This window comes from Bos javanicus, chromosome X, assembly GCF_032452875.1.
Source record: "Bos javanicus breed banteng chromosome X, ARS-OSU_banteng_1.0, whole genome shotgun sequence".
Lineage (NCBI taxonomy): Eukaryota > Metazoa > Chordata > Mammalia > Artiodactyla > Bovidae > Bos > Bos javanicus.
The window spans coordinates 127,333,385-127,477,563 of NC_083897.1; positions in this window are offsets into that span (position 1 = coordinate 127,333,385).

Here is a 144,179-nt window from a genome sequence, read left to right on the forward strand (position 1 = left end):
AGAGCCACCTTGGCCACATCCAATGACTAATTGAGGAGGAGATGTAAGGGCCCAGCCCCCTTCACCAACTGAAGGGGTTCTTTTTTTTTTTTTTTCATTAGATTACAGTTGCTTTACACTGCTATGTCAATTTCTGTTGTACAGCAAAGTGAATCTGCTCTATATGTAAACATATATCCCCTCTTTTTTGGATTTCCTTCCCATTTAGGTCACCACAGAGCACTGAGCATAGTTTCCTGTGCTACACAGCAGGTTCTCATTAGTTGCCTATTTTATGCATAGTATCAGTAATATATATATGTCAATCTCAGTCTCCCAATCCATCCTACCCTGGCATTGCAGGCAGATTCTTTACCATCTGAGCTGTCAGGGAAGCCCATCCTACCCCAACTGGTCACAATTTCCAAGAGTCCTTCTAGGTTCAGAATTCCCAGCATCAGCTGACCTAGTAGGTATGTCTGGGCCATAGCAGCTAGGATGGTAGAGCAATGACAGGGGCTTCCAGGTTTCTACATCTGGATCTGGATGACTGTTTTGTGGGCTTGCTTTCCTTTATGAAAAATTCATGTCTGTATACTTGTAGGAAAGTTTATTTTTAAAAAAACTTAAAGTTGTACCTCCTGCTTAAGCTTTTTAAGGGTAAAATTCATCATATTTATTAGTATCTTGTACATGTTAAGTGTCTTATTCCCTAAGATTTTGATGAGAAGTTATTAATGGGGGGAGGGGAATGTTACACCTCCAGTGTTCTGATTTTCACTGTGAGGATGTTTGTTAAACTTACTGCTTTCCTCTTCCACACTTACACTTACCCAAAGAGGTATGTCTAGACTGTAGGCTTTGGGAAAGAAACAGTGTGGGAACATTTCAGGCTCTTCTCTTTTCAGCTAAGTGACCTGCTGCACACATTGTGTTCTTTTTGTCCATGCCGAATGTCTTACAGGGGTTAACAACTCACATCACTGGTATGGTATGATTCAGCACTGCCTGCTAGGGTAGGTGAATCACTCTGATATTGGCATTCCATCTAGTTGCTGCACATCTAATTGAGTGTCTTAATTCAGTTTCTCTCCCAAGGAAAAGTCTCAGACAAGGACTTGTGTACAGATAGTTTATCTGGGATTGGCTCCAGGAAGCAAGAGTGAAGGAATGAGTAGAATGGAACAGCGAAGGAAAAACATCACTAAAGAATATGATACTGAACTGGTAACTGATTGGGGCCACTGAGGCTCAATCCCTTTGGGAAACCATGTAGAATATATTTGGAGTTGTCCCTCTGAGATGCAGCATTTATTCACCCACTCCTGTCTTAGTTGGCCAAGTGTTTACTCCAGACACTGCCACGCCTCCTGACTGCTCTACTGGACTGCTGATTAAGCTCTTGGGGCTTTGTATAAAATGTGACTTATTAAGGCAGGATGATGTTAAGACACAGAAAAATACAAGTACCCCCTTGAACAGCACAGATGTTAGGGGCATCAACTGTACAGAGTTGAAAATATGTATGTGATGTATAGTAGGCTCTGCATACATATGGTTCCTCTATACCTGTAGGACTTCCCCAGTAGTTCAGCTGATATAGAATCTACCTGCAATTCAGGAGACCCTGGTTTGATTTCTGGGTCAGGAAGATCTTCTGGAGAAGGGATAGGCTACCTACTCCAGTATTCTTGGGCTTCCCTGGTGGCTCAGACAGTAAAGAATCTGCCCGCAATGTGGGAGACATGGGTTAGATCCCTGGGTTGCGATGATCCCCTGAGGAAGGGAAAGGCTACCCACTCCAGTATTCTGGCCTGGAGAATTCCATGGACAGTGGAGCCTGGCAGGCTACAGCCCATGGGGTCCCTAAGATTTGGACATGACTGAACAACTTTCACTTCACTTCTGTATCTGTGGTTCCTCCATATCCACAGATTAAACCAACTGCAGATAGCATAGTATTGTAGTATTTACTATTGAAAAATATCTCTGTGTAAGTCAACTGCACAGTTCAATCCCAAGTTGTTCAAATTAACTTGTAACTGGTGCAGTTAAAATTGGAAGTAGGCTGAAGTGATTTGGTTTAGGGCACCAAATGCCTCTGCTTTGATCACCTTCTCCAATATCAGATTTATCAGTAATAAAGCTGATATTTTAGTCTCCATATACCTTATCTTTTCTTATCTATTTTTGAGTTGATTTAGGATTTCAAGAGGGTGAGTAGTGTTATTTGGCTTGGATTTCTTAAAATTCTAACAGTAGTAACCCAAGATTTATTTCTAATTGTTATAGATTATGTAACTAAACTGATTTTTAAATTATTTTATACTTATAGAATTACAAAAATAAATGTATATGATAGGTTAATTACTCCAGCGTTATCTACAAGTATAAAATATTTTGAGCAATAAATTCACACCCATAGGAGGTGGCTGAATAAATTAAGTACAGTACATCTACAAAATGGAAAACTCTGAAGCCATAGAAAAGAACAAGGATTATCTCCATGAATTGATATGGTATGGATTTGAGGATATGTTGTTAAGTTAAACACAAAAAAAATAAAAGGGCATATGTTATATGATAATTTTGAATAAGAGCAGAGGTAAGTATATATCTGCTTATTTTTGCAAGAAATAGTGAACAAAAACTAAGGAAATTAGTTACTTATGAGGGTAGGTGATAACAGGGTGGAATGGATAGGAGAGAGATCTCTTTGAATTTGTTTTTGTATAGTTTTCACTTTTAGAAATTTGTTAATGAATTACATATTGGAAAATAAAATTGAGGCAACAAGGTTAGGTTGAATAAAACAGCTAAAAGTAAACAGAAACAAACATAACTGTTTTTCAGGTGAATGACATAATTTACACGGAGAAGAAAAAACTATTCAAATAAGTTTGAACAGAGTAATTTGACTGTAAGTCATCAATTGAATTACTAAAAAGAACTGGAAAGAAATCTTGAACTCCTCATTGTATGTTTGTTTTCCATACTGACATGGGTATAGCAATTCTGAAACTATTTTATATGTACTTTAGAAATGAAAAAGAAACTGTTTTAGGAAGCCAGAGTTCTCTCATTTTAAGATGAAAGAAATATAACATGAATTAGGAGTAGGCAATACAAAAAAAAAAAAAAATCGTAGCATTAAATTTGAGCTAGAAATGCCCAGATTGTGGTTTCTAAATAACATTCCACACTACAAGGGGAAATGCCCGCTTAAGGAAAATTTTATATGTATATGTATATGTGTATATATATATATATACACACACACACACACACACACACACTTGTGCATTAATTGTCTCATTGATATTTATTTTATTTAAAAATTAATTTATTTTAATTGGAGGCTAATTACTTTACAATATTGTAGTATTTTTACTGTACATTGACATGAATCAGCCATGGGTATACATGTGTTCCCCATCCTGAACCCCCTCCCACATCCCTCCCCATCCTATCCCTCAGGGTCATCCCAGTGCACCAGCCCTGAGCACCCTGTCTCATGCATCAAATCTGGACTGGTGATCTATTTCACATATGATAATATACATGTTTCATTTCTATTCTCTCAAATTATCCCACCCTAGCATTCTGCCACAGAATCCAAAGACTTCTTTACATCTGTCTTTTTTGCTGTCTCGCATATAGGGTCATCATTACCATCTTTCTAAACTCCATATATATGTGTTAATATACTGTATTGGTGATTTTCTTTCTTACTTCACTCTGTATAATAGGCTACAGTTTCATCCAACTCGTTAGAACTGATTCAAATGCATTCTTTTTAATGGTTGAGTAAAATTCCATTGTGTATATGTACCACTGCTTTCTTATCCATTCATCAGCTGACATCTAGGTTGCTTCCATGTCCTGGCTATTATAAACAGTGCTGCAATGAACATTGGGGTACACGTGTCTCTTTCAATTCTGGTTTCCTCAGTGTGTATGCCCAGAAGTGGGATTGCTGGGTCGTATGGCAGTTCTATTTCCAGTTTTTTAAGGAATCACCACACTGTTCTCCATAGTGTCTATACTAGTTTGCATTCCCACCAACAGTGTAAGAGGGTTCCCTTTTCTCCACACCCTCTCCAGCATTTATTGCTTAGATTTTTGGATCACAGCCATTCTGACTGGAGTGACATGGTACCTCATTGTGGTTTTGATTTGCGTTTCTCTGATAATGAGTGATGTTGAGCATCTTTTCATGTGTTTGTTAGCCATCTGTATGTCTTCTTTGGAGAAATGTCTGTGTAGTTCTTTGGCCCATTTTTTGATTGGGTCATTTATTTTTCTGGAATTGAGCTGCTGCAGGAGTTGCTTGTATATTTTTGAGATTAATTATTTGTCAGTTGCTTCGTTTGCTATTATTTTCTCCCATTCTGAAGGCTGTCTTTTCACCTTGATTAAAATTTCCTTTGTTGTGCAAAAGCTTTTAAGTTTAATTAGGTCCCATTTGTTTATTTTTGCTTTTATTTCCAATACTCTGGGAGATGGGTCATAGAGGATCCTGCTGTGATTTATGTTGGAGAGTGTTTTGCCTGTTTTCCTCTAGGAGTTTTATAGTTTCTGGTCTTACGTTTAGACCTTTAATCCATTTTGAGTTTATTTTTGTGTATGGTGTTAGAAAGTGTGTTAGTTTCATTCTTTTACAAGTGGTTGAGCAGTTTTCCCAGCACCACTTGTTCAAGAGATTCTCTTTTCTCCATTGTATATTCTTGCCTCCTTTGTCAAAGATAAGGTGTCCATAGGTACATGGATTTATCTCTGGGCTTCCTATTTTGTTCCGTTGATCTATATTTCTGTCTTTGTGCCAGTACCATACTGTCTTGATGACTGTGGCTTTGTAGTAGAGCCTGAAGTCAGGCAGGTTGATTCCTCCAGTTCCATTCTTCTTTCTCAAGATTGCTTTGACTATTCGAGGTTTTTTGTATTTCCATACAAATTGTGAAATTCTTTGTTCTAGTTTTGTGAAAAATACTGTTGGTAGCTTGATAGGGATTGCATGAATCTGTTTTGGGTAGTATAATCATTTTCACTATATTGATTCTTCCAATCCATGAACATGGTATATTTCTCCATCTGTGTGTGTCCTGTTTGATTTCTTTCAGCAGTGTTTTATAGTTTTCCATCTATAGGTCTTTTGTTTCTTTAGGTAGTTTTATTCCTAAGTATTTTATTCTTTTCGTTGCAATGGTGAATGGAATTGTTTCCTTAATTTCTCTTTCTGTTTTCTCATTGTTAGTGTATAGGAATGCAAGGGATTTCTGCATGTCAATTTTATATCCTGATACTTTACTGTGTTCATTGATTAGCTCTAGTAATTTTCTGGTGAAGTGTTTAGGATTTTCTATGTAAGGGATCATGTCATCTCCAAACAGTGAGAGTTTTACTTCTTCTTTTCCAATCTGAATTCCTTTTATTTCTTTTCTGCTCTGATTGCTGGGGTCAAAACTTCCAAAACCATGTTGAATAGTAGTGGTGAGAGTGGGCACCTTTGTCTTATTCCTGACTTTAGGGGAAATGCTTTCAATTTTTCACCATTGAGGATAATGTTTGCTGTGGGTTTATCATATATGGCTTTTATTATGTTGAGGTATGTTCCTTCTATTCTTGCTTTCTGGAGGGTTTCTATCATAAATGGATGTTGAATTTTGTCAAATGCTTTCTCTGCATCTATTGAGATAATCATATGGTTTTTATCTTTCAATTTGTTAATGTAGAGTATCACATTGATTGATTTGGGGATATTAAAGAATCCTTGCATCCCTGGGATAAAGACCACTTGGTCATGATGTATGATCTTTTTAATATATTGTTGGATTCTGTTTGCTAGAATTTTGTTAAGGATTTTTGCATCTAAGTTCATCAGTGATATTGGCCTGTAGTTTTCTTTTTTTGTGGCATCTTTGTCTGGTTTTGGTATTAGGGTGATGGTGGCCTCATAGAAAGTGTTTGGAAGTTTCTCTTCCAAACCTTCCTGTGAAAGTTTCTGGAAGAGTTTGAGTAGGATAGATGTTAACTCTTCTCTTAATTTTTGGTAGAATTCAGCTGTGAAGCCGTCTGGTCCTGGGCTTTTGTTTGCTGGAAGATTTCTGATTACAGTTTCAATTTCCGTGCTTGTGATGGGTCTTTTAACATTTTCTATTTCTTCCTAGTTCAGTTTTGGAAAGTTATACTTTTTTAAGAATTTGTCCATTTCTTCCAAGTTGTCCATTTTATTGGCATTTAGTTGCTGATAGTAGTTTCTTATGATGCTTTGTATTTCTGTATTGTCTGTTGTGATTTATCCATTTTCATTTCTATTTTTATTGATTTGATTCTTCTCCCTTTGTTTCTTGATGAGTCTGGCTAATGGTTTGTCAATTTTATTTATCTTCTCAAAGAACCAGCTTTTAGCTTTGTTAATTTTTGCTATGGTATCCTTTGTTTCTTTTTCTAAATCTAGCCTTGGTAAATTAAAAAAAAAATTGAAATCATTCAAAGCATCTTTTCTGATCACAATGTAGTAAGATTAGATGTCAACTAAACATGTTTCTGATACTGTAAAAGCAGTGGTAAGTCCTTTGTTTCTTTTTCACTTATTTCTGACCTAATTTTTAAGATTTCTTTCCTTCTACTAACCCTGAGGTTCTTCATTTCTTCCTTTTCTAGTTGCTTTAGGTGTAGAGTTAGGTTATTTATTTGATTTTTCTCTTGTTTCTTGAGGTAAGCTTGTACTGCTATGAACCTTCCCCTTACCACTGCTTTTACAGTGTCCCATAGGTTTTGGGTTGTTGTGTTTTCATTTTCATTCGTTTATGCATATTTTCATTTATTCCGTGATTTGTTGGTTATTCAGAAACGTGTTGTTTAGCCTCCATATTATTGTATTTTTAATAGGTTTTTTTCCCCTGTAGTTTACATCTAATCTTACTACATTGTGATCAAAAAGATGCTTTGAATGATTTCTTTTTTTTTTTTAATTTACCAAGGCTAGATTTAGGGCCCAGGATGTGATCTATCCTGGAGAAGGTTCCATGTACACTTGAGAAAAAGTTGAAATTCATTGTTTTGGGGTGAAATGTCCTATAGATGTTAATTAGGTCTAACTGGTCCATTTTATCATTTGAATTTTTTGTTTCCTTGCTAAGTTTCTGTCTAGTTGATCTATCCATTGGTGTGAGTGATCTATCCATAGGTGTTACTGTTAATTTCCCCTTTCATATTTGTTAGCATTTTCCTTACATATTGTGGTGCTGCTATGTTGGATGCATATATATTTATAAATGTTATATCTTCTTTTTAGATTGATCCTTTGATCATTCTGTAGTATCCTTCTTTGTCTCTTTTCACATCCTTTATTTCAAAGTCTATTTTATCTGATATGAGTATTGCTACTCCTGCTTTTTTTGGTCTCCATTTGCGTGAAATATCTTTCTTCAGCCCTTCACTTTCAGTCTGTATGTGTCCCTTGTTTTGAGGTGGGTCTCTTGTAGGCAGCATATATAGGGGTCTTATTTTGGTATCCATTCAGCCAGTTTTGTCTTTTGGTTGGGGCATTCAACCCATTTACATTTAAGATAATTATCAATAAGTATGAAACCATTGCCATTTACTTTATTGTTTTAGGTTCGAGTTTATACACCTTTTCTGTGTTTCCTGTCTAGAGAAGATCCTTTAGCATTTGTTGAAAAGCTGGTTTGGTGGTGCTGAATTCTCTGAGCTTTTGCTTGTCTGTAAAGCTTTTGATTTCTCTTTCATATTTGAATGAGATCCTTGCTGGGTACAGTAATCTGGGTTGTAGGTTGTTCTTTTTCATCACTTTAAGTATGTCCTGCCATTCCCTTCTGGCCTGAAGAGTTTCTACTGAAAGATCAGCTGTTATCCTTATGGGGATCCCCTTGTGGGTTATTTGTTGTTTTTCCCTTGCTGCTTTTAATATCTGTTCTTTGTGTTTGATCTTCGTTAATTTGATTAATATGTGTCTTGCAGTGTGTCACCTTGGGTTTATTCTGTTTGGAACTCTCTGGGTTTCTTGGACTTGATGACTATTTCCTTCCCCATTTTAGAGAAGTTTTCAACTGTTATCTCCTCAAGTCTTTTCTCATGTCCTTTCTTTTTGTCTTCTTCTTCTGGGTGACTCCTTTGATTCTAATGTTGGGGCATTTGACATTGTCCCAGAGGTCTCTGAGGTTGTCCTCATTTCTTTTAATTCTTTCTTCTTTTTTCCTTTCTGCTTCATTTATTTCCACAATTCTGTCTTGCACCTCAGGTATCCTGTCTTCTGTTTCAGTTATTCTACTGTTGGTTCCCCCCATAGTGTTTTTAATCTCAGCTATTGCATTATTCATTATTGATTGACTCTTTTTTTTTACTTCTTCTAGGTCTTTGTTAAACTTTTCTTCCATCTTCTCAATCCTTGTCTCCAGACTATTTATCTATAACTCCATTTTGTTTTCAAGATTTTGGATCATTTTTACTATCATTATTCTGAATTCTTTTTCAGTTAGACTCCCTATCTCCTCCTCTTTTGTTTGGTTTGTTGGGCATCTATCATGTTCCTTTACCTGCTGAGTATTTCTCTGCCTTTTCATCTTGTTTAGATTGCTGTGTTTGGGGTTGCCTTTCTATATGCTGGAAGTTTGTGGTTCCTCTTTATTATGAGGCTCTTCCTTGTGGGTGGGGTTGGGTGAGTGGCTCCTGGTTAGGGAAGCTTGCATCAGTGTTCTGGTGGGTGGAGCTGGATCTCTTCTCTCTGGAGTGCAAGTAAGTGTCCAGTAGTGAGTTTTGAGGTGTCTGTGGGTTGGGTGTGACTTTAGGCAGCCTGTATGTTAATGGTCAGGGCTATGTTCCTGGGTTACTGAAGAATTAGCATCATATATCTTGCTCCAGAACTTGATGGATCTGGGTGGAGCTTGCTTCCAGTGTAGGTATGGAGGCTTTTGGATGAGCTTTTGTCAATTAATGTTCCCTGGAGTCAGGAGTTTTCTGGTGTTCTCAAGTTTTGGATTTAAGCCTCCTGCCTCTGGTTTTCAGTCTTATTCTTACAGTAGCCTCAAGACTTCTCCATCCATACCGCACCAATTATAAAATATCCAGGTTAATGGAGAAAGGATTCTCCACAGTGAGGGACACCCAGAGAGGTTCGCAGAGTTACATGGAGAAGAGAACAGGGAGGAGGGAGATAGAGGTGACCAGGAGCAGAAGAGGGGGAGTCAAAACGAGAGAGACAGATCTAGCCAGTAATCAATTCCCTAAGTGTGAAAGAGGAGAGTGAAAAAGTTGGCTTAAAACTCAACATTCAGAAAACGAAAATCATGGCATCTGGTCCCATCACTTCATGGGAAATAGATGGGGAAACAGGGGAAACAGTGTCAGACTTTATTTTTCTGGGCTCCAAAATCCCTGCAGATGGCGACTGCAGCCATGAAATTAAAAGACGCTTACTCCTTGGAAGGAAAGTTATGACCAACCTAGACAGCATATTGAAAAGCAGAGACATTACTTTGCCAACAAATGTCCGTCTAGACAAAGCTATGGTTTTTCCAGTGGTCATGTATGGATGTGAGAGTTGGACTGTCAAGAAAGCTGAGCACCGAAGAATTGATGCTTTTGAACTGTGGTGTTGGAGAAGACTCTTGAGAGTCCCTTGGACTGCAAGGAGATCCAACCAGTCCCTTCTGAAGGAGATCAGCCCTGGGATTTCTTTGGAAGGAATGATGCTAAAGCTGAAACTCCAGTACTTTGGCCACTTCATGCAAAGAGTTGACTCATTGGAAAAGACTCTGATGCTGGGAGGGATTGGGGGCAGGAGCAGAAGAGGACGACAGAGGATGAGATGGTTGGATGGCATCACTGACTCAATGGACGTGAGTCTGAGTGAACTCCAGGAGTTGGTAATGGACAGGGAGGCCTGGCGTGCTGTGATTCATGGGGTCACAAAGAGTCGGACACGACTGAGCGACTGAACTGAACTGAAGTGCTCTTCACAGCCAGGAATACCCAAAGAGATTCACAGAGTTGTGTAGAGAAGAGAAAGGGGAGGAAGGAGATAGAGGTGACCTGATGGAGAAAAAGGAGAGTCAAAAGTGGGAGAGGACAGTCAAGCCAGTAATCATACTCCTTTGTAAAAATGGGTACTGAAGATTGGATTCTTAAAGGTGCAAAATTGACAATAAATACCAAACAGCAAAGGTTAAAAATCTAGAGTAGAGGATGGACTCTCAAAAATACAATATTAAAAAAAGTAAACAAAATCACAAAATTATAAAAAGATATATATGAAATTTGCTTTAAAAATAGTGTTTTTTTTTCAAGATAATAGGTTATAAAAATGAAAATTAAAAGAGTATTAACAGACTTAAAATTTAAAAAAAATGATAATAGTAAAATATATCTAGGAATTTCTCTGGAGCTGTTGCAGGCAATGTGGGATCAGTTCAGTTTCAGATAGTTCGTTGTTCCAGCTTATACTTCATCTCGAGGTCTATAGGCCCCTTCCAGTGTAGTCATTACTAAGTATAGGATTTTAATCTGTTGCACCTGTTACTCCCAAAGCAGTTCCCTCTGTTTATTTTGGCTTCTTCTGTTTGCAAGTATCTTCAGTGTCTAATTTCCGCCCTGACACAAGGGGGCCAATGTGGTCACTTATTTAGGCTCACTTGTGAAGTTGTACTGTGGGGAGGGAGGAGCACTGCAAACAAATATCACTGGTGTGTGTGGGGAGTGCTGGCAGTGTCTGAGCCCCACTGGGTTTGCCCCTACTCACAGTGTATGTGCTTTCCCAATATACACTGCTCAGATTCCAGGTTGCTCTGCGGGGGAACTGTCTAAAGTGGGCCCTGGGTTGTATGCACTTCCCAGGTCTAAGCCACTCAGGTTCAGGTTCAGGTGCTCCACAAAGGCACAGACAATGTTGGGCAGGCGTTTTGTGCCCTTTCCAGGTCCAAGCAGCTCAGGCAACCAGGTGCTTGGCGACTGCACTCTCCCCAGGTGGGCAGTGCATCTTATCAAATCCCCTGTCCCAGCTGCTCAGTTTCCTGGATGTGCAGAGGGAGTGCCATCTCAGATGTGTCATGTGTCTCCTCTGGGGAGCTGATCTCTGGCTGTGACCCTCCTGGCAGATGTCAACTGTTCAGGATCCCAGGAAGACTTGGTTAGCAAGTGGGAGCCTGCTCACAGTTTGGTAGAGGATGCCATCTCTGGGGTGAGATTGCCCCTCACCTTTCGGCTCTGGCTGTCACCTGTCTGCCTCTCTGCCTCTGCAGGGGATGGGCCGGCCCACAGCCCGCTAGCTCTCCTCTTGAATTCACTCAGTCCTTTGTTTTGTAAGTGGGCCCAGCAGTGCCTTAGGTTAAAGCTTTTTGTGGGAAAGTTCTCTTTCTCTCTCTCTCTTTTTTTTTTTTTCCCTCTCTCTGGCTATCCCACAGTTTGGGTTGCTATCTTATGTTAGCTCCCTCAGCTTGTCCTCAGGGCATTCAGGCCCGGTTCTTACCCTAAGCAATGCAGCCCGTGCCTCCCTGTTCAGCCCCCACTTGCTGGTGGCAGACACGAGCATCTGTGCTACCTCTCTGCTGGGAGTTGTGGTTAGGCATGTAATCTGTGAGGTTTCATTTATTTATTTTTTCCTCCCAGTTATGTTGCCCTCTGAGATTCCAAAACTCCCCACAGACCCGCCAGTGAGAGGGTTTCCTGGTGTTTGGAAACTTTTCCCCTTTCACGACTCCCTCCCTGGGACAGGTCTCTGTCCCTCACTCTTTTGTCTCTCTTTTTATTTTTTATATTTTGTCCTACCTCCTTTCAAAGACAATGGGCGGTCTTTGTGGGTGCCTGGTGTCCTCCACCAGTGTTCAGAAGTTGTTTTGTGGAATTTTCTCAGCGTTCAAATGGTCTTTCAATGAATTTGTGGGGGAGAAAGTGGTTTCCCTATCCTATTCCTCTGTCATCTTAGGGCCACTCCGTCCCATTGATATTTCTAACTCAAATTCAGTGTCATGAATTTTTTTGTGTCTAAGATGCATCTGTACCATCATTTTGTGCCAGAAATTAAGGAAGCACTCAAAAAAGAGAATGACATGTCAAAAAGACATAGAAGCCAATCTGAAGGGGCTCATGCTAACCAAATTTGGGTAAATAAAGTAATAAAATGAATGAAGACAGAAATTAAGTATAATCCATTGTACAGGATGAGAATTTGAGTCCATAAAAATACTTTCACATGCAAAAAACAAATACATGGGGAGGAGGGAAAGCTCTTCTGTGCAGGAGAATACCAACTACTAAATGCTGAGGAAATGACAATGACAATTTTTCTTATTGGAATCACTAATTCAGATAAGAATCATCACTGGATATTAAGGCTATTAGCTGAAAATTAGATGGACATTAGGATATTTACACAGTCTAAAAATATTTTGTTACTGGTTCCTTAATTACAGAAGAAATTTACAGTAGAGAAACTTGGCATCCTCATACACCATTTCCAAGTCATCAAAGTTTTTTGAAAATTTTTATTGGGTAGAGTTCATCTTTACAATGCTGTGTTAGTGTCAGATGCACAGCAGAGTGAATCAGTTAGGCATATACATATATCCACTGGGTTTTAAGGTTTTTTTCCCCCACATAGGTCATTACAGAGTATTGAGTAAAGTTCCCTGTGCTGCTGCTGCTGCTGCTAAGTCACTTCAGTCGTGTCTGACTCTGTGAGACCCCATAGATGGAGGCCCACCAGGCTGCCCCGTCCCTGGGATTCTCCAGGCAAGAGTACTGGAGTGAGTTGCCATTTTCTTCTCTAATGCATGAAAGTGAAAAGTGAAAGGGAAGTCGCTCAGTCGTGTCCAACTCTTGGCGACCCCATGGACTGCAGCCTACCAGGCTCCGCCATCCACGGGATTTTCCAGGCAAGAGTACTGGAGTGGGATGCCAAAGTTCCCTGTGCTACAGTAGGTCTTTATTATTTATCTATTTTACATACAGTCATGTGTATATGTCAGTTCCAATAGTCCAATTTATCCCTCCTTGTCCCCCATCCCAGTAACCATACATTTGTTTCCTATATGTGACTCTATTTCTGTTTTGTAAATAAGTTCTTTTGTACCATATCATTTTAGATTCCACATATAAGCCATATCATGTGATATCTGTCTTTCTCTGTCTGACTTCACTCAGTATGATGGTCTCTAGATCTATCCACGTCACTGCAAATGGCATTATTTCATTCTTTTTATGGCTCAGGAATATTCCATTGAATATGTATACCACATCTGCTTTATCCATTCCTCTGTCGATGGCCATTTATGTTGCTTGCATGTCTTGGCTACTGTAAATAGTGCTGCAGTGAATATTGGGGTGTATGTATCTTTTTAAATTACGGTTAACATCACTAATAATGAGACAAGCAGACTTTATGCGGCTCCTGATACGAAACACCAGGAACAGGACAATATCCATATACTGTCCCCTGCCAAAAATACATAACCTGAATCTAAACATGAGAAGACCTTCCCTTGTGGCTCAGACGATAAAGAATCTCCCTGCAGTGCAGGAGACATGGGTTTGATCCCTGGGTTGGGAAGATCCCCTGGAGAAGGGAATGTCTACCCACTCCAGTATTTTGCCTGGACTATTCAGTGAGCAGAGAAAGCCTCAGGTAAACATAAGAAGAGGTTCATTCTACAAAATAATTGGCCTGTCCCCTGGGGAGCTCTTCCATCTAAAAAGAGACTAGAAAGACATGACAACTAAATGCAGTAGTAATCCTGGACAATGTCCTGGATCTTAGAGGAAAAACAATATAAATAATATTGTTTGTACAGTTGTCAAAGTTTTAATATGGACACATGTACAATATATTAGCTAACAGTACTGCTTTAGTATAAAAGTTTCAAATCTGATGATAGTACTGTTAAGAAAAGGTGCTTTTGCTTAAGGCTATATGTTATGTGTGATAAAGTCATTCAGTTCAGTCACTCAGTAGTGTCCGACTCTTTGAGACCCCGTATACTGCAGTACGCCAGGTTTCCCTGTCCATCACCAACTCCCAGAGTTGACTCAAACTCATGTCCATTGAGTCAGTGATGCCATCCAACCATCTCATCCTCTGACGTCTGCTTCTCCTCCTGCCTTCAATCTTCCCCAGCATCAGTGTCTTTTCTGATGAATCAGTTCTTCACATCAGGTGGCCAAAGAATTGGACTTTCAGCTTCAGCATGAGTCCTTCCAATGAACATTCAGGACTGATTTCCTTTATGATTGACTGGTTGGATCTCCTTGCAGTCCAAGGGACTCTCAAGAATCTTCTCCAATACCACAGTTCAAAAGCATCAATTCTTTGATGCTCAGCTTCAGTTTCTTAGAAATTAGAAGAAAATAATTCTGAGACAAATTAATCTGTATATTTTATCTGAATTTATCTGAATAGTTTGAATCTTTTCTTTCAAAAAGTTCTCAATGCTTTTTGAAACACACTCAAACACTATGTTTTGGACTTCATGCATTCTGTAATAATTGGCACATCCTAGGATTCCTAAAGAATGAGAAAAATAATTTGAGCCAAATATACTCTGATTGGCCTAATTTTGTGACTCATGCATCCATTCTTGGAATATGAGCCCAAATAAAGGTTATTCCTCAAGCGTATATGCCTAACTTTTGCTGAACTTTTAAAAACATAAATTTCTCTTTAAATTGGGATACTTACTTTGATCAGTAATTCTACTTTTATAATTTTTTCAATTAATGATGAATGATTAGAGGAGCTGTTAGTTGGTATTGACCCTAATTATTTTAAAATTAATTTACAGAGTAAAATCCAGACAGATTAAAAAGATAACATAGATTTCTCAAAATTAATTTAATCTCCATTAAGCAAGATGCTTTAAATTAAAGACTTAGATGAATTAAATATGATTTGCTTACCATCTACAGAAGCTTTTTGAAAATGCTCTGAAGTATATTTATGACAAAATAAAATGTTTTTTATCCTATTGATCAAAATTTTAATATATATTTAGATACTGATGACTAATAGAACAAACTTGAACTCTTTGTTAGAAAAGTAATATAGCTACATAGAATGGGACAGGAAAATTACAGGAATAGATACTAATATTTAAAGTGTGTTGTATAGCCTTTACACATATACTGTCTATATTGAATGATTCCTGGAATATGGAGTAAATCTACTTCCCACTGTGTGCATGCATGCTAGGTTGCTTCAGTTGTGTCCAACTCTTTGTGACCTTACAGACTGTAACCCACCAGGCTCCTCTGTCCATGGCTTCTCCAGGCAAGAACACTGAAGTGGGTTGTCATGCCCTCCTCCAGGGAATCTCCCCGACCCAGGGATCAAACCCACATCTCTTAAATCTCCTGCATTGACAGGGTGATTCTTTACCACTAGTGCCACCTGGGAAGCCCATTTTCCCCACTAAACTCAACTAAAAAACTCTGGATATTATATATTAAAAAATATAATAAGACTCATTAAGAATGAAAGAAAAAGGATCTGCTAGGGATCTCAGGACCTGAGAAAAACCATAGTGGTGAGTTCCTTGGTTTGTTTTGTTTTTGCCTCATATATTCCTGAGTTGGAGCTGAAGAAGCTGGCAACCCAGAAATACTAACAGGTGCAGATTTTTAAAAATCAAAGGAGAGATTATACCCACAGTCTCGCCTATACCTAATTTAGTTTTAGATAATGAAAATTTGGACTTTCAAGCTAATAAGATTTAGATCAGAATTTGGGCTTGAGTACTGCTGTAGTGGATTGAAACTTTGGGGGCCCCAGGGATAGGGTGAATGTATTTTGTGTATAGGGTTATGTATCTTTGGTGGCTAGAGGGTGGACTATGATAGATAGAATAATTGCTCTCCAAAGAGGTCCAAGTTCTTTTGCCCCTAGTGTGTTAACATCTTACGTTACATGGCAAAAGAGACTTTTGCAGAATAGGTTGAATAAAGGACTTTTTAATGAGGAGATAATTCTGATTTTCTGAGTGGACCCTTTGTCATCACAATGAGTCTGTATAAGGGAAAGAGGGATGCAGGAAAATTAAAGTGAAAGATGAAGATGTGATGGAAACAGAAGTTAGAGTGATAGGATTGCTAACTGAGGACCACAAGCCAAGGAAATAGGGAAGCCTTTAGAAGCTGGAAAAGTCAAGCAAATGGATTATCCTCTACAACCTCCAAAAGGAACTAAGTCTTGCTAACATATTGATTATAATCCAGTAAGACCTATTTTGGAATTCCGACATCCAGAATTATAAGAAAATTGACTTGTGGATTTTTAACCCCTAAGTTTAAATAGGAAAATAATACCTACCTATGTGAAGCAGAAAGTGATGGAACTCAAAGGAGAAAGTTGTTCATTTGCTCAGTCGTGTCTGACTTCTTGTGATCCCATGAACAGCAGCATGTCAGGCTTCCTTGTCCTTTACTGTCTCCCAGAGTTTGCTCAAACTCGTGTCCATTGAGTTGATTATGCTATCAAAGTACAATTATAATTAGAGATTTCAGTACCTCTGTCTTCCAACAACTAATAGAATGACTATACAGAAAATCAGCAAGTTTTATAGTGTTCAGTTTTACATTTAGGTCTTTAATCCATTTTGAGTTTATTTTTGTGTATGGTGTTAGGGAATGTTCTAACTTCATTCTTTTATATGTAGCTGTCCAGTTTTCTCAGCACCACTTACTGACAAGATGGTCTTTTCTCCGTTGTATATTCTTGCCTCTTTTGTCATAAAGTAGGAGACCATAGGTGCATGGGTTTATCTCTGGACCTTCTATCCTTTTCCACTGATCTCTGTTTCTGTTTTTTGTGCCAGTACTATACTATTTTAACTAATGTAGATCCCCAGTGGCTCAGCTGGTAAAGAATCTCCTGCCTATACAGGCGATGCAAGAGATGTGGGTTCAATCCCTGGGTCAGGAAGATTCCCTGGAGAAGGAAATGGCAACCCACTCAAGTATTCTTGCCTGGAAAATTCCATGGACAGAGGATCCTGGCTGGCTACAGTCAATGAGTTCTGAGAGAGTCGGACATAACTGAGCACACATGCCTGAAGTCAGGGAGCCTGACTCCTATGGGTCAATTTTTCTTTCTTAAGATTGCTTTGGCTATTCAAGGTCTTTTGTGTTTCCATACAAATTGCAAACTTTTTTGTTCTAATTCTGTGAAAAACACCATTAGTAATTTGATAGGGATGGCGTGGAGTCTGTAGATTGCTTTGAGTAGTATAGTCATTGTCACATTATTGATTGAATGGAGAGTTTTAAACATATCAGTTAATCCAAATTGGTTGATAATTTGAAGTTCTGCTGTTAGGTACATGCAAATTGGAGACTGATAATTCTTGACAGAGCAATTCCTTTGTTTCTAGGTAATCTCTGTCTTTGTACCTAATAATATTAATTGTTCTGATGCTAGGAATGCAAAGTTGGTTTTATATTTGGAAAAATTCAATATAAGAACCATATTGTCAAATAAAGGAGAAAACCCATATCATCACATGAAAGATGTAGAAATGTATTTCAAAAGATTCAACAAATATACAAGATTTTTTTAAAAAGAAATCCTCTACACACTAAGAATAGAAGGAAATGTTCTTAACCTGATGAAGGGCACTTATGAAAAACTCATAGCTAACATAATGCTTACTGATGAAAAATTAAATATTTTCCCCTAAGGTAGGGAGGAAGGCAGGATATCAGCTTTCAACATTTCTATTTAACTTTGTACTAGAGATCTTAGGCACCATCAGATCAGATCAGATCAGTAGCTCAGTTGTATCCGACTCTTTGCGACGCCATGAATCGCAGCACGCCAGGCCTCCCTGTCTATCACCAGCTCCCAGAGTTCACTCAGACTCACGTCCATCGAGTCAGTGATGCCATCCAGCCATCTCATCCTCTGTTGTCCCCTTCTCCTCCTGCCCCCAGTCCCTCCCAGCATCAGAGTCTTTTCCAATGAGTCAACTGTTCGCATGAGGTGGCCAAAGTACTGGAGTTTCAGCTTTAGCATCATTCCTTCCAAAGAAATCCCAGGGCTGATCTCCTGCAGAATGGACTGGTTGGATCTCCTTGCAGTCCAAGGGACTTGAAAGAGTCTTCTCCAACACCACAGTTCAAAAGCATCAATTCTTTGGCGTTCAGCCTTCTTCACAGTCCAACTCTCACATCCATACATGACCACAGGAAAAACTATAGCCTTGACTAGACGAACCTTTGTTGGCAAAGTAATGTCTCTGCTTTTGAATATGCTGTCTAGATTGGTCATAACTTTCCTTCCAAGGAGTAAGCGTCTTTTAATTTCATGGCTGCAGTCACCATCTGTCGTGATTTTGGAGCCCAGAAAAATAAAGTCTGACACTGTTTCCACTATTTCCCCATCTATTTCCCATGAAGTGGTGGAACCGGATGCCATGATCTTCGTTTTCTGAAAGTTGAGCTTTAAGCCAACTTTTTCACTCTCCACTTTCACTTTCATCAAGAGGCTTTTTAGTTCCTCTTCACTTTCTGTCATAAGGGTGGTGTCATCTGCATATCTGAGGTTATTGATATTTCTCCCGGCAATCTTGATTCCAGCTTGTGCTTCTTCCAGTCCAGCGTTTCTCATGATGTACTCTGCATATAAGTTAAATAAACAGGGTGACAATATACAGCCTTGACGAACTCCTTTTCCTATTTGGAACCAGTCTGTTGTTCCATGTCCAGTTCTAACTGTTGCTTCCTGACCTGCATACAGATTTCTCAAGAGGCAGATCATGTGTTCTGGTATTCCCATCTCTTTCAGAATTTTCCAGTTTATTGTGACCCACACAGTCAAAGGCTTTGGCATTGTCAATAAAGCAGAAATAGATGTTTTTTCTGGAACTCTCTTGCTTTTTCCATGATCCAGTGGATGTTGGAAATTTGATCTCTGGTTCCTCTGCCTTTTCTAAAACCAGCTTGAACATCAGGAAGTTCATGGTTCACATGTTGTTGAAGCCTGGCTTGGAGAATTTTGAGCATTACTTTACTAGTGTGTGAGATGAGTGCAATTGTGCGGTAGTTTGAGCATTCTTTGGCATTGCCTTTCTTTGGGATTGGAATGAAAACTGACCTTTTCCAGTCCTGTGGCCACTGCTGAGTTTTCCAAATTTGCTGGCATATTGTGTGCAGCACTTTCACAACATCGTCCATAGTGAGACAATAAAAAGAAACAACATAATTATTAGAAATGAGAAAACTGTCATTATTTACAGATGATAGGATTATGTATGTAGAAAAAACTATAGAATCTTCAAAGAAAATTCCTTGAACTAATAATTTATTAAAGTAACAGTATATGAACCCATTATATACAGCCATTGCATTTCTGTGTACTATAAACAGACATTTGAGAAATATTTTTTAAAAATCCACAAGGTCATAAGTGATAAAAATACCTAGAATATATTTAATGAAAGAAATGTATTTCTCTCAGTTCCTAAGAGAAGTGAAGTGTTAGTCGCTCAGTCATGTCCAACTCTTTGCAACCCCATGGACTGTAGCCTGTCAGGTTCCTCTGTCCTTGGACTTTTCCAGGCAAGAATACTGGAGTGGATTGTCATTCCCTACTCCAGGGAATCTTCCCGACCCAAGGATCAAAGCTGAGTTTCCTGCATTGCAGGCAGATTCTTTGCCATCTGAGTCACCAGGGAAAGTACACCCAAATAAATGGGAGAAAATACCACATTCATCATTTTGGAGAATCAACATTTCTGAGATGTCCCTTCTTTCTAAATTTATCTATACATGCAGCACATCCACAATCAAAAATTAACTTAGGAGTATCTGTTTGTGTACATATACATACATTGAAAATTATATGTACAGAATGACTTGTAGAAGAATTTTTGATGTTTAGATGAGATTTTTTAATTCTTTATATATATATCTACTCTATATAAGATTCTTTTCCCATGTAGACCGTTACAGATTTTTGAGTAGAGTTCTCTGTGTTGTACAGTCCTTATTGCCTATTGTATATATAATAGTGTGTATATGTCAATCCCAGTCTCCCAATTTATCTTTCCCCTCTTACCTTCTGATACCCATAAGTTTATTTTCTACATCTGTAACTCTGTTTCTGTTTTGTCCATAAGTTTATTTGTACCCTATTTTTAGATTCCACATATAAGAAATATCATATATTTGTCTTTCTCTGTCTGACTTACTTTAACTAGGATGAGAATCTCTAGGTCAATCTGTGTTGCTGCAAATGACATTATTTTGTTCTTTTTTAATGGCTAAGTAATGTTTCATTGTATACATGTACCACATCTGTATCCATTCCTCTGTTGGTGGACATTTAAGAATATTGGTAGCCTTTCCTAGGGCTTCCCTGATAGCTCAGCTGATAAAGAATCTGCCTGCAATGTGGGAGATCTGGGTTCGATCCCTGGGTTGGAAAGATCCCCTGGGTAAGGGAAAAGCTACTTCAGTATTCTGGCCTGGGGAATTCCATGGACTGTATAGTCCATGGGGTTGCAAAAAGTTGGACACAACTGAGCAACTTTGACTTTCACTTCCTATGATAGCCCAAATCTGGAAGAACTCACCTGTCTATCTAGGTGAGTGGATAAGTATGATACATTCTTATAATGGTATACTAATATATCAATGTAAAAGGAGAAAATTGCTGAAAGACAAAAACATGGATGAACCTAAAAACAAAAACATAAGATCTAGAAAAATCAGAAATGAAAAATACAGATTCTATCATTTCACGAATTTGAAATCCAAGAATAGCAAAACTAAGCTATGTTGATTGAAAGCGGAAATGGTTACTTCTAGGATGGTTGTGTCCAAAGGGACAGAAGAGGAGATTTTGGAATAATAGCAAATTTCTGTATTTTGTTTTGAATTTATATATATATATATATATATATATATATATATGGATTTATGCACTTGTTAAGACTCATCAAACTAAATAATTATGATCTCTGTTTTATGTAAATTATACCTCAGAAAATTACTATTACTGAGACTATTATTGAACCATTTATTGGCCTCATGAATTTTGAAATTTGAAAAAACATTCTGGGCCATTTAAAACCTCACCAACATTATCTATATATGTCAAAGACATAGGGAGCAAGTCACGCTTTTCCAAAAATAACTAATTTTTTGAACACTAGATATTGGCAGAGAGAAGTTCACAAAAGAAAGTGCACATTGATAAACATTATATGGCGATTACTTTCCTCCCCAGGGTTGTTCCAACTGCCTTAAGGCTGTATGATTAGAATTCAGAATATATGACAGTAATGACCTTGGCACAGTTATGATGATCTCCATCATTGCTTCAGCAAGAGTAGTGTTTTAGTGTCTTTTTTCTCTCTTTAAATTATGCTGCTAGCTTTAAGCCTCAGGGCAGGAGTACAGTAAAGTGGGTAACTAATTGAAATATTTAAAACAGCCAGACAGCAGTATTCATGAACCATCACATGAAATAGCACAGAAAACTGCCATCTCTATATTGTAAGTAATGGTTAGATTAAGAAAGATGCTTACCTTCAGATAAAAGGTTCATCAAGTATAGGAATTTTTCTTGCATTTCACATAGCATGGCCTCTGTGATAATGTTAGACATGCATGTGTTAAAACACTCCCCAGTTTAATATAAGCCAAAATTGTGTCATCTAGACATTCTTCATGGGGGTAGTTAACTGTTAATTGTGTCATCTAGACATTCTTCATGGGGGTAATCAGTTAGTTAACTGTTGCTACAATGATGTTGCTTAAAAACCCACCCCAAACCTCAGTGACTCAAAACAGCATTTATTTTCACTAATCTGTGCTGCTGAATCACATACCTGCTGGGTAGGAACTGCAAAGTCACATGGCAAAGGGTTTGGCTACCAGGAAGAGTTAAGCATTAGAGCCAATGATGAAGTCTACTACATGAGGATCTTGAGTTTTTAATAAAAATTGTAGGAAGCCTCTTGGTAAAGTGAATGTAAGATCATATTGCCCGACTGAATCACCTTGATGACATATATTGAAGTAAACCAGGGACTTTTTCTGTAGGTCAATTTGAGGACAATTGACATCTAAGCAATACTGAATCTTTCTACCAATGTGGCTCAGCTGGTAAAGAATCCACCTGCAATGTGGGAGACCTGGGTTCGATCCCTGGGTTGGGAAGATCCCCTGGAGAAGGGAAATGCTACCCACTCCAGTATTCTGGCCTGGAGAATTCCATGAACTGTATAGTCCATGGGGTCACAAAGACTTGGACACAACTGAGCAGCTTTCACTTTTCACCAATGAACACAGTATCAGATCAGATCAGATCAGATCAGTCACTCAGTCGTGTCCGACTCTTTGCGATCCCTTGAATCTCAGCACACCAGGCCTCCCTGTCCATCACCAACTCCCGGAGTTCACCCAGACTCACGTCCATCGAGTCAGTGATGCCATCCAGCCATCTCATCCTCTGTCGTCCCCTTCTCCTTCTGCCCCCAATCCCTCCCAGCACCAGAGTCTTTTCCAATGAGTCAACTCTTCACATGAGGTGGCCAGAGTACTGGAGTTTCAGCTTTAGCATCATTCCTTCCAAAGAAATCCCAGGGCTGATCTTCTTCAGAATGGACTGGTTGGATCTCCTTGCTCTCCAAGGGATTCTCAAGAGTCTTCTCCAACACCACAGTTCAAAAGCATCAATTCTTTGGTGCTCAGACTTCTTCACAGTCCAACTCTCACATCCATACATGACCACAGGAAAAACCATAGCCTTGACTAGATGGACCTTTATCCCTCAATATATAGTGAGGTTCTTAATGTTTTGTTGTTGTTGTTGTTGTATGTTTTTAGAGTTTATTTGAAACTCAGTTACATACAGCCATCTCATGCCCTCCCTCTCTCTGTAAAGGAAGGAGCATTTTGATTATTTAGGGATGTATATAATTCTGCTCTTTAGTTTATTCCCAAGGCAGAACATAGCTATCAGAATTCACTTACTTTTCTTTGGTGGTGGTGGTTTTGCCCTGTGTATGACTCTTTGTGACCCCATGGACTGTAGCCCACCAGACTCCTCTATCCATGGGATTTCCCAGGCAAGAATATTGGAGTGGGTTGCAATTTCCTTCTCCAGGGGATATTCCCAACCCAGGAATTAAACCTATATCTCTTGTGTCTCCTGCATTCACGGGGAGGCGGCGGGGGGCGCGGGGGCGGGGGCAGTTTCTTTACCACTAGCGCTGCCTGGGAAGCCCAGGTGTGGGATTGCAAAGATCTAGACTTAAATTGAAGAATTTTTCTTTAAGGCCTCGGGCTTTAGGATTTTCATTATGTGATAAGAAAACATGTTGCTCAGGCTATTTTTCACATCTGTTCATGTAAGTTAGTTCATGTGTCTGGCATAAATTGTCATACGCATGCATCCTCCACAAGTGGTTGTGCTTTTATGTACTTTACTGTACAGTAATGTGTGGCGTGAAGGGCTACCATGATAGCTCAGCACCAAAGAATCTGCCGGCAATGCAGGAGATGCAGGTTTGATCTCTGGGTCAGGAAGATCCCCTGGAGGAGAAAATGACAGCCACTCCAGTATTCTTATCTGAAGAATCCTATAGAGGAGCTTGGAAGGTTAAAGTCCATAGGGTCACAAAGAGTTGCACATTGAGTGACTGAGTATGCATACACTGTATAGAGTATAGTAGTGGAGTATCTTTATTTCAAGTGCAGAATGTCTAGAAGCAAGTGTAGAAGCAGCAGTGGTATAGGTGACATAGCTACCCAGGCTTGTATTAATATTTTTACATAAATAAGGAATATATTGGCTTGGCAAAACAGCACCTTCAGGTTTTTCTGTAGTATCTTATGGAAAAACTCAAACAGACTTTTTGGCCAGCCCAATAATAATTGTGACCACCAGTGAGTCCAACCTTTGCAAGTATGAAATCTTCATCCTATCCTAAGGTTTTGAAAATTTACCTATGCCACATTACAAAGCAGAGAAAATGGGGGAATAAGACAACAGTAAGTGATGTGGTAATCCTCTATGGTGTCTCCCAAGATCTCCAATTGCAACAATACAGAAGTTTGAAGAATTCCTTGTAAGGAATGACACCATAAAACTCCTAAAACTTAGGCAAATCATTCTCAGACATGAATTGTAACAATATTTTCTTGGTTTCCCAAAGCAAAAGAAATAAAAGTAAAAATAAATGGGATCTAATCAAACTTAAACTTTTCCACAGCAAAGAAAACCACTGAGAAAACGAAAAGACAACATATGGAATGGGAAGAAATACTTGCAAATGATGCAATTGACGAGGCGTTATAGCCAAAATATACAAGCAGCTCATAAAACTCAATACCAAAAAGCAACCCAATCAAAAGGTGAGCAGAAGACCTAAACAGACATTTTTCCAAACAAGACATACACTTAGCCAACAAGCACATGAAAAGATGCTCAACACACTAATAATTAGACAAATCCAAATTAAAACCACAATGAGGTTTCACCTCAACAGCAATCAGAATGACCATCATCAAAAAGTCTAGAAATAATAAATGCTAGAGAGGATCTGGAAAAAAGGGAACCCTCCTAGACTGTTGGTGGGAAGTGACTTGGTGTAGCCACCATGGAAAACAGTATGGAGTTTTCTTAAAAACTAAAAATAGAGCTACAGTATGATTCAGCAATCCCGCTCCTAGGCATTTATTCCAAAAAAGATGAAAACTGTAATTCAAAAAGATACATGCACCCCAATGTTCATAGCAGCACTACTTACAATAGCCAAGACATGGGAAAAACCCAAGTGCCCACCAGTAAAGTAAGTGAGAGAAAGATGAATATTATTTGCTATCACTTATATGGGGAGTCTAAAAAATACAACAATACAAAGCAGAAACAAAGTCATAAACATAGAAAACAAACTTATGGTTACCAAAGGGGAATGGGGAGTTTGGGATTAGCAGATATGTACTACTATACATTAAATAGATAAGCAACCAGGATTTACTATATACACAGGGAGCTATATTGAGCTATATTCAACGTCTTACAATAATTCACAGTTGGCAGTAATTTGAAATACGTGTGTGTGTCTGTGTATCTATGAATCACTTTTCTGTTTAGCTGAAACTAACCAAAATGTAAATCAACTACACTTCAGTTTTTTTTTTTTTTAATTCATACATAGAAAAGAAAATGGTGTATGGTATTCTCTATACTAGGAGCTTCCTTTATGTAACGGTCTTGAAAACTGTGACTCACCAGAAATATTGATGATAAAAGCCACTCCAAGATGAATGAACGTACTGAGAATCACAGATACTTATACGAACTACTGCTTTTGAGAACAGTTCACTGACAGGAACTATCACCAGAATTTTTTGTTGACAAGAACCTTCCTTGAGAGCATAAAACGGCTTTGAACTCAGGAAACTCTAGGTCTGTGGCACTGTATGGCATCGTAACTTTTGTTAGTATCTTCCTTCATGCATAAGAAGATTTAATTTTATATTGGCGTATTAGCAGAGTTCACAGTAAGAAAGAATAATTTTCACTAAAAGAACTTAGTATTGGAAGTCCCTAACATAGACCTTCTATTGTGGACTAACTGGTTATGGTACCCTTGCATTCTAACTCATAGTTTAGATCCCAGTTAAGACTGAAAACAGGGTTCTAAAAAGGTGGGTATGTCATGGACCTATAAAATGGGCTTGTCTTTGTCAATTTTTCTTAGTTTTTAAGGCTTTCATTGAAATGCATGTTTGACAGTAGAGTATATCAGTTGCATACTGATATTCAGCTAAATGTAAGGAGAGGCAATAGAATATGATAGCTGTAGTAAGAGACTTTGCTTTCATAAATATGGATATCACTAATGCCAATTCAATTGGAGCTGACAAATTTTTTGAACTTGGTGTATTCCCTAATCTCTAATAGAATGCATAAGGAAATAAGAATAACACAAGAATACTTCATCCATTTTTAGATTTCAATTAATATCCTCATATAATGCTTATATTTAAATAGAAGCCAGTGTATATTCTGGATTTACAAAAAAAAAACATTTCTTATTGTTCATGTTATGTAGCTTGCAACCATAGGCAATCAAGTAATTATAATATTGTATCTGCTAAGATTCAGGGCAGACATTAAAGGCCATCCTCACAAAAATAACATCTCACATTCAAGTAATTGTCTATCATTGGAAAATCCCGTGTACACTTGAAACTGTGGTACATGTTGACCCTCTAGGCACCTCTCAGTCTATTTGGGAATGTGAGTAACCTAGATCTTCCCAGAGAGCTTTTATGTTTCTCATTTTTTACTTTTGTTTTTGTAATAATCTGCATTCCATTTTCATACCATATCAGAAAAAGTATATCTGAAAGTCAATGTAGTATTTGTATACTTTCTGGATTTCTGACTTCAGACACAATAGCCAAATAGTATATGGATTTGGCTATTAGATAGTCAAATAGCCAAAAAGTACAGGAAAGCAAAGGCCCAGATAATCACGATGGTGTGATCACTCACCTAGAGCCAGACATCCTGGAATACGAAGTCAAGTGGGCCTTAGGAAGCATCACCACGAACAAAGCTAGTGGAGCTGATGGAATTCCCAGTTGAGCTATTTCAAATCCTAAAAGATGATGCTGTGAAAGTGCTGTGCTAAATACGCCAGCAAATTTGGAAAACTCAGCAGTGGCCACAACACTGGAAAAGGTCAGTTTTCATTCCAATCCCTAAGAAAGGCAATGCCAAAGAATGCTCAAACTACCATACAATTGCACTCAGCTCAAATTTCTCCAAGCCAGGCTTCAACAGTACATGAACTGTGAACTTCCAGATGTTCAAGCTGGATTTAGAAAAGGCAGAGGAACCAGAGACCAAATGACCAACATCCATTGGATCATCGAAAAAGCAAGAGAGTTCCAGAAAAACATCTGCTTTATTGACTATGCCAAAGCTTTGACTGTGTGGATCACAAGAAACTGTGAAAAATTCTTAGAGAGATGGGAAAACCAGACCACCTTACCTGCCTCCTGAGAAATCTGTATACAGGTCAGGAAGCAACCGTTAGAACTAGACATGGAACAACAGACTGGTTCCAAATCAGGAAAGGAGTACATGAAGGCTGTATATTGTCACCCTGCTTATTTAACTTATATGCAGAGTACATCGTGAGAAACGCTGGGCTGGATGAAGCACAAGCCTGGAGTCAAGATTGCCAGGAGAAATATCAGTAACCTCAGATACACAGATGACACTACCCTTATGGTAGAAAGTGAAGAAGAACTAAAGAACCTCTTGATGAAAGTGAAAGAGGAGAGTGAAAAAGTTGGCTTAAAACTCAACGTTCAGAAAACTAAGATCATGGCATCTGGTCCCATCACTTCATGGCAAATAGATGGGGAAGCAATGGAAACAGTGACAGACTTTATTTTGGGGGCCTCCAGAATCACTGCAGATGGTGCCTGCATGAAATTCAAAGACGCTTGCACCTTGGAAGAAAAGTTATGACCAACCTAGACAGCATATTAAAAAGCAAAGACATTACTTTGCCAGCAAAGGTTCGTCTAGTCAAAGTTATGGTTTTTCCAGTCGTTGTGTATGAATGCGAGAGTTGGACTATAAAGAAAGGTGAGCACCAAAGAATTGATGCTTCTGAACTGTGGTGTTGGAGAAGAATCTTGAGAGTCCCTTGGATCCTTGCTAGAATCCTTGCTAGGAGATCCAACCAGTCCATCCTAAAGGAAATCAGTCCTGAATATTCAGTGGAAGGACTCATGCTGAGGCTGAAATTCCAATACTTTGGCCACCTGATATGAAGAACTGACTCGTTTGAAAAGACCCTGATGGTGGGAAATATTGAGGGTGGGAGGAGAAGGGGATGACAGAGGATGAGATGGTTGGATGGCATCACCAACTCAATGGACATGAGTTTGAGTAAACTCCAGGATTTGGTGATGGACAGGGAAGCCTGCCATGCTGTAGTCCATGGGGTTGCAAAGAGTCAGACATGACTGAGCGACTGAACTGAACTCAACTGATAGGAAAGTAAATTTGAGTTCTATTTCAAAAATGTGTCAACACCAACTACAATAGGCGGTGAACTCATCTTCTCATTTCTAAGCCTCTTGAGATGGCTTCCGTGTCTGAGATATGGACTTAAGGGTAAGGTGTAGAAGAATAAGGGGCCAAACTAGAAACAAAGCAGGGGATGGGGGGTTGGGGAGAAGAAAGTGGAAATGAGCAGGGCAACTTAGGAACACTGATGAAAAGAAATGGGGGCTGGTAATCAAGTGGAGCTTTGTCTTCATTTTTACCACCTGCTTTTTCCCCTTCAGTCATCACTGCTTTTATTTTTGTCACTTTCAGATTTTATTGACACATACCAGACTTAAGTGATTTATGTGGAAATTCATGACCCTGTGGGTATCCATATTCTAGTGAGATTAACTGCAAAAGCAGGAAAAGGGAAGGAAGAAAAGGAAATTCCTAGCTGACATGGAAACAATGATTTTGTTGACACATCCCTGGTAAGGAAATTAATTATGTATGGGGAACTGGCTCTTAGGCATTTTGCTATCAAACATCCTATTTTCTTTTTAAAATTAAAATCCTTCACAAAAACCTTTTCTATAATTTTTCCTCCAGGTGAATTGAAATTGTAATGCTCTTAGCTGTCAGGAAATATTTTGGAATTTACCTGTATTTCTATAAAGTACACTTGATACATGAAAATAAAAGTAGATTACTGCATCTTCTTCTGTTCTTTTATATGAATTGTAAACATCTAGAGTTAGTATTTTTTATTTGGTTGATTCAAATTATTAACTCTCTCTTAAAACCACTATATTTTCTTGATTGGTCAAATATTACAGCAATATGAAGCATAACAACCAACCACAAATATCTTAATAGCATGTGATAATAAGCATTTTTTTGTCACATGTCTGAGGGTAGGCAATAGGTTGGCTGATATAATAACTGTTGTAATTTTTCTGGGGCAACTCTGTACCATATGTCTTTCATCTCCTTTCTGAGGTCTGTATGCTTACCTGGGCATGTTTTCTCATAATAGCAGAAGTGCAAGAGAGTAAGCTCAATTACAAGGCGCTTGTCAAGACTTTGCATGCGTAAATTCTGCTATCATTTCTTTGGCTGGAAGAAGTCATAGGGTCTAATGTAAAATAAAGGGTTGGGGAAAAAGACTTTAACAAAGGGAAGATGAAGTCATGTGAAAAGTGGCCTGGAATCAAAGAGGGAAGAAGAATTGGAGCCATTAATGTGATCTACCTTATGTTGTAAACTCAAATATCACATGTCTTCTCCATATACATACATAGGTATACATAAGGATAACACACACACACACACACACACACGGTATCTTTCTTATGTAGAAATGTCATTTTTTTCAACTTTGAGAGGAAAGTAATTGGAAATGGAGGAAGACAGCAGCAGACAAACTAGCCACACAACCTGAATCAATTCTTGTGAACAGAGGATTTCCTTCCCTTCCCTTCTCTCTCACCCACACATGCCCACACACCTGTATTTGAAGTTGTAGTGCATAAGAATAGGACATTTGAAAGTATTCAAGCAACCAAATAACCTTCTTAGATAAGACATTTTTCAGTAGTGTCTTTGAATATATCTGGCATATGGATAATCCTCCTTCTTTTTACCAAAAAAAAAAAAGATAAAATAAATTTCAGTTGTTTCAGAAATGGCATTGGAAAATTGCTTTGAATAAATCAGCACCATAGAGGGAAAAAAGCCCACATGCTCAGTAGGCATTTCTTTCTCAGAATCAATGTATTGTGAAGAGATAAGTGAATGCTGCTAAGGAAATCTCTACCCAGCCTTTCTCAGTTACCTGAGTCACTCTTTAACATTGCCAGTGTGACACTTCCAATTTTTCAGAGCTCAGATAAATCACCAAACCTCCCAGAACTATGGGTATCATACCGTGTTCTGCAACGCTGCCAAATCTCACTGCCCTTCCCAGCCCAATCACAGAAGGCAGGAGTTACTCATCAGGCCATTTTCTCTCCTTCAGCCTTGACCTTCAGTCATTGCATATCTATTCTCTCAGTGCATCCCTTGTGCATTCCAGCCCCTTTCTCAGGCTTGGGTCCTCATTATCATTTCTTGCGCTATTGAAAAAATTCCCTCAAGAGAACCTCTCCCCTCACCCTACTCATCTAATCAAATCTGTCCTGTATCCTATTCCTGTAGTCTAATCAACCTCCTCCCCCCAAACACATAAATACAGGCAAGTCCAAAACTGTGTGCAGTTCTGCATAGCCTGGCTTTAATCTGGATCCTTCCTTTTCCCCCTAGTTAAATCTCCCAACCCCTCGTAACATACTCACAGTCTAAACTGACCAGTTCACACCAGTTTGCCTGGATTTTCCAGGTTTTAACAATGAAAGTCTTGTATCAGTTCCAGGCAAATCTGGATGGTTGGTCACTCAACCTCATAAATACACATGCCCCCCTATACCACATAATGTATTTGATAAATAGTTACTGAGAACGTAATATGTACCAGGCACTTTTCTGGATACTAAAGATACAGCAGTGAACAAAAAGGCAAGATCTTTTCTTGTAGGCCTCAAAGTTCTAATGTGAAGTGAAAGTCGCTCAGTTGTGTCCTAGTCTTTGTGAACCCATGGACTATACAGTCCATGGAATTCTCCAGGCCAGAATACCGGAGTGGGTAGCTGTTCCCTTCTCCAGCAGATCTTCCCAACCCAGGGATTGAACCCAGGTCTCCCACATTGCAGGTGGATATTTTACCAGCTGAGCCACCAGGGAAGCCCAAAGTTCTAATAGGATGTTACGTAAATAAATGAGAGAAAGAGACAGAAAGATGGATATACTGTCACGTGCATTTGTCTCCTCTTAAGGTGATAGTCTATTCCAACTGAAACAGTCTATTCCTTTTTTTTTTCCTCTCTCTCTCTCTGTGCCTCTCTCTCTCTCTCTGTATAACACATACACACACATATAAACATAAATATATATTTATTTCAGTGGTGTTATCTGCAGTGAAGAAAAATAAAAGAGAGAGTGAAGAAGTAGGTAGTGAGTAGGCAGTGTTTCTATATAAGAACAGGGCATTCTCTCTGATGGAAATTCTTCATATAATTCTACAATTAATAGCTTGCATATCTCCTCAAGTCCCCTAAAATAGTCAGTTCATTTCTTCTTATGTTCATTAATGTATTAATTAACCCCACAAGTTTTGTTGCAACTCCTGCTATCCACTAGACATGGTTTTAGCAACTGGTGAGGAAAGAGTGGGTGAAATTCACATACTCCCCGCTGTCATGGTTTTAATAGTTAGGTCAAAGAAGAAACCATGAACCAGCAATCATACAACTGCACTTATAGTGGTAAATTGTGCTCAGTACTAAGGCTTTCCAGGTGGCAGTAGTGGTAAAGAACCAGCCTGCCAATGCAGGAGACATAAGAGACACAGGTTCCATCCCTGGGTCGGGAAGATCCCCTGAAGGAGGGATGGCAACCCACTCCAATATTCCTGCCTGGAGAATCCCATGGACAAAGGAACCTGGTGGGCTACAGTCCATAGGGTCGCAAAGAGTCAGACACGACTGAAGCGACAGAGCACACATGCAGGTACTCAGTACTAAGGAGGAACTGAATGGGAAACTCTGGGTATTTAACAGCAGGATTTAATTTTGATTCCGAAGTTAAGAATGCTTTCAGAATTGATATTTGAGTCCCAGAGGGAAAGCACTTTAGGCGGGGGGGAGAAGCACTTTTGATGCTTTGAGAAAAGGAAATAAAAGATAATTCTGAAGCAGAAAGCAAGCCCATGTATGTGGAGCACACTGAGTGACAGGAGTGGCAGGTGATAAATGCTCAGAAGATAGTGGAGGCTAGATCAGGGAAGTCCTTAGAGTGAAAAGAATCGTGGTCTTGCCCCTTGCATTGGAATCACTTAGACTTTTGTAAAATTCTGTTGCCTGCTTCCCCCCTCCACCCCTTGGAGATTCTGGTTTGGGATGCAGATGAAGCATTAGGCTTTAAGAAGTTTCTTGATGATGAATATTTTTTCCCAAATGTAATCTTTTACCTGTTTCTCCAAATAAGAAAATACTTGACTCAAGTTTTTACTTACTGGAACTCTAAATATTTTTCCCAGGTTCAAACTCTGTCTTTTCTTGGATTATTTTTCTCCTTCCTCTGCTGAGGATAGCATCTTACTTCTTTCTGCCCTTTGATGTCTTCTTTAGATACAATTTTAAAGAGCATCAGAAACTAACACTCTAATGAACTTTGCGGACAGCTTAGAAGCACCTTTCTCACACATCAATCACCTTGTTTGTCTTTGCCTTGTTTCTATCCTTCTCTCTGCCCCTCAAAACCTTAGCACAGAAACTCAAATGTTGTAGATATTAGGTACAAATTTGTGAAATTGACCAGACTACCACCTTAAAAGGATACAAATGCACAAGACAGTACAGTATCTCTATATCTTGGATTTACATTCCTGAGAGTGAATAAGCTTACATTCAATCACATTACTTGGCTGGCTTTGAGATAAGCACAGGCAGAAGTAATTGTCATTTTTGATTTAGTGTTCTAAGCCAAGATGAAAAAAAGATGGTCTTCTGCAGGCTCTAAATTTGATCTTACTTTAATGGTTTTGTTTTCCATTATAACTTTTTAAAAGTTGGGAATAAACATGAATAAACAGAATAAGCTCTTCTTTATTCATATTTTTCTGGTGACCCATACATCTAAATAGTGTTCATTTGCTTTGAATGTTCCTGGCGTCATTTTAGTTAGTGCTTCTGATCTTGTTAACGGCAGAATCCATTTTTATTTTTTAATCAAGAATTCTGTCTTTGATAGTGAGTTACTGAGAAAGAAATAGATGAAACCTGAACTATCCAGAGGGAATTTCCCTGGCCTGCTTTGGGAAGATAGCCTAACATCAGGCAGGGTTATTAATCATGCCTTTCTTTCCAGACATCAAATTCTTATTCTTGCTTCTATTGTTGAAGAAAAACAAAATCACTTAAGTGAAAACCCGAATATTTTATATCAGACATCCTTGTATGAAAACTAAATATGTATCATTGTCAGTAATCTGTATGCACACATGAAGAGAGGAAGGCAGAATAATATTTCTATTCTAAAACTGCTGTTTTGATGTGACTGTCTTTGATGGTAAATAGAACAAGAATAAACTCAAATTTTAAAAGTAAGGAAATATTTTATTTCACTGATTTCAAGAAGACCAAAAAGACATCTCCATGATCTCAATGACACCTTTAATGATCACATTTTTTCCCATATCTTTTTGCCATCCTTCCTGTTTCAAGGAGGTTCTCAGGCTAATTTGCCTCAAAACAGAAACATGGCTCCCACAGTTCCAAGCATCACAGCCAAACATGACAATGTCAAGAAAAACATCCCTTGACCTTCTTTTGTCTCCTTTAAAAAAACAAGTAACACTTTCCCCAAAGTTGCATTCTCTTTGCCACTCAGAAGACTTCCTCTCACGATTTAATTGATCAGAATTATGCCACAAGTCCAAAGCAAAGAAAACGGTGCTGCCACTACAGAATCAGTCCAGTCAAGAGCCGTCTTTAGGGGCTGGTTACCAAAACATATGGCCCTGTGAAGCAGAGTAGATAGATACTTGAAGAAAACTTAGAAAAATTAAGAGAATGAGAACATACGGAGGGAACCGACTAATATCTGTGCTAACTGGCATGGGGTTCAAGAGATAAGAACTACAGACCGTTATATTTCTTCTTTAAATCAGGAGATTTTTAACTTTCAAATAAAAATCTTTTGAAGGGCTACTCTAAAACCTGGTTGATTTCAAAATTTTAAAACTGTGATGAAAAACCTCTGTAAAAGAAAACCAACTTTCTCATTAGTTTGTTCATTTGTTATATTGAAAAATTAGAAACTGAGTCCTGACCTGGAGGATTTTAGGAAACCAAGACCTTCAAAAAAAAAAAAACAAAACTATCAGTGGCCTCTGGGTTCATTTCTCTTCCTGTTTTTTGTTTTTGTCTCATTTTTTAATAGAAAGAAACCTGAGCCTTGTGGACATTTTTATGTTGTGTATGTCTGCTGTGTGAAACGTGATACTGATGTTAGGTTGAGAGACTGATGGCATTGTGTGGGTCAGAAGTGAGGATCAGAGTTTGAAGTTGGAATTTGGGTTAAGGAAGATAAGCTGTTACAGTTCTAGGAATTGATTCAAGCTGGAAAAATGAGAGTCTAACATTGGGAGATAGGGAGAGATGACTTTAATTGAATTGTGGAGCTGCAGGAGGCTAGCAATACCCAGATTTGACAGTTTACTTCTAAGAGACTATTTTGAAATAGACTGATCACTCCAGAAAACACTGGGGTTGAAAAAGCCCTGCTTTCATGCCCAGAGTAACACATAGTGAGGAGAGGCTTATTGTACCTATTTGCACAAGAAATCCCAAATAACTGTGATGTCTTAGCCTCTCAAGAAGTTAAACACACTGCCCAAATTCCCTTTGCTGAAAGTATATTTAGGATTTTTTACCAATGTTTATAAATATTTTTTCTCTTACTGTTCTTGTTCAGTTTTGCTATTAAGGTTGTATGAGCCACAGAAAGGATATAATTAGTTTTCTCTCATTTTTGTTCTTTAAAACTTTTGTATAAGATAGGGCTTGTAACATTTCCTGAATATTCAGTAAAGATTTGCCTGCAGAATCATCTTGCCTTGTTATCATTTATGAAATGGAAATTGGTATTTTTATTTTTTTTCCCCTATGGTTCACTTTCTTCAAACGTTACTGGTATTTGACCATTTTCTATTTATTCTTGAGTTACTTTTGGTATTTATAGTTTGTAGATTATTTATCCATTTCATTTAATTTTTCAAAGATATTGAGAGTATTCTTTACATCAGTATAAGTTTTAGAATGTTTGTCAGTTTATACAAGCCTAATTGTTTCTCCAAAGATAAGATAATGAGCCTTAACATAATTGTTGAATAATATAAAACTGTACAGTTAGCTGAAAGATGAGTCAACATGGGTATATTTTGAGAATCATTCTTAGTATGGTAGATTTTACAGGAGCAAGTGTCAATAATGCTACTGAGTGAGATTGAAGCATGTCATTATTTGGAAAATGGTTTAATACGTGGCAGAAATTTGTGGGTAGAGTAATAATTCACTCTAGCTTACTTCATTTCTTGTAACCCAAAGGGTGAATTGCAACGGAAATCCATTTAAATCGGAATCTCCATGCATTGAAAGAGAGAAGCATTTAAATAGTAATGTGGTACAAGGGAGGTTTGTTCCGAAGGTGATCTCCATGAGAGCGAGAAATTTGTCTTTTCTTATTTCCTGTTTTCTTTACAGAGATTAAAACAGTACCTGACACATAGTAGGTGCTCAGTGACAAATATTTGAATGAAGGAAAAATGGAAAATCTAATTTAGTTCTTGTTACAAGTCTGTGACTATAAAAACAAATAATTGCTGTCTACTTACACTATATCAGAAATCATTCTATGTCTTTACATATGTTAATTTATCTAAATCCTTATGAAATAGCAAATTGTATATAATGGCTACAATTATTATATGTTTATGGCAGTTCTGTACCTTGTTGATTACTGTGAGCTTGTTATATATTTTGAAATCAGAAAGTGTGATGCTTCCATCTTTGTTTTACTTTCCCAAGATTGACTTGGCTGTTTGTGCTCTTTTATGGTTCTATATGAATTTTAGATTTTTTTTATTTTTATGAAAAACAACATTGGAGTTTTTATGGAGGTTGCACTGAATATGTAGATCACTTCAGATAGTATGTATTTAAACACTATTAAGTCTTCCAACCTATGGATATGAAGATGCCATTCCATTTGTTTCCATCTTCTTTCATCAAATTACTTTGTAGTTTTCAGTATACAAGTCTTTCAACTCTTTAATCAAATATATTCCTAAGTATTTTATTATTTTTGGTGCTATTGTTTTGGGGATTATTTTCCTAATTTCCTTTGCAGCTAGTTTGTAGTCAGTATAACTGATTTTTGCATTTTGATTTTGTACCCTGCACCTTTACTGAATTTTTTTTTTAGTAGTAATAATTTTTATATGAAATCTTTATGATTTTCAATATATAAGATGTTTGTCTACAAACAGTGACAGTTTTACTTCTTCCTTTCTGATTCAGATACCTTTTATTTCTTTTTCTTGCTCAATTACTCTGGCTAGGATGTTCACTACTATGTTAAATAAAAGTGGTGTAAGTACACATCATTGTCTTGTGTGCAATCTTAGAGGGAAAGCTTTCAGGTTTTCACAGTTGAATGTGATGCTAGCTGTGGGCTTTTCATGTATGACCTTCATTATGTTGAGGAATTTTCCCTCCTTTCCTAATTTTTTGAGAGTTTTTGTTATGACAGGGCTCCTTATTTTGTCAAACACTTGTTTTATTGCATCTATTGAGATGATATTATGATTTTAATCCTTTGTTCTGTTAACATGATGTGTCACATTAATTGGTTTTCATATTTTGAACCATACTTACATCCATGAGGCAAATCCCTCTTGGTTACATTGTATAATCCTTTTTTTGTTTTTTTTAAACTTTACATAATTGTATTAGTTTTGCCAAATATCAAAATGAATCCGCCACAGGTATACATGTATAATCCTTTTAATGTGCTGTTGGACTCACTTTGTATTTTATTGAGGATTTTTGCAACTATATTCACCAGGGTTATTTTCTTATAGTTTTGCTTTTCATGGTGTCTTTGTCTGGCTTTAGTTTCAGGGTAGTGCTGGATTCATAAAATGAGTTTGGAATTATGTCTTCCCTCCTTTTGAATTTTTGGGAAACATTTGAAAAGGGATTGGTATTAATTCTTTTTTAAATGTTTGGTAGAATTCACCAGTGAAGTCATTTGATCTGTGTCTGTCACAAAAAGATAAATAGTGTGTTATTCCACATGTATTAGGTACTTAGAGTAGTCAGAATCATAGAAATATCAAGTGGAATGGTGGTTGCCAGAGACTGGGGGAGAGGAAGATGGGAAGTTGTTGTTTAGTGGGTATAGAGTTTTAGTTTTGCAAGGTTAAAAGATTGGTTGCACAAAACTGTGAATATTCTTAATACTACTAAACTATACAACTTAAACCTAATTCATATTTTGTTATGTGTATTGTACCACAGTTGATTTTTTTAAATGTATATAAATCTGCTACTTAGAGGTAGGTCACATTTCTTTGCAAATTTTTATAGTCTGATGATTAAAAAACAAAGGAGTTAAGCATTATTACTTCTAACAAGACTAATTTTAGATATGAAAATTAGTTTGAATATGGATTAGAATTCTCCTGTCTTTATTTTAACTATGAATTCAGCCTTAATAAACTTGTCCAGTGATACTTCAAGGCCCAAGTTAATTACTGTTTTCTCTGACATCTATCACAGAAGAATTCCTTTTTTGGAGTAGAATCCTGTGTATATTTCTAGACTAATCCACTTAGTTGTACATACATCTGCCTCTAGAGTTTAATATCAAGGCTTATCCTTTAAATAACTTTGTTTCATTGGTTCTTACTATTATGCCAGGCACAGAGCTGGCAGGTAATAAGAGTTTGCTGAATTCATTGAGCAAATATTTGTTAAACCCTTAACATGAACAAGGACCAAGATAGATGCATTTTTAATGTTGCCTTTATTTAGTAATGGTCAAAACTTTGCACAGAAAATAATCTAAGTCTTAGCCACAGTGTTAGTATTGACCAACTAGGGTTAATATGTTTTATTCAAAAGATGTGCGGTATTTAGTAGAAGACAGACATAAAGATTTAGCTGATGAGAGTAGAATATATAATTTTGGATTTCAGGCCTATGAAAGACAGAGGTACATGTTGTAGACACAAACTTTCTTCCTGATGTCTTTGTATATATGCCATACTTGGGAGTGACATTTCTTAAAATTATACCTGCTTTTTCTTCCTTAAAATGCTTCTGTAATTTGATTGTCAATGATTGTTAACTAAGTATAGCTACTGAGGGTAGCTGTATGAGAATGAGAAGAATAATGAAGTTATTTTCTATAAACCAGTTAGTATTAGCAATTACCATAAACTCTAATGTACATTTAAGAAACTGTTACAAATAGGCACATGTCAGTATTTTTATGCTGAATTTAAATCCAAGAATTCTTAGTAATCCTATGTTCTCTTACGTCACTATCTATATTATGGTAATGGAATGTGCGTTTTATTGATTATAGAAGATGAAGTGACACCAACATTTCTTAAGTTCACGTATTTGGAAAAAACATTCAATTTTTTAAGAAATCCAATTCTTAGTGTTATTTCTTAATTAAAAAACTGTAAGCCTTCTGTTTAAAATAAAGATTATGGCCAAGAAGAGCCCATGTCAGGGTTAAATGAAACAGAGACTAATTAGCTGATACAATTCAGAATTATGAAATTATCCTCTGTTTTACAAGCTAAAACAAAAAGCTAGGGCGTTTTCTGGGTGATCAGAAACACTGAATTTATGCTAAGAGAGACATACATAAAATCTAATGGGTCCCTATTTGGAGAATCTTAGTAGAACCCCTATAAGGACCCTTGACTAATTTGAATATACATAGTAAGAAGTAGTCATGAGAATCCTGTGTCCTTTTCAGTAGTGGATTAATTATTCTATGACATGTTTTGATTTAAGCTCTCAACTGTATTCAGAACCACGACAGAACTGGGAATTATCTATGATAATTTCATTGAATATGTAAGAGGTGAAAAAACTGCTTAGTAGCCTTTCTAAAACATTATGAAATTCCTTAACTGTAGCTTTATGAAGCTAACTGATGGTATATATGGTCAAGGGTTTTCTAATCAAACCCAGAAAAAATGTGAAAAAGACATATGATTATGTTAGGAGAATTGCACTGTGTTGATTAAAAACATTAAGCAGCTAGGATTACTTTAATGGCAGAAGGTGAGTAATTTGAAAGGAAATGTAAGAAATATCCATGAATCTATAATCAGACAGTATGTTCTTTCCATACCACCACGAACAAATTTGGGACGAGAGTAGTGGCTAGATTTGTAAACTCAGACACTAGTGCCTATGATCACTAGATTCTTTTTCCAAAACTACAATGGATAGGTTATGTAGAACTATGATCTTTATGGTACTCCTTCCATACCTAAGGAAGAGCTGAAAGCTACCTGCACTCTACTTAAGACCTATTAAGAATGTTGCTACAGTTTAAGTTTCAGGTGGGTGGGGACTTTATTTTCTCCGCTGCTATGTCTCCAGTGGGCTTCCTAGGTGGCTCAACAGTAAAGAATCCACCTGCCAATGCAGGATATGCCCGTTCAATCCTTGGGTTAGGAGGATTACTTGGAGAAGGAAATGACTTCTGACTAAAATATTCTTGTCTGGGAAATCTCATGAACAGACGAGCCTTGCAGGCTATAGTCCATGGGGTCATGAAAGAGTCGGACATGACATAGCAACTAAACAACAACAACAACATGTCTCCAGTACCTTCCACACTCCTGGATGTGTTCTTGATGCTCCATAATATTTGTTGAGTGAATTAATAAATTAATATGGACTCCTTATTAGAAATTCTTTCAAGGCAGGAATACAAACTGACTGGTCAACATTAGCCTGTGGGAATTCATTTTTTTTTAAATGGAGGCTAATTACTTTATAATATTGTGGTGGTTTTTGCCATACATTCACATGAATCAGCCATGGGTGTACATGTGTTCCCTATCCTGACTCTCCCTCCCCATCACATCGCTCAGGGTCATCCCAGTGCACCAACACTAAGCACCCTGCCTCATGCACCGCACCTGGACTGGTGATCTATTTCACATATGATAATAAACATGTTTCAATGCTATTCTCTCAAATCATCCCACCCTTGCCTTCTCCCACAGAGTCTAACAGTCTGTTCTTTATATCTGTGTCTCTTTTGCTGTCTCCCATATAGGGTCATTGTTACCATCTTTCTAAATTCCATATATACGCATTAATATACTGTATTGATGTTTTTCTTTCTGACTTACTTCACTCTGTATAATAGGCTCCAGTTTCATCCACCTCATTAGAACTGATTCAAATGCACTCTTTTTAATAGCTGAGTAATATTCCATTGTGTATATGTACCACAACTTTATTATCCATTCGTCTGCCAATGGGCATCTAGGTTGCTTCCATGTCCTGGATATTGTAAACAGTGCTGTGATGAACATTGGGGTACACATGTCTCTTTCAGTTCTGGTTTCCTCAGTGTATATGCCCAGAAGTGGGATTGCTGGATCATATGGCAGTTCTATTTCCAGGTTTTAAGGAATCTCCACACTATTCTCCATAGTGGTTGTACTAGTTTGCATTCCCACCAACAGTGTAAGAGGGTTCCTTTTTCCCACACCCTCTCTAGAATTTATTGTTTATAGACTTTTTGATAGCAGCCATTCTGACCGGCATGAGATGTACCTCATTATGGTTTTGATTTGCATTTCTCTGATAATGAGTGATGTTGAGCATCTTTTCATGTGTTTGTTAGCCATCTGTATGTCTTCTTTGGAGAAATGTCTGTTTAGTTCTTTGGCCCAATTTTTGATTGGGTAGCTTATTTTTCTGGAATTGAGCTACAGGAGGTGCTTGTATATTTTTGAGATTAATTCCTTGCAGTTGCTTCATTTGCTTTTATTTTCTCCCATTCTGAAGGCTGTCTTTTCACCATGCTTATAGTTTCTTTCATTGTGCAAAAGCTTTTAAGTTTAATTCAGTTCAGTTCAGTTCAGTTGCTCAGTCGTGTCCGACTCTTTGCAACCCCATGAATCACAGCACACCAGGCCTCCCTGTCCATCACCAACTCCCGGAGTTCACTCAGACTCACGTCCATCGAGTCAGTGATGCCATCCAGCCATCTCATCCTCTGTCGTCCCCTTCTCCTCCTTCCCCCAATCCCTCCCAGCATCAGAGTCTTTTCCAATGAGTCAACTCTTTGCATGAGGTGGCCAAAGTATTGGAGTTTCAGTTTTAGCATCATTCCTTCCAAAGAACACCCAGCACTGATCTCCTTCAGAATGGACTGGTTGGATCTCCTTGCAGTCCAAGGGACTCTCAGGAGTCTTCTCCAACACCACAGTTCAAAAGCATCAATTCTTTGGTGTTCAGATTTATTCACAGTCCAACTAGGTCCCATTTATTTTTACTTTTATTTCCATTACTCTAGGAGGTGGGTCATAGAGGATCCTGCTGTGATTTATGTCAGAATGTTTTGCCTATGTTTTCCTCTAGGAGTTTTATAGTTTCTGGTCTTACGTTTAGATCTTTAATCCATTTTGAGTTTAATTTTTGTGTGTGGTGTTAGAAAGTGTTCTAGTTTCATTCTTTTACAAGTGGTTGACCAGTATTCCCAGCAACCCTTCTTAAAGAGATTGCCTTTTCTCCATTGTATAGTCTTGCCTCTTCTGTCAAAGATAAGGTGTCTTGTCTCCTCTGTCAAAGATAAGGTGTCCATAGGTGCATGGATTTATCTCTGGGCTTTCTGTTTTGTTCCATTGATCTATGTTTCTGTCTTTGTGCCAGTACCACACTGTCTTGATGACTGTTGCTTTGTAATATAGCCTGAAGTCAGGCAGGGTGATTCCTCCAGTTCCATTCTTCTTTCTCAAGATTGCTTTGGCTATTCGAGGTTTTTGGTAATTCCATACAAATTGTGAAATTATTTGTTTTAATTCTCTGAAAAATACCATTGGTAGCTTGATAGGGATTGCATTGAATCTATAGATTGCTTAGGGTAGTATACTCATTTTCACTATGTTGATCCTTCAGATCCATGAACATGGTATATTTCTCCATCTATTTGTGTCATCTTTTATTTCTTTCATCATTGTTTTATAGTTTTCTATATATAGGTCTTTTGTTTCTTTAGGTAGATTTATTCTTAAGTATTTTATTCTTTTCATTGCAATGGTGAATGGAATTGTTTCCTTAATTTCTCTTTCTGTTTTCTCACTGTTAGTGTGTAAGAATGCAAGGGATTTCTATGTGTTAATTTTATATCCTGCTACTTTACTGTATTCATTGATTAGCTTGAGTAATTTTCTGGTGGGATTTTTAGGGTTTTCTATGTAGAGGATCATGTCATCTGCAAACAGTCAGTGTTTTACTTCTTCTTTTCCAATCTGGACTCCTTTTATTTCTTTTTCTGTTCTGATTGCTGTGGCCAAAACTTCCAAAACTATGTTGAATAGCAGTGGTGAGAGGGGGCATCCTTGTCTTATTCCTGATGTTAGGGGAAATGCTTTCAGTTTTTCACCATTGAGAATAATGTTTGCTGTGGGTTTATCATACATGGCTTTTATTATATTGAGGTATGTTCCTTCTATTCCTGCTTTTTGGAGGGTTTTTATCATAAATGGATGTTGAATTTGTCAAAGGCTTTCTCTGCATCTATTGAGATAATCATGTGGTTTTAGCTTTTAATTTGTTAACGTGGAGTATCACATTGATTCATTTGTGAATATTGAAGAATCCTTGATCCCTGGGATAAAGCCCACTTGGTCATGATGTATGATCTTTTTAATATGTTGTTGGATTCTGTTTGCTAGAATTTTGTTAAGGATTTTTGCATCTATGTTCATCAGTGATATTGGCCTGTAATTTTCTTTTATTGTGGCATCTTTGTCTGATTTTCGTATTAGGGTGATGATGGCTCCATAGAATGAGTTTGGAAGTTTACCTTCCTCTTCAGGTTTCTGGAAGAATTTGAGTAGGATAGGTGTTAGCTCTTCTCTAAATTTTTGGTAAAATTCAGCTGTGAAGCTGTCTGGTTCTGGGCTTGCTTGCTGGAAGATTTCTGATTACAGTTTTGACTTCTGTGCTTGATGTGTCTGTTAAGATTTTCTATTTCTTCCTGGTTCAGTTTTGGAAAGTTATACTTTTTAAAGAATTTCTCCATTTCTTCCAAGTTGTCCATTTTATTGGCTATAGTTGCTGATAGTAGTATCTTATGATCTTTGCATTTCGGTGTTGTCTGTTGTGATATCTCCATTTTCATTTCTAATTTTGTTGATTTGATTCTTCTCCCTTTGTTTCTTGATGAGTCTGGCTAATGGCTTGTCAATTTTATTAATCTTCTCAAAGAACCCACTTTTAGCTTTGTTGATTTTTGCTATGGTCTCTTTTGTTTCTTCTGCATTTATTTCTTCCCTAATTTTAAAAATTTCTTTCCTTCTACTAACTCTGAGGCTTTTCATGTCTTCCTTTTCTACTTGCTTTGTGTAGAGTTAGGTTATTTATTTGATTTCTCTCCTGTTTCTTGAGGTAGGCTTGTATTGCTATGAACCTTCCCCTTAGCACTGCTTTTACAGTGTCCCATAGGTTTTGGGTTGTTGCGTTTTCATTTTCATTTGTTTCTGCATATTTTCATTTCTTCTGTGATTTGTTGTTTATTCAGAAGCATGTTGTTTAGCCTCCATATTATTGTATTTTTAATAGTTTTTTTCCCCTGTAGTTGACATCTAATCTTACTACATTGTGATCAGAAAAGATGCTTGGAATGATTTCATTTTTTTTGAATTTACCAAGACAATATTTATGGCCCAGGATGTGATCTATCCTGGAGAAGGTTCCGTGTACACTTGAGAAAAAGTTGAAATTCATTGCTTTAGGTTGAAATGTCCTATAGATATCATTTAGGTCTAACTGGTCAATTCTATCATTTAAAGTTTGTGTTTCCTTGCCAATTTTCTGTTTAGTTGATCTATCCATAGTTGTGAGTGGGGTATTAAAGTCTCCCACTATTATTGTGTTACTGTTAATTTCACCTTTCATATTTGTTAGCATTTGCCTTACATATTGTGGTGTTCCTATGTTGGGTGCATATATGTTTATAATTGTTATATCTTCTTCTTGGACTGATCCTTTGATCATTATGTAGTATCCTTCTTTGTCTCTTTTCATGGCCTTTATTTCAAAGTCTATTTTATCTGATATGAGTATTGCTACTCCTGTTCTCTTTTGGTCTCCATTTGCATGAAGTAACTTTTTTCATCCCTTCACTTTCAGTCTGTATGTGTCCCTAGGTTTGAGGTGGGTCTCTTGTAGACAGCATATATAGGCGTATTGTTTCTGTATCCATTCAGCCAGTCTTTGTCTTTTGGTTGGGGCATTCAACCCATTTACATTTAAGGTAATTATTGGTAAGTATGATCCCATTGCCATTAACTTGTTGTTTTGAGTTTGAGTTTATAAACCTTTTCTGTGTTTCCTGTCTAGAGAAGATCCTTTAGCATTTGTTGAAGAGCTGGTTTGGTGGTGCTGAATTCTCTGAGCTTTTGCTTGTCTGTAAAGCTTCTGATTTCTCCTTCATATTTGAATGAGATCCTTGCTGGGTACAGTAATCTGGGTTGTGGGTTGTTCTTTTTCATCACTTTAAGTATGTCCTGCCATTCCCTTCTGGCCTGAAGAGTTACTACTGAAAGATCAGCTGTTATCCTTATGGGGATCCCTTTGTGGGTTATTTGTTGTTTTTCCCTTGCTGCTTTTAATATCTGTTATTTATGTTTGATCTTCATTAATTTGATTAATATGTGTCTTGGGGTATTTCACCTTGGGTTTCTCCTGTTTGGGACTCTCTGGGTTTCTTGGACTTGGGCGGCTATTTCCTTCCCCATTTTAGGGAAGTTTTCAACTATTATCTCCTCAGGTATTTTCTCATGTCCTTTCTTTTTGTCTTCTTCTTCTGGGACTCCTATGATTTGAATGTTGTGGCATTTAACATTGTCCCAGAGATCTCTGGGGTTGTCCTCATTTCTTTTAATTCTTTTTTCCTCTCTGCTTCATTTATTTCCACTATTTTATCTTCTGCCTCACTTATCCTATCTTCTGCCTCAGTTATTCTACTGTTTGTTCCCTCCAGAGTGCTTTTGATCTCATTTATTACATTATTCATTATTGATTGATTTTTTATTTCTTCTAGTCCTTGTTAAACTTTTCTTTCATCTTCTTAATCCTTGTCTCCAGTCTGTTTATCTGTAACTCCATTTTGTTTTCAAATTTTGGATCATTTTTACTATCATTATTCTGGATTCTTTTTCAGTTAGACTCCCTACCTCCTCCTCTTTGGTTTGGTTTGGTGGGCTTTTATCATGTTCCTTTACCTGCTGAATATTTCTCTGCCTTTTTATCTTGTTTAGATTGCTGTGTTTGGGGTGTCCTTTCTGTATGCTGGAAGTTTGTGGTTCCTCTTTATTGTGGAGGTTCCTCCTTTTGGGTAGGGTTGGACGAGTGGCTTGTCAAGGTTTTTTTGGTTAGGGAAGCTTGTGTCGGTGTTCTGGTGGGTGGAGCTGGATCTCTTCTTTCTGGAGTACAATGAAGTGTCCAGTAGTGAGTTTTGAGGTGTCTATGGGTTTGATGTGACTTTTGGCTGCCTATATTTTTGTGCTCAGGGTTATGTTCCTGCTTTGTTGGAGAATTAGCTTGGTATGTCTTGCTTTGAACTTGTTGGCTCTTGGGTGGAGGTTGGTTTCAGTGTAGGTATGGAGGCTTTTGGATGAGCTTTTGTCGATCAATGGTCCCTGGAGTCAGGAGTTTTCTGGTGTTCTCAAGTTTTGGATTTAGGCCTCCTCTTCTGGCTTTCAGTCTTATTCTTATAGTAGCCTCAAGACTTCTCCATCCATACAGCACCGATGATAAAACATCGAGGTTAATGGTGAAAATATTCTCCACAGTGAGGGACACCCAGAGAGGTTCACAGAGTTACATGAGGAAGAGAAAAGGGAGGAAGGAGATAGTGGTGACCAGGAGGAGAAGGGGGGAATCAATAAGGGAGAGAGCAGTCTAGCCAGTAATCAAAAGGAGAGAGACCAATCTAGCCTGTGATCAGTACCCTAAGTTTTCTCCACAGCCTGGGATTCACAGAGTTAAGTAGAGAAGAGAAGGGGGAGGAAGGAGATAGAGGTGATGTGGGGAAGAAAAAGGAGAGTCAAAAGCGGGAGAGAGCAATCTAGCCAGTAATCATATTCCTAAGTAAAAATGGGTACTGAAGATTAGATTCTTAAAGGTACAGAATTGATAACAAATACCAAAAAGCAAAGATTTAAAGTCTAGAGTAGAGGTTAGACTTTCAAAAATACAATATTAAAAAAAACAAAACAAAATTACAAGTTATGTATATAAAAAAATAAGAAATTTGCTTTAAAAATAGGGTCTTTTTTTTCCAAGATAATAGTAGGTTTTTAAAATGAAACTTAAAATAGTAATAAAGAACTTAAAAATTAAAAAAAATAAAAATGATAATAGTAAAATATATCTAGGAATTTCTCTGGCGCTATTGAGGGCAGTGTGTGGTCAGTTCAGTTTAGATAGTTCCTTGTTCCACCTTATACTTCTCAAGGTCTATAGGTCCCTTCCTATGTAGCCAGTGCTAACTACAGAGTTTTAATCTGTTGCTCCTGTCACTTACAAAGCCCTTCCCTCTTCTTTATTTTGGCTTCCTCTGATTGCAAGTCTCTTCAGTACCTAACTTCCGCCCTCACACAAGGGGGTGAAGGTGGTCATTTATTTAGGCTCACTTGTTCAATTGTGCTGCGGGGAGGGATGAACACTGCAAACAAATATCACTGGCATGTGTGGGGAGTGCTCACAGTGACTGGACTGTACTGGGTTGACCTCGCTCATGGTGTGTGTGCTTTCTCGATCTACACTGCTCAGGTTCCAGTTTGTTCTGCTGGGAACTAAGGCAGACCCTGGGTTGCGTGCACTTCCCAGATCTACGCTGCTCAGGTTCAGGTTCTTGGGTACTCCACAAAGGCACAGACTCGGTTGGACCTGCATTTTGTGCCCTACCCAGATCCAAGCAGCTAAGGCGACCAGGTGCTTGGCGAGTACACTCTCCCCAGGTACAGTGCATCTTATCACCTCCTTAGTCCCAGCCGCTTGGTTTCCTGGGTGCACAGCGGGAGTGCCGTCTCAGGTGTGCTGTGGGTCTCCTCTGGAGAGCTGATCTCTGGCTGTAACCCTCCCGGCGGATGTCAACCATCCAGGATCCCAGGTAGACTTAGTTAGCAACTGGAAGCCTGCTTGCATTTTGCTAGGGGATGCCATCTCTGGGGCCGAATTTGCCCCTTTCTGACTCGGGCTGCTGCCTGCCTGCCTTCCTGCCTCCGGTGGGGGATGGGTCGGTCCACAGCTGGCTAGCTCTCCTCTGGTATTTGCTCAGTCCTTTGGAAAAGGAAATGACAACCTACTCCAGTATTGTTGCCTGGAGAATCCCATGGACAGAAGAGCCTGGCGGGCTACAGTCCACGGGGTTGAAAAGAGTCAGACACAACTGAGCGATTTCACTTTTCATTTTTGTTCTGTGAGCGGGCCTGGCAGTGCCTTAGGTTAGAGCTTTGCACAGGAAAGCTCTCTCTCTCTCCCCACCCCACCCCCCGCCTGTGGCTATCCTAGGGTTTGGGTTGCTATCTCAAGTTAGCTCCCTCAGATTGCTCTCAGGGCATTCAGGCCCAGTCCTGACCCTAAGCAATGCAGCCCATGCCTCCCTGTTCTTCCCCCGCTTGCTGGTGGTGGACATGAATGTCTGGGCTACTTCTCCACTGGGAATTGTGGTTAGGCACATTATCTGTGGGTTTTATTTATTTATTTTTTCCTGCCAGTTATTTTGCCCTCTGAGATTCCAAAACTCCCCACAGACCCGCCAGTGAGAGAGTTTCCTCTTTTAAGACTCCCTCCCCAGGATGGGTATCTGTACCTAACTCTTTTGTCTCTCTTTTTATCTTTTATTAAAGATATCTTTTGTCCTACCTCCTTTCAAAGACAATGGGCTGCCTTTCTGGGTGCCTGGTGTCCTCTGCCAGCATTCAGAAGTTGTCTGGTGGTATTTGCTCAGCATTCAAATGATCTTTCAATGAATTTGTGGGGGAGAAAGTGATCTCCCTGTCCTATTCCTCTGCCCTCTTAGGACTGTCCCCGAGCCTGTGGGAATTCTGAGTGGGAGAATACAAAGTCATTTAGTATAACCTGAAAAAAATATAAGAGTGATAGGGCATCCTAGAGGTGCAAAATATACCAGGAAAAAGCATTTTAGAAAGATCTATTTGTTAGGTTGGTGTTCATGTAAATTGGTGACTAATAAGAAAAAGGCTTAAAACTCTAACTTAAAAATTATGATTTTTTTTCTTTTGTACCTCTAACATGGGTTATGCTGTGTATCATCATCCCAAAGAGAGAATTCTGCTGCTTTCTGCATCTTTTTTCTGAAGTCAAAAAAGCAAGTCTGTGTATAAATTAAAATAAATCCATATCATGATCTTGGCATTAAAGGAATCTTATTGTATTTCTAGAAATGATGGCTGTTTGTTTGTGAAGGAAGGAGGTGATACTCAAATTTCTATTTTGTTTGATGGTTTTGTCTTTTGCCTCTCTCTCTTACAATATAAATCTTAATCAGTTCTCATCAACTTCTATTATAGGACCTCTGTAGCTTAATCCCTAGACATAATTTGTGATTCTAGCCCTGTTATATATACTCTTTACTATGTTGCCAAAATTTTAGTCATTTAATGATGATGCTGATAGTGATGAAATAAAATACATTATAAATAAAACCAGAACCTTATGAGCAACATATGAAAAATATAAGTGAAAATGGTGTTTTTTGAAAAGCTAGCTTAAAGCTCAGCATTCAAAAAACAAAGATAATGGCATCCAGTCCCATTACTTCATGGAAAATAGATGCAGAAATAGTGGAAACAGTAACAGACTTTATTTTCTTGGGCTCCAAAATCACTGCAGATGCTGACTGCAGCCATGAAATTAAAAGACACTTGCTCCTTGGAAGGAAAGCTATGACAAACTTAGGCAGCATCTTAAAAACCAGAAACATTACTTTTCTGACAAAGGTCTTTCTAGTCAAAACTATGGTTTTTCCAGTAGTCATGTATGGATGTGAGAGTTGGACTGTGAAGAAAGCTGAGCAGCAAAGAATTGATGCTTTTGAACTGTGGTATTGGAGAAGAGTCTTGAGAGTCCCTTGGAGAGAAAGGGGATCCAACCAGTCCATCCTATAGGAAATCAGTCCTAAATATTCATTGGAAGGACTGATACTGAAGCTGAAACTCCAATACTTTGGCCACCTGATGCAAAGAACTGACTCATTTGAAAAGACCCTGATGGTGGGAAAGATTGGAGGCTGGAGGAGAAGGGATGACAGAGGTTGAGATGGTTGGATGGCATCACCAGCTCGATGGACATGAGTTTGAGCAGGCTCCGAGTGTTGGTGATGGACAGGGAGGCCTGGTGTGCTGCAGTCCATGGTGAAAGGTTGTTGTTGAATCACGCGAATACACCGGGATTCTTGGCCCCCGGAGGAGAAGAATTCAATCCGGGGCCAGAGACGAGGCTTGATCGCTCAGAGCTTTTGTGTAGTAAAGTTTTATTAAAGTATAAAGGAGATAGAGAAAGCTTCTGACATAGGCATCAGAAGGGGGCAGAAAGAGTACCCGCTTGCTAGTGTTGACAATGAAGTTATATACTCTCTAATGAATCCAAAGAATGTCTGGAGGTTGTAAAGACCTCATCAGACCTACTCCCATAATTTACATTTTAAGATAACAGAATTAGCCAGAAGGTTTAATCCAAAGACTGTCCTTAATCTAGAGACTGTCCTCAGGCAGGATACATTGTTATATAATCCTAAGGAATTGTCCTAAGTTTGTCCTTTCTTCCTCCTTGAGAATTCCAGACCCCTCTCTCCTTGGGGACCCCTAGATTTCCTATCAACCTGCCTAGGAAATGACTCTCTCAATGGGGTCACAAAGATTCAGACGTGACTGTGTAACTGAACTGAATGATAAAAGATAACATTAGAGGATTTCCTTGTCTCGTGGAAATAGACAAGAAAAGCAGCTATAAGACCGTGTGTTATGTATCATCAGCATCAGCATTGCCTAAGAATTGTTTAGAAGTGCAGACATCTTAGGTACCATGCCAGACCTAGTGAATCATGCTCTGCAGTTTGAAAAAGATCTGCAGGTGTCTAATATGCATATTAAAGCTTGGTAAGCAGTAGTATAGACAGATATGAGAAGAGCACCCAGTAGAATCTGGCTGTGGGTAAGGTGTGCAGTAGAGTAAAGGTATGTATATGGCAAGATCCAGACAGAGATAAACAAACAGCATAGGCAATGTCACAGAAGAATTAAAATACATTTGAAGTGGTGATAACACAAGATGCAGAGGTGAAAATGTGTAAAATTATTGGCAGATATTTATATATACAAGTACAGACGAGTCATTAATTTTCATTATTTACAAAGGAGTGTTGGACATTTTATCACTTTGAACACTAGTTGGATGCTTTTCATTTATTCAGTAAATATTTATTGAATGCCTACAATACATCAGTCACTATTCTAGGTGCATATGATCAGCATTTGGGAACAAGTAGTATAGACAATAGATGGGAAAATGATGAAAAGAAAGCTGAGAGAGGATTTTTAGAAACTATAGTATTCCATATGAAAAACAATGGAAGTTAGAGGCAAACCATTGACTCAGCAAAAGGAAGAATATAAAAAGAATTTAAGAGATATTTGAGATATGGACTTACTGAGACTCCTTGACTGATCAGTTTAGGAGAGAGTGATGTAAGGACAAGTTTTGGTTTCTGGATTGAATAACAAGGATCAATTTATATTTAGCTTTTAAAAATAGAGTCAAAGATAATAATAAATACACTTAACCTAGCACTTATTAATCCTGCTGAGTGAAGAACAATGTTAAATGTTCTCTTAAATATCACAACAGCTTTTGGAGTTATTAAAAATTTGCTTCCTTCTTACAGATGAAGAAACTAAGGCTTGATGATTTACTTTAAGTTACCAAGCTAAAAGAATGAAGCCAATGCAAAGCTAAACATAACCTTACCATGCAATTTAGCAATCACACCTCCAGATATTTATTCAACTGTTTTAAAAATATATCTACACAAATACCTGAAAATAAATATATCAGCTTCATTCATAATCACCCAAAACTGAAGGCAACCAACATACCCTTTGACAGGTGAATGAATAAACAAACCATGGTTTATTTATACAATTCAGTAATACTCAGTGATAAAAAGTAATGAACCATCAAGCCAACCAAAGACAAGAATGATTCCTAATTGCATATTGCTAAGTGAAAGATGAAGCAGGGCAAAGACTAATAGAGTTTTGCCAAGAAAATGCACTGGTCATAACAAACACCCTCTTCCAACAACACAAGAGAAGACTCTATACATGGACATCACCAGATGGTCAACACCGAAATCAGATTGATTATATTCTTTGCAGCCAAAGATGGAGAAGCTCTATATAGTCAGCAAAAACAAGACCAGGAGCTGACTGTGGCTCAGACCATGAACTCCTTATTGCCAAATTCACACTTAAATTGAAGAAAGTAGGGAAAACCACTAGACCATTCAGGTATGACCTAAATCAAATCCCTTATGATTATACAGTGGAAGTGAGAAATAGATTTAAGGGACTAGATCTGATAGAGTGCCTGATGAACTATGGAATGAGGTTCGTGACATTGTACAGGAGATAGGGATCAAGACCATCCCCATGGAAAAGAAATGCAAAAAAATCAAAATGGTTATCTGGGGAGGCCTTACAAATAGCTGTGAAAAGAAGAGAAGCGAAAAGCAAAGGAGAAAAGGAAAGATATAAGCATCTGAATGCAGAGTTCCACAGAATAGCAAGGAGAGATAAGAAAGCCTTCCTCAGCTATCAATGCAAAGAAATAGAGGAAAACAACAAAATGGGAAAGACTAGAGATCTCTTCAAGAAAATTAGAGATACCAAGGGAACATTTCATGCAAAGATGGGCTCAATAAAGGACAGAAATGGTGTGGACCTAACAGAAGCAGAAGATATTAAGAAGAGGTGGCAAGAATACACAGAAGAACTGTACAAAAAAGATCTTCACGACCCAGATAATCACGATGGTGTGATCACTCACCTAGAGCCAGACATCCTGGAATGTGAAATCAAGTGGGCCTTAGGAAGCATCACTACGAACAAAGCTAGTGGAGGTGATGGAATTCCAGTTGAGCTATTTCAAATCCTGGAAGATGATGATGTGAAAGTGCTGCACTCAATATGCCAGCAAATTTGAAAAACTCAACAGTGGCCACAGGACTGGAAAAGGTCAGTTTTCATTGCAATCCCAAAGAAAGGCAATGCCAAAGAATGCTCAAACTACCGCACAATTGCACTCATCTCACACACTAGTAAAGTAATGCTCAAAATTCTCCAAGCCAGGCTTCAGCAATATGTGAACTGTGAAATTCCTGATGTTCAAGCTGGTTTTAGAAAAGGCAGAGGAACCAGAAATCAAATTTCCAACATCCAATGGATCATGGAAAAAGCAAGAGAGTTCCAGAAAAACATCTATTTCTGCTTTACTGACTCTGCCAAAGCCTTTGACTGTGTGGATCACAATAAACTGTGGAAAATTCTGAAACAGATGGGAATACCAGACCACCTGATCTGCCTCTTGAGAAAACTGTGTGCAGGTCAGGAAGCAACAGTTAGAACTGGACATGGAACAACAGACTGGTTCCAAATAGGAAAAGGAGTTCGTCAAGGCTGTATGTTGTCACCCTGTTTATTTAACTTATATGCAGAGTACATCATGAGAAACGCTGTACTGGAAGAAGCACAAGCTGGAGTCAAGATTGCTGGGAGAAATATCAATAACCTCAGATATGCAGATGACACCACCCTTATGGCAGAAAGTGAAGAGGAACTAAAAAGCCTCTTGATGAAAGTGAAAGTGGAGAGTGAAAAAGTTGGCTTAAAGCTCAACATTCAGAAAACGAAGATCATGGCATCCAGTCCCATCACTTCATGGGAAATAGATGGGGAAACAGTGGAAACAGTGTCAGACTTTATTTTTCTGGCCTCCAATTTCACTGCAGATGGTGACTGTAGCCATGAAATTAAAAGACGCTTACTCCTTGGAAGGAAAGTTATGACCAACCTAGATAGCATATTTAAAAGCAGAGACATTACTTTGCCAGCAAAGATCGGTCTAGTCAAGGCTATGGTTTTTCCAGTAGTCATGTATGGATGTGAGATTTGGACTGTGAAGAAGGCTGAGTGCCAAAGAATTGATGCTTTTGAACTGTGGTGTTGGAGAAGACTCTTGAGAGTCCCTTGGACTGCAAGGAGATCCAACCAGTCCATTCTGAAGGAGATCAGCCCTGGGATTTCTTTGGAAGGAATGATGCTAAAGCTGAAACTCCAGTACTTTGGCCACCTCATGCGAAGAGTTGACTCATTGGAAAAGACTCTGATGCTGGGAGGGATTGAGGGCAAGAGGAGAAGGGGATGACAGAGGATGAGATGGCTGGGTGGCATCACTGACTCGATGGGCGTGAATCTGAGTGAACTCCGGGAGTTGGTGATGGACAGGGAGGCCTGGCGTGCTGCGATTCATGGGATCGCAAAGAGTCGGACAGGACTGAGCGACTGAACTGAACTGAACTGAACTGAAGTGAAAGAAGACAATCTGAAAAGGCTACCTACTGTCTGATTTGACTTATATGACATCTTGGAAAAGATAAAAGTATAGTGACAGTAAACAAACTAGTGATTTCCAGGGGTTTTGTAACTGCACGTCAGTGAGGTTTTTTTCTTCTTTTGTTCCCCAGAATAGCTTCACTTGAAAAACTTTAACATTTGATTCTTGTTTCAAGTCTCCCTAACTCACTTATAAGGTTATACTTATTTCAGCACTAACATTAGGTAACATTAATAAATAACAGACATGAGCATGGTGGAAGACTTACATGATAACAGTTCCTATTCCCCTTTACTGCTTTCTTCAATTCTCCACCCTTGAATATCTTAAAAAAAAAAAAAAAAAAAAAGAACGTTTATTTTATTTGGCTACACTGCACAGCATGCAGGATCTTACTTCCTCAACCAGGGGTTGAATCTGTGTCCCCTGCATTGGGAGCATGAAGTCTTAACCACTGAACTGCCCAGGAAGTCCCACCACCCTTGGCTCTTACACAAAAGAATCTCATGGTCATGTGTGTTTCTCTTGGGAGTGACCATGGATTGGTGTAGGTAGATTCAGTATAGGGATCCATCCTCCCTAGTTAAGGCTCAGCTGTTTATACTAGCTGAGAGGTTACTTTATCTCTGCAGAATAAAGATAATAATAGTCACTACTTGATTTTTTAAATAAAGAATAAGTTAATGTGTGTACAGCATTTGGAATTTTGTTGTCCAATTGCTCAGTTGTTTCTGACTCTGAGAACCCATGGACTGCAGCACACCAGGCTTCCCTGTCCATCACCATCTCCTGAAGCTTGCTCAGACTCATGTCCGTCAAGACAGTGATGCCACCCAACAATCTCATCCTCTGGTATCCCCTTCTCCTTCTGCCTTCAATCTTTCCCAGTATTGGGGTCTTTTCTAATGAATCGGCTCTTTGCATCAGGTGGCCAAAGTATTGGAGTTTCAGCTTCAGCATCAGTCCTTCCAATGAATATTCAGGACTGATCTCCTTTAGGATGGACTGGTTGGATCTCCTTGCAGTCCAAGGGACTCTCAAGAGTCTTCTCCAACACCAGAGTTCAAAAGCATCAATTCTTCAATGCTCAGTCTTCTTTATGGTCCAACTCACATCCATACATTACTACTGGAAACACCATAGATTTGACTATATAAACCTTTGTTGGTAAAGTAATGTCTCTGATTTTTAATATGCTGTCTAGGTTGGTCATAGCTTTCCTTCCAAGGAGCAAATGTCTTTTAACTTCATGGCTGCAGTCACTATCTGCAGTGATTTTGGAGCCCAAGAAAATAAAATCTCTTACCATTTTGCTTGTTTTCACGTCTATTTGATATGAAGTGATAGGACCAGATGTCATGATCTTAGTTTTTTGAATGTTGAGTTTTGAGCCAGCTTTTCACTCTCCTCTTTCACCTTCATCAAGAGGCTCTTTAGTTCCTCTTCTCTTTCTACCATTAGAGTGGTGTCATCTGCGTATCTGAGGTTATTGATATTTCTCTTGGCAATCTTGATTCCAGCTTGTGCTTCATCCATCCTGGCATTTCCCATGATGTTCTCTTCATATAAGTTAAATAACCAGGGTGATGATATACAGCTTTGACATAATCTTTTCCCAATTTTGAACCAGTCCATTGTTCTATGTCCAGTTCAAACTGTTTCTTCTTGACCTGCATACAGGTTTCTCAGGAGGCAGTTAAGGTGGTCTGATATTCCCATCTCTTGAAGAATTTTCTACAGTTTGTTGTGATCCACACAGTCAAACACTTTAGCATAGTCAGTGAAGCAGAAGTAAATGTTTTTGTGGAATTCTCTTGCCTTTTCTATGATCCAGTGGAAGCTGGCAATTTGATCTCTTGTTCCTGTGTCTTTTCTAAATCCAGCTTGAACATCTGGAAGTTCTCAGTTCATGTACTGTTGAAACCTAGCTTGGAGAATTTTGAGCATTACTTTGCTAACATGTGAAATGAGTGTTAGAGAAGGACATGGCAACCCACTCCAGTGTTCTTGCCTGGAGAATCCCAGGGACGGGGGAGCCTGGTGGGCTGCCATCTATGGGGTCGCACAGAGTCGGACACGACTGAAGTGACTTAGCAGCAGCAGCAGCAGAAATTAGTGTAATCATGTGGTAGTTTGAACATTCTTTGGCATTGCCCTTCTTTGGGACTGGAATGAAAACTGACCTTTTCCAGTCCTTTGGCATTTGGAATAGTGCCTAGCATATTGTAAGTGCTCATAGTTATTAGCTATTGTAGTCCTCCCTTTTCCATTGTTTCACTTTCTGCAACCTCAATTCCCCATGATCACTCACAGTCTGAAAATATTAAATGGAAAATTACAGAAATAAATAATTCCTAATTTAAAAATTGCATACCTTTTTGTGTAGTGTAACGAAATCATGTACCTTCCTGCTCATTTCTGCCAAAAACATGAAACATCTGTTTGTCCAGTGTAATCCACCTTTTAGTCAGGCTATCTCCATTATCAGATTGACTATTATGATATCAGTACGGGTAGCATGGTGCTTGGACTTCATGATGGCTCAGCAGTAAAGAATATGCCTGCCAATGCAGGTGTTGTAGATTCTATCCCTGGCTTGAGAAGATCAGATCCCTTGGAGAATGAAATGGCAACACACTCCTGTATTCTTGCCTGGGAAATCCCATGGATGGAGGATCCTGGTGGGCTGCAGTCCATGGGGTCCCAAAGAGTCGGACACAACTTAGCGACTAAGCAACAACAAAAACAGTCATAGTGCTTGTGTTCAAGTAACCCTAATTTTACTTAAAAATGGCTTCCAGGGTGTGAGTTTCGGTTGTACAGCCAATTGAGTCATATACATATATATGTACACACACACATATATATACACACACACATACACACACATATATATAGCCATTCTTGCCACTTTTTCAGATTATTTTCACATATAGGTTATTATAGAATATTGAGTAGTCCCCTGTGCTATACAGGATGTCCTTGTTAGTTATATATTTTATATATGGTAGTGTGTATATGTTAATCCCAGTCTCCTAATTTATCCCTCCCCACACATTTCCCTTCTGGTAATCGTAAGTTTGATTTCAAAATCTGTGAGTCTGTTTCTGTTTTGTCAAAAAGTTCAATTTTTTTTTATTAGAGTCATATATTTATCTTCGACTTACTTCACTTAGTTTGTTAATCTCTAGGTCTATCCATGTTGCTGAAAATGGTATTTTGTTCTTTTTTTTTTTTTTTTTACAACTAAGTGATATCCCATTGTGTATATATATATGTATACGTATATGTGTGTGTGTGTGTGTGTAGCACGTCTTCTTTACCCATTCATCTGCTGACGGATATCTAGGTTGCTTCCATGTCTTGGCTGTTGTAAATTGCTGCACTGAACACTGGGGTGCCTGTATATTTTCGAATTCTGGTTTTCTCCAGATATATGCCTGGGAGTGAGATTGCTGGATCATATGGTAATTCTATATTTAGTTTTTAAAGGAACCTCCTTACTGTTCTCTGTAGTGGTTGTACCAATTTACATTCCCACCAGCAGAGTAGGAGGGTTCCCTTCCTCCACAGTCTCTCCAGCATTTATTGTTTATTTTTTCATAATGGCCATTCTGATTTATGTGAGGTGATATCACATTGTCATTTCAATTTGCATTTCTCTAAGAATTAGCGATATTGAATTTTTTTTTTTTTCATGTGGCTTTTGGCCAAATGTCTGTCTGCTTTGTAAAAATGTCTATTTAGTACTGCTCATGTTTTGATTGGGTTGTTTGGTTTTTTGATATTGAGTTGTATGAGCTCTTTGTATAGTTTGTAGATTAATCCCTTATAGTTTGGAGATTAATCCTTTGTCAGTCGCTTTGTTTGCAAACATTTTCTCCCATTCTGTGTGTTGTCTGTTTGCTTTCTTTATGGTTTTCTTTGCTGTGCAAAATGATGCTGGCAATTCAAATATGCCAGTCAAGTTGGAAAGTGCTCCCATTAAGTGAAAAGGTGGAAGTTATCATCTTATAAAGGAAAGAAAAAAATTATATGCTGAGTTTGCTAAGATCATCAGTAAGAACAAATCTTCTATCCATGAAAATCTAAAGGAAGAAAAAAACACATGCTAGTTTTACTGTCACACCTCGAAATGCCAAAGTTATGGCCATAGTGCATGCTAAATGCTTAGTTAGGATGGAAAAGCATTAAAGTTTACAATTAGATTTTTTTTGACAGACCACATTCATATAACTTATTATAGTACTTCTAAAACTTAACAGTATATTGTTATAACTGCAGCATATTAAAGTATATTATTAGTAATTCTATTTTTAGTTATTGTTAATCTCTTACTGTACCTAATTTATGAATTAAACTTTATCTCATATTTATATGTGTGTGTGTGTGTGTGTGTATATATATATGTAGAGAGAGAGAATCCGGTACTACCCATGGTTTCAGGCATCTACTGGGGATCTTGACATGTATCCCTCATGGATAATGGGGGCACTACTGTATTACCAAAAATCATGAATTCTGAGATGCACATTTAATCACATTTTGACTTCTCTAAAATTGGGAAATATTTAATAATTGGCATCTTAGATTCAAAGCAGTGTGTTGTTATCTGAAAATTCTTCTATTTTTTCAATATATGGAATAAGCCACTTGAAAGGTGGGAAAGTATAAACAAGCCAATACATGATTCAGTTTTAATTTTCTCTCCTCATTCCTGCTCTACCCTTACCAAGGTTAGGCAGTCACTAGATGAAAAATGTATTCACCACAAATGAAATATTTTCTCACTAAATGCTCACCATAATCCAATAGGTCAGGTAATTTTACAACCCCATTTCACAGCTGAATAAACTAAGTTTTAGGGAGGTCAACTAATGTGGCCATGGGCACTCACTGAATATATTAGTGAACCAGCAACATTCAAACCCAATTAGTCTTTAAGGCATTTGTTAATTCCACCATACCTCTAGACTCTGCAACATTTCTTAATATTGGAACAGAAGAGTTTCTCTCAGGGAATTATAAGAAGAAATGTCAATTAGAACAAACCTAATAAAAGGTTTCCATATTATGTTTATTTAAAAGAAAACTACTAATTTCTATTAGGTTGAAGTGATTTGTTTCCTTGTTGAAGGTGACTGGGGAGCTAAATAAAGCTGTTTTTATTCACTGGAATGCTTTATGCTTCAGCAGCTGTAAATATTAATAGAAGTAAGGACTTTAACCGCAGTCTAATGTGAGTGCTCTGCAAGACTATTCCATCAGATTTTAGGCTAGGCAGGTTCTTATTTTATTAAACCCTTATTAATTAGAAATTTTTTGTTAGTATTGATTTTACCTGCTATTGTAAGCGTTCCTGTGCTGTTCGCTTCATTATCTCTGTTTACTAGAGTTTATACATGTTTAAAACAGATAAAGATGAGATAAACTGCTGCTGCTGCTGCTAAGTTGCTTCAGTCGTGTCTGACTCTGTGTGACCCCATAGACGGCAGCCCACCAGGCTCCCCCATCCCTGGGATTCTCCAGGCAAGAACACTGGAGTGGGTTGCCATTTCCTTCTCCAATGCATGAAAGTGAAAGTGAAGTCACTCAGTTGTGTCCAACTCTTAGCGACCGCATGGACTGCAGCCTACCAGGCTCCTCCATCCATGGGATTTTCCAGGCAAGAATACTGGAGTGGGTGCCATTGCCTTCTCTGTGAGATAAACTAGTATACTTTTTAATAGACATAACATACTGACATGTTTATCTTTTGAATTCCTCAAAGTCATGCTTTTTGGTAATTTAAATGAAGGCCTGCCTGGACTGTTTAAATGTTCTCTAATGATAAAAATGTATTAACAAATAAATTGATACAGGGAGCATCTTTTAACCTTCTTGAGACACTAATTTGTTTCCAACATCTTACTAGTACCATTTACATGTTTTTTTCATATATATGTATAAATGCAGGGGCTCAAAACCCTTTAATTGCCCAACTTTGTTAACCTCATTAAAATCAGCACAGTAAGAATATTTGATTGCCTTTTTTTTTTTTTTTCCCAAAACTTATGTTCTGGTCTTTTCAGAAATCTAGATCTAGTTTTCTGCCACTTTGTCAAAATTAATGAAATTTACATTTAATTTGATTTATTTTCATTCACAATGACCATCAAATATAATGAGATGAAATGCTCCAGGTAGAACTAAACATTAGGGATAATGGGATACAGAAATAAGAAAATGACCATAGAGTCTAATTCTTATGTAAGTAAAGTATGTGAGTCCTAGGATTTCACAGGACTCTAAACTGACTAAGCAAATGCCTAATTAGGCATACCTAGTGATGGAGCCAGTTCCAGTCATAACTGAGAGCATATGGTTCATGGAGAAATCAAATGCATGTACTTAATTCCAGTCTTAATGCTATTACTGTGTAAATATCCTTCCTAGTGTATTAAGTCTTTATTACTGGTTTTGAAACACTTGTATTACATGAACAAGAAAATAATCCACATTTCAAAGAGAATCATTTTAATGGAAACTACTTTAATTATAGTTATTCAGCATAAGAAAGGAATAACATTTAATAAATTAACTAAGTTTAAAATCTATGAAATAATATTAAAATGAATCAATCTATATAAAAGCATGTTTCTATGAAACATTATATGAAAACTTAAAAAAAGTATATCATTTATGCATAGCATAATAAATACAGTGACTGGCTTCTTGGGATCTTAAAAGAACTGTACTTAGGAATCCCAAATTGGAAACTGCATGATTCTTGCTACCAAGGTGTTCAAACCCTAATGAGGACACCAGAGTGGGAAAGCATCATTGTATTACAATGTGAAAAATGTAATAATGATGGTGTCAAAATCATAAGGGAGCAATCAACTTCCAGGGAAATCAGAAAGGTCTTCAGCAAAGAGACAATGCTGGGGATTGCCCATAGGACTTAGATTTCACCATAGAGGAAGAGGTAGGACAGTAATAGTGAGAAAACAACAAGTGAGAAAACAATAAGAACAAGTATAGAGAGTATTTTATCAAATAGCAGACTAGGCTAATTAAGCTACCTTTCTACTCAGGATTAAAAATCCTGAACATTGGAACAAAATATATAAAATATATGGCACCAAATATATATAATATAAGGGCTTCCCTAATAGCTCAGTCAGTAAATCATCTGCCTACAAAGCAGGAAACCTAGGTTCGATTCCTGGGTTGGGAAGATCCCCTGGAGAAGGAAATGGCAACCCACTCCAGTATTCTTGCCTAGAGAATCCCATGGACAGAGGAGCCTGGCAGGCTACAGTCCATGGGGTTGCAAAAGTCGGACACAACTTAGCGATTAAACCACCATATATAATATATGTATATACATGTTCATCTCCGTGTATGTGTGTGTGTGCAGACACACACACATTGTGTGTGTGAATGAAATGTCATTGTGAATGTCATTGTGAATGAAAATAAATCAAATTAAATGTAGACACACACACACATACCACTAGAACTTAGATGATGACCAGTATACAAGAAAATTTGGAGAAAGCTGAAAAATGGAAAGTAGATGGGATTGAATAGATAAATCTTCCAGGAAAATGTGTTACCCCAACTTGACAGGAGAAAATGTAGAAACAGTAATAGTCAAAGCCATGAAAGAAAGGTAGTAAAATTCCCTACCTTAAAATAGACACCAACTAAAATACACTTAAAACGAAATAAATTTGAATAGTGCAGTAGCAAATAAAGAAAATTAATTCATAATTTAAAACCTCCTGAAAAAGTATCTTCAACCTCAAGTACTTTTCTCAGCAAAGTCTACCAAATATTTAAAGAGATATTAATACCAATTCAACACACTACCTTTCAGAAAACAGAAGAGGAGGAAGTAACACCATTTCTCTTTATGAGGCCAGTATTACTTTGATACCAAAACAAGTCAAAACTCAAGAACAAAAACAAAAATCAAAGACCAACATTTCTGATGACCATAGATCCAGGTATCCTCAACATATATTAGTAAATGAAATGCAGTAGTATATTTTAAAATATATACAATGACCAAGTGAGATTTATTTTAGGAACGCTAGACTGGTTCCAGATTCAAAAGTCAATCACACAACATTTTAAATCAGCTGTACATTAATTAAAAAATCAATCAATGTCATCCAATTATTAACAACCTAAAAAATGTTACAATTATACCAAATGATACAGAATAATGATTTGACAAAATTAAACACACATTCCTGCTATAAAATAATCTCAGCAACTTAGAATGAAATTTTTTCAAGTTGATAAACAGTGTCTATCTAAAACCTAAACCAGTATCATACTTAATGCCAAAGACTGAATATTTTACCCCTAAGAAGGGAGCAGTAAACAGATGTCCTCTCTCACCATTTTTATTTAGCATGGTACAGGAAATCCTAGAGAGAAAAATGAGGCAAGAAAAGGAAATTTAAAAGGCATGCAGTTGGGAAATAAAGAAGTAAAACTCTCCCTAGTTGCAAATGAGATGATTATCTACATAGAAAAATCCAGGGAATCTCCCAAAAGGAGAAGAAAAAGCTACTAGAATAAATCATTTCCACAAAGTCAAGAAATGCAAGATCAACACACAAAAATGAGTTAGCTGCATTTCTATGGATGAGCAATGAACATGTAAAAGATAAATTTGGAACAGTACATTTTATATTCATTCCAAAATGAGATACTTGTATATAAATTTAACAATAAATGTACAGAATTTGTATAAGGAGAGCTCTACAAGTCTGATTAAAGAATCAAAGAAGAGCAACTAAATGGAAGGATAAACCACTTTGACTGTAGATCAACATAGTAAGCTCGGTTCTCTCCAAATTTATATATAGGGATTTTGATAGGAATTGCATTAAGCCTATATATCGGAGAAGGCAGTAGGTTGCCATTGCCTTCTCCGATATATAGGCTTAATGCAATTCCTATCAAAATCCCACCAAGGTTATTTTGTAGATATAGATAAGATAATTCTAAACTGTACATGAACTAGAATAGCCAAAAGTGAGTGAAAGTCGCTCAGTCATGTCCGACTCTTTGCGACCCCGTGGACTGTATAGTCCATGGAATTCTCCAGGCCAGAATACTGGCGTGGGTAGCCATTCCCTTCTCCAGGGGATCTTCTCAACCCAGGGATTGAACCCAGGTCTCCCATATTGCAGGCAGATTCTTTACCAGCTGAGCCACAAGGGAAACCCAAGAATACTGGAGTGGGTAGCCTATCCCTTCTCCAGGGTATCTTCCCGACCCAGGAATTGAACCAGGTCTCCTGAATTGCAGGTGGATTCTTTACCAACTGAGCTATCAGGGAAGCCCTAAAAATTTTGAAAAGGAATATATTGTCACATATTTCTTGAAGTCCCTTCAAATATTTTTTGTGCCATTCTTTCTGTCCTGTCTCTCCAGACCTCCACATCCACAAAAATTAGATTTTTGTATTATCTTGTATTATTCTTCAGGTAATTAATGATACTGGAAAATTCCCATTCACCTATCACTGAATTTACTTACTCTTTTTCTGTCATCTCCAGTCTTCTATTAAGTGAATTTTTGTAGCTCAGATATTATAATTTTCAGTCCTAGAAACTCTGTTTCTGGTTTTAAGTAGTTTTTATTTCTCTGTTGAAATGTCCTTTGGGCCTGTTTATTATGAGCATATTTTCATATACTTCATTCAATGTAGTTATAGGAGCTTCTGTACTTTAAGTCATTTAATTTTGAATTGCATCATGGAAGTTTTATTGATATGTTTCATAAACTTGTTGCCTGTCATGTTTCCCTGAATAGTGTTGACTGTTTTTGCTTTAAATAGGCAGTGGACTTGATTGAGCATCCCTGGTGATGGGCAGGCCTTGCACATGTGTAGGACATGTGATTCAAGAATCAACCAGAGAGCACCAAGCTGAGCTCCCTGTGTTATGCAGCAGCTTACCGCTAGCCATTTTACACTTGGCAGTGTGTATATGTCAGTGTTGCTCTCTGAATGCACCCCACCCTCTCCTTCCTCCCCTGTGTCCACTAGTCTCTTCTGTATGTCTGCATCTCTATTCCTGCCCTGCAAACAGGTTCATCAGTACCATTAAGGGGGTGGGATGAGGGAGGTAGAAGGGAAACTCAAGAGAGAGGGGAGATATATATATATTTATATAAATTATAAATATATATATAATTATAGCTAATTTATGATGTTCTCCAGCAGAAACTAACAGAACATTGTAAAGCAATTTTCCTCTGATTAAAAAGCAAAAAAAGAATCAATCAGAAATTGATGTAGAGATTTATATGCAGAATCTGGGCCTTCCCATCTCTGGCTCTGTATTTTCTGAGATTTTAACTTTTACTTTTCAGCTGCTGTGGTTTCCCAAAATTCTGTCATCTAATTTATTGAACTCATAAATTGTGGAATTTTGTCTGAATTCTGGATGCCCCACACTGTGCCTGGACCTGTCCTTAGGCAAAAACCTGTAAAAATGGAACAGTCTATGACATTCTCTTTTCCTTCATTTTCCTAATGAAGTTTCCTAACTTAAAATCTCTTTGTAGAAATGCTTTAAATTAAGTATTATTTAACAGAATTTTTTTAATTGAAAAAATTTTAAACTGAAACATACTTGCTTTACAACGTTGTTTTCACTTTTACTCTACATTATCGTGAATCAACTGTGTGTATACATATATCCCCTCCCTTTTGAGCCTCCCTCCCACCTACCCCATCCCACCCCTCTAGGTCATCACAAAGCACCGACTTGAGCTCCCTGTGTGATATTGCAACTTCCTGCTAACTATTTATTTTACACATAGTAGTGTATATATGTCAGTGTCATATTCGTCCCACCCACCCCTTCCCCCATGTACACACGTCCGTTCTCCACATCTGCACCTCTATTCCTGTCCTGCAAGGAGTTTGACAGTACAATTTTTAAAAGAAATCTTTTTAATCTCTTAATTCTAACTCTATAAGGCACTGCTATGATTAGCATTTTCCTTAGCAGTTGTTGCAATTTGTTCATGTTTCTTCTTAATCCTTTGTTAAAAATCAATGATTTTGTGATACTATAAGTTTAAATAAATGAATCGATTATTTTAGCTTTCTTGAGAGTGTTGAGATAGTTTACATCTTATTTTAATAATTCATATTCCATTTATGTCACATTAAATTTGATTTATATGTGTCCTAAATTTGAAGCTAAATAGAATTGTATAATTAGTTAAAACAATATAATTCTATAATGACATTATTTTTCCTAATAGTACCTTTAAACCCCATAGCACTATTCTTTAATCTTCACCTTCAAATTTACATAGGATGGTTTTTCAAATACTTTGACTACAGTCTAATCCTCATGTGATTTAATGATCATTTATGCTTGAATATAAATAAGTAGAGAAACCCTTGATCTGGCTTTTAAAATTCTGTATTCCTATATTGATAATAACTGTTTTGCTGTAGATGACAGAAAATCAATTTCAAAATGCTTACACCAAACAGAATATTTATTAGCTAGCGTAATTTAGAGCAAGGGCTTCCATGGTGGCTCAGTGGTAAAGAATCAACCTACAATTCAGGAGACATGGGTTCAATCCCTAGGTCAGGAAGATCCCTTGGAGAAGGAACTGGTAACCCACTCCAGTATTATTGCCTGGAGAATCACATGGACAGAGGAGCCTGGAGGGCTACAGTCCATGGGGTGGCAAAGAGTTGGACATGACTTAGCAACTGAGCAACTTAGCACATAATTGAACATCCTAGAATCAACTAGCTGTAGGTATGGCTCAGTCCAAGGTTCAATTGGTGTCATCACATATCTAACCCTTTTCAGCCCTTAGCTCTCTATTCCTCTTTCATGTTTGCTTCATTCTCAGGTGGGCTTTTCCCATGCAAAGTGAGTAGCAAAGATAATCGCATTCATAAGCTCTCATTTATATGTCTTTTAGCCCACAATGTTTTTCTCTTTCCCAAATTGTCCTAACCACAATAAAACAGACATTTTATTGGTCCAATGTAAGTCACCATGCATGTTTGGGTCATTGTCTCACCCCTGTTTTTAAAGGATCAAGTCAACCCTGAGAAAACAGAAGTTGGAACCTCAAAAGAAAGTAACAATCAACATATACTCAGTATAACCAACTGAAGTACATTACAATATCAGATGCCTTTAGATTGAATGGTTTCCTGTTATTGTACTTACACTTTATTTCTTTAAGTAGCTAAATAAATCTGATCATCATATACTCCTTCTTGATTATCTCCTATCAGAAATAGAGCATGTGGAATACCTTTGTTCTGTGTCAGGGCATTTCTTAAGCTTCTCACTGATTATTTTCATTAAACATGGATAGTAAATTGTTATTCTATATACCAAAATATTCTATGAAATATTGTTATTATTCTCTCATTTGAAGAAGATACATAAAAGCTAAGCTTTGCTCTTGGTGTTTTTTCATAATATATAATTAAATATAAATTATATTTATAATGTTAAGTATATTCCTGGCTAAAAGAATGTTTTGACATTCTAAGTAAGTCTCCATAAATAGTATAATTAGACCCCCAGTTCTCCTGGTCTTATGAATAAGTGATTCTTCCATTTAAAGAAAAATTAATCCCAGTTCTTCATAAACTTTTCCAAAATTCGGAGATGAGTGACTATTCTGTGAAGTCAGCATTACTTTTATACCAAAACAAGAGAAAATATCACAATGAAAGAAAAATAAACACTAAAAGATCTTATGAATATAGATGGCAAAGATCCTCATCAGAATATTAGCAAACCTAACCAAGTAGCATGTAAAAAGAATTATACACCATGACCAAATGATGTTTATCTCAGTAATGCAAGGCTAATTTAGCATCCAATAATTAATTAATATACCATGTTAATAGAAGAAAAGATAAAACACACAGTCATCTGAAAAGATACAGAAAAAAAGCTTTGATAACATTCCATGCATTTTTGTGATTAAAACACCCAACTAACTCGAAATAGAAGATAACTCATTCAGCATGAGAAAGGGCATTTAAAATAAATCAAAGCCCAGAGTAGCCCATACCATATTGAAAACAAACAACATTAGAGGACTCATGCTTCCTAATTTCAAAACTTACTATAAAGCTATAGTAATCAAGACAGTATAGTACTGGTATAAGGACAGGCATATAAATCAGCACAGTGAAGTTGAAAGTATATGAATGAATCTTTACGCTTATAGTCAATTAAGTATATTTGACAAGGGTACCAAGAAAATAAAATTGAGAAAGACTAGTTTTTGCAACACATAGTATTTGATACAACTAGAGATCCACATACAAAAGAATGAATTTGGACTCTCACCTCATTCCATACTCCAAACTTAACTCAATATAGATCATAGAACTAAACATAAGAGGTAACACTACACTCTTAAGAAGAAGACATTTTCTTGGCTTAACATGTAGTTTCTTAGATATGACCCCAAAAGCGTGAATGAAAAAAGTAAAAAAATAGATAAATTTCACAGCCTCATAAACTTATTTATTGCAAATGATACTATCAAACAAGAGAAAAGACAACCCAAAGAATGGGAAAAAATATTTTAAAATCATGTCTCTCATAGGAGACCTTTATCCAGAGTATATAAAGAATTCTTACAATTCAATAATAAAAAGATAAATAATCCACTGTATAAATGGGCAAATGACTTGAAAAGATATTTTTCCAAAGAAGATATGTAAATGGACAAATACATTGAAAAATTCTCAACATCATTAGTCATAAGGGAAATATAAATCAAAACCACAATGGATACCACTTCACACCCATTAGGATTGCTATAATCAAAGCAAACAATATGCACTTTTTTATGAGGATGTGGAGAAATTGGAACCCTCACCCATCACTGGTGAGAATGTAAAATGGTGTAGCCACTTTGGAAAACTGTCTGCCAATGTGAAAGAGCATGGTACAAAATGATGACTGGGGTATATAAGTGTCTTTCAAAATCTGTCATGGTTTATAACATAAAAAGTGACATTACTTATATGATATTGTACTGCAGGATGCAGGATGCTCGGGGCTGGTGCACTGGGATGACCTAGAGGGATGGTATGGGGAGGGAGGTGGGAGGGGGGTTCAGGATGGGGAGCACATGTACACCCGTGGCAGATTCATGTTGATGTATGGCAAGACCAATACAATATTGTAAAGTAATTAACCTCCAATTAAAATAAATAAATTTAAATTAAAAATTTTTTTTTAAAAAGTGACATTACTGTACCACACTCTTCCTTTGATTATAGTGGAATGAAGTAGAATTATTTTCTTCTGCATAATTCCCCATAGTGGTGCAGACTGAGAATGCAGAGTGTGCTGAGGAAAGGCAATGTTCCCAGCATGCACCTGTACCAAAGCTTTCCTATCTTTATTCCATCCTTCAGTGTTTTACTTGTAATTGCTGCATAGTGCCAGGATGAAAGGTACACTTACCTGTTTCACATCTATTCCCTTTTCTCTTATCTTCCTCCCCACCCCAGCTGGATGCTATTATTTTGATCAGATAAAGAAAATTGTAAGGGCAGGCAGAGGTAAAGGGGAGATTAAGTTACATTGATTAACTGAAAGGAGAATGCATTAGTTTCTAGGACTGCTAAAATAAAATACCACAAACTGAGTGGCATAAAACAACAGCAATTTATTCTCTCACAGTTCTGGAGGCTAGAAGTCTAAAATGAATTTTTCAGTAGGGCAGTGCTCCCTCTGTGGGCTCTAGGAAAGGATCTGTTCCCTGCCTTTGTTGTTGCTCATGGTTGCTGGTAATTCTTGATGCTCCTCGACTTGCAGGTATAACAACCCAATCTTTGCTTCCATCTTCACATGACATTCTCCTCTCTATAGTTCCATGTTCAAGATTTCTTTTTTTTTTTATTAATTTATTTTACTTTACAATATCTTTTTTTTTAATAAGGGTACCAGTCATATTAGACCCGTCCTAATCCAGTATGACCTCATCATAGCTTCAACTAATATATCTGCAATGACTCTATTTCCAAATAAAGCACATTTGAAGCACAATAAAGCACAATAATGAGCTCCTGAGAAAAGATACTAATGGTTATTTTCCAACCATGATATTAGAAGCAGTTTGCAGTAGCTAGGAACCATATCAAATAAGTGTACTGTCTCTAAAATGAATGCATCAAATATGATTTGAATTCTTTTCATAGAATATAAAGTTTTATTGAACCAGATGTATATCATTTATAGAATCACTTAAAAAGGACTTAGCATATTGGTTTATACATTCCTTAATGATTCTATACAAATTTGTGTATATATTTAAGTATATATAATTATTTATTTATAAAAAAAATAAATTCAGACTTAAATTGAAGAAAGTAGGGAAAACCACTAGACCATTCAGGTATGACCTAAATCAAATCCCTTATGATTATACAGTGGAAGTGAGAAATAGATTTAAGGGACTAGATCTGATAGAGCCTGATGAACTATGGAATGAGGTTCGTGACATTGTACAGGAGACAGGGATCAAGACCATCCCCGTGGAAAAGAAATGCAAAAAAGCAAAATGGTTGTCTGGGGAGGCCTTACAAGTAGCTGTGAAAAGAAGAGAAGCGAAAAGCAAAGAAGAAAAGGAAAGATATTAACATCTGAATGCAGAGTTCCAAAGAATAGCAAGAAGAGACAAGAAAGCCTTCTTCAGCGATGAATGCAAAGAAATAGAGGAAAACAACAGAATGGGAAAGATTAGGGATCTCTTCAAGAAAATCAGAGATACCAAAGGAATATTTCATGCAAAGATGGGCTCGATAAAGGACAGAAATGGTATGGACCTAACAGAAGCAGAAGATATTAAGTAGAGATGGCAAGAATACACAGAAGAACTGTACAAAAAAGATCTTCACGACCCAGATAATCACGATGGTGTGATCACTGACCTAGAGCCAGACATCCTGGAATGTGAAGTCAAGTGGGCCTTAGAAAGCATCACTACGAACAAAGCTAGTGGAGGTGATAGAATTCCAGTTGAGCTATTCCAAATCCTGAAAGATGATGCTGTGAAAGTGCTGCAAATATGCCAGCAAATTTGGGAAACTCAGCAATGGTCACAGGACTGGAAAAGGTCAGTTTTCATTCCAATCCCAAAGAAAGGCAATGCCAAAGAATGCTCAAACTACCGCACAATTGCACTCATCTCACACACTAGTAAAGTAATGCTCAAAATTCTCCAAGCCAGGCTTCAGCAATATGTGAACCATGAACTTTCTGATGTTCAAGCTGGTTTTCGAAAAGGCAGAGGAACCAGAGATCAAATTGCCAACATCCGCTGGATCATGGAAAAAGCAAGAGAGTTCCAGAAAAACATCTATTTCTGCTTTATTGACTCTGCCAAAGCCTTTGACTTTGTGGATCTCAATAAACTGTGGAAAATTCTGAAAGAGATGGGAATACCAGAACACCTGATCTGCCTCTTGAGAAGTCTGTATGCAGGTCAGGAAGCAACAGTTAGAACTGGACGTGGAACAACAGACTGGTTCCAAATAGGAAAAGGAGTACGTCAAGGCTGTATATTGTCACCCTGTTTATTTAACTTATATGCAGAGTACATCATGAGAAACGCTGGACTGGAAGAAGCACAAGCTGGAATCAAGATTGCTGGGAGAAATATCAATAACCTCAGATATGCAGATGATACCACCCTTATGGAAGAAAGTGAAGAGGAACTAAAAAGCCTCTTGATGAAAGTGAAAGTGGAAAGTGAAAAAGTTGGCTTAAAGCTCAACATTCAGAAAACGAAGATCATGGCATCCAGTCCCATCACTTCATGGGAAATAGATGGGGAAACAGTGGAAACAGTGTCAGACTTTATTTTTCTGGGCTCCAAAATCACTGCAGATGGTGACTGCAGCCATGAAATTAAAAGATGCTTACTTTTGGAAGAAAAGTTATGACCAACCTAGATAGCATATTCAAAAACAGAGACATTACTTTGCCAACAAAGGTCCGTCTAGTCAAGGCTATGGTTTTTCCTGTGGTCATGTATGGATGTGAGAATTGGACTGTGAAGAAGGCTGAGCACCGTAGGAGTTGCTTGTATATTTTTGAGATTAGTTGTTTGTTTTTAATCTCAAAAATATACAAGCAACTCCTATAGCTCAACTCCAGAAAAATAAATGACCCAATCAAAAAATGGGTCAAAGAACTAAATAGACATTTCTCCAAAGAAGACATACAGATGGCTAACAAACACATGAAAAGATGCTCAACATCACTCATTATCAGAGAAATGCAAATCAAAACCACTATGAGGTACCATTTCACGCCAGTCAGAATGGTTGCAATCCAAAAGTCTACAAGCAATAAATGCTGGAGAGGGTGTGGAGAAAAGGGAACCCTCTTACACTGTTGGTGGGAATGCAAACTAGTACAGCCACTATGGAGAACAGTGTGGAGATTCCTTAAAAAACTGGAAATAAAACTACCTTATGATCCAGCAATCCCACTGCTGGGCATACACACTGAGGAAACCAGAAGGGAAAGAGACACGTGTACCCCAATGTTCATCACAGCACTGTTTATAATAGCCAGGACATGGAAGCAACCTAGATGTCCGTCAGCAGATGAATGGATAAGAAAGCTGTGGTACATATACACAATGGAGTATTACTCAGCCATTAAAAAGAATACATTTGAATCAGTTCTAATGAGGTGGATGAAAATGGAGCCTATTATACAGAGTGAAGTAAGCCAGAAAGAAAAACACCAATACAGTATACTAACTCATATATATGGAATTTAGAAAGATGGTAACAATAACCCTGTGTTCGAGACAGCAAAAGAGACACTGATGTATAGAACAGTCTTATGGACTCTGTGGAAGAGGGAAAGGGTGGGAAGATTTGGGAAAATGGCATTGAAGCATGTGTAATATCACATATGAAACGAGTTGCCAGTCCAGGTTTGATGCACGATACTGGATGCTTGGGGCTGGTGCATTGGGACGACCCAGAGGGATGGTATGGGGAGGGAGGAGGGAGGAGGGTTCAGGATGGGGAACACATGTATACGTGTGGCGGATTCATTTCGATATTTGGCAAAACTAATGCAATATTGTAAAGTTTAAAAATAAAATAAAATTTAAAAAAAATGTAAAATAAATAAATAAAGCGCCCCCCCCCCCCCAAAAAAAAAAGAAGGCTGAGCACCAAAGAATTGATGCTTTTGAACTGTGGTGTTGGAGAAGACTCTTGAGAGTCCCTTGGACTGCAAGGAGATCAGCCCTGGGATTTCTTTGGAAGGAATGATGTTGAAGCTCAAACTCCAGTACTTTGGCCACCTCATGCGAAGAGTTGACTCATTGGAAAAGACTCTGATGCTGGGAGGGATTGGGGGCAAGAGGAGAACGGGATGACAGAGGATGAGATGGCTGGATGGCATCACTGACTTGATGGACGTGAGTCTGGGTGAACTCAGGCAGTTGGTGATGGACAGGGAGGCCTGGCGTGCTATGATTCATGGGGTCACAAAGAGTCGGACACAACTGAGCGACTGATCTAATCTGATCTGATCTGAATTTTTTATTTTCACAAGTGCATGAGAAAATACTGAAGTTCTTATTGAATATGGAATCTTATATGGTGACATTTGGAAATAGTGTTTTAAACTGAACATTTTCTTTGTAGAAGAATATAATTGATTGCACTGTATTCTCGTTGTGTATGCAAATTACCATGATGTAAAATACAGTTGGGAATAGTTTATAATTCCAATATAAAGTTGACTAAAATATTCATTATTATGTCAAGTTTATTTTCATCTGGAATTCTATTTAATCAGCAGAAGAGTTGTGGGCATAAGAATAAATAACATTATGGTAATTAATACAGGGAGTAGCTTCCAACTGTATGATTTATGGGTAGAAATTTTCTAACCATGGTTAGAAGTTTTTGAGAAGGACTCATAGTGTGTTACAGGATGCAGAATGCTTTCCCTCTCCACTTTCTTTGAGTTACTCTGGTTCTCTCTTTACAAGGTGATATGGCTAGGAAAGTGAGTCTTACATTCCCTTCAGCCAAATTCAGCCCACATTTCCCCAGAAAACTTTCCTTATTCATCCCCCATGAACCATTTTTATCAAGAAACACTGTGCTAAGTGTTAGATATACCAAGATGAATATTAGAGTGTCATAACTCCAGGTGCTCACAGATACAGGGAGTAAATGATGATGATAATTATAATAATATGGTAGGCATTATTCAGGGAGAAGGCAATGGCAACCCACTCCAGTACTCTTGCCTGGAAAATCCCATGGACAGAGGAGCCTGGTGGGCTGCGGTCCATGGGGTCGCTAAGAGTCAGACACGACTGAGTGACTTCACTTTCACGTTTCACTTTCATGCATTGGAGAAGGAAATGGCAACCCACTCCAGTGTTCTTGCCTGGAGAATCCCAGGGATGGCGGAGGCTGGTGGGCTGCCGTCTATGGGGTCACAAAGAGCCAGACACTACTGAAGTGACTTAGCAGCAGCAGGCATTATTCAGAAGGTCTTAGAGAAGTCCCAATAAGATCACACACTGAATTCTTCCAGCAGAGAAACCATATAACTTAGTAGGTAAGAGCTTGAGATTTTTTCTTTACAGTTTATTTATTTATGGGTTTTTGTTTGTTTGTTTTGCCTGCGCTGAGTCTTCGTTGCTGTGCAGGCTTAGTTGTGCCAAGTGAGGGCTACTCTCTAGATGTGGTGCTCTGGCTTCTCATTGCAGTGGCTTCTCTTGCTGTAGAGCTTGGACTCTAGGGCTTCAGTAGTTGCAGCATGTGGGCTCAGTAGTTGTGGCTCCTAGGCTCTAGAGCACAGGCTCAATAGCTGTGGCACATGGGCTTAGTTACTCTGTGGCACGTGAGATCTTCCCAGATTAGGGATGGAACCCGTGTCTCCTGCATTGGCAACCAGATTCTCCACCACTGAACCACCAGGGAAGTCTGAACTTGAGGTGTGAAGTCAGAAATACTCAGGTTTAAATCTGGTTTCTACCACTAACTGGCTGCATAACCATGAGCAAGGTACAGAATCTCCTGGAACTTCCCTTTTCTCATCTCCTAAATGTAAATAGTACTAGATATGTCATATGACTGTTCTGAGCATGGAATAAATCCAGGTTGCGTACATTTAGAAGAGCACCTAACATATGGTAAGTGCTCAAAATTAGTAGCTACTTTTACTGCAACTGTTCTTACCAGCTATGTCAAAGCAGTTTTTTGCACTTCAGACAGTCCACTGAAATTAACCCCTCACTCACTGCCCTTACCAATCCAACCTTGGGGAAACTAGGTACAGCACCCCGTTCCACCAACGCCACATCATCTGCTCAGTGAAAAACTGATTTTTACTCAATCTTGAACATGTGACACAAAGACTAAGACCCAGAAGTCATTGTCTAATCAGCTTCTGAAGAGGTGTTTTTCATTGTTCCTGGGGATAAAAATATATACACCAACAAATGTCTGTATATCAGGGCTTTAGCAAAACTTATCGGTAGAGTGACAGTAACAATTTTAGAGACTGTGGATGGTAAGATCTGTGTCACAACTATCTGTTCTTGTAGTGCTAAAGTAGTTGCAGGCAATATATAAATAAATGAGTTCGAATACTTTATAATAAAACTTTATTTTTAGAGAAAAAAGTGGGCCATAGTTCACTGACTCTTGTTCAAGAGCATATATAATGGTTGTATATTATTTCTGTTTTGTATTGAACCAAGCTCTGAACTCATTGAGGCCTCAGTAAGGCCAAGTCTTACTGGTCTCTGTAATATATTTATAAATACACACACATATAGTTGGGGTTCAATAGATAATTTTCTGGACAAATAAGTTAATGATGGAAAAATTATATTAAATAGCTCAGTAAATTCTTTCTTGATAAGTTATGAATTATATATATATATATATATACACACACACACAACATTGATCACTGAGGAAGGCTTTCTTATCTCTCCTTGGTATTCTTTGGAACTCTGCACTCAAATGAGTATATCTTTCCATTTCTCCTTTGCCTTTAGCTTCTTTTCTTTTCTCAGCTATTTGTAAGGCCTCCTCAGACAACCATTTTGGCTTTTTGCATTTCTTTATCTCAGGGATGGTCTTGGTCACTGCCTCCCTGTACAATGTCACGAACCTCCATCCATAGTTCTTCAGGCACTCTGTCTATCAAATATAATCCCTTGAATAAAGGACAGGAAAAAAATGCTATGGACCTAACAGAAGCAGAAGATATTAAGAACATGTGGCAAGAATACACAGAAGAACTATACAAAAAATATCTTCATGATCCAGATAACCACAATGGTGTGATCACTCACCTAGAACCAGACATCCTGGAATGTGAAGTCAAGTGGGCCTTAGAAAGCGTCACTACAAACAAACTAGTGGAGGTGATGGAATTCCAGTTGAGCTATTTCAAATCCTGAAAGAGGATGCTGTGAAAGTGCTGCACTCAATATGCCAGCAAATTTGGAAAACAGCAGTGGCCACAGAACTGGAAAAGGTCAGTTTTCGTTCCAATCCCAAAGAAAGGCAATGCCAAAGAATGCTCAAACTACCACACAATTGCACTCATCGCACACACTAGCAAAGTAATGCTCAAAATTCTCCAAGACAGACTTCAAAAGTATCTGAATTGTGAACTTCCAGATGTTCAAGCTGGATTTAGAAAAGGCAGAGGAACCAAAGATCAAATTGCCAACATCCGCTGGATCATGGAAAAAGCAAGAGAGTTCCAGAAAAACATCTATTTCTGCTTTATTGACTCTGCCAAAGCCTTTGACTGTGTGGATCACAATAAACTGTGGAAAATTCTGAAAGAGATGGGAACACCAGACGACCTGACCTGCCTCCTGAGAAATCTGTATGCAGGTCAAGAAGCAACAGTTAGAAGTGGTCATGGAACAACAGACTGGTTCCAAATCGCGAAAGGAGTACATGAAGGCTATATATGGTCACCCTGCTTATTTAACTTATATGCAGAGTACATCATGTAAAATAGCCTGGATGAATCACAAGCCGGAATCAACATTGCTGGGAGAAATATCAATAACCTCAGATATGCAGATGACACCACCCTTATGGCAAAAAGTGAAGAACTAAAGAGCCTCTTGATGAAAGTGAAGGAAGAAAGTGAAAAAGTTGGCTTAAAATTCAACATTCAGAAAACTAAGATCATGGCATCTGGTCCCATCACTTCATACACTTCATGACTATATTTTTGGGCTCCAAAATCACTGCAGCCATGAAATTAAAACACGCTTGCTCCTTGGAAGAAAAGCTACGACCAACCTAGACTGCATGTTAAAAAGCAGAGACATTACTTTGCCAACAAAGGTCCATCTAGTCAAAGCTATGTTTTTTTCCAGTAGTCATGTAAGGATGTGAGAGTTGGACTAAAAAGAAAGCTGAGCACCGAAGAATTGATGCTTTTGAACTGCAGTGTTTGAAAAGACTCTAGAGTCCTTGCACTGCAAGGAGATCCAACCAGTCAATTCTAAAGGAAATCAGTCCCAAATATTTATTGGAAAGACTGATTCTGAAGCTGAAACTCCAATACTTTGGCCACCTGATGTGAAGAACTGACTTATTGGAAAAGACCCTGGTGCAAGGAAAGATTGAAGGCAGGAGGAGAAGGTCAGGACGACAGAGTATAAGATGGTTAGATGGCATCACCAACTTGATGGACATGAGTTTGAATAAGCTCCGATAGCTGGCGATGGACAGGGAAGCCTGGTGTGCTGCCATCCATGGGGTCACAAAGAGTCAGACACGACTGAGCAACTGAACTAAACTGAACACATAATATAATTATCTTTGCCTGTGTAAAAATTAAAATGTGTAATAGGTCAAATTAATATATAAATGAATTTAATTAAAAAAATAATGAGCGATGACTGAAAATAAGTGAGCTTTTAAAAATTAATTTTTATTAGAGTATATGTACTTTACAATGTTGTGTTAATTACTACTGTACAGCAACGTGAACCAGCGATATATATGTGTGTGTGTGTGTGTGTGTGTGTGTGTGTGTATGACCCCTGTTTTTGGATTTCCTTCTCATTTAGGTCACCACAGAGCTCTGAGAAGAGTTCCCTGAGCTATACAGTAGGTTCTCATTAGTTACCTATTTTATACATAATATCAATGATGTATATGCATCGATCCCAATCTCCCAATTCAACCCCCGCTTCCCCTCTTGGTGTCCATATGTTTGTTCTCTACATCTGTGTGTCTATTTCTGTTTTGCAAATAAGATCATGTATACAGTTTTCTAGATTCCACATGTATGCATTAATATATACTTGTTTTTCTAATTTACTTCACTTTGTAAGACAGTCTCTAGGTCCATCCACATGTCTACACATGACCCAACTTCATTCCTTTTTATGGCAGAGTAATACTTCATTGTGTATAAGGACCACATTTTCTTTATCTATTCCTCTGTTGATGGACATTTAGGTTTCTTCTATGTCCTGGCTATTGTAAATAGTGCTGCAGTGAACATTGGGGTACATGTCTTTTTGAATTATGGTTTCTTTCAAGCACATGCCTGGGAGTAGGTTTGCTGGGTCATATGGTATTTCTATTTTTAGGTTTTTAAGGAATAGCCATACTGTTCTCAATAGTGGCTGTACCAATTTATACTCCCACCAACAGTGCAAGAGGATTCCCTTTTCTCCACACTCTTGCCAGCATTTATTGCTTGTAAATTCTTTAATGATGGCCATTCTGAAGGGAGTGAGGTGTTATCTCATTGTAGTTTTGGTTTGCATTTCTCTAATAAATTCATGATTTTGAGCATTGTTTCATGTGTTTGTTGACCATCTGTATGTCCTCTTTGAGAAATATCTGCTTAGGTCTTCCACCCAGTTTTGGATTGAGTTGTCTTTTTGTTATTGAGCTGTGTGAGCTGTTTGTATATTTTGGATATTAATCCTTTGTCAGTTGGTTTATTAGCAAATATTTTATCCCATTCTGAACATTGTCTTTTCATCTTGTTTATTGTTTCCTTTTCTACGCAAAAGCATTTCCATTTAATTAAGTCCCATTTGTTAATTTTCACTTTCATTACCCTAGGAGGTGGGTCAAAAAATCGTGCTGTGATTTATGTCAAAGAGTGTTCTGCCTGTGTTTTCCTCTAAGATTTTTATAGTGTCTAGCCTTATATTTAGTTCTTTAATCTGTGAACCTTTTTCTGTATTCCTAGAAAGTGATATTGAAATTGTGTGTGCTTGTGTATGTGTGTATGCGTATATGCGAGAGACTACATGTGTACTCTCGCTTGTGTTGGAGAGAGAGAGACTTATAATATCAAGTCCCTAGGCTAATATAGATATTGTTTCAGAGCATTAGGCAGTGTTCTGGATTTGCAAGCAGTTAAAGCAAAAAGCAGGACACAATAGAATATATAGTCTGATCAAAAGATACGTACTCTTTTTTCATAACAGGCAAGCCTTTTCCCTAGTACTGAAAGAACTGTAATAAGGCCTTATACAGGGAATATAGAGCAACATAATTGATAATATTGCCAGTAATTGTCTGGATAAAGTGTATGGTGGTCCTCATTTCACTGTTTCTTATGTGAATATTGGACTAAAGCCAAAGACACAGCATTAAAGCATACTTTATTAAAAATACGTAATTTGGAGAGATTTTATTTCAGAGTTATTTCTGTCCCTATCTAATAAATAATAAAAATCTCAAAAGATGAACCAATATTGTGATTCATCATTGGCCCTCATTATGTCCAGGTCTCTTAGAGACCACCAACTCATTAGTCGGTGAATAAAGCCTTTCTCCTGGACAGTAATTAGGAAATTCCATTGTATATACATCACAAAGTACTTTTCCATGTACCACCCCAACAGACCTCTTAACAACCCTGGGCGAACATTATTCTCACCATTTTATAAATTTATTTTTTTAAAAATTGCAGTGATGAGATAGGAAGTGTTTCAGTCCCAAGTAATAGACAATAAAGGCGGGGGTTCACATTCTAGACAAACTAGTAGCATTTTCTGAGACTTAGTACACCAGCCTAAAATTTTCAAACCTTTTTTTAAGAGTAATCATTCTTAAAATTTTGAAACTCAATAAATGAATCAAGTAGCCTTTTGGGTTAAATACAAATGGAGTGGATCCCAACACCAACTTGTATGACATTCCATCTCACCCCAGTGCTCTTCCAGAGTGGTCCATAAAGTACTCGTGTCTCTAAGAACCTTGGTGTGCAGTTTGAAAACCACTGGTTTGTTTCAATGAAGGTACAAAGTCTGCCAGAAGGTGCAAAGTCTACCACTTTGCAGATAAGTAAGAACAATTTTTAAAAAGTTTTTTTTGAGCCCTAGGTATATTTGCTTTGATTTTCAGTATAAGATCCTAAAGGATTGAAATCCATAGTCTGTCTACAGATAAGCCTGATGATTCTTGCTTGAAACATATGCAAATCTATTCAAGAAATAGTTTTTCACTAGTGAAATAATATTCTTATCTACCAAATTCTTGGAAACAAAAAGGATGTAGCCATGATTAAAAGGCCATGTGTATTTATACAGATATGTGTACACACAAACATATACATATTGAGCACAGCTAAAACTTCCTCAGACTTATTACCTATATTATCTGTTTACCTTTATTGAAACTTGACTATCTTCAGAGGATATTGATCACTAAATTCCTTTAAAACAAAGCTTTATTACCCTCCTCCAGTATTTCAGGACAGATATCTCCCCTTTCTCTCCATTTGTAATTATTGCTCATGATGCTCCTCTTACACTTTTGTTTAAAAGCAAATGTTTCTTTGAGGAGCCCCCCCCCCCACCCTAAGGCATTCTATATGGTCTTTAGAGTTCTTCACCATCTCTCTTTCATTCACTGAAGAACTTACCATCTGGTTTATATTCTTTCTTCACACTCAAACTATTATCATTCATGGCACTTTTAACAACCACGTAACCAAAAGCTCACTCTGAATTCTTTGACTTCTCCCCACCACCACTCAGCTGTTCCTCCATTTCTCATCAGCCTGAACCAAGTCCTCATAAACCACACTACCTTCAACATCCAACATGCAAACATTCTGCTCCTTCAACACGGCCTTCTTTCTGAGTTCCTCTCTCTAATACTCACATTAGAGCAGTGATTACCTCCAATCCATTGTTTCTTTATCCACCATTCCTCTTTTCATCCACTTCCTTCATGATAAGCTGAATCTCATTGGTCCTGTCTTGAAAATACCCTCTTGTTTCTTTCCCCATTTTACTCCATTGTATTTTTCCTTGAAAAGTCTATCCTCTGTTTAAACCAACCATTTGCCTTTTCCACACTTGCTTGCCAGCTACTTAATTTTACTGCAAAGAACCACACAATGGCAAGTTGTTTTCACCTTCACTTCATTAGCACAAACCTAAATGTATCCTTAGCGCTGCCCAGTAACTTGATAGTTACCTAGTCTCCAAAATAACAAGTTTAACCTTTCTCCTCTCTGTTTAAATCTCTTAATTTGAATCTTTTCTCCTTCCTCTGACCATATGATCTTATCTCACACTTCATGGAGGAAAATGATAAGTATCAAGAAAGCACTTACCACTACCAAATTATGAACCTACTTCCTCTGCTCTCCTCTAAGTCTTAGGGAGAGTCTTGCCTCTTACTGAATAAACAGGTCCTCTGCATATGTTCTTTGTTTCATCCACTAGAAAATAACCTCCCACAAGGGCATATATTGTCTAGTCTGTTTTTACCACTGATATGCCTTATACCTTGTTAAATGCTTGATTAATATACATCTATGTATATCATTCATATTTGTATGTGTGTGCTTGTGAGAGGGACAAAGATAGAAAAAACTGGTGCATGCATGCCATATCTCCAGGCTTATGTCAGAAAATTTAACAACCCAAATCCTCTTCCGTTGCCCTCTGATATTTTAACTGAATAGCTCTTAAAAGATTATGGCATCCCAAGCTACAATGATACCTTTTCATTTCAGGAAAAGTGCTAGGTCATCAGGTTATCATGGAGAAGAGACAGAGAAATTATTCCTAGTTTTCTATAGAAATCAAAACTGCTGAATATCACATCCCATACAGAGTAAGAATAATAAGCCTATAATGTACTCACCGAGCTCTGAAATTGCATTCATTGGGGGCATTAATTTTCCAGAATTATTTCACTTGGTTATAACATTAATAAAAGTGCATTACCTGTTTTAATAATTTAGGAGGAAAGATGAATTAGTCTGTCCTAATCTGCACATGGAGTGCGTGAGCACTGTGGAGCGTATAAGTGAATCTCACAATGATTAAGTGCTCCACTTACATGCAATTCGAATAGAAATGAAAATCTGAAGCAACTAAATTTTCTTTAACTGTGAACACTGTACTTTAAGAGTATGATGTGATTTTTTAAACTCTTGAATTGGAGCACTTTAGATGGCCCATTCTGTTTCCAGAAACCTACATGAAGATCTTACTGGAGAACAGAGGTCGATAAAAACCCCCAAAGAAAGTAGATGGTGGTGAATTATAAATACATGGAAGACAGCCACGTTCTGTGAAACCAAAGCAATAGATAGGTTTTATTTTATTTTATTTTTAGTTTTACTTATTTATCTTACATTACAATATTTTATTGGTTTTGCCATACATTGACATGAATCCGCCATGGGTGTACATGTGTTCCCCATCCTGAACCCCCTCCCACCTCCTTCCCCATCCCATCCCTCTGGGTCATCCCAGTGCACCAGCCCTGAGCACCCTGTATCATGTATCGAACCTGGACTGGCGATTCATTTCACATGTGATAATTTACATGTTTCAATGCCATTCTCCCATATCATCCCGCCCTCGCCTTCTCCCACAGAGTCCATACATCTGTGTCTCTTTTGTTGTCTCGCATACAGGGTTATCGTTACCATCTTTCTAAATTTCATATTTATGTGTTAGTACACTGTATTGGTGTTCTTCTTTCTGGCTTACTTCACTCTGTATAATAGGACAGGGTCTAAGAAGAAGCAAGGGATGGACCTTGGAGGTCCCCCAAAACCAGTGGTTAAAAATGGAGCTGAAATACATAAAAATCAGCATCAATCTCCATCAGACTAATCTCACTTACATTTCTCAAAAGTGGGAGAGTTAGAAAAGTACTTGGTTTGCAAAGGGCTTCCTGTCAGACTGCATCCTGAGTTAACAGAGAGGCTGTAATGATGTCAGGAGAGTAAGTAATTAAATAGAATCTCATTTGATAATGTAAAAAGGAAGGTAAAATTTTGCTATGAAAATAAGTTTAATGGGTAGTTGTTATTGGTTCAGAAATCTAATCTCAGCCTAGTCAGTCATAAAACACCTCCTCAGTCCTCCTAATGAAATTCTAACCATAGTTACTTTCTTTTCCTCACACGCACAAAATCTCTGTGAATATTGTATTAGATATTCTTAAGTGTATTTCTTATTCACTTAAGCTTCATTAGCATCATTAAACCTGAGATGCACTTTCTCTAAGTGAAAGCAACAGGAAATAGATATTCGAAACAGAAGTTTTCTTCTGGCCTGTTATTGTCATTTCTTCTTCATAGTCTCAAATGTACTTCCATTTATTTTTAAAGTAGTGTTTCTTCGAGGGAGTCAATATTCTATAATTACCCTAAACTGATTGCAAAACTTCATATGCATATGTCTTTTCCCATTTGGGGAGAAAGTCCATAACTTTCATCAAGTTCTCAGAGAGGTCCATGACCTGAAAAAGATTAAAGACCATTACTCTAGAGCATCCTTTAAGACTTTCCAAGACAACATGGTGAAATCAACAACATTTGTCTTTAATATGTGCATTTCCCCTTTGCCCAGCTTTTTTTCAAGTCCACAATTTTCTTGTGATCTCTGCTAAATTTCCTTTTTTTTTAAAATTTTATTTTATTTTTAAACTTTACAATATTGTATTAAGTTTTGCCAAATATCGAAATGAATCCGCCACAGGTATACCTGTAGGATAACAGCTGATCTTTCAATAGAAACTCTTCAAGCCAGGAGGGAATGGCAAGACATACCCACTAAATTTCCTTTTAAAAAATGTGTTCTTTAGTGTTGCTTCAGTATGAGGAGTGTGCTACTAATAGCTTAAAAGGTTAATTATTCTCTTGTTAATGCTTATCTGGGTGTTAAAAAATTAAACCCCTATACCATATTTCAAATGGTAATCCCTTTGAAGGGAACACTTTGTAGGTAGAAACCTAGTCTCTACCACGGACAGCAGACTTTTTAAACAAAAGCAAATACTATCAGCCTTACATATGCTCTGTTTTAGGTTCTCATAAGCTATCCTTATCCAGTATTCAGTCAGTTCAAAATGTAATATGAATTTCTGAAACAAGGCCACTTGACAGAAGTAAAATAAAATTCAAGAGTACTTTTTGTCCAAGAAGCCTTAATTGTTGAGTTCCATTTTTTTATTTTCTCATCTACTAACCATTTCATACCCTATACTATCTAAGTGAGATACTAACAAAACAATTACTGCTACATGAGCTTTTCCTTTCTGTAAAACATAGTAACCTGTCTTTTATGTGTATTTATCAAAGACTGATAATGTGAAAAATTATCAAAGTCCGATGAGATAAATAATGTGAATATTTTGTAACCTAGTAATGCCACTTCAATATAAAAACTAGAGTAAAGAAGGAATCCCTGGAGTAGAAAATAGCAAGCCACTCCAGTTTTATTGCCTGGAAAATTCCATGGACAGAGGAGCCTGGCAGGCTGCAGTCCATGAGGTCACAAAGAGTTGGATGTCCCTGAGCAACTGAGCACACACAAAGAAGAACTCGTATATAACAGATATCACTGGCCCCCATCCAGATTCTCTTTACCATACCAGTCCAAGCATCCCATGGCTGCTGTGGTGTTGGCTGCTACCAGCTCATATATCCTCCTCTCCAGAAGTTTGCCCCATCCAGGAAAGGGTATGCTTCCATTTCCCAAGCTGTTTGCTGGTTAATGTCTTAATAATATGGAAATATAAAAGCTCAGGATCCTTGGTTCTGAATGAGAAAACCTTGGTGTTACACTTGAGGCTCCAGAGCTCCCTATAGGATCAGGCTCCTGAAACTTTATCTGTGCTTAGCTCTTTCCTCTACCATCTGGCTGCCCTCACTCCCTTACAGGTTTCTTCTGGGAACTCTTCTTCAGGAAATTCCTGCTACAGAATCCTCATCTTAGGCTCTACTTTTAGGGACCTTGAGTTAAGATAGAGTAGAAACAATGTCTTGGGATCTGTTCTTTTATAAGCTACTCTTTTTTATTATATAATAATGGTAGAGTTACCAAACTGTCTAGTTCCAAAAGACCTTAGAATTGATCAACGTTGCCTCTTTCAAATAGGGTAATGAGGCCCCACGAAGTGACTTACACAAAGGCCCCGAGAGAGTTTGGGACCTAACTTAAATACAGATTTTCTGGTTTCCAGTTCTGTGGTTTTCACATAATTATTACCATTTAGAGTATTGTTCCATTTCTGAACTTATGAACAGAATGACTTTTTATATAGACATAAATAAATTTGTTACATGTTCATTCAGCAAAGGATTATGAAACAAAATCAAACTATTCATATTTGCAATGTTTGATAATAGTCCTAAAAACTCATCTCATTAATCATTGGTGATATTCTGTTCCTTCCCCTCCTAAGATCTCATTTCATCAGCTTCAGAAATTCTACTTTTTTTTCAAAGAATATGTAAGTATTCTTGGACTGAGTAAGGACTGATTTCCTACATAATGAGAAGATACTGTGTTCCGTAGAAATGCAATTATTATGCAAAGCATGCCTACTTGTGTGCTAGTGTACAACTTTGAGCGTTTATCCTTTCTCAGTTACTCTTCTTAAAAGCACTTTTAAGAATCCTAAAATGTTGCCAATGTTGCTACCTATTAACATCATATTTGTTTATTACATAATTGTGTTAGATCATACAAGGGAAAAACAAGGTGCTTGACCTTGCTGGGTACAGATACTGAAGGAGAAGCTTTTTATTTCCTGTGAAGCAATATTTCTGTACTTTCAGTATCCCCTGAAATGGATTTGGGCTGCCTCTTATAATTCTGAGTATTTGAGATGTTCTTAATAAAGCAATCTGTTGTGGCAAGTAAATGGTGAAAGGCTAAATTTCTGCTCCTAGTCTATAAATGTGATATGACTGGGGCCTTAAGGAATCGTAGAGAGTGCTCCTGTTGTTGTGGTTGTTGTTGTTCAGTCACTAAGTCATGCCCAAGTCTTTGCATCCCCCTGAACTGCAGCACGCCAGGCTTCTCTGTCTTTCACTGTCTCCCTGAGTTTGCTCAAACTCATGTCTATCGAGTCGGTGATCCCATCCAATCATCTCATCCTCTGTCATCCCCTTCTCTTCCTGCCTTCAATCTTTCCCTGCACCAGGGTCTTTTCCAATGAGTCAATTCTTTGTATCAGGTGGCCAAAGTATTGGAGCTTCATCTTCTGCATCAGTCCTTCCAATGAATATTCACAGTTGATTTCTTTTAGGATTGACTAGTTTGATCTCCTTGCTGTCCAAGGGACTCTCAAGAGTCTTCTCCTGAGCAGAGGCAAAGTGGCTTTAGAAGCCAATGACCTAGAAAGGCCAACAGACTTATTGAAAAGGCTTGCCAGTAGGGCGAGCTCTTAAAAGTAGGCCTACTTTCTCTCCTAGGGAATATTTCCATGACTTTGTTTTCTTTTCTTTTAAGAGGCATTAAGAACAGTGATTTCCTCTTTCCATGGAGCCATGAGTTTTTTCAGACTACACACCATCTTGTCATTAGAAATGCAGATCATGTACTGGACAGTTCAGGAATCCTATATCTAAATTAGAGTTTCCCCAAAAGTACATCATGAGACATGATGTGGTTGCAGGGTGTTGATTTGAGACATAATTGTAATAAGAACATGAAACAAAGTAGAAAAAGCGAAGCAGAGAAAGGGCAAACCTTCTAAAAGAGTTTTAATGGGCAGGTTATCACCATGGCCAACTGGGTGTCAAATCATTAGAGACTCTCTGAGGAACCATGTGAAACAAGTTTCTGAATTAATCTCTCAAAGGATAACAAATGTGCATGTGTGTGTGTGTGTGTGTGCGTGCATGCGTGTACTCAGTCATGTCTGACTCTTTGCAACCCCATGGACCGTAGCCCGTCAGGCATGGGATTTCCCATGCAAGAATACTAGAGTGGGTTGCCATTTTCTCCTCCAAGGGATCTTCTCAACCCAGAAACTGAACCCTCCTCTCTCGTGTCTCCTGCATTGTCAGGTGGACTCTTTACCACTGAGCCACGTGGGAAGCTCCTTCAAAGGACAAAGTAAGTTCTAAGCTTCCAAGCAAGCAGACTGAGCAAGAACTCATGGCTCCAGAGAAAGCTCTTGGATAGAGAAACAGTGAGAACAGGCAACTTAAGTGGAAATTGTCAGTGCACTGGTAACTGGTCATCAGAACTGCAGGTTCGTTTAAAAGTGGGCTGAGGGGAGAAGAGGCGGAGCATGCACAGAATGTGTATGTGTTGAGAATGCATTGCTATAAACTGTATTTTCTTGAAAAAGAACCCTGGTCAGTCAACATTTCACAAAATTTTGGTCCATCAGCTGGTCCAAAATTCACTTCATTTTCTTTAGCACATCTAAAGAAAAATTCTGTACACATATGTTTATAGGGCTTCAGCTTATCACAGTTATTCTTATTATATCAGGACAAAAAAATTACATATTATTATTTCTTCTTTCCCCCATCCCTGAGTTTTCTGAGGACTAAAGGAGGAGAGATATTCCACGGAGCAGTTTGCTTCTATGAATGTAGCCCACTGACAAAACAATTAAGGGATGATGAATTCAGATTGGATTTCATGCCACATTCCTTTATTGATGATAATAATACCCTTTGCTTCTTCACTAACTTATCCCATTTGCCCTTATGACAGACTTGGAATGTCAAATCAGTTATTACTGAGTTCATTTTACAACTGAAGAAACTTAGTTTCATTAAAAGCATGAGTTGTGCACTTGGAATATGCCAGACAGTAGGTTAGACTTTCTTCCTCAGGATATTTCAACTTGTCCTACTCAGAAACCTGGGGGTGTTATTGTCCTTATTTTACTAATAAAAGCCCTGATCAGGGACTGGCAAACTTTCTATGTGGCAGGGAAGTCTGGGAGTAAAAACCAATTGCTGGCCCTTCAATTTCAGTGCTTATTCCCCTGTAACACTTGCCCTCTCTAAGTTGTCTCCAGGTTCCCCCAACATTCCTGGACAGACATCTGCTCTTCTGCTCTTATATATTGCAGCCTCCATAGAACCTGGCATGACACCAAATTTATTCACTGGGTAAATTCCACACAATTATGACATGCTGGAGGTCTTTTTATCTGTGCTAACTTGACTTCCATTCAGATGTGGATTGATTTGATTAGCAGTTTCATGGGGTGACACCTATCCGTTGATTTGTGTCTCACGTGCTCTTCCACCTCCTTCTTCTGCCTTAGACCACATTTCACTTGCTTAGTTATGTCTGAAAATTAAACTTATTGACATAGGCTACAAGAGCATATGTGGATTCACCCTTATTTGTCTCTGTAACCTCATGTCACAGGACACTCTCCCTCATTCTCTCAGGTCTAGTCATATGCACCTCATGTCCATCTCTTATACTTGACATGCTTGGTCTTATTAGGGCAACTTTGCACATGCTATTTCCTCTACTAAGAACGTTTTTCCCATTTCACCATCATCAAGTAAATTCTGACTTATGCTTCAGATCTCAGCTCAAGCTAAAGACTCCTTGGGGACTCTTCACTAACTAATCTCAGCAAATCTTCCTGTTAGAGGCTCTAATAACACCATGTGTCTTTGTTGCTATTATCAGAATTCTGAATGTATATATTTATGTGTGTTTATGTATGTGTGAAGATTTAATCATTATCTGTTTCTAACACCATCCTACATGCTCCATTACAGCAAAATCTTTTTGGACTCATGCATACCTCCCAGCAACTAGCCTAGGGCCTTGTGTGTGGCAGACACTCAATAAAGAAGTCTTAAATAAAATCTATAAATCTAGGATGTGAATAATTTCTCTGAGTTGGACCTAGGGTGTTATTCTGAGTCCCACTCTTCCTTAATTGGGGAAATACAATCCCATCCCATTGCAGGGGGCGGGTTTTGAAATGCCTAAGCGTGGCTTCCCTGGTGGCTCAGAGGTTAAAGCATCTGCCTGCAATGTGGGAGAAGGAAATGGCAACCCACTCCAGTATTCTTCCTGGAGAATCCCATGGATGGAAGAGCCTGGTGGGCTGCAGTCCATGGGGTCGCAACGAGTCAGACATGACTGAGCGACTTCACTTTCTCTTTCACTTTCAAGGGTGTGTTCAGGTTATCACAATGACTAAGTGAGCTACTAGGATTTGGTGGCAGAAGGAGGCAGAGATGCTAAGAATTGTCCAATGTATAGGACAGTCTAACCAAGGAATAACTGTTTCACTCAAAATGTCAGTAACACCCTGAAAAACACCGCAAGAAAGATAATGCATTTTAATAATAAGCCTCTAATCCAGAGGTTCCAAACCTCCAGGATCTAATGCCTGATGATCTGACGTGGAGCTGATGTAATATCAATAGAAATAAAATACACGATAAATGTGATGTGCTTGAGTCATCCCAAAACCATCCCCTACTACCCTGGTCCATGGAAGAATTGCGTGCCATGAAACCGGTCTCTGGTGCCAAAAAAGTTGGGGACTGCTGCTCGAATGTGTGTAAATAATTGTTAACATGACTTTGTAGGTAGTGTAGAGGTTCTAGGAATACATGTGTATGTGTGTGCATCTGTGTGTGTATAACCACCCTTTTTAGTTAATTTTGTGTCAATTACTAATTAGTTTATAGATTATTTTTCCAATTTGTGCCAGAAACAAGGGCTGTTGAGAGGCAGAGGAAATGGAGACAGGAAAACTGTCTGATGTACCAGAAATGTGAAACCTTGACATTGACCGGGGGGCCTAGTGTTAATCTACTTTATACAGCTGATATTTTCCTTTGTATTTCCTATATTCTTTCTTGCTTTTCTATTTCTGCCTGGCTTTTTATTTCTTCTCCAAGTTAAATCCCCAGTCTGACACATTCACGTGTTTACTTTCTTCCTTTTAGTTCAAATAGGAAATTGAGATTGGTTTTCAGGACTGTTTGTGTCCAGTGTCACAGTTAGCCTGTGGATGTAATAGAGAAGCTCAGTAAAGCCTCTTTCATTGTTTCTATTATAACATGAGAATAGTCCAAATACCAGTGGTAAATCCTCTGTTTTCTGAGACTGAAAAACATGATTTCATGATACCTTTCCTGCATCAGGTGGCTGGAAAAACATGAGTCAGCAATGGAAGTTACTGTAACATAATAGGAAAAAGCACTCAATGGGGATTCCAGACATTGGGGAGCCCTCCCAACCAACTATGGGTAATTGAACCCCTTTGGGCTCTGGTTTACTCATTTTAAAAGAATGAGAAGACCAGATAAGAGGAGAGGAAGGAAAGAAGAGAAACAGATGTTATCTTAGATTCTAGGTAAGAAGATGCCTCCCATGTACAAAAGTATAAATCATGCCTTTTTCCTTTGGAAGTGTGCAGAAGCTTATGCATTAGAATAGAACACCTAGTATGTGACTGGAACTTTTCAAGGAGCAAGATTCAACCCCCTGGAGGATTAATTCAAGAATAGTTTCAGAATTAGTAGGACTTCCCTGGTGGCTAAGTCAGTAAAGAGTCTGCCTACAATGCAGGAGACTTGGCTTTAATCCCTGGGTTGGGAAGATCCCCTGGAGAAGGAAATGGCAACCCACTCCAGTATTCTTGCCTGGGAAATCCCATGAACAGAGGAGCCTGGCAGGCTACCCTCCATGAGGTCGCAAGAGTTGGACACAACTGAAGAGATTAAATCTATCTTCATTGGCAGCATCCATAGAAGTAACCACGTAAATGGTTATGTGTTTGGGCTCTGTAGACAAAGGCATACTTTCATCCCAACTCTACCACTGTCTGGTCCTATAAACTGGACATGCACTTAACCACTGGAAGCCACTGTTTCCTAATTTTTTTAATGGGAATAATAATAGTACCTACTTTACAGTGCTATGATTATTAAATGAATGAATGCCACATGAAAGCATGTCTTAGCATGTGGTAAGTGCTCCATAAATTTCTGATTACTATAAGCAAGTTTAGCCCATCAAGAATAGAACAGTTTAATAAATAATTCTTTGTTTACCAGAATTCTATCCCTGTATAACCCACCTCTTCCAGAATAACTGATGAATCCTTAGATGAACTAGCTGCTCACATGACTACTACCATGAAACATGTATTTTTAAATATATTATTTATTACTTCTTACAAATTTGCTTTTCTCCCTCAAAACTGCTACAGATAGATGGTTAAGATTTTAAAATTAGTTGTATTTATCTTGAAAATGACTAGATTTCCTGTTGGATCTGTGGTGACTTATAGACCCTCATATTGAGCACACTGATAATTTACTTTCAATATTCTTTTCAAAGACACAGAAGCATCAGTGCCTTAGCTGCTACTGTCTTTTTGCCCCAGCCAGTCTAGGTGTTTGTGAATAGCTAGGAAGTAGTTTCACCACAGGGTTGTAGGATGGGTTTATATTTGACTTCTCATTCATTGATACAATTAGCAGGGCAGGCAACTGCCAAAGGCACTTTTTCTTTCTGTATTTGTCACAAAAATGCGATTATAACCTTATGCTCATAACTGTCACTAATTGTTGCATGGAGCTCATCATTTCTCCTGGGAGTGAACCCCTACTGCGGAATGAGCCCTGTGAGATTTTATTTAATACATCCATTCTCAGATTGGAATATTCTTGCATCATCCTACAAGATGATTCAGATTTTCAGTGTTGAGAGTGTTCTAATATTCAGATAATTATGTGTACATTGTTTTCTATCCTCTACTCCCTTAATTCATGATCTTTATTTATATTTCTTTGCCTCATTCATAGTTTTTAATCCTGAAGATATGCTAACTGACTGCACTGTGGTGTTTCAACAGAGCTTCCATCTTAGGCCAATCATTCTGATACTACCCCCATTTGGGTATGTTTTGCTATAACATTTATTTCATAGGATTTTTTTAAATAAGTTTGATTTTGTTGCAACATAGGGGTAATTCTGTTAGGTGCCAGGATAATGCATTTGACAGTTTTAAATTGAATTGTTTCAATTAATAAATAAACTCGTATTGTAGCCTCAGTGTTAGAACTCTTCAGAAATAGGTTGAAGTAAGAAAAGTTATCTGATCCAAATAGTTAAGCAGCAAATGAGACATATGGAATAAAATTGGTGCTTATACTTTCTTTTAGGACTTTATTGTAATTTGAAACAATGCCTAAATCAAATCCCTTCTGATTATACAGTGGAAGTGAGAAATAGATTTAAGGGACTAGATCTGATAGACAGAGTGCCTGATGAACTATGGATGGAGGTTCATGACATTGTACAGGAGACAGGGAGCAAGACCATCCCCAAGAAAAAGAAATGCAAAAAAGCAAAATGACTGTCTGAGGAGGCCTTACAGATAGCTGTGAAAAGAAGAGAAGACAAAAGCAAAGAGAAAAGGAAAGATATATCCATTTGAATGCAGAGTTCCAAAGAAGAGCAAGGAGAGATAAGAAAGCCTTCCTCAGTGATCAGTGCAAAGAAATAGAAGAAAACAATAGAATGGGGGAGACTAGAGATCTCTACAAGAAAATTAGAGATACCAAGGGAACATCTCATGCAAAGATGGGCTGAAACAGTATGGACCTAATAGAAGCATAAGATATTAAGAAGAGGTGGCAAGAATACACAGAAGAACTATACAAAAAAGATCTTCATGACCAAGATAATCACGATGGTGTGATCACTCACCTAGAGCCAGACATCCTGGAGTGTGAAGTCAAGTGGGCCTTGGAAAGCATCACTACGAACAAAGCTAGCGGAGGTGATGGAATTCCAGTGGAGCTATTTCAAATCCTGAAAGATGATGCTGTGGAAGTGCTGCACTCAATATGCCAGCAAATTTGGAAAACTCAGCAGTGGCCACAGGACTGGAAAAGGTCAGTTTTCATTCCAATCCCAAAGAAAGGCAATGCCAAAGAATGCTCAAACTACTACTCAATTGCATTCATCTCACATGCTAGCAAAATGATGCTCAAAATTGTCCAAGCCAGGTTTCAAATGTGAACTTTTCATTCATTTCACGAACTTCACAGTTCATGAACCGTGAACTGTTAACTTTCAGATGTTCAAGCTGGATTTAGAAAAGGCAGAGGAACAAGAGATCAAATGGTTAACATCCGTTGGATCATCAAAAAAGCAAGAGAGTTCCAGAAAAACATCTACTTCTTCTTTATTGACTACGCCAAAGCCTTTGACTATGTGGATCACAACAAACTGTGGAAAAAGTCTTAAAGAGATGGGAATACCAGACCACCTGACCTGCCTCCTCAGAAATCTGTATGCAAGTCAAGAAGCAACAGTTAGAACTGGACATGGAACAACAGACTGGTTCCAAATAGGAAAAGGAGTACATCAAGGCTGTATATTGTCACCATGCTTAGTTAACTTATATACAGAGTACATCATGTGAAATGCTGGGCTAGATGAATCACAAGCTGGAATTAAGATTGCCAGGAGAAATATCAGTAACCTCAGATATGCAGATGATACCACCCTTATGTCAGAAAGTGAAGAACTAAAGAACCTCTTGATGAAAGTGAAAGAGGAGAGTGAAAAAGTTGGCTTAAAGCTCAATATTCAGGAAACTAAGATCATGGCATCTGATCCCATCACTTCATGCAAAATAGATGGGGAAACAATGAGAGACTTTATTTTTTGGGCTCCAAAATCATTGCAGATGATGACTTCAGCCATGAAATTAAAAGACACTTGCTCCTTGGAAGAAAAATTATGACCAACCTAGACAGCGTATTAAAAAGCAGAGACATTACTTTGCCAACAAAGGTCCATCTAGTCAAGGCTATGGTTTTTCCAGTAGTCATATATGGATATGAGAATTGGGCTATAAGGAAAGCTGAGCACCAAAAAATTGATGGTTTTGAACTGTCGTGTTGGAGAGGACTCTTGAGAGTCCCTTGGACTGCAAGGAGATCCAACCAGTCAATCCTAAAGGAAATCAGTCCCAAATATTCATTGGAAGGACTGATGCTGAAGCTGAATCTCCAATACTTTGGCCACCTGATGCAAAGAACTGATTCATTGGAAAAGACCCTGGTGCAGGGAAAGATTGAAGGCAGGAGGAGAAGGGGACGATGGAGGATGAGATGGTTGGATGGCCTCACCAACTCAATGGACATGAGTTTGAGCAAGCTCTGGGAGTTGTCACCAACTGTGATGGGCAGGGAATTCTGGCATGCTGCAGTCCATGGGGTCGCAGAGTCAGACACGACTGAGTGACTGAACTGATCCTCCCAACCAGATTGTAATTTGCATGCAGGTTCATAGAACATAGTAATCCTCAGTATTTACCACAGTGCTGTGTCAATGAAGAACTCACAATAAATGCTAGCCATGGCTGACAGTTATATCCTCTTATATCTGCCTCAAATCCTATCAGCTCACCATATACTACTGGTGTAGTGACTGGTTCACCAGAGACTTCAGTCTGACAGGTGTAATCTGACTGTGCCTTGCCTCAGGCTGGCTTTTTGCTGTGGGGCTTGAGACAGTGAGTCAACCACAGGAAACTGCTCAGCACTCAAGAATACACCACCCAGAAAGCCTCGACCCACCAAACCACATTAAACAATGGGAAACAGAAGCCAAAGGATAATTTACTTCTCTTTTCATCTTCAAGGAAAAAAAAAAGAGGGTTCTGAGATGGAATTCATAATGTTTCTCAAGGCACATTAGGATCAAGTTCAAGTTATACTACTGGTGGCCAACTTTGATAATACCTCCCTGTATCAGCTTTCCTTCCTTTCCAGGATAAGGACCCTCATCTGTTGTTGAACCACCTTTCCATGAGATTATATTCTCAAATAAACTATTTGCACAAAGGCCTTTCTTTCAGATTCTGCTTTTAAGGGAACCAGACTAAACGAGTTGATGCTAGAGTGCAGTAATAATATTATTCACCTTGCTTCTAGAAGCATCTTACTTACTAAGACTTTAGCCTTGAGTGGTCTGGGGTAAAGTGCAGGTGAAAGGTGAAAGGTTGGGCATGTGATAGCAATATAACAAGAAAAGTATGGGAGCAAACGATAGTTATAATGATATGATGAAGGTAAATGAATAATGCTATATTTAGAATGGATAACCAGCAAGGACCTACTGTATAGGGCAGGGAACTCTGCTCAATGTTATGTGCAGCCTGGATGGGAGGGGAGTTTTGGGAAGACTGGACACACACATATGTATGGCTGAGTCCCTTTGCTGTTCACCTGAAACTGTCACATTGTTATTGGTACACCCCAATACAAAATAAAGTTTTTTTAATGTATTACTTCAGAAATATGTTTGTGGTTTTTTTGGATGTGGCAAATTTTATTGTTTTTTATTATTTATTTATTATTATTTTTTTTTTTTACTTTACAATATTGTATTGGTTTTGCCATACATCAACATGAATCCGCCACGGGTGTATATGGAATTTAGAAAGATGGTAACGATAACCCTGTATGCGAGAGAGCAAAAGAGACACAGAAATATGTTTTTAAAAATGGCAGGATAAGGTCAGCCAAACAGCAGCTCAAGAAACTGAAAGCCCTATGGAAACTTGTCCCTATGGAAGCAAATAAGGAGACCTGAATCTCCTGCAGCTTCTGAGAAAACTATGCTAGAAACCAGACCCAAGAACTAATTTTAAAGAAGGCAGAAATGCAGTGAAAATTAAAAGTACAGTCTTGACAGGTATCCTATATAAGAGTCAGTGCTGTGAGAAGAAGCGAGTGTGATTATGGGACTTGGGTGGACACATATGGATGGAACAGCCTTAGAATATCGAACCCCAGATTCCACTAAAGCTTTCCAGCTGGTAGGCTTACCCTGCTATTTGCTGAAAGAGAGAACTTTCTGTTGCTTGGATACACTGGAAAGACCTTATCTGAGGCATGTTACTGAAATATGATGTCTGTCTTTCTCAAAAACTGCGCTACCATTCTCATACTTCAAGAGTAGGAACCAAGGTTAGGTTGTAGCCCAGCCCAAGTGTAGAAACATGGTGTCTGTTGTGTAAGCAAATAACTTACCTCTGAAGGAATTGCAGGACCAGGTAATTTGTATTGTCAGGGACCAGGGGATCTCATGTGGGGGTGAATAATAAGGGTATTGGACCAGGGGATCATTGAACTCCAACCACTCACCTGTGATTTGAGGTTCAAAATATTAGCACAGACGTCTGCTTTCTTGAATTTTGCTCTCATATACTCTGGGGTGGCTTTTTGAAGTTTTGTCATAATAATGGCCTGCAGTAAATGAGGTAGTGATGTCAGGCACCTGAGCATCATAGTGAGGAAGGCAACAGAAGAATTAAGGAGGTGGAATATTAGAACTGATTTATTTTGCGAGACTAGTAAACCCATTACTTGACTATGTTCCACAGAAGGGCCATGGGACTGTTCCTTCGTTAAAGCAATAAGAAATGTCCTGGCAATAAGCAGTGACATCATTAAGATGCTCAGTGGTATCCCGTGAAGGCCAGGATTGATAGAAGGAGATACTGCCATGGAAATGGGCTTCCTAATACCCATGGGGAAAAGAGGAAGATTCTGGGATGCAGAGGCCAATAGCAACACTTAACCTATAGAAGAAAGGTGATCTTTGTCTCTAACTTGGGTATTGGGGAACCCCAGAATAAGACAGTGATAAAGGTAAAAACCAATTCACTTTATTGTGTTATTAATTATTTCCTTTCTGGCCAATGCAATCAAAAACTACTTGATATTTACCTATTCCTTTGTGCTTGAAAGTTTGAATTCACTGAAGATTTTATGATTTAGAAAAGCCTATGTATTTTTTTTTTTTTTTTTTTTACTCAGGCAGGCAAGTGGGAGTTCCCAGGTGCTAAAATAAGAAAAGCTTTTCTCTGGAAGTGGGAATCTTTAGTGTTTCTCCCTCCTGTACAGGATTGCCTTATTCCTTCAGTGCAGCTGCATTCATCTCTCTAATACCTGTACCCTCCCAGGAACTCTCTCTTACCAGTATATAACTTTGTTTGGAATGTACTTTGAGGATTTTATCCTCAGACTAGCACTGCTTTTTTTGTTGTTGCTGAAAATTCTTTTCTATTAAAGTATAGTTGCTATGCAATAATATGTAAGTTACAGATGTACAATGTATTGTGCACTTATTGCACAATATTTAAAGATTATACACCCTTTATAGTTATTATAAAGTATTGGCTACATTCCCATGTTGTACAATATATCCTTGTAGCTTATTTTATACCGAATAATGTGTATGTCCTGATCCCCTTCTATCTTACCCCTCCTCCATTCCTTCTCTGCTAGTTTGTTCTCTATGTCTGTGAGCCTGCTTCTTTTTGTTATAGTCACTAGTTTGTTGTATTTTTTAGATTCCACATATAAGTGATGTCATACAGTATTTGTCTTTCTCTGTCTGACTTATTTCACTCAGCATAATGCCCTCCAAGTCCATCCATGCTGTTGCAAGTGGGGAGATTTCATTCTTTTTTATGACTGAGTATTATTCCTTTGTATATACATGCCACTTCATCTTTATTCATTCATCTGTTGATGGACAATTAGGTTGCTTCCATATCTTGGCTATTGTAAATAATGCTGCTATGAACGTTGAAGTGCATTTTGAGAAACCTCCATACTGTTTTCCACAGTGACTACACCAATTTACATTCCCACCAATAAGGCAAGAGGGTTCCCCTTTCTCCACGTCCTCACCAATATTTGTTATTTGTGTTCTTTTTAATGATAGGCCCCCTGACAGGTATAGGTTATGTCTCATTGTGGTTTTGATTTGCATTTCCCTGATGATTAGCAATGTTGAGCATCTTTTCATGAGACTGTTGGCAATGTGCATTTCCTCTTTGAAATAATCCATTTAGTACTTCTGCCCAATTTTTAATTGGATCGTTTCTTTTTTGGTGTTGAATTATATGAGCTGTTTGCATATATTGGATATTCACACCTTACTGGTCATGTCATTTGCAAATGTTTTCTCCCATTCATTACATTGTCTTTTCATTTTGTCCGTGCTTCCTTCTGATGTGCAAAAACTTTGAAGTTTATTTAGGTCCATTGGTTTAATTTTGCTTTTATCTTCTTTGCATTAGGAGACAGATCCAAAAAAATATTACTGCAATTTATATAAAAGAGTGTTCTGCTTATATTTTCCTCTAGGAGTTCTATAGTATCCAATCTTACATTTAGGTCTGTAATCCATGTTGAGTTTAGTTTTGTATATGGTGTTAGAGAATGTTTTAGTTTCATTCTTTTACATGTAGCTGTTCAGTTTTCCTAACACCACTTGTTTGAAGGGACTGTCTTTTCTCAATTGTGTACGCTTGCCTTCTTTGTCATAGATTACTTGACCATAAGCGTGAGTTTATTTCTGGCCTTTCTACCCTGTTCCATTGATCAGTGTGTCTGGTTTTGTGCAAGTACCACACTGTTTTGTTTACTGTACTTTGTCATATAGTCTGAAGTCAGGAAATATGATTCCTCTAGCTCTGTTCTTCTTTCGCAAAACTATTTTGCCTATTCAAGGTCTTCTGTGTTTCCATACAAATTTTAAAATTATTTGTTCTAGTTCTGTGAAAACTACCAGTGATACTTTGAGAGAAATTGCATTGAATCTGAAGATTGGCTTGAATAGTATGTTCATTTAACAGTGTTCTTCCAATCTAGGAAAACAGTATCTTTTTCCATCTGTTTGTGTCATGTTCAGTTTCTTTCATCAGTGTCCTATAGTTTTCCTGGTACTGGTCTTTTGCCGCCTAAGCTTTATTCCTAGGTATTTAATTCTTTTTGATGTGATGGTAAATGGAATTGTTTCCTTATGTTCTCTTCCTGATACTTGGTAGTTAGATCTGCAAACAGTAACAGTTTTAGTTTTTCCTTTACAATTTGATCACTTTTAATTTTTTTTTGATTGCTATGGCTAGAATTTCCAAAATCATGTTAAATGAAAGTGTTGAAAATGGGCATCCTTGTCTTGTTCCTGATGTTAGAGGAAATGCTTTCAGCTTTTCACTTCTGAGTATGATGTTAGCTATAGGTTTGTCATATGTGGCGTTTATTATGTTATGTTTCCTCTGTGTCTACTTTCTAGAGAGTTTTTATCATAGGTAGGTGTTGAATTTTGTCAAAAGCCTTTTCTGTATCTATTGGGATGACTGTATGGTTTTTATTCTTCAGTTTGTTACTGTGCTGTATCACATTGATTGATTTGTGAATATTGAAAAATCCTTGCATCCCTAGGATAAATCGCACTTGATCATGTTATATGATCCTTTCAATGCATTGTTAGATTTGGTTTGCTAGTATTTTGTTGAGGATTTGTGCATTCAGATTCATCAGTGATATTGGCCTGAAAAGAAAAGATATTTTCTTTTCTTGTGATATCTTTTTCTGATTTTGGTATCAGGGTGATGCTGGTCTCATAAAATGAGTTTGGAAGTATTCCACCCCTGCAATTCTTTGGAATAATTTGAGAAGAATAGGTGTTAAATCTTCTCTGAGTGTTTGGTAGAATTCACCAATAGAACCATCTGGTCTTTTGTTTGTTGGGAGTTTTAAAATTACTGATTGGATTTCATTACCAGTAATTGATTTGTTCATATTTTCTCTTTCTTCCTGGTTTAGTCTTTGGAAAGTGTACCTTTCTAAGAATCTGTCCATTTCTTCTGGGGTTTCCACTGTATTGGTATTTAGTTTTTCATAATAGTTTCTTATGATCCTTTTTATTTCTGTCATGTTTGTTGTAACTTCTTTTTATTTCTGATTTTATTAATTTGGGTCCTCTACTTTTTTTTCTTGATGATTCTGGTTAAAGTTTTATCAATTTAGTTCACCTTTTCAAAGGTGCTACGTAGTTTCATTTGTATTTTGCAATATTTTACCATTAATGAAGCCTTTTTTTCTGGTTTCTTCTCCCTGCTCTCATTTTTATGAATTGTACCCACTTTACTTTTGATTATTCCATGCACTTAAGTAATGTCTTTCAGCTTTTAGATGAATTTATTTGCAATAGTCATAACTGAATATAAAATAAACAGATTATTTATTTCTTTTAATGTACTCACTTTAAATCTGTTCTTTATCTGAGATTCTTTTGCCAGTTTAGAAGGTGAAAGTATATGGAGAAATTGATTAAGTCTTAATGACTCTTACTTAATTCCTCAGACTAGAAAGTAGCTCAGTAAATGATTCATGATGGAACTTGCTTTATCGTTAGAGATGCTCTTCAGTTATTCTCAATAAAGTACTTTTATGAATCACCTAATAGGTACCCAGCACAATGTTAAATAAGAAAGAGCTTTAATCCTTCAGACTGTTTATGATTTTGCAAAGATACCTCCCAAGATTTAGGGACAGATTTGATTTCTGAAAAAAATTTAGTTCCATGCATTTGGCTCAACAAAAGTGCTTGACAGTCTTTCCCCTGGCCTTAGATAAGTCTATAAGAAGACTTGCAATACAACCCAAAATATAAGAGTAAATAAGGTAATGTAGGTGGCACAGTGGTAAAGAATCAGCCTGCCAGTGCAAAAAATACAAAGATGAGGGTTTGATCCCTGGGTGGGGAGGATCCCCTGGAGGAGGAAATGGCACCCCACTCCAGTAGTCTTGCCTGGAGAATCCCATGGACAGAGGAGCCTGGCGGGCCACAGTCCACGGGGTCACAAAGAGTCAGACGCGACTGAGCACTGAGCACACATGCACAGTGGCAGGCCTAGCCCTGAGAAAGTTGAGGAGGGGGTCGAGTGTATCTTTATTTCACCTCCCTTTTCCTCTTTCTGTATCTTTCAGCTTCTGAGATCCCTGCTATCTGCCAAAAGCCTGTTCAGTATCTCATTACAGACCAGTCACCTTTTCACTAAGGCTTTATACTATAATGAGTCTGTGTTAGGGCCTTTGTGCCAGGGGATCCTGAAAATGATGAGGCCTTTAAACCCCAAAGCCATGCTTCTCTAATGCAGGGTGTGGAGGGAGGGATTTCAGGCATTGCAGCAAATCACATTTTTAAGGAAATAAGGCATTTTGTGTTCCAAGATTTGCCAAACACATTTTATAGCTAGAGTCAAAAGATTTCTAAAATCACTTCTTCATAAAACTTTCTTTGACCCACAAAACTTAAAAGTATCCTGTGAACTCTTAACAGCTGATAATGATTTTCTGGTGGTTATCTCACATTCCTGTACAGTACAACTTTTTGAGGACTGTGTGAGTTTTTCACTGTGTCTCTTGTTTGAAGTATAATCTTGGCAAGAAGCCCATTTGACTTGACTGGCTTGGATGAAACACAGGTGGGCAAAATCAATTTTAAAAATGAAAGTCATGTTTCATTTGACGTATTGTTTTAGATCTTTGCACGTGTCCTAGAAACTAGGGTCCTTACCGTTGTTTAACCATTTCATTTTATGGGTCAAAGAGGAGGAAAGCTCTGAGTCCTCCAGGATTTGTCAAATTTGTTTTTGAAAGGAATACATGTAAGAAAACCAAAAAAGAACTTTTTCTTCTCTTTTTCCCAGTTACATATTTCATACTAAATTTAAAGTAAGTAATAAACATGTTTGGAGTAGTATTTTTTATATACATATGTGCAGCTGGCCCTTCATATCAGTAGATGTGAACCTACAGATATGGAATGCTGACTGTACTGTATCATTTTATGTCAGGGAGTTTAGCACCCATTTTATATAAGGGACTTGAGCACCATGGATTTTGGTATCCACAGGGATCCTGGAACCAATCCCCTGTAGATATCGACAGATGACTGCAGAATTAGTACCGCCTGTTTCAATTCAGTTGCTTAGGAAAAATAAATCTTCTTTTCTGGAGCACTTTAAGAATGACAGAGACAGATAGATGGAGATGTTTTAGAAGGGGTTCAAGCACTGAACGGATGGTTGGACTAGCTGATCTTTAACACCATTTCCAAATCAAATATTCTGTGAGTTTATGACACCGTCTATGCAGCCTCTTATAAAAAGCTTCTTGGTTTCCTACTCAAAGTTAATTATGTTATGTCCACAAATAATTATCCTAGCATGCTTCTCATTGTCTCATGCCATGATATATAGGGAGAATGTTTAGTTTAATTTGATTAAGGGACCAGATTTTTTAAATGTACTTAAAACTATCAGGAAAAACACTAGTGATTGGAATTTTTAATTATTAATATGTTTAGTACCAAAAAAATGATATAAAAGGTTAAAGAAAGATCTAGACATTTGTGCTGACAGTGGAAAGGGGTCAAGCTAAGCAAGAACCTCGGCCTAATTTATTTTTTGAGAGACACTAGGAAAAGGTTATGATAGTAGACCATAGGTTAAAATCATACTACCTGACTCAAATCTAAATTTCAAAATTGCATACTGTATTATAATGAATAATGCTGGCAAGACCTTACTGAATCAACATGATGGTACCAAACACCATTTTTGCTATATCTATACTTCACTTACACAGTTAGTGAAAGTTCAATAATTGGCATGTTTGTTATGAAATATCATCTTAATAACAGGTCTTGGCGTTGCTGGGCTGTAGCACAGCCAAGTGAATCGTCCTCGTGACATTGAGCATCAAAAGTCTTTATACTTGCCACTCTTTTTGCAAGGTCTCCAAGGACAGACATTCTGCAAACTCCATGAAATCTTAATAACAGCCTAAAGGAGAGACTGCTGATTAAAATGAACAGCCACTATCCCCTTAAACATGACTGTATCACACAGCTACTATTCATAGCAACTGAAAGCCAAATAATGGTTCTGAACAGAACATGACTGAACGATTAAGGTCACCTTTGGCAGCTTCCTAAGCAAGTTCACATTCTAATGGTCTCCTGAAATCTTTCCCCTATGACATAATCGTTGTAACAGGTGACACTCTCATTGGCTCCTGGGGCATTTTCTTTTTGTCTTTTAGTTATATGTCTGAACTTTTATTTGGGGTCTCCTCTTTTGCGTGGATCCAATCATCAGCAAAATGGTTCAGTACTGGTCTAGAACTTATCTGAAGCTCTTCCTGTTTGTTCCAAGTGTTTACTGCTAATTATTGGCTATCTATTTTGATTTAAGATAGAAAAATCAAAGAAAATAATCACTCAGAATCTCATGACCTAATGAAACTAATATTATCTTCTAATTCCTTTCAAAGCCTTTCCTATGCATATATAAATAGAAAAGCTTTACTTGCTGCAAATAACTTTGTCTCACTGTTGTATTTTTATGATGAATTGTTTCACATGCAAAAAGAATACATGCAGGATATCCAAAGATGGTAACATAAGTCTTCCTGAACTGGTATGCTAGAAAAATGCAACATTTGAAGGCTCTGTGGGCCTCCTGTATGCCCCTTTTCACTCCTTAGAACTTAGTGCAACAGGTGTATGATAAAGAATACCAATATGCAATGTTGGCTGGACAAAAGTGAATATGATTCTCTTTGTTCAGCCATAAATAATAGTGAAAAATAGGGACATTATCCCTCAGGATCAGCACAGGAAATAGATGGTAACCCTATGGGAAGAATTGAGCAGAGCTTAATGAATGTACTACCTGCAAATGTGTGAGCAGAGTTAAGGGAAACTAACAAGGCACAATAAAATACCCACAGATTGGTAACATAGGGAGCCATTATCACCCCTTGGCCTGAAGATACAAGGGACAGAGAATGGTTTCTGGCACACATGAGTGTCAGCATTCAGGAGAGAAATGGAGCCCTTGTTACTTTTGTCAAACAAGGAAAGAGCCAGAGAAATAAAAACCTTCACCTCATGGTCCTTGCTGATCTCTGAGAGGTATTGGGTTGGCCAAAAAGTTCATTCGTGTTTTTCATGCCATCTTATGGAAAAACCTGAATGACCTTTTTGGCCAACCCAATTCTTTTCATTGGTGGCACCCAACTCAAAGTAGAGGGCTCGGAAGCTCATTTGATGCAGTCCCTAAAACTCTTTCCCCAGGTTATAAAGCAGTGTGGGGAAAGTTAGAAAGTAGATCTACAAGTCCTAGAAAAGGAGACACATGGTAGTTAATTAGTACATGCAGGTCATTTGGTTTGTCTCAAGTCTCAGTTGGTATGTATTCTTTTATTCTAGTACAGACCAGAAGTTTGTAATGAAAGATTAGAAGCAGTGACTTTTAAATATTGCCTGGAAGAAAATGTATTTGAATTTTTATAGGAGCTAAAGCACACTCTCAATGTAAATACTCAGTCGTTTTATTTCACTTGACCCATAATATCTGAGATTATGTGTATGGTATAACATGGCCACTCTGGAATTAACCCTCAAGCCAAAAGTTTTCTTTATGTTTTTGTTTTGTTGGTTTCTTTATTTTCAAACCAAACAATGGCATCTTGAAATACTCCTTTATAAGAGCTCCTAACTATGCAGTTGAGCTTCCTTGGTGGCTCAGATAGTAAAGACTCTGCCTGCAGTGCAGGAGACCTGGGTTCAGTCCCTGGGTTGGGAAAATCCCTAGGTGAATGGAATGCAACCCACTCCAGTATTTTTGTTTGGAGAATGCCATGGACAGAGGAGCCTGGCAGGCTACAATCCATGGGGTCACAAAGAGTTGAACACAACCGAGCCACTAACACGTTCACTTTCAACCACGTAGTGGGCTGTGTGCGTAGGAAAGTCTGTTCATCTATCAGCTAGTGTTAGTGATAGAGGATGAGTTTTTTTTTTTCTTTAACATATTCTATTCCTATTTTTCTTTTCAATGTCTCTATTTGTATTTGTACAAACGGTAGTCTGATTTTCCCAGATGCCAGTGAAAGCCTTTAATGGTCTTTCAAAACAGGTTTTTCTTGAATCTCTTTTTTCTGCAGGTATCTGTCCTTACTAGAAAATGTATCTACAGAGCTGGATGAAGGAAGGAACTCATACTTCACCTGAAGGGGGAGGACTTAGAAAATCATTCATTTTATTAATAACTTCTTTCCTAAGATTGAGTTGCACTTTACGCCATTCATAAAATGCTTGTCAGATTTTTCTTAATTTTAACGTGAATGATGAGCACATCACTGGACACACAGCAGACATCACTAAATGTTTGTTTCCTTCCTTACAACTTTTATTAACATAAAGTCTGTCATTTGACAGTTCTCCAGGGATGTCTTTACAGAGATTTTGCTCTCATGGATTTTCTTCCTACTGAATTGACTAGAGGGAAATTTTTAAAAATAGACTTTTATTTTAGAACAGTAAGAGCATCTTGATGAAAGTGAAAGAGGAGAGTGAAAAAGCTGGCTTAAAACTCAACATTCAAAAAACAAAGATCATGGCATCCAGTCCCATCACTTCATGGCAAATAGGTGGGGAAACAATAGAAACAGTGAGAGACTGTATTTTCTTGGGCTCCAAAATCATGGCAGATGGTGACAGCAGCTATGAAATTCAAACACGCTTGCTCCTTGGAAGAAAAGCTATGACAAACCTAAACAGCATATTAAAAAGCAGAGATATTCCTTTGCCAACAAAGGTCCATCTAGTCAAAGCTATGTTTTTTTTCAGTAGTCATGTATAGATGTGAGAGTTAGACCATAAAGAAGGCTGAGTGCCGAAGAATTGATACTTTTGAACTATGGAGTTGGAGAAGACTCTTGAGAGTCCCTTGGACTGCAAGGTGATCAAGCAAGTCCGTCCTAAAGGAAATCAGTCCTGAATATTCATTGGAAGGACTGATGCTGAAGCTGAAACTCCAATACTTTGGCCACCTGATGTGAAGAACTGACTCCTTGGAAAAGACCCTGATTCTGGGAAAGATTGGAGGCAGGAGGATAAGGGGACAACAGAGGATGAGATGGTTGGATGGCATCACTGACTCGATGGACATGAATTTGAGCCAGAGCCGGGAGTTGGTGATGAATAGGGTAGCCTGGCATGCTGCGGTCCATGGGGTCACAAAGAGCTGAACATGACTGAGCAACTGAACTGAACTGAATTGACTGGAAGGAAGCAAGTGAAGTGGCTCAGTCGTGTCCAACTCTTTGCGGCCCCATGGACTGTAGCCTGCCAGGCTCCTCCACCCTTGGGATTTTCCAGGCAAGAATACTGGAGTGGGTTGCCATTTCCTTCTCCAGGGGATCTTCCCAACCCAAGGATCATACCCGGCTGTCCCGAGCTGCAGGCAGACTCTTTACTGTCTGAGCCATAAACAATTAAATGTATAGAATTACTGTAAAGATAGTACAGCAAGTTCTCATAGACTTCACATTCACCTTTGCTTATTATTAACATTTTCTATTCCTATGGCACATTTGTCAGAAATAGTGAACCAAATAGAGTCAATTATTATTGACTAAAAGCCCTTTATTCAGATTTCCCTTTTTGCCTCATGTCCTTTTCCGGTTCAAGAATCCTGTACAGGTACCAGATTGCATTTAGTTGTCAGGTCTCGTTGATCCCAGGCTCTTCTTGGTTATGGCAGTTTCTCACGCTCTCCTTATTTTTGATGACCTTGATATCTTTGAGGAGTACCCGTCAGGCATTTTTTGGAATGTCCCTCAGTTGAGATTTTTCTGATGTTTGTCTAAAGGGCATTTCTCATAACTAAGATCTGGCTGTTGTGGCCAGGGATCTGGGATAGCAGAGTGAATGCATGTGTCATGTGCTCAGGACCACAGCAGAGGCCACATCCCAATAACAGAGACCAGTACAGCCCAGAAAGGAGAGAGTCGCAAACCACCATGCAGACAAGTTAGATAAACTAGAGTGTTCAGTTGATGGAGGTTCTCATCAGAGGAGAGAAAGATTCAGTCAAGTGATAAGTATCTGAAAGCATTAATAAGAAGTCTGATGGAGGGGAAGGAGAAAACAGCTTTAAGGATGCCTAGCCTTTGGAGGGCTCTCTGAATTCCTGTGCCTTGTCTTTTGTTTTGTTGTTTGGATCTTGTTTGCCTTAAAAAGGGGTTAAATAGTGCAAAATTTTCAGTATTTCTTTTTGATGTTTCATCGTAAGACTTTCAGAAAAGTGTCCCATAAAATCCGTTCTAGAGACTCTGTATATGTGTGTCTGTGTGAGTGTGTGTGTCTATGAGTGTTAATATTGGTGGAAATGTAGGTTTTTGAGGAAATGGGAGGAATGCTAGATTCCCATCCTCACAGAAACTCTGGGAACAAGTGATTATCAGGCAAGATTTTCTTTGAACAAAGGTTTCCAAGATTTTAAAATATGTTTCCAAACTCTTGGCCTATCCCCATTTATTCCTGAAGAATGAGATGAGAGTGGGTGTCAGCATACTGCAGCCTACAGGCAAAATTCAGCCTTCCATATGTTTTTGTATGATCTGTGAGCTCAGAATGATTTTTATATATTAAGTGGTTGAAACGAAAAGCAAAAGATATTCACAACATGAACAATTATTTGACATTTATATTTCAGTGTTCATACATACAGTTTTATTACAACACAGCCACACACAGGTTTGTTTAGGTATTGTCTGTGGCTTCTTTTGCACTAAAACAGAAGAGTTGAATCAGTGGGACAGAGAATATATGGACCACAAAGCCTTGCTCTCTGGCCCTTTACAGAAAGTTTGCCATGCCCTGGGTTAGAACTTTCCAACCATGTGGGAAAAAAAGAAAACTGAGAAACTCCCACATGCACTTTGGTCTGACTTCTTATTTTCATCTTCTCAAGAATATGTATTTAGCCTTATTATCTCGTGGGGAAGAAAGGTTCAGGAATGAGATGGGAAGAAACGTTTTAGTGTCTGCTATCAGCATGGCACCAGACTCAGCACTTGAAACTGCATACACTTGAGGAATTTTCACAGCTACACTAAGAGATAGGAATCTCCATTGCTATATCATAGCCTAGGAAATGAGTTTGGAGAGGTTATATGACTTGCATGATATCTTTCAATGGATAAGGGTAGACAGGATATAAACTCCACTCTTTTTATTTTCACTGTATAGACGCTCATAAGAGTCATATCTTCTCCATATTCTCATTATTCTTGTCCATTTTTAGATTCTTGACCCATCTAATTTTGAGGAACTGAAGCTATACCCAGTAGCCTAGTTAAGCACAGAATAAACAAATGCTGTCTGCTGAGTTCAACAGCAGAGTATTCAATGATATAGGAGAACCTGCCAGTATCATCTCCATTCATTTCCATACAATTGTGGTTCAGCCTCATTAATGAAGATGAAACCTGTTTTTAAGCTTAAAGGAGGATATGTTCCAGTTATTTTTCTTTGGAATCTGTCTTTAATGTTTCCTTTTTGGGATCTACCATTTAAATCTTCCTGTTTTTTTTTTTTTTTTTTTCTTTCTTGACCTTCTGCTTCTTTATTTCTTGGTGATAGTGGTCCTAGACATAATTTTTGAATTAGGTAAAATCTGTCTTCAATTTCCCTGACCTGCTATCCGCTCAGTATTTCATTTCCTCTTCCTCCCTATCAGCCAGTGGCATGCTGGTAAATATTTAAGAACTGACTCCCAGAAGGAAAAGGAGTCCTGATTAGTAGTGTTTGCAGATTTCCATGGTATAAATATTCTCATGATGTCCCATTTCAAGCTACCAACATAATAGCTTGCAAAATTTCTGAAAACTTAACAACTGGTTTTGGTAAACTGAGATGAGCCAGCCCCAACATACCACATACCTTATCCATTATTTAAGGATTTTATGTGGTTCACACATTCTGCCTACCCCCTCAAACCACCTTTCCTGTGTCTGGTCTAATTCTGCTCCTCAGACACTCCATGCTCTTCCTTAGCAATTTAGCTGCTGTATATCCAGTTTTTTCTTCTTGACCCTGTCAAGTGACTGACAAACCAAGCTGAGAAATTGACACAAGATGAGACATTAATGACTGACAGATTCAGTGGGACACTATTTGCCTCAAAAGAACAGTTGTCAGAAAGAAAACGAATAATGGTTTAGAAATAGCAGTGGTGAATACAGATTAGGGATAGGAGGTAACAGGAACATCTGACGAAGAAGTTGAAATATAAGATAGTTTACCATGAAACAAGAGTTACCATAGTACACAGTAGGAAGGTTCAAGAGGAAGAAGAAAGGTGGGATATGGGCACAGTAAGCTTAAATGGAGCAGTATGGAAATAAGAGTTTGCAAGAATTGGGATGATCTAAAGATTGTCCGTCTAGTCAAGGCTATGGTTTTTCCAGTGGTCATGTATGGATGTGAGAGTTGGACTGTGAAGAAAGCTGAGTGCCAAAGAATTGATGCTTTTGAATTGTGGTGTTGGAGAAGACTCTTGAGAGTCCCTTGGGCTGCAAGGAGATCCAACCAGTCCATTCTAAAGGAGATCACCCCTGGGTGTTCTTTGGAAGGAATGATGCTAAAGCTGAAACTCCAATACTTTGGCCACCTCATGCGAAGAGTTGACTCATTGGAAAAGACTCTGATGCTGGGAGGGATTGGGGGCAGGAGGAGAAGGGGACGACAGAGGATGAGATGGCTGGATGGAATCACCGACTCAATGGACGTGAGTCTGAGTGAACTCCGGGAGTTGGTGATGGACAGGGAGGCCTGGTGTGCTGTGATTCATGGGGTTGCAAAGAGTCGGACACAACTGAGCGACTGAACTGAGCTGAACTGAACTGAAAGATTGTCCAACCTGGACAGTGACTGAAGATAACAAAGATGTGACCATGGCAAGTTCCAGGCTTCCAAAAGAATCAAGTACAGTGTATTCAGAGTAGAGTAGAAAGTGTGGTTTCTGCACTCAGAATAAACTAGCAGTGGACTCGATTAATTTTGTTTCACAGGGAATTCTAACTCAGGGAAATAAGTCTGCCATGCAAATATTTTTATTTGCAGGGATCTAGAATGAGAAGTAGAATCCACTTCTGTGGAAGAATTCAACTCTGGTGTGGAGTCAATAGTCTAAATTTATTACATGCTTCCTTGGAATATGCTGCATGTCCCAAAATTCTCACTTAGTGCCCTGGTCTCTGTACACAGAGGCCGAATTGCTGACTGTTCTCTATCCTTAAATTCATTCCTTCCTTACTCTTGAGAGATTTGTTCCAGCATATCCATGCTCTCATATTCTTGGGGAGACAGCAGGGAACAGTCTTGAAGCAGGATCTTAGTTCCCTGCCCAGCAATTTGACCTGAGTAGCCTGGATGAAAACCAGGAATCCTAACCCCTAGTCCACCAGGGGCTAGAGGCTAGAAGTTGTCCTGGCTCTTGTCCCGGTTTGAAAGCAGGAATGTTTCAAGGAGGCAAAAACTGTAAAAAAAAAAAAAAAAGTTTATTATTATTAGCACAGCACAACATATGGAAAAGCACACAGAGAAGTAGTTTGTTTATTTGAGACAGGAGCAAGGCAGAAGTATACACTTGGAGAGAAAGGGTGTGGGCATCCGCCCTAATGAGGAGGAGTATGCCATAGAGGTGATTTAAATCACTTACACAGGGCACTTCTTCCGGGTCTTTGTTCTCCTCTGACCAGTTATCTCACTTCTTTGGCATACCTGGCCTGTCCAAATCCCTCCCAACATGTGTGCACATTTTGCCAAGATGAATTCCAGTGCAAAGGCTAAAGGGAGTATGTTCACACTTATTATGGGGTGGCACCCCCTCCCTTTTTGATCCGCAAGGACCATGTGCAATCAGAGAGGTTTCCTTTACCTCAAGAGTGATAGATGTGGTCCTCTTACTTCTTTACTCAAGCAGCACTCAGCTGCTGCCATTAACTTTGGCCTTGGAATTTCTAGGCAAAGCAAAACTCCAATTTACTCTGCTTGACAAACTCCAGCTGCTCTGCCCAGAGGCCCATCTGTCTCCTACCTCACTCATTCTGGCTTCTCCTTCTGATAGCTCCTTCTTTGACTTGAAGATTTTCATTGTTGGGAAAATAATCTTCATTTCACTGTATTTCTCAAGCTAGCTATAGTCCTGTGTGTTTCTTATTCCTACCTTTCAGACATCTGGCATCAACAAGGAAGTTTTTAGGCTGCCATTCTCCATTTCCTTTGCACTCATTCCCTTATTACTCTGGAACTCTGCTTTGTTCAATCAAAGAAACTTCCCTCTCTGAAATTTTTTTTGAAAGGCTTTATTACTGAAAAATCCAATAGCTTAACTTCTGTCAACTTTTATCAAGATTTTCTGCTGACTTTGGCATTGTTAACTATTTCCTCTCGCACGTTTTTTTCTCATATTTTAAAGAATGTTCCATCATTATTCTCTTTTAGCCAATCCAATGAAATATCTTAAATAACCCCTCTAACTTTGTAATATGAATATTTTCAACTCTTGATCCACAAATTCCATGCAAAGATTGCACTTTAATAACCTCTGAGTTCAAGTGTTTTTTTTTTTTTTTCCTTTAGTTCCCTTCTCTCTTTTGTCTCAAATTATGTGTCTAAATATTTATAGAAGGAAAGGGGAGAAAATGGGCTTCTCTAGAAACTCAGATGGTAAAGAATCTGCCTGCAATGCAGGAGACTCAGGTTCGATCCCTGGGTCCAGAAGATCCCTGAAGAAGGGAATGGCAACCTATTCCAGTATTCATGCCTGGAGAATTTCAGGGACAGAGGAGCCTGGCAGGCTGTAGTCTGTGGGGTCACAAAGAGTCAGACACAATTGAGAGGCTAACTTTCACTTTCACACAGGAGAGAAGAAATTGTAGGTGGCTAGACATATTTTCTAGGTTTGATCTTGAAACTACGTAAATATTCTGCATAATTATAAAGAATCGTTTTAAAAGGTAATCAATAAACATCAAAATAAAATGAAAGAAATGAATGTAATGGTGTTTTAATGTAATGGTGTTTTCCTATTATCCTGAAACTATCCTGTATGTGCTGTGGGATTAAGCAGATTAATAATTATATTGATGTCACTGAGAACCCAGATACCTGTGACATGAAAAAGGAGAAGCATACATAAGTTTGATGAGATTAAATAAAAATGCTATATTGTGCTATATCTGAATTAGAATTATCTGTGAGTATGCAAGATCTATTTTATCTCAATAGCAACAAAAAAAAACATTTCCTAGCTCTGCAACAAGAAAAGGTCTAGGAACAATGGAAAAACAATAACAAAGAGCATTTTAAGTACCTAGACTGTGATCTCAAAATACTGCTTCCTACTAAAGGAACCACCGCTTCTGGGAGAAGAGCTTGATCCCTGGTTTAGAACAGGGAATGTGAAAGACAGTTAGGAACATATTTTCAAGAAAACAAGGAAGCTATAGAATCACTATTAGGGTCATATCAAAAAGAGCTAACTTGAAGTCTCCCACTGACCACCCAAATGGGAAATTTACAAGTGATCTTAATACATCAACTATATTTAATGCATGACTCCATAATGGTAATAAGAAAAGCATATTGTGACCTTTGGAGCATACTACAAATATAGCACATAATTTTAAAAGCTATTATACAGAAGAAGAATCAAGCATTTATTCTACTTTTCCTCTATGAACTATATTTCGGGTAATCAGATAGATTATAAAGATAAGTTTCTCATTATAGAAGAGTTCTAGCCAATAAATAAAAGGCTGGTAAAATTAGAATATCATCAGTTTGCAAACCCTAATGCATTATTAGATTTACAGCAGATACAATCAGACCTTATGTGCTCCCTCATGGAAATTTACTATAACACTTAGGAAGTATTCTTAACCAAAAAAGAAAAGAAAAAAATTTGAGTCTAATGAAGCCTCTTGTTCCTACTACTAATTTACAGTAAATTCAGTGAAAAGAGGAACATGTTTTAAAATGCTACAGGAATGCAGTCAGCAAAACTATGAAAAACTGTACAGGACAGATGATCTAGTTTCTTCAAGAAATAAAGTCAAAGGAAGAAAAAGAGGAGATGGAGAGGTAACCTATAGATTAAATGAGATAATCAATTGCAATGTGTGCACATTATATGTGTACTGATTAGCATAAACAGGACTTTAAAAGAATTGATGAGGCAATGAGCTGTGCTTAGTTGCTCAGTCGTGTCCGACTCTGCAGCCTGCCAGGCACCTCTGCCCATGGGGATTCTCCAGGCAAGAATACTGGAGTGGATTGCCATGCCCTCCTCCAGGGCATCTTCCCAAGCCAGGGATCAAACCCAGGTCTCCTGCATTGCAGGCAGAAACTTTACTGACAGAGCCACCATTGATTAAATATTTTATGATAATATGATAATACAGAATTATTATGGTTTGGCGTTTTGGGTGCAATAACAGCATTGAAGCTATGTTTTAGATAGAGTACTTGTCTTTTGGAAATATGTAGTGAAATACATAGGCATTACATGATATGATACCATGGGTTTGCTTCAGTATAGTCTAGAAGAGAGGAAGTAGGTTGGATTTTAGATGAAATAAGATTAGTATGAAGCAATAATTGTTGCATCTAGTAACGGGCATATAGAGATTTTTCATTCACTTTTCTCAATTTTGTATATGTCAGAGATTTTTTTATACTATAAAATTTTAAAAGAACTAATATAATTTTAAAAGAGATTTAAATTCTTAATTACTTAATAAAGCAGGGAACCTGAATCAATTCAGTTCAGTTCAGTCACTCAGTCATGTCTGACTCTTTGCGACCTGATGGACTGGAGCAAGCCAGGCCTTGCTGCCAATCACCAACTCCCAGAGTTTACTCAAACTCATGTCCATTGACTCGGTGATGCCATCCAACCGTCTCATCCTCTGTCGTCCCCTTCTCCTCCTGCCCTCAATCTTCCCCAGCATCAGGGTCTTTTCAAATGAGTAAGCTCTTTGCATCAGGTGGCCAAAGTATTGTGAACAAAGGTCCGTCTAGTCAAAGCTATGGTATTTCCAGTAGTCATGTATGGATGTGAGAGGTGGACTATAAAGAAAGCTGAGTGCCAAAGAATTTATGCTTTAGAACTATGGTGTTAGAGAAGATTCTTGAGAGTCCCTTGGACTGCAAGGAGATCCAACAAGTCCATCCTAAAGGAACCTGAATGAAAAACAGTTAGAATATGGTGTAAGAGCAGATTACATTTATAATCCAGGTCCATTCAGTCCCTCAATCCTGTCCGACTCTTTGTGACCCCATGGACTGTAGCACACCAGGCCTCCCTGTCCATCACCAACTCCCGGAGTTCACCCAAACCCATGTCCATTGAGTCGGTGATACCATCCAACCATCTCATCCTCTGTTGTCCCCTTCTCGTCCTGCCCTCAATCTTCCCCAGTATCAGGGTCTTTTCAAATGAGTCAGCTCTTCGCATCAGGTGGCCAAAGTATTGGAGTTTCAGCTTAAACATCAGCCCTTCCAATGAACACCCAGCACTGATCTCCTTTAGGATGGACTGGTTGGATCTCCTTGCAGTCCAGGGGACTCTCAAGAGTCTTCTCCAACACCACAGTTCAAAAGCATCAATTCTTCGGTGCTCAGCTTTATTCACAGTCCAACTCTCACATCCATACATGAACATAGTCTTGACTAGATGGACCTTTGTTGGCAAAGTAATGTCTCTGCTTTTGAATATGCTGTCTAGGTTGGTCATAACTTTCCTTCCAAGGAGTAAGTGTCTTTTAATTTCATGGCTGCAGTCACCATCTGCAGTGATTTGGGAGTACAGAAAAATAAAGGCAGCCACTGTTTCCACTGTTTCCCCATCTATTTGCCATGAAGTGATGGGACCAGATGCCATGATCTTAGTTTTCTGAAAGTTGAGCTTTAAGCCAACTTTTTCACTCTCCTCTTTCACTTTCATCAAGAGGCTCTTTAGTTCTTCTTCACTTTCTGCCATAAGGATGATGTCGTCTGCATATCTGAGGTTATTGATATTTCTCCCGACAATCTTGATTCCAGTTTGTGCTTCTTCCAGCCCAGCGTTTCTCATGATGTACTCTGCATATAAGTTAAATATGCCAGGTAACAGTATATAGCCTTGACGTACTCCTTTTCCTATTTGGAACTAGTGTGTTGTTCCATGTCCAGTTCTAACTCTTTCTTCCTGACCTGCATACAGGCTTCTCAAGAGGCAGGTCAGGTGGTCTGGTATTCCCACCTCTTTCAGAATTTTCCACAGTTTATCGTGATCCACATAGTCAAAGGCTTTGACAGAGTCAACAAAGCAGAAATGTTTTTCTGGAACTCTCTTGCTTTTTCTATGATCCAGTGGATGTTGGCAATTTGATCTCTGGTTCCTCTGCCTTTTCTAAAACCAGCTTGAACATCTGGAAGTTCACGGTTCACGTATTGCTGAAGCATGGCTTGGAGAATATTGAACATTCCTTTGCTAGCACGTGAGATGAGTGCAATTGTGCTGTAGTTTGAGCATTCTTTGGGATTGCCTTTCTTAGGGATTGGAATGAAAACTGATCTTTTCCAGTCCTGTGGCCACTGCTGAGTTTTCCAAATTTGCTGACATATTGAGTGCAGCACTTTCATAATGTCATCTTTCAGGATTTGAAATAACTCAACTAGAATTCCATCACCTCCACTAGCTTTGTTCATAGTGATTCTTCCTAAGGCCCACTTGATTTCACATTCCAGGATGTCTGGCTCTAGGTGAGTGATCACACCATCGTGATTATATGGGTCATGAAGATCTTTTTTCTACAGTTCTTCTGTGTAAAACACATTAACAATGCCTAAATAATTAAAACGATGTGTTATTAGCACATGAATAGATATACAAATAAACCCAAAAAAGAAATCCTGAAACACACCTAAACGTATATAGAAATTTCCACTTTTTGAAAAATAATAAGTTTTTTCAAATCAGTGGGGAAATCATCTTTTTAATATGTTATTGGGACCACTGAAAGTATAAAAATATAACATCAGCTCAGTTTGTCACACCATTTCAAATGGATCAGAGATTTAATGTACCAAATAAAACTATTAAAGTAGTATAAGAAGCCATAGATGGATACCTTATTAACTGTGTTGTTATCCCTTTGTTTCATTTCTTGGAGTAGAGAAAATTTCCCATGGTAAATGCTTTGATGTGCCACCTAGATCCTCTTCAGGAATAAAGAGTGTACTACCCTAGCATTGGGAGTCCTTTGGTCTACACCTATTAGTCCCAAGGATTCTGTTATGGACTGAATGCTTGTGTCCCTTCTATGATTCATATATTGAATCTTTAACCTCTAACACTATGGTATGGAGAGATGGAGGCTCTGAGAAATAAGTAAGTTTAGATGAGGTTGTAAGAGTGGAGTCCCAGAATGGTATTACTAACAGTATGAAAGAGGAAGATAGGACAGAGCTTTCTTTCTGCATGCGTACAAGGAGGTAATGTGAGTACAGAGATGGCAGCCATCTGCAAGCCAGGTACAGGACTCTCACCAAGAACCAAGTTGTCTGGCACCATGATCTGGAACTTCCCAGCTTCCAGAACTCTGAGAAAAAAGTGTTTGTTATTTAAGCCACCCAGTCTGTGGTATTTATTATAACAGCCAGAGCTAAGACAGATTCTTTAATAAAGTCCAACACTATAGTTTCCAAGTCAGAGTCAGTTTTCTGGGGAACCTAACCTGAGACATTTCCAATGGTTAAAAATACAGAAGCAATAAAAGGAAATACTGATAATTTGATTAGAAAGAAAGTTAAAGATATATATACAAATATATTACAAAGCTGTTGAACAGAAAGAAATAAAAACCACAAGCAAAATATAAATTGGGGAAAATATGTGCAAATATCACAAATGATATCTCTAACATTTAAAGAGTTTCTAAAAATTGAGTGGAAAAATATTGAGTCTGATTTTATAAAAAGAGCAAAAGATATAAACAATAGTTCACAGAAAAATAAGTACAAATGATCCTTACCTTGTAAAATGTTCTCAGTTTCAATCATGATAATAGAGGTGTAATTAAAACTACACAAATAGTGTTTCATATTCCCTACCTGGCAAAATTCAACATAATCTGTAACCAGACTGTGTGAAAACAAGGGCTCTCTTACATTGCTGCTGATAATGATGCTTCTCGTATGGAAGAGAAGTTGGCAATATCTAACCATATTGTTTATTTTTTTTCTTTTTTAACTTTTGATTCAGAGTTTATACCCAGGTAGGAATCTCCCCCAAAGATTGGGAAAAAATATGAACTCATCTATGCCCAAAGTTGATTGCAGCACTGATTGTAATAGAAAAATATGGGATTTGGTTTTATTTTAAAAGAAACAATAGAAGAATAAGCAAAAACATTTTTTTCTAATGGCTGTGTATGGGGAATGGAGGGGAGATAGAAAAGGAGACAGAATTAGAAGCCAGATCTCTCTGAACGTACCTTGCTGTATAATTTTGACTTTGCAACCATATAAATGGTTTTCATAATTGTCAAACAAAGTTAAGTCAGGAAAAGAATCTCTCAAATGAAAAACTAAAACAAATGAGCTCCAAATGTTGATCTAATTGGTAATATAACAATGATGAGAAGAATTATTCCAAGTGATTAAAATACAATATTTTTGATTCTACTAGAATAAATAACTATAAATAAATCTTAAATGTGGTCAGAAGCTTTATTATTAGTAACAGTTTTAGCTGTTATTATGAAACTATGGTACGTAGTTAGAAATATAGCAGGACAGAGCATATAAATAATTATGCTCATGTCATATAGGAAACAAGATTTTAAGCATAAGAAAAAAGATTCAGAAAATCAAAGAAGTTATAAATAAAAAGTCTAGAAACTTTAAATTAAAAATAACAGTATGAATAAAAAGACTAAGGGATTGTGTCAAAAGAGTACACCCTAACATAGGAAAATTTGAGTACCAAAACTCAAATCATTAATGTGGTAGTTTGTAAAATATCATCAATTGTAAAAATTCCATGACTTCATAGAGGTACTAAAAATATGTAAACTTCATTGGTCCCTTTTGGAAGTTGTTACATCAACTCAGTATTCGAAATAATGGTCAGCAGTAAGAATCAATATTTGTACTGCTTTTTATGTGCATTTCAAGATAACAGAATAACTGATGACCATTCTCCTTGACTGAAGAATCCTAGCTAATACATGCTTTTCAAAAAAACAATAAAATTTACAAGTCCCTACTTTGTACTACTCCGGAATAATAGATGTCTGTCAAAATTATTGATAATGCTAAAACTACTAGATAAATGATGGGAACTTTATAATAGATAAATCAGGCTTGTGAAATCTTAGCCCACTTACCAATATTATCACTAGAATTGCCTTCCAGGTGATGCCATCAGGACACAGCAGCACCTATGAATATTCTCACCAAAAAAAGAAAATTAAGCCTGGATCTAATCAGCCTGCAGAGCCCACACTATGAAAAGGAATCCTAGAGTTTGTTTGTTTGTTTGTTTTTTCCTGCAGATATCCCGAGAGTAGTTCTCAGCACCTAATAATAATTTTAAAATTCCTCATTATTTTTGAGGATGTCTCTCCCAAACCACATTTTTGTTCAACTCAATGTTGTTACTCAGTTGCTTAAGTCATGTCTGACTCTTTGTGACCCCATGGACTGAAACACACCAGGCTCTGTCCTCCACTGTCTCTCAGAGTTTGCTCAAATTCATGTCCATTGAGTCAATGATGCTAACTCAATCGAGAACCAACTCAATTGAAAGACTATTAACTCGTAGGTCATATAAGGCAAAAAATTAATTCTCTGTGAAGAAGGAATGCTTTTGGTCCTGGAATCCTTCTGATGTTACTTGGCAGCCAGCTCTTAAATGAGGTGAGGAACTGTGTGTTACAAAATCTACGTAAATACATAGGACACGGAATAAGCAACACTGTAAACTAGAGGAATAGGAGACACGCAGTTACACCTATTGTGACCCAGGTGAGGAGTAAGGGAATGTTGAACATCTTGAAAGATCATCAAGTTGAATTTAAGGATCAATGTAATTCTTACTTATCCATTTTATTGCATTGAATTAAAACAAGTAGAATAATTTATTATATTGTCATTGACTGTAGCTGATTTCTTACTATAAATCTGTATTCAAAAACAAATCTATTCCATTACAAATGTATTTAACTGTCATATGAAATCAAACATTTCTCAAATCTGGCATATCTTAGTTCCTTATTATAAACCTGTGTTTGTTGATTGTGTATGACTAATGACTTATTTCCCCATAAATTAAATACAGAATTTATGTATGTGGAACTAGAAAATTTAACAGAAAAAAAAGATTGATCAATTTGTCTCTTAAAATCATGTATAATAAGATTACATCTTGTAGGCAGAATAAAACATTATGTTAGAGCTACCAAATTTTATTCTAAAATTTCTACAGGTATTTTTAAAATGCCCTAAAGAAAAATCTCATGTCATTTTTATTTGTGATTATAGTTGTGTGTCGGAGAAGGCAATGGCACCCCACTCCAGTACTCTTGCCTGGAAAATCCCGTGGACAGAGGACCCTGGTAGGCTGCAGTCCATGGGGTCGCTAAGATTCGGATACGACTGAGCGTCTTCACTTTCACTTTTCACTTTCATGCATTGGAGAGGGAAATGGCAACCCACTCCAGTGTTCTTGCCTGGAGAATCCCAGGGACAGGGGAGCCTGGTGGGCTGCCGTCTGTGGGGTCGCACAGAGTCGGACACGACTGAAGCAACTTAGCATAGCATAGCATAGTTGTGTGTGTTAGTTGCTCAGTCGTGTCCAACTCTTTGCGACCCCATGGACTGTAGCCCACCAGGCTCCTTTGTCTGTGGGATTCTCCAGGCAGGAATACTGAAGTGGGTTGCCATTTCCTTTTCCAGTGATTATAGTTAATGTTTTATAAATATTTTGGTTACTAAAACAGTTTATAGGCATTTCAAGAATGATTATAGGAAAACAAACTAATTTTAAAAGCTGGGATGCTTCCCTGCTGTTAAAGCAAAGAAGAATTCAAGGATATTATTTGGAATATAAGTCTAATGAAGTTTCAATGGGAAAATATGTGGAAATATTAAAAACATCTCAATTAATTTGGTTTTTTGTTCTTAAGCTTGGTTTTTCTTGTGGAAAAGAACCTCATAACCACTGGTTTTCATTCCTGATCTGCCCTTTTGATCGTCTTGCCAACATTCTAACACACTGCCACCAGCATGACAACCTCAGAGGATAAACCCTACTCTAGAGATCGATAGCCTTGTTTTCACACCTTGAATGAAGCACATATGCTATACTTTGCTTACTTCTTTTCTGTTTTAGAAAAGAACCAGTCATAGAGAAAAGTCATACAAGCCTTAAACTTCTTAATGCCCTATTGAAACAACATTTTCACTTCTAGGAATTGACCCTGTTTAAAAAAAAAAGGATAAGTGTGTAATTATATATATAGGATTATAATATATGCTATTATAGTCATACTTTATATTACCTATTACCATTTATAATGCAAAAAATAAACAAACTAAATGTCTAACAAGGGGGATTGTTAAATAATTGAGGATAACCCATATAATAGTATATAAAGAGGTCACTGAAAATGTATCAGTGTATTTTTGGTGCTAAGAAAAGAAGTTGCATTTTGATATTTGGCAAAACTAATACAATTATGTAAAGTTTAAAAAATAAAATAAAATTTAAAAAAGGAAAAAAAAATTTCATAAAATCAAAAAAAAAAAAAAAAGAAGTTGCTAATCAATAAGTTTACAGTTTCAGTAATTCAAGATGAACAGATTCCAGAGATCTGCTGTACAATGTAGTGCCTATAGTTAACGGTACTGTTGTTGCTCTTTAGTTCCCAAGTCATATCCGACTCTTTGTGACCCCATGGACTGTAGCCCATCAGCCTCCTCTGTCCATGGGATTTCCAAGGCAAGAATACTGGAGGAGGTTTCCATTTCATTCTCCAGGGGATCTTCCTGACCCATGGATCGAACCCACATCTCCTGCATTGTCAAGTGGATTCTTTACCACTGAGTCACCAGGAAAGCCCTTAACATTACTATATTGTACACTTAAAATTTTGTCAGAAAAGTAGATCTCATGTGTTTTTACAAGAGTAAAAAATATTTAAATGATCACAGTCATGTGCAGTCTTAAAAAACAGGTTACAAATAATATCTTCCAAATAACACCTTGTTTTCTCCTCTCTGTGTATATGTATGTGTGTGTATGTAATATATATACATCTAAATTCTTGAACACTGTGCAATAAAATGGTAAAGGTTACTGCAAACACCATGAGGACAGGAAATGTTTTAATATATTCTGTTTACTGCTGAACCTGAAGTGCCTGAAACACTGCCTGGTGCATAGACACAGTCAGTAGATATCTGTAGAATTAATGAATAAATACATGGCTATATCTAACCACTGAATTACAAATTTTTTGTCTCCTTATTTTCTAATTCTGTAATAGTATTGATTAATATTAATCTACAATAAAAGTCTAGTCAAGGCTATGGTTTTTCCAGTGGTCATGTATGGATGTGAGAGTTGAACTGTGAATAAAGCTGAGCGCCAAAGACTTGATGCTTTTGAACTGTGGTGTTGGAGAAGACTCTTGAGAGTCCCTTGGACTGCAAAGAGATCCAACCAGTCCCTTCTGAAGGAGATCAGCCCTGGGATTTCTTTGGAAGGAATGATGCTGAAGCTGAAACTCCAATACTTTGGCCACCTCATGCGAAGAGTTGACTCATTGGAAAAGATTTGACGCTGGGAGGGATTAGGGGCAGGAAGAGAAGGGGACGACAGAGGATGAGATGGCTGGATGGCATCACTGACTCGATGGACGTGAGTCTGAGTGAACTCCGGGAGTTGGTGACGGACAGGGAGGCCTGGTGTGCTGCAATTCATGGGGTCGCAGAGAGCCAGACACGACTGAGCAACTGAACTGAACTGAACTGACAATAAAAGTTCCTCAATAAATACGAACTGTTATTCCATCATTCACTTTGGTTAAAAAACTCGTAGAGTTCCTATTAATCTTTTTCAAGAATCCCAGAAGTGCTTTTATGTGTGTGTGTGTCAGACAAAATCATAACCATTCCAAAGTGTACACAAAGAATATTTTTCTGAAAGATATATTACATTCATGTTTATACTGTTGATATTGTTGACATTTAAATCTTTGAAATGAGTCTATTGGCAAATCACTGTGACTTTTTATTTTGAAAAGAAAAAAAAAACAAAACTCCTTGAGATAAAAGTCTGTGTACCCTTGCTGTTGTGAAGTAATTTAAATCAATACTCCTTACTTAACAACTCAACTTTCCCAAGGGCCTTGATTTTATGTGGCATCTCAGAGATATAGCATGCACCATTACTCTTTAAACATCTACTTTAATTGTGCTTTTAATTTTGCAGACTTTACATAGAGACCTAGATCTGTTGACAGAGCAAATGAACTACAAATCCTATCCTTTGTACTTTGTCACTCTAACTGTTTGGGAAATTAGGTTCAGGTTTGCAAAGAGTAATGTCGGTGCCAAAGTTCTTTAATCCTGACTGTAACATGGATGGAATGCAAATATTTTCAATGCACAATAACGAGGTTTGTCTCCTTTACTTCTGAAAGTGATGTCCTTACTAACAATGTTCTGTTCTAAAGAAGATGTGAAAAAAAAAAAAAGATGTGACACATTGTAAACCCTTCTGACTATAGCTGTCATTTAGAATTCTTCAGTGAAGGGAGAGAGTCCAGATTCTGGGTCCTCAAGTTGGCTTGTAATTTTCCAACAGCCAACAATATCTTTGAACTTGGATTATTAAATATAAAGTGGGATATTAAGTATTAGCAAAGTCTATATTAAATTCTCCTCAAACCATGTATTTTAATAACTGAATTGCCAAAAGCACTTTATTATCTGAAGGCATGCTTAAAGAATGCAATTTGTTTTTAACTTCTTATTTTGTATTGTGGTATAGCCGATTAACAATGTTGTGATAGTTTTGGGTCATTTCAGGTGAACAGCAAAGGGACTCAGCCATACGTATACATGTAACCATTCTCCCCCAAGCTCCCCTCCTATCCAAGCCGCCATGTAACACTGAGCAGTGCTTCCTGTGCTGTACAGTAGGTTCTTGTTGGTTATCCATTCTGAATACAGCAGTGTGTACACATTCCTTCCAAACTCCCTAACTATCTCTTTCCCTCATCCTTCCCTCTACCCCAACCATACATTTATTCTCTAAGTCTGTAAGTGTAAAAGAATGCAGTTCTGCAGTTAGATTTGGGATGTATGAGAGGAAGTTTTATGATGTGAGCCTTTTACTTTAATGCTTAGGTACAGACTGAGAAGCAAACTCTAAATTTACAACTTACCTGTAAAGTAAATATGTAATTTCCTGAGTTTAGTCATGGGAAGAAATTTCAAAAAGTGATTCAGGATACTACAATGAAAGAAAAATTAATGGAAGGAAATTATGTCTGATCACTGAAGCATGGGTATAGAATGAAACCATGCGTGGATTAGGGACTCAAGAAAGAGACTCATGAATGTATAAAAATTCAGAGGATATTCATAAAGGTTTAGGGATAGAGTTTGCCTCAGAGTAATATCATCTTTTTGTAGTTGGGTTTATTGAGGTATAACTTACATATAGTAAGACTCATCCTTTTTAGATAAACAGTTCAGTGAGTTTTGAGAAATATATTCATTATGTAACCACCACCACCACGTTCCAGATACGGAATCTTTTCATCACTCCCAAGAAGTTCTTTTCTTTCATATTCAGTTCCCTATTCCCACCCACAGCTTGAGGCAACCACTGATCTGATTTCTGTCCTTATATCTTCACCTTTACCAAAATGTCATATAAATAGGATCATGGTTATATAGCCTTTTGTATTTTCACTGAGTGGAATGCTTTTGACATCCACCCATGTTGTTGCCTGTATCAGTATTTCATGTATTTTTATTGCTATCATTCCATTGCATGAATGTATCCATTCACTGACTGATAGACTTTTTTTTTAATTTTATTTTATTTTTAAACTTTACATAATTGTATTAGTTTTGCCAAATATCAAAATGAATCCACCACAGGCATACATGTGTTCCCCATCCTGAACCCTCCTCCCTCCTCCCTCCCCATACCATCCCTCTGGGTCGTCCCAGTGCACTAACCCCAAGCATCCAGTATCGTACATCGAACCTGGACTGGCATCTCGTTTCATACATGATATTTTACATGTTTCAGTGCCATCCTCCCAAATCTTCCCACCCTCTCCCTCTCCCATAGAGTCCATAAGACTGTTCTATACATCAGTGTCTCTTTTGCTGTCTCGTACACAGGGTTATTGTTACCATCTTTCTAAATTCCATATATATGTGTTATTATACTGTATTGGTGTTTTTCCTTCTGGCTTACTTCATTCTGTATAATAGGCTCCAGTTTCATCCACCTCATTAGAACTGATTCAAATGTTTTCTTTTTAATGGCTGAGTAATACTCCATTGTGTATATGTACCACTGCTTTCTTTATCCATTCATCTGCTGATGGACATCTAGGTTGCTTCCATGTCCTGGCTATTATAAACAGTGCTGCGATGAACATTGGGGTACACGTGTCTCTTTCCCTTCTGGTTTCCTCAGTGCGTATGCCCAACAGTGGGATTGTTTCCAGCATTTTGTGGTTACAAATAAAACTGTTATAAACTTTTCAATATGAATCTGTGTGTAGACACGTTTTCACTTTTCGGGGTAAATACCTAAAAGTGAGATACTGCCAATCTGTTTTCTAAAGTAGTTGTACCATTTTGCATTCATTTTTAGCAAAGTATGAGAATTCCTGTTGCTCCACATCTAGATAATTCTATTTGCTCCACATTTCCTTCAGCATTTGTGAGGTTTTGTTGGCTTTTTTGGTTTTCTTTTGTATTAATTATAGCCATTCTAATAGGGCTGTAATGGTATCACATTGTGGTTGTGTTTTGCATTTCCCTGGTGACTAATGTTACATGTGCTTATTTCTTCCCCATACCTCTTTTTCAGTGAAATGTTTATTCAAATTTTTGAACATTTTTAATCAGGTTTATTCATTTTCTTATTATTAAGTTGTGACAGATCTTTATATATTCTGGATATATCTTTTGTCAGATAGGTGTTTGTAAATATTTTCTTCCAAACTATCTATCTCTTAATTCTTGCAGAGAATTTTGTTATTTTTTTTATTTTTTATATAACAGATCTTTACTTAAGTCAAAGGCAGAAATATGTCTTCTATGTTTTCACATAGAACCTTCATATTTTGAAGGGTTACATTTAGGTCTATGATCCATTTCAAGTTTTTGTTTTTTTTTTTTAATAATGTATGAGAAAATGACTGAAGTTTCTCTTTTTTTGATTTTTAAAAATTTTTTAATTGAAGGATAATTGCTTTACAGAATTTCGTTGTTTTCTGTCAAACCTCAATATGAATAAGCCATAAGTGTATATATATATATATCCCCTCCCTTTTGAACCTCCCTCTCATCTCCCTCCCCATCCCACCCATCTAGGTTGATACAGAGCCCCTGTTTGAGTTCCCTGAGATATAACAGCAAATTCCCATTAGCTGTCTATTTTCCATATGATGATGTAAGTTTCCATGTTATTCTCTCCATACATCTCACCCTCTCCTCCCCTCTCCCCATGTCCATAAGTCTGTTTTCTATGTCTGTTTCTCCATTGCTACCCTGCAAGTTTCTCTTTCTCTCTCTTTCCTTCCTTCTTCTTCTCTCCTTTCTTCCCTCTCCTCTTGCTTCCTCTTTTTGTCTTACACATGTCCAATTAATCCTACACTATTCTTCCATTTGTTGAAAATGTTATCAATTACCCATTGAATTACCTTTGAATCTTTGTCAAAAATCAATTTATCATATATGTGTCAGTCTATTTCTGTACTCTCCATTGATTTTTATGTCTAACATTACAACAATGCCACAAGTCTTAACTACTCTAACTTTAGAGTTAATCTTGAAATGAGGTAGTCATCCAACTTGTTCCTCTTTTACAAAGTTGTTTCTGTTCTTCTGATTCCTTGTTTCTCCACACATCATTTTTAAACTGTAAAATTCAAATAATGTGTAGGCTATAGAAATTCACAGATTATTAAGAGCAATACAAACAATGCAAATGTATTTGTTTATACAAATTAAAATCCTTTTAAACCTAGTGAACCAATTAAAAGGGCATAGGAGAGAAAATTTTAAGAAACTATAAATCAAAGATATCTACACAAATGTAACGGAGAACCTCAGGGACCACAACTACTGTCTTAGATTCCAAAACTAATTTAAATATGTTTATTGGCAAATTAATCTCTTCACTTGCAATGTATTTTGTTAAATATTTCTGAGAAATAGCTTTCTGTAGAGTTTGGGGAAAAGGAATTTTCAGATGCATAGTTACTAACAATATTGGATGTACTTTCCTCCCTACCTTGCCTTCTTGTTTCTATTTTTAATGAAAGTAAAAGTATCCAAAATATGTTTGACATTTCCAAAGTATTAGAGATTTTGTAACTTCTCATGATGTGTGAGCAACAGAAAGCTCATTTGATGCTTGCCTGATAACACAATGTCACTTTGTACTATGATCTAGGTCATTGGCCAGCAAATCAGGACCCATGGGCCTAATTCTAGCCTGTGCCTACTTTTGTAATTAAAGCTTTATTGGGATACAGCCATGCTAATTTGCTTATGTATTATCTTTGGCTGTTTTCATATCACAGGAGCAGAGCAGAGTAATTGCGACAGAGACCACATGGCCCACAGAGCCTAAAATATTTACTATCTGGCCCTTTACTGAAATGAATTTGTAGACAAGCTTCAGAGATAAGTAAGGAAAAGAAGACTGAAGAACTACTGTGGGGAAAAAATGAGGGTGTCTGGGTATCGTTTACCAAGGACAGATATAAAGGATGGAAAAGTCTTTAGGGTCAAGCTCTAAAGAGTTTTGAACCCAAGATTAAGGGACACTGATTCTGTTATTAAGGTGATAAACAAAGACAAAGTTTCTGAGAGGCAAAGTAACAATCAAATGTGTGACTATAAAAGCAGTAACTTCTGAAATATGGACAAGGAAGTAAATATATGCTATTACTGTTGTCTTGATGAGTCATTATGAAGCCAGTAGGAATTTTAAAGATATTTTTGAGATGAAGTTGACAGAATATAATGGCTTATTTGTTGTGATGTCAAGAAAGGCGATGCTAACTTTGAGATTGGCAATCCCATTAACTGAAGCTAGGGCACTTTGGGATATGCTGTTGAGTTGATATATTTGTGAGAATTCTACATGGAAGTGTCCATTTGGTAGCTGGCAATAGGAAAGTGAAGCTCAGGCAAAATAGTAGCTCTCCTATTAGTACCTTGATACCTCTGTCTTGGCCCTGCATTTTCTATAGATTGATGAAAGCCATGGTGATAAGTTTAACATTAGTAACAAAATGAAAAAGTAATTTTAAACTGCAATACTGATTCAAATATGGCAACAAATTGAGCACTGGCAGGGTTGTTACCACTGGAATAAAATAGGAGGTGAAGGAAACATTGCCTTACATGTAACATTTCAGCTCCTAATACTAGTTATTGTTTATTGTTCTGTTTTGAAAGAGATAAATTCTAATTTCTTCATGGATAACAAGGTAAAGGCAAGTCATACATATGTTCCTTGGATACTATAAAAACCAGATATGTGCTTCATTCCTGATTCAGTCAGAATTGCTATATTTCCTAGTAATGAATTGTAATTTTAAACTTTATCCAATGGTTTGATCAAAGAGATAAAATGCTTCCATCCTCAGCTTATCAACTCAGTCTATAACTGATACTAAGCGTTTCTGTATTGTTTTTCTTATAAAGACAATAGATTGTCCTTGACTGGTAGTTCTGTAAGGACCCTTTATTCTAGTGCTTTTTAGCAGCTAGCATAAATTCAGTGTCAAAAGTGCAAAGGATTTTAAGCTTCATATAATGTTATTGTTAAAGTTTTAATTTGCATCAATTTAATTCTCTTGTCAGTTGTCACACCCTATTAAAGATGTGCTTCATCATATGCTGAAGGAGCAAATTAAGTCTGAGGTACAAATTAACGTGGCTTTTTGGAAAGGCTATCTATCCATGGGTCCAAGTTCAGCCATATTGACTTCAGTTCAGTTCAGTCACTCAGTCGGTTCTGACTCTTTGCGACCCCATGGACTGCAGCATGACAGGCCTCCCTGTCCATCACCAACTCCCAGCATTTACTCAAACTCATGTCCATTGAGTCAGTGATGCTATTCAACCATCTCATCCTCTGTCATCTCCTTCTCCTCCTGCCTTCAATCTTTCCCAGCATCAGGGTCTTTTCAAATGAGTCAGTTCTTCGCACCAGATGGCCAAAGTATTGGAGTTTCAGCTTCAACATCATTCCTTCCAATGAATATTCAGGAATGATTTCCTTTAGGATGGACTGGTTGGATCTCCTTGCAGTCCAAGAGTCTTCTCCAACACCACAGTTCGAAAGCATCAATTCTTCAGCGCTTAGCTTTCTTTGCAGTCCAACTCTCACATCCATACGTAACTACTGGAAAAACCATAGCCTTGACTAGATGGACCTTTGTTGACAAAGTAATGTCTCTGCTTTTTAATATGCTGTCTAGATTGGTCATAACTTTGCTTCTAAAGAGTAAGCATCTTTTAATTTCATGGCTGCAGTCATCATCTGCAGTGATTTTGGAGCCCCCAAAAATAAGTCTGCCACTGTTTCTACTGCTTCCCCATCTATTTTCCATGAAGTGATGGGACCAGATGCCATGATCTTAGTATTCTGAATGTTGAACTTTAAGTCAACTTTTTCACTCTCCTCTTTCACTTTCATCAAGAGTCTCTTCAGTTCTTCTTCACTTTCTGCCATAAGGGTGGTATCATCTGCATATCTGATATTTCTCCTGGCAATGTTGATTCCAGCTTGTGATTCATCCAGTCCAGCATTTATCATGATGTACTCTGCATATAAGTTAAATAAACAGGGTGACAGTATACAGCCTTGACATATTCTTTTTCCTATTTGGAACCAGTCTGTTGTTCCATGTCCAGTTCTAACTGTTGCTTCCTGACCTGCATACAGATTTCTCAGGAGGTAGGTCAGGTGGTCTGGCATTCCTATTTCTTGAAGACTTTTCCATAGTTTGTTGTGATCCACATAGTCAAAGGCTTTGGCATAGTCAATAAAGCAGAAATAGATGTTTTTCTGGAACTCTCTTGCTTTATCAATGATCCAACAGATGTTGATAATTTGATCTCTGGTTTCTCTGCCTTTTCTAAAACCAGCTTGAACATCTGGAAGTTCATGGTTCACATACTGTTGAGGCCTGACTTGGAGAATTTTGAGCATTACTTTGCTAGCGTGTGAGATGAGTGCAACTGTGCAGTAGTTTGAGCATTCTTTGGCATTGCCTTTCTTTAGGATTGGAATGAAAACTGACCTTTTCCAGTCCTGTGGCCACTGCTGAGTTTTCCAAATTTCCTGGCATATTGAGTGCAGCACTTTGACAGCATCATCTTTTAGGATTTGAAATAGCTCAACTGCAATTCCATCACGTGTGCTAGTGTTCTTCATAGTGATGCTTCCTAAGGCCCACTTGACTTCACATTGCAGGATGTCTGGCTCTAGGTCAGTGATCACATCATCATGATTATCTGGGTCATGAAGATCTTTTTTGTATAGTTCTTTATGTATTCTTGTCACCTCTTCTTAATATATTCTGCTTCTGTTAGGTCCCTATCATTTCTGTCCTTTCTTGTGACCATGTTTGCATGAAATGTTCCCTTGGTAGCTCTAATTTTCTTGAAGAGAACTCTAGTCTTTCCTATTTTATGGTTTTCCTTTATTTCTTTGCACTGATCCCTGAGGAAGGCTTCCTTATCTCTCCTTGCTATTCTTTGGAACTCTGCATTCAAATGGGTGTATCTTTTCTTTTCTCCTTTGCCTTTCACTTCTCTTCTTTTCATAGCTATTTGTAAGGCCTCCTCAGACAGCCATTTTGCTTTTTTGCACTTCTTTTTCTTGGGGATGGTCTTGCTCCCTGTCTCCTGTACAATGTCATGAACCTCCGTCCATACTTCATCAGGCACTCTATTAGATCTAGTCCCTTAAATCTATTTCTCACTTCCACTGAATAATCGTAAGGGATTTGATTTAGGTCATACTTGAATGGTCTATTTTGGCCTCACTTATCATTAATTTTTATATCTCTTAGGAACCCAGAATAATATTCTCTGGGCATCAAAGATTTGTAAATGGTGTCAAATTTCACAGTTCTCTTGAGAAGGCATAAACATTTCATGTTGAAATGTTTGTCTTCTTGCTAGTGTCCTTATGGTGCTACTTTCCAGTATGTTCATTTGCATTTGACTTTCCACCCTTACACAATAATCCCTTAAAACCTAGATCAGATAGATCATGAAGCTCTTCAAATTCAATGGCTCTTGCTTATTTCAGAGTATGAGTACTTAAAAGGACTTACAAGACCCTACATGATCTAGATTTTCATTCCCTATCTGACCCCTCATCTATTTCTCTCACCTGCTCTCATTCTAATATAGTTACACTTACTCAGCATCCCTTGAAAATGCCTCTGAGCCTTTACACTTGTTTTTATCAAACTACCTAGAACATTTTACTGCCACCTATTTATATTATTTACATACACTGCTTCCCTTCCTCCCATGTCTCTTGAATATCATCTTCTCACTGACAGTTTTCTTGAACACATATAAAAAAATTGAACCTTTCTCTCCTCGGCACTTCCTGTCTCTCTTAGTTTTCCTTTTAAATCCTGATCATTGTCTTATATAATGCATATTTTGCCTATATTTATTTATATTATCTGCCTTTCCCCAACTAGAATACTAGCTCCGTGAAGACAGAAATGTTTGTCTATTTTAACTTCTAAAGCCATATGCCAAAACAGGGACTGATACAAAGTGAGATTTCAGTCAATATTTGCCAGATAAATAAATTAATTTGAATCTGCTGTGTCTGGTTTAGTGTATGCAACTTTTTCTTCCCTATGCCCTTTCTACCTCTTTTCTCCCTTTCTTCCCAAGTGGGGCTATAGAATAAAAGGACCTATCTTTTACCAGGGTTGTAAGTTTCTGGGAAACTTTATCTCAAAGATAAACCAAATGCAAAGACAACCCTGTTGATTATGCTAAAGGGAATATGGGAATGTGTATCCTGGCCTTGCAGCTGTCTTGTTTTAAAAAGATAGAAGCTATGGGTTCTATTAAATTAGGGTATTCTCTTTCTTCTGGGAAGGATGCATAAAAAGCTAAGCTACTACATGTATACAAAGGGCATGGTCTAATGACCTATCCATGTCTCCACTGTTTTCTTCCCAATGCCTTGTACAAAGCCTAAAACTAATCACGTAGTACTCAAAAAATTGGTAAAAGAAAGAAAGCTAGGACAACTGATTCCTTCTGTTCCCACAGGACTACTTGTCACCTCGGCAAAAGATCTTCCTCCCCTGAAACAAGCAGAATGGGGGTGGTTGGTGACCATGTTCACACCCATACTTGATATTGACTTCCACAATGCAAGGATTCAAGGTGTACAGCTTCCTGTGAGAATGTAAACTGGCAGTTCTCTGTGGTGGCCTGCCGGGGTGCCAAAGGTAGGAAGTGAAACCAGCTGTCTTGGACGTTTTAACAATTCTTTGAATGCCAAGTATGGTGACCTTAGACACTATGTGAAAAGTAATGAGGTCTATCGCTGTGGGAGCTAATTAGATATTCCAGGCCATGTAACTTGTATTTCATAAACCAGAAACTTTTAATGGGCCTTTTTATTTCCTTTGGGTGTTCCTTCCTTCCTTCTCACTATAGGTTGTTGCTCAAGTATCTCTGGCCATTGCTAATTATCTATTCGCCTCAGGCAATACAGGATCTGACTGTCAGTCCAAGAGCAGCCTTGGGCAAAATAATTCACAACTATATTTACCCCAAATTATTCTTTTGGCTCTCTCTGCAACAACACTTTCCATCATCACAGTTACCTTGGTGCTTTTAAGATTTTTCACTGCTTGCAGCTGTTTGATCCCATTCATCCCTCTGGAGGTTGAACTGTTAGATGTTAGACTCTGAGTCCCATGGGTCTGCATTTATTCTTAGCTAGCCCAGGGAATCGATACTCCAATATTTTCCAAGATTATAGAATTAAAAATGTATTAGTCTGAATTAAGGAACATCTCAGCTGCCCTCAACTTTTAGAATGTTATTGAATGATTGCATAAATATTTTATCCTTATCTGTTCCAAAAAGAAGTTTGGGCACCTGACAAGGTAAATACAATATGACAATATAATATATTGAAAATAAGTGATGGAGACTTGAGATGAAAGACTATGGAATTCATACTTGCCTCATACCCTTCTAGATTTCTTTCTAAAATAAGAAGGAAAAAAGTTATCCAAGGGTAAGAGTGAAGAAAGTGGGAGAGCAGGCCATGAAAAACTGAGAGATTTCAAAAAATGACTTCATGAAGGTGTGCCAAAGGGAGAGAGTTTTAAAGGGTACTTATAAAGATTACCTGGGTTTCCCAAGTGGCTCAGTGGCAAAGAATCTGCCTGCCAATACAGGTGACATAGGTGCGGTCCCTGGGTTGGGAAAATCTCCTGGAGAAGGAAATGACAACCCACTCCAGTATTCTTGCCTGGGAAATCTAATGGACAGAGGAGCCTGGAAGGATACTGTCCATGGGGTTGTGAAAGAGTTGAGCATGATATAGCAACTAAGCAACAACAACAACACAAAGGTTACATAAGTGGGCATGTGAATAATCAGAGTAGTATTAAGATTACTGAGCAGCACAGCATGCATCCTATGTGATAATGGAGCAACTGCTTCAAAAGTATAGTCCATGTTCCTATACTGAGAAAAAAACATAGATGTAAAGAAAGAATGAAAACATCCAAGGATTTGTAAATTTTATTTCTTACACACCTTTTCTAAAGAATATCTCAAGGATGAACTCTGCCCAAAAAAACAATTTTTTTGAGGTAAACCAAGCAAAAGGAATCAATGGGAACTGGGAAACGATGGCTCCAATTCAAGTAAGTGCTGAAGTGACATCTCAACATGACAGCAGTTTGGCAGGCTTGCAGAACAACCAAGCCAGTTTGGATCTAGTCGATAGAGACTCTAGGAGGAAGGCTTCCAGGTAGTAGGATGGGGGTGGTGGTGGAAGAAATTGATAGACTAGAATGTGTAATTCAGCACTTGGAAAAAAAGAATGGAATTATAAAGTTAAATCATGCAAGAAATAAGCAAAGGCCATTTGAAACTCCAGAGGGGAAAAGAAAGCCTGAAAACTATATAAAAAGTCATGAATGATGTAACTGTGAAACAAATTGTACTATGATGTTCAGGAGTTAAAAAATATATATATATGGAAGACAATACTTATTTGCACTTGAACCAATCCTCTTCATGTGGCTTGCGGATCGTAGTATTGAGCTCAGGGTGAAGGGAATGCAGTCTCAAAATAGAACTTGCCCTGTACTGAAGGTATTTATGTTGTCCCAAAAATGAAAATGTTCTTTATTGATTTTGAGGTTTTACAATCATTCTATGAAACAATTATTGAAATGTTGACTTTGGTTGCAAACAATTTAAATGTTAACAATCTGGTAATATAAAAGTAAGTACATAATTCAAATTAGTTAGAACATGAGTGGAGGATCCTGGGATACATGGAAGAAAGGGTCAGTATGCTCATATCCTCAAAGTCAGGGAATTTGTGCACATGAGCTCAGTTGTGTCCAACTCTTTGTGACTGCATAGACTGTAGCCCGCCAAGCTCCTCTGTCCATGGGATTTCCCAGGCCAGAAAAATAGGATGGAGATACTGATGGAGGTTAGAAGAAGAGCTAGTGGAATATTCTGTTTAATGCTACAAATGTGACTAATTAGAGAATTAAGCTCAGTAAAAAAAAAAAAAAATAGAGGAGGAAAGAGAAAAGGGAAAATTAATAAACTAAATCCACATGTTTCAAAGGTAAGAAAATATATTGATATTATTTAGAGATATGGAGATTACCATCATAAATTCTCTGAGCAGAAACACTTAAATAAGTTGTGTTGTGAAAGTGGTACTGAGGAGTGAGGTAAGGAGTGAGAAACTATGGTCATTGTACCTTTTCTGTTTCTTAGTTTTACAGTATATATCTCTCCTTTTTATTTATTTAAAAAAATTTTTAGAGTGTAGTTGATTTGCAATGTTGTGTTACTTTCCGGTGTACAGCAAAATGATTCAGTTACACATATACACACATTTATTCTTTTTTCAGATGCTTTACCTATATAGGTTATTACGGAATATTAAGAGTCCTTGTTGGTTATCTGTCTTATGATATAGTAGCGTGCATACATTAACCTCAAACTCCTAATTTATCCCTCCTCCCCCCACTTTTCCCCTTTGGTAACCATAAGTTTGTTTTTGAAATCTGTAAGTCTGTTTCTCTTTTGTAAATAAGTTCATTTGTATCATTTTAAAAAATTAGATTCCAAGTGATATCATATGATACTTGTCTTTGCTTGGCTTACTTCACTTAGTATGACAGTCTCTAGGTCCATCTGTGTTGCTGCATATGGCTTTATTTAACTCTTCTTTTATGGCATTGCTTCTAGTGTTATAACAGACTAAGTGTTCCGAGGGAGTAAAGCATATTCACATATGGATCCACCGCATAGTAGTGGACTTAAAGAAGGCAAGAGAGTATCCCAATAAGCCCTCTAACCCAAAAAAGAGGTCTGAAGTATGAGCTGGGAGTATAAAATGGAGGATAGCTGGGAAAAAGAGGGATCCTGAATATGGATGAGAATAGAAGTACTGTCTGTATGGATACTGTGAGCTTTGATCCAGAAGCAAAGTAGGGAAATTAAAGGTAGGATTTTGTACTAAGGTGAAATTTTATTTTATGTTTTTTTTAATTAAAAGATAATCACTTTACAATATTGTTTTGTTTTCTGCCATACAACAATGCAAATCAGCTGTGTGTGTGTGTGTGCTCGCACACGCGCTCACAGTCATGTCCAGCTCTTTGCACCTCCATGGACCCCTCTGTCCTTAGAGTTCTCCAGGTAAGAATACTGGAGTGGGTTGCTATTTCCTATTCCAGGGCACATCAGCTATAAGTATACATATATCCCCTCCCTCATCATAGAGCACCAAGCTGAGGTCCCTGTGCTATACAGCAGCTTCCCACTAGCCATCCATTTTACACACCGTGTTGTATATATGTCAATGCCACTCTCGATTTGTCCCACCAAGAAAGGAGGGTAAACTGCAACATTAAAGGGAAGTAAAAGTGGACTCAGCTTGGTGGTGGCCATTGGTCATCAGCAACAAAAGCAAATCCTCTTTGGGGAAAATGTTCTTAACTTAGGTAGCACTCCCACACAGTAGTATCAAGTGATGGCCTCACAATCAAATAGCACCCAAGAATAGAGAAGGAAACTGAAATGAATGAAAGTAAGGAGAAACAACCACCACACATTAAGACTCCCCAAATCACTGATACACAGATTGGAAGGCACATAATACAAAACCATTATGTTTGAAATGTTTTTTTTTTTTTAAAGAAACATTTGCAAACAATAAGAGCCCATTGAGAAGAGACTGGAAATGTTTGTAAATGTAATGAGAACTTGTAAAAAGTTTTAACTAATAGAATAAAAAGGTGATAATATATTCATAAAGTGAAATTATATTAAGCTATGAAAACATATGAACAACAGCCACATCACCAATTTGCCTTTCTTGATTCTATTACTTCTTCTGAGATTCTGATCAGGGTGTGAATTTTCCAGAGTGATAGAAAATGTGAATCCACATATACAGGAAACACAATGAATCTCAAGCACAATAAGTAAAACAGACTCATGCTGAGACACATTGTAGAGAACCTGCAGAATTTCAAAGACAAAAATGTATTAAAAGGTATCCTCCTAGGAGTAGGAATGATTACCCATAAAAGAAAGACAATTAGATTGGTAGCAGACTACTAATTAGCAAGATCAAAACTAGAAAGTGTGCTTAAAAATAATGAATCACAACCTAGAAATGTGTATTCAGTAAACTACCTCTAAAATGAAATGAAGATTCTTGAAGAACACCATAAATTATGATACCTTCACCACCAATGACTTTTGCTAAGTGAAAGTGAAATCACTCAGTCGTGTCCGACTCTTTGCGACCCCATGGACTGTAGCCTTACCAGGCTCCTCTGTACATGGGACTTTCCAGGCAATAGTACTGGAGTGGATTGCCATTTCCTTCTCCAGGGGATCTTCCCAACCCAGAGATTGAACCTGGGTTTCCTGCATTGTAGACAGACGCTTTACCGTCTGAGCCATCACTTTTGCTAAAGGAGCTGCTAAAGGATGTTCTTCAGGAAAGAGTTACATTATCACGGAAGGACAATCTGAGCAAATAAGAAGGTAAAAACAAATATTAACCACAGAGTAAGCAATATAATAACAATAACAGATTTATAATGCTGGAAAACAAAACAGCATGTAATTTTGGAAAGTCATATTTAGAATTAACATATTCCAATGATATTGTTTAGTTAAATACATAAGATAAAATTTCAAGGGTGAAGGTTAAGAAATATAATTAACGAAACAGTAAAGACAAAAAGCACATTAGAGAAAAAAAATCAACCCAAAATTGAAAGGAATGAAAAGAATTTTTAAAAGCATGATAAATATAAATATAAACTTTAAAGTAAGATAATATAAGTAAGTCTTAACATATATTCAATAAATATAAATAAACTAAACTTACCAGTGAAAAACAGATTATCGTATTGGGTTAAAATAGAAAAAAAATCAACTGACTGTATGATCTTTATAATAGGCAAGCCAAAAGCATGCAGTGCAGAAGCTAGAAAACCAAAGGACATGAGAAAATAAACTGGGTAAATATTGACTAAAAGGAAAAGAATTCTGGGATCATTATATTGATATCTGACCAAAAAGACTTTAAGACCAAAAGCATTATTAGAAATAAAGAAGGTCACTACATAAAGTTGAAAAAAGATCAGTCCACCAGGAAGATAACATAATTCTAAACTTGCATGAATCTAATATATGTGTCAAATTTGGTGTGGCAAGAAATGGATACAATTGTATGGGTAAATTCATACATTCACCATTAAGAAACTTAGTGGAAAATTTTAACACACCTTTCTCAATAAACTCAAGAATTTTTAATTATCAAGTGTAATGAAAGAAAACTGGAAACAACCCAAATATTCATTTAATAGTAAAACAGAGAAAAAATATGATAAGATCATAAAATAGAATGCTGTACAGCTATGACAGCTCTGAAAATAAATGAGCGATAGCTGCATCAGCAGTATGTACATAGCTCACAAACATAATGATGAGTAAAAGAAAACAAACATAAAATAATACATACTGTATGATACTATATAACTTATAAAGACTATAGTACATGAAGTCAGTTTTTAAATTTAACAGTCAAATATTTGTCGGTCTGGGGTGAGCAGTCTTTTCCAGATACCAAGATTTTAAAGCTCTTATAATTAACACAGTATGTTAGTGGACATAATGAAAACAAACTGAGCAATAAATTAGAATAGAGATCTAGGAAATGTGCGTGTGTGTACAAAACTTTGATTGTATGACAGATGTTGTGTTGCTTACCACTGTGGAATACAGGAGGACTCTTGGGTAAATGATACTGGGAACAATCATCTTTCCATGTAGAAAATTTAAAGCGTTTAGATAAATCCTTAAATTGCACAATTCATAAAATCAATTCTAGAAGCTTTGAGGACTCATTTGTGAAATGCAAAACTAAAACTTTTAGAAGAAAATATAGGAAAATCTTTCTGACCTCTGTATAGAAAAGGGTATTTTTAAGACACAAAAGATCTGTGCATAAAACCAGAGATGTATAAATTTAACTGCTTTATAGTTAAGTACCATTATGCATTAAAACATACTAGAAAGAAAAGGAAATTGAAGCCAACAACTGGGTGAAGTTATTCGTAAAGCATGTAACTAACAAAGGATTAGTGACCAGAGTATGTTAAAAATACAACTGAATAAGAAAAAGACAGCCCAAAAGTAAATTAGAATAAATTCAGAAACCGAGCAATTCACCAAAATAAAGAAATATCCATAGCCAATGAGCAGATGGAAAGATTCATAAATCTTTTACTAATGCAAATGCAAATTAAGAGTGAAATAATATAGCACTACACACCCACCAGAATGGCAAAATATTGAGAAGCTTGACAGAGGATGTGTATCAACAGAAATACTGTTATGCTCAGCTAGTAGGAATATAAATTAGAGTGACTTTGGAAAATGAATTTTCTGTCTCTCTCAAAGCAGGGTATTTACATATCCTATGACCAAATACTTTCATATCTAGGAATGTGATTTAGAAAAACTCTTACACATTTTCATCAAGAGAACCATATAGGAATCTTCATAGACATACTGTTTGTAGCAATCTAAAGCCAGAAATGATCCAAATGCCTAGAGATTGGAGAATAGAGGAATGTATTAATATATAGAGATATACACACACACTACACGCAGTCACAAATATTGGTTTGGCCCAAAATTTCATTCAGGTTTTTCCATAAGATGTTATGGAAAAAGTCAAACAAACTTGTGGGCCAACCCAATAAATATGAACCAAACCAATCAATCCTAAAGGACATCAACCCTGAATATGCATTGGAAGGACTGATGCTGAAGCTGAAGTTCCAATACTTGGTGGCCACCTGATTCGAAGAGCCGACTCATTGGAAAAGACCCTGATTCTGGGAAAGATTGGGGGCAGGAGGAGAAGGGGACCACAGAGGATGAGATGGTTGGATGGCATCACCGACTTAATGGATATGAATTTGAGCAAACTCCAGAAGATAGTGAAGGACAGGGAAGCCTGGCGAGCTGCAGTCAATGGGGTCACAGAGTTGGACATGACCTAGTGACTGAACAACAACAGAATCTCAAATATAAGAAGTCTAGTTGGAGAAGACCGTGAATTTGGGTGTAAGCTTCTTGCCATTTGAAGCAGAGAGGGAATAATTGATTATATGAGTCATGCAACTCATGAAACCACATTTACAGAGACAAACAACTATTCCTGGTATTACAAGTTTACTCTTGACATTGGAACTAAAGATTTACTTCACTACCAAAACTTAACTATATGAAACTATTAAAACAAATACAAGGACTTCCCTCATGGTCCAGTGGCTGGGACTCTGTGCTCCCAATGCAGGGGACCCAGGTTCCATCCCTGGTCAAGGAACTGAATTCTGCATGCTGCAACTAAGACCCAAAGCAGCCAAATAAATAAATATTTTAAAAAATACATCCTAAAATTCCAGCTCCCAACACATATTGGATGGGCCAAAAAGAAGATGTTGTTACAGGAAAAACCTGAACAAAGTTTTTGGCCAACCCAGTATATCGCTGATTTTTTTTTTACATAGTCAGGGTTTAGATAGTCACAGACTGCAGAGCCCCAGAAGGAAGAATGCATTGGAGCTTTGGGGAAAGCAGAGCTTGTTTTTGGCTGCCCTGTCAGGTTCCTCTCTTCCTTCCGGTTAGTATTCTGGAAATCCACATACACCCATAAGATGGCTTAGCTAGGTAAATGGTAATAGAATTGGTAGGCAACTACCCTGATTCTGTTGACTCACCCAGATATCAAGAAGACAGGGGAATATGGTTTTGTGTTATCCTTCTGTGTTTGGAAAGTATCACCAAAGACAAAATGTGACTTAGTATAATAAGGATTCTTTTTCTGCAGTTGGCCTTTCAAACATTTGTTTCAAAATGAACTCGATATTAATAGTTTGGAATATCACTTCATTTTATATAATAGATAATGCATGTATTTAATAATTATCAGTAACTTACTTTCACATTTACAAAGAATATATAAAATAGGAGATTTGAGAAAACTTCTAGGTCAACCACCCATGACACACACACACATATTGTATCAATATATATGATAAAGCAAAACATTCTTTGCATGGCATAAATACCCTTTACATCCTGACTTTGACCTATTTCTCTAATATCTCATACAATCCCCAGCACATGTTCACTAAGATCCCCTATACCAGAATTCTTATTCTCCCAGTAAAATTTCCTTCCTCTATTATTGGTGCAGTCTCTCCCCCGACCCATTACTCTGTAATGCCCAATTATCTCCATCTAGTAATCTCCTTGTCTGCTTCAAAATTCAGCTCTGCTGTTGGCTTCCTCAACGTCTTCATACATGGGGAAATAATTGTTCTCTTAATGTCACATAGCATCTTACATAGATCTCAAGATTTTCTGTGTCTTTCTCCCTATGTCTTAGATTGATTCTCTACTTCAGCCAGTGAGATCATTTCCAGACACTGGCATGGCTACATGAATCTCCTCTAACAATGAATTGTTATTCATTAATTCTAATCACTTACAATTGTTTATTGCTTTATGTTTCTTTTAAAGGTGCTTTGAGTTCCACTGTCGGTTTGATCCTACAATATTTTGGGAAGGAGGTATTACTTATATTTTGCAAATGAAGGACCAGGGACATGTACATGAGTTTCCTACGACTGCACATAGCAATTTCTCAGTATCTGACAAAATTATATAAATATTTATCCCTTGCCAGCAACTTCACTCCTAGAAATCTGTCTCAAAACAGAAGTGGCAAAATATGAAATGATCCTTGTAAACAGCTATTAATTATAACACTATTTATAATAGCAGGAAGTTAGAAATAAACCAGTGTTTATCAAGAGGAAACTGAATAAATTGACTATAGGGCATCCACCCAAAGGAGTACTATGCTGCTGTAAAAAGGAAAAAGAAAGATGTCAATGTCCTATGAAATGGTCTCTCCGGGACGTACTGTTAAATGTAAGGAGAAGAATACTCCATATGATATATTTCATGCATATATATATATAAATTTTTTATTATAAATATTGATTTATTTTTTAAGTATAGTAGATTTATGAACTTTTCAGCCAACCCAATTATTTTCCTGGTGTTGTGTTAATTTCTGCTGCACAGCAAAGTGACTCAAGTTATATATATATATTCTTTTCTATATTCTTTTTCATTATGGTTTATCTCAAGATGTTGAATATAGTTCCCTGTGTTATACAATAGGACCTTGTTGTTTATCTATTCTTTACATAATAGTTTGCAGCTGCTAACCTCAAACTCCCAGTCCATCCCTCCCTCAGCCCACTTCCCCTTGGCAACCACAACTCTGTTTTCTATATCTATGAGCCTGTTTCTGCTTCAAAGATAGGTTCATTGTGTCTATATTAGATTCCACATATAAGTGAGATCATATAGTATTTGTCTTTCTCTTTCTGAACTACTTCCCTTAGTATGATAATCTCCAGGTACATTTATGTTTCTGTAAATGGCATTATTTGGGTCTTTTTATGGCTGAGTAATATTCCAGTGTTATTTTTATTTTTTGATAGAAACAATGGAGACTAAACCAACTAATAAAAATGTTTACCTGTAAGAGAAAAGAAAGAGTACAGCTTGGAAGGGAAAAAGATCAACTCTGTATTTATCTGTAACTATCTTTTACTATAGTTTTGAATTGGGAAATATCTAAGTGGTTTATATTATTTTAAAACAAAATAAAGCATAAAATTAATCCTCACAAATTTAAAATTTACTTTAAAATATTTTATGTATCAGGCCGCAGGATAAGCACATAAGGAAGAATTATTTTAAGTGACTTTAAAAGACAGAGTTTTGACACTGTATCTGCTATATTATCTATTCAAAGGACAAAAAGAGTCAAATAAATGTTAGACTGCAATCAAACACCTATGTAAGAAATAATATGGTATTGTTATTTTGAATCTATATGGGGTGATTTATATAAATGTCCTTAAGAACTAAGATTTGGGTCATGAACAAAAGAAGATAAAACTATGAAATCAAAGGAGTTAAATATAGTCCCTGTAATCTTACATGTGAATTTGAAACATCACTATAAACTAAAGATTTAGTTTTCTTTTCTGTAGACTGCAAATCTCCTACCTCAATTCCTCAATTCTCTGAAGAGAAGCATAGAACTAATGATTACCCCTAGCATCTAAGTTGTCATCTTTAAATATGAAGTCCTATTAAATGAACCAGAGTTCCTTAGAGAAATGGGTGATTTCAGTTCTGAGGCAGGAAATGTACAAGATGAACTTTGGGGCATCTAGTTCCAGAAATATAAAAGGTAGTGTCATTACTGTCCTGTTAAAGGAACACAGAAAAATCCTACTGTCAGATTTGGAATAATTTAAGCGTAGTAAGACTAAGAAGGACTCCCTGGTGGCTCAGACAGTAAAGCATCTGCCTACAATGCAGGAGACCCGGGTTCAATCCCTGGGTCAGGAAGATCTCCTGGAGAAGGAAATGGCAACCCACTCCAGTATTCTTGCCTGGAAAATCCCATGGATGGAGGAGCCTGGTAGGCTACAGTCCATGGGATCACAGAGTGTCAGACACGACTGAGCAATTTCACTCACTTAAGACTAATAAACATAGTGGGCCTGTGAACTTAAGAGGATTAATAATAGTACTAAAATCAATCTAGCTCTTTCAGAGTTTATTAAAGAATCAACTTCCCATTCTCAAAATTGGTAAATAATGTAAATGAATGCAACATTTAACCTACTATTTGTGTTTGAACTGTATTTTAGAGTCACCGAATAGCCTGTAAGAACATCCTTTTTAGAATGCCAAGTAATAAATTCATAAGGAATGATAATATTACAAAAATCACAATTGTGTAATTACAATAAAATTCTAGATCCAGGCAGTAGTCATCTCAGGCTGCTAAGATTATTCATTGAGAAGTGGATGAAGAAATTTAAAATGAATAGATGAGGCTGAAAGTACCTGAACCCACTGATCCATCTTAGCATGACCAAAAGGAGGCAGCCAGTCTTCATGTACCACCTGAAGGGATGCAGTGGGAAGTAATATCCTAACAGGAAATACAAAGGATGGAGAAACATGTTAAATGATACCAGGATGATGTTGTTTTTCAGTCACCCAGTCATGTCCAACTGTTTGCAACCCTGTGGTCTACAGCATGCCAGGCCTCCCTGTCCCTCACTATCTCCCAAGTTTGCCCAAGTTCATGTCCTTTGTACTGGTGATACCATCCAGCCATCTCATCCTCTGACACCCTCTTCTCCTTCTGCCTTCAATCTTTCCAGCATCAAGGACTTTTCCAGTGAGTCACCTGTTTACATCAGGTGATCAAAATATTGGAGCTTCAGCTTCAGCATCAGTCCTTCCAATGAGTATTCAGGGTTGATTTCCCTTAAGATTGACTTGTTTGATCTCCTTGTTTTCCAAGACACTCTCAGGAGTCTTCTCCAACACCACAGTTTGAAGGCATCGATTCTTTGGTGTTCCACCTTCTTTACAGTCCAGCTCTCACAACCATACACGACCACTGGGAAAACCATAGACTTGACTATATGAACCTTTGTTGCAGAGTAATGTCTGCTTTTCAACACACTATCTAGGTTTGTCATTGCTTTCCTGTCAAGAAGAAATCATTCTGATTTCATGGCTGCAGTCACTATCTGCAGTGGTTTTAGAGCCTAAGAAGAGGAAATCTGTCACTGCTTCCACCTTTTTTGCTTCTATTTGCCATGAAGTAATGGGGTCGGATGCTATGATCTTAGTTTTTTTAATATTTAGTTTGAAGCCAGCTCTTTTACTCTCCTTCTTCACTCTCATCAAGAGGCTCTTTAGTTCCTCTTCACTTTCTGCCATTAGAGTGGTATCATCTGCAGTCTGTTGATGTTTCTCCCGCCTATCTTGATTCCAGCTTGTAACTCATCCAGCCTAGCATTTCTCATGATGTGCTCACTGTATAGATTAAATAAACAGGGTAACAGCAGACAACTTTGTTGTACTCCTTTCTCAATCCTGAACCAATCAGTTGTTCCATACAGGGTTCTAACTGTTGCTTCTTAACCCACCTACACGTTTCTCAGGAGGTAGATAAGATGGTATCTGGTCTAATATTCCCATCTCTTTTAAGAACTTTCCACAGTTTGTTAGGATCCACACAGTCAAAGGCTTTAGCATAGTTGATGCAACAGATGTAGATTTTTCTAGAATTCCCTTGTTTTCTCTATGATCCAGCGAATGGTGGCAATTTGGTCTCTGGTTCCTCTGCTTTTCCTAAACCTAGCTTGGACATCTGAAAGTTCTTGGTTTGCATTATGCTGAAGCCTAGCATGTAAGATTTTAAGCATAACCTTACTAGCATGGGAGATGAGTGCAATTGTCTAATGGTTAGAACATGCTTTAGTACTATCCTTCTTGGGAATTGGAATGAAGATTGACTTTTTTAAGTCCTGTGGCCAATCCTGGGTCTTCCAGATTTGCTGACATATTGAGTTCAATACTTTGATAAAATCATCCTTTAGGGTTTTGAATAGCTCTCCTGGAATTCCATCGCATCCACTAGCTTTATTGACGGCAGTGCTTCCTAAGGCCCACTTGACTTCACACTCCAGAATGTCTGGCTCTGGGTGACTGACCACACCATTGTAGTTATCCAGTTCATTAAAATCTTTTTTTGTATAGTTCTTCCGTTTATTCTTTCCATCTCTTCTTGATCTCTTCTGTGTCTATGAGGTCTCTACCAGGATGATACAATCAGCCAAATCCAGAATATAGTTAAATATACAGGGAAAAAATGGTCTGTATTCTGTAACAAATTTGTTTCATGTTGGGAAAAAAAGGAATGGAGGAACTATTGTAAAATAAAAAGAAGCTTAAGAGACATAAAAAACAAATACAGGGACTTCTGTGGCAGTCCAGTTGTTAAGTCTTTGTCTTCCAATGCAGGGGGTATGTGTTCAGTTCCTGGTGGAGAAGCTAAGATCCCATATCCTCATGGCCAAAAAGCCAGAACATAAACAAACAACAGAAGCAATATTGTAACAAATTCAATAAAAACTTTAAAAATGGTCCACATTTTAAAAAATCTAAAAAAAAAAAAAATGCAATGTGTGGGCCTTGTTGAGATCTTCATTTGAACAAATCAACTGAAAAAGACAATTTGGACCCAGTTATGGGAATTTGAATGTGAATCAAGTATTAGATGCCACTTAGAAATAATTGTTAATTTTAGTTGGATTATAATTATACTGATGTATGTTAAAAAAAACATTCTTACTAAAATGGATGAATCTTCCTTCTGTATGTAGATTATATCTTAATAATTTTTAGAAACCTAGTTTTAAAAAGCGTCTGTTTGAGGAACAGACATCTGATATTTCTTGTTTGCTTCACACTATTCAAGTGGGAGGAAAAAATACAGTGTATAGATGAGA